Source organism: Phodopus roborovskii, unplaced genomic scaffold, assembly GCF_943737965.1.
Source record: "Phodopus roborovskii unplaced genomic scaffold, PHOROB, whole genome shotgun sequence".
Classification (NCBI taxonomy): domain Eukaryota; kingdom Metazoa; phylum Chordata; class Mammalia; order Rodentia; family Cricetidae; genus Phodopus; species Phodopus roborovskii.
Window position 1 is genome coordinate 1 of NW_026125138.1, and position 138,528 is coordinate 138,528.

General features: G+C 43.0%; 3 protein-coding genes across 9 annotated transcripts; all 3 read left to right on the plus strand.

Moving 5' to 3' along the window:
- The first annotated feature begins 17,879 nt into the window (after window positions 1-17,879).
- Window positions 17,880-33,682, plus strand: LOC127226123 (serglycin-like). 2 transcript variants are annotated; one of them, XM_051189995.1, is made up of 4 exons: window positions 17,880-17,976; window positions 18,328-18,528; window positions 30,387-30,534; window positions 33,005-33,682. In XM_051189995.1, the coding sequence occupies exons 2-4, from the start codon at window positions 18,453-18,455 to the stop codon at window positions 33,255-33,257; spliced, it is 477 nt and encodes a 158-aa protein (XP_051045952.1). In that variant the 5' UTR covers window positions 17,880-17,976; window positions 18,328-18,452; the 3' UTR covers window positions 33,258-33,682. The 2 variants fall into 2 exon arrangements, with proteins under 2 accessions (XP_051045952.1, XP_051045942.1); XM_051189985.1 differs by lacking the exon at window positions 17,880-17,976 and adding an exon at window positions 18,227-18,245.
- Window positions 33,683-36,664: 2,982 nt separating this feature from the next.
- LOC127226091 (vacuolar protein sorting-associated protein 26A) lies at window positions 36,665-95,752 on the plus strand. Of its 6 annotated transcripts, none has more exons than XM_051189966.1 (9): window positions 36,665-36,782; window positions 75,151-75,300; window positions 84,284-84,359; window positions 85,412-85,568; window positions 86,626-86,790; window positions 87,992-88,098; window positions 89,347-89,415; window positions 92,995-93,137; window positions 95,471-95,752. In XM_051189966.1, exons 1-9 carry the CDS (start codon window positions 36,780-36,782, stop codon window positions 95,582-95,584), a joined length of 984 nt encoding a protein of 327 aa, XP_051045923.1. In that variant the 5' UTR covers window positions 36,665-36,779; the 3' UTR covers window positions 95,585-95,752. The 6 variants fall into 6 exon arrangements, with proteins under 6 accessions (XP_051045923.1, XP_051045898.1, XP_051045913.1 ...); XM_051189941.1 differs by lacking the exon at window positions 36,665-36,782 and adding an exon at window positions 36,930-37,056; XM_051189956.1 differs by lacking the exon at window positions 36,665-36,782 and adding an exon at window positions 47,762-47,916.
- Window positions 95,753-104,057: 8,305 nt separating this feature from the next.
- Window positions 104,058-124,669, plus strand: LOC127226132 (ATP-dependent RNA helicase SUPV3L1, mitochondrial). Its single transcript, XM_051190009.1, has 15 exons — window positions 104,058-104,328; window positions 105,853-105,930; window positions 106,478-106,585; window positions 108,884-108,998; window positions 110,449-110,617; window positions 112,407-112,518; window positions 112,978-113,055; window positions 114,649-114,740; window positions 116,511-116,691; window positions 116,811-116,904; window positions 118,665-118,884; window positions 120,626-120,706; window positions 121,337-121,513; window positions 123,325-123,473; window positions 124,168-124,669. Exons 1-15 carry the CDS (start codon window positions 104,058-104,060, stop codon window positions 124,580-124,582), a joined length of 2,340 nt encoding a protein of 779 aa, XP_051045966.1. The 3' UTR covers window positions 124,583-124,669.
- The last annotated feature ends 13,859 nt before the right edge of the window (window positions 124,670-138,528 follow it).

Here is a 138,528-nt window from a genome sequence, read left to right on the forward strand (position 1 = left end):
TTTGCAGGCAGCTAGACTCAGACCCTGGCTCTCCCCTTGCCAATAGCATGGTCTGGGGCAGATGCTCACTTTCTGAGCTCCCTGTGTTCTCACGCCAAGAGGAGGCTGTGTCCATTTGAGTCCTTAGACTATTCACTCCTTCTCCTAGATACGTTGTGACAAGCCCAGGGGGAGGCATGTCACAGTCCATTGGAGTGTCCACGAGGCAGCACTGTTTTAGGTAGGTGAACCACCCCATTTCCATTTCCAGGCACTCTGGGGCTACAGAGTAAGTTCCAGGGCAGCCTGGGTCACAGAGGAGGACCAGGTCAAAAAAGAAAAAAAAATGTGGTGTAGTTCTTGAAATCCCAGCACTTTGAGAGTTTGAAGCAGGAGGATCAGGAGTTCATATCAACCTCAACCTCAGCTACATACTGAATTTGAGACCAGCCTTTGTTATATGAGACCCTATTTCAAGAAAACAAAAACGCAGCTTGTTTGGAATTTGGACAAACATTGGGATTGCCACATAGCCATTGCCACACAGCCATAGCATCTACTCATCAGTAAGGTTCTATATAGGTACTCACTGAGGATGAGAGAGAGAGAGAGAGAGAAATAGAGAGAGAGAGAGAGAGAGAGAGAGAGAGAGAGAGAGGTTTGAAGTAGAATTCTGAATGAAACTATTTAAGAAGTCATTTTTTATACTCAACATTAGAAAAAATACTTGGATCCTTTAAGGTGTAAAAGTGTGTCTACAAGTTTATGTGTGCAGGTATCTTGTGTGTGTGTGTGTGTGTGTGTGTGTGTGTGTGTGTGTGTGTACATGTTTATTTGTGCAGGTGTGTGTGTGTCTGTCTGTGTCTACATGTTTATGTATGCAGGTGTCTTTTTTTGTGTGTGTGTGTGTGTGTGTGTGTGTGTGTGTGTGTGTGTGTGTGTAATCCACATTGGCTTTCTGTTTAGTTTCATTTGTTTGGTTGGCTGCTTTGTTCTGAGCCAGAGTCTAACATTTAGTGCTGGTTTGCCTGAAACTCACCATCCAGACCAAGTTGGTCTTGAATTTGATGGTGGAGATTTCACCTCTCTGCCACCTGAGTACTGGGATAGTGCTGCATGTGCTATCATGTTGGCTTATATATTTTTTCCACCTTGGTTTTGTGAGACAGGATCTGTCACTGAACCTCGATCTTGCTTATTTGCTCTAGGCTGGCTGCTCAGGAGCCACCTTCCCAGCTTGGGACTTGCCAGCACAGGCCACCATGCCCAGCTTTTTGTTTGTTTGTTTGCTTGTTTGTTTTTTCTGAGGGCTCTAGGGGATGAAACTCAGGTCTTTATGTTTATATAGCACAAAATTTATTGACTGAGGTATTTCCAGCCTCTGCTCTTTTGTTTCTTTTAAACAAATCTTGGCTAATATCAGAACCATTGGGGGGAAACTATCTTCCTTGTCATGAAAACCAGCCATTTGGAGGCACAGAGTTTTGTTTTGTTTGTTGTTTTTTTAAAGAAAAGGACTGAGGGGGTAAAACTCAGTGGGAGAGTCCTTCCCACCATAAAAGTTCTAGATTCAGTCCCCAGCACCTAAATAAAACAATAACCCAACTACACACCAGGAGTCTATGAGAGAGAATGCAAAAAGAAGGATGTGTTAAAGAGGTGTCACTTTATCTTGGGCCTTGTTTGTTCTATTCCCCAGAGTTCCTCAGGTGGTTCTGGGGATGACTAATTTTAGGTAGTGGGCCCCAGGGACCCTGTCTATAAAACACCAATTCTAAACCAGATTCAAGTCTGTAATCTCATCACTTGAGAAGCTGAGTCAGGGAGGATAGTCACCCTGTTTGAGGCCAGTCTGGGTTACATAGTGAGTTCAGGCTAGCCTGTTCTAGAGTGAGATCCTATTCCAAGCAACAACAACAAAAACAAACCCCAGGAAACAACAGTGTTTGGGGCTGACTGTAGTTTCTGATGTTCATGGACCTGGCATGATTTCTTCTGTACCCTTATCTAACAAAGATGAGTCAGAATGAAGCTTCAGAGAGTTCCTTATTTACAGATTCCAAGACTCTAAGCAGAGAGTAGAGCTTCTATTTTTCTCAGAACGTCCTAAGGCTCAGTAAATTGTCACAGTGTGATCCTATGTGATAAATGCTTTGGCAAGTCCCCAAAGCTTGAAGAACACTGAAGCCAGCCTGCCTTGGAGAAAAAGAATAGAGTTTGATGTATGGAAACTTCAGGTCAAACCTGACCTCTAAGCATCATTCCCCACTAAGCACCCCCACCATTATGTTAACAGATGGTCCTAGGTCTTGACACAGAGGAAGAGAAAACTCTCTCTCTCTCTCTCTCTCTCTCTCTCTCTCTCTCTCTCTCTCGCTCACACACAGACACAAGTTGTTTGAGTTTCTCTCTAGTAACCTTTTAAAATTTCTATAGCAGGTTTTTGTTTTGCTTTATTTTGTTTGAGACAGAGTCTTTCTACAAAGTCCTGGCTGGCCTGGAACTAGCTCTGTAGTCCAGGCTGGCCTTGAACTCACAGAAATTCACCTTCCTCTGCCTGCTCAGTCTGGGATTAATGGCGTGCACCACTGTGCCTGGGTCCCCCCTCCCTTTTAAAGGTGAGTCTCACTATATAGCTCAGGCCTCCTGCCTCAGCCTCCAGGTTTGCTGGGATTACAGGTGACCCCCCCACAGCTCTTATTTCTATTATCTAAGGAAAGTGGAAGCACTGTTCCACATGGAAATAAGAACTGCCGGTCTCCTCAGAAGGCCTTTCCTACTGTGCAGGACACAACCCTGGTGTGGTGTTGGGGAGGCCTGGATGTCCTGCCTGGTAAGGTTAGAGAATTCACTCTGAAACAGAAGTGGGTGGTCCTCTCAACCACTTAGGGTATCAGATGTTGCTCTTTATGGAGAGGCAGTTTCAGCTCTGCTGGTCATTGTTGGGACTTTCTCAAGCACTTCTGTTTTTTTGAAAATGTAAAATTTCACCCCCGCTTAGTGGCACAGGCCTTTAATCCCAGTACTCAAGAGACAGAGGCAGACAAACCTCTGTGAGTTTGAGGACAGCCAGCACTGTGCAGAGAGACCCTGTTTCAAATAGTCTAAATAAATAAAGTTGTGTTTCTTTGGGTCCCTCAGACTGGAGTCCCTGCAGCAGGGTCCTTGAGTCTTTCAAGGTATGCCCTCACATTAACTGAAATGGCCTGTGGGCATTCCCAGTGTGAAGGTCCACTGGGATGGTGATTTCTATGAGCCACTGTGGTTGGCTGACAGACGTGGATAGAGCAAGTGTTCCATGGGCATCCCTGAATGAGAGAAAGAGAGAGAGGGAGATATTCTGCAGGAGTAGACTGCTTCCGCATAGCATGTTCATCCTCAACGCTGCAAAAATAAAATAATAAATTCAGGGAAGCCATCCATGGAGGATAGTTTGAATTCCCAGCATATGATCCAGAATTACCAGGAGCCTTGGCTTTATGTAAATCAATTCTTTTCTATGAAATGGATTTAGTAAAAATGGTTTTGTTTTGATCCTTGCCCCAATCCCCAGAGAGATTTTCTCTGTGTAACAGCTCTAGTTATCCTAGAACTCTCTTTGTAGGCCAGGCTGGCCTGGAACTCACAGAGATCCACCTGCCTCTGCCTCCCAAGTGCTGGGATTAAAGGTGTGAGCCACCACCACTCCCCAGCTTATTTTGATTTTTTAAGACAGACTTTCATGTAGTCTAAGCTGACCTCAAACCTTGATTTAGCCAATGATAGCCTTGAACTCCTGATCCTCCTGACTCCACCTGGATTGTGTTCCATCCTGTTGTTTTTTGAGACAAGGTCTTGCCATGCAGCCCAGACAGCTGACGCCATCTGAGAGCTGAGAGACCAGCATTTGCCATCAAGCCTGGTGGAGCTTAGTAAATATTTAACCACATTATTTATTTCTTTATACCTCAAACCTTTTGAGGATGTAAGGTTATTTCAAAAAAGGGACAAGAAAACCCTTTTATCAGGCAGCTCCCTGGGATTCACTAGCCAGCTAGTCTAGCCCACTGGGTGAGCTCCAAGCCAATCAGTAACCTCATCTTCGGGCTAGAGGCTGGCTCAGTGGTTGAGAGCACGGGCTGTTCTTCCAGAGGATTGCTGAGCTTTCTTAGTCTATGTGCATAGCTGGATAGCCACTCAACTTGCAAGATTCCTCAGTGAATGGTACATAGCACAGGCTGCCGTTTCTTACACTGTTTCATAAGCAGTGCATGAAGGCCCGTACATGTGGCACCCCCCACAGCCTTGTAAGGCAGGTGACAGCCTCATCAAGTGGGACAGAAGTGGGGCATCAGAAGAGTGGCAAAGCCAATCTAGCAACAGGCAGTTATGCTAATAGGGAGAGGGCCGCGCCCCACTTAGTGCTAATGGGCCAGGGCTCTACAACTGGAACTCTCCCGGAGGCTGGAATGCAGCACAGCTGGTATTGTCCTAGCATGTGCAAGGCCCTGGGTTTGATTGGCACCACTGCATAAACCGGTAGTGGGAGAGCGTGCCTGCTCCTAGCACTTGGGAAGCAGAGGCCAGAGCTTCAGGAGTTCATGGTGGTTATTCTCAGTGACATTGCAACTGAGTTGGAGGCCAGCCTGGGCTACATAAGACCTTATCTCAAAATAACAAACAGCTCAATCCTCCTAACAGCTGTGAGGACGGGGGATTAATTGCCCAAATTAACAGGTGTGGACACTGAGTTCAGGTAAGTTCATTAGATTGCTCAGGGCACTCGTGACAGAGGGGGACAGTTCGCTCTGCCAAGCTCTTTGTCCTCGTACTATCTGTAGTCATGAACCCAGCCATGTCTAAGTCTCAGGCACAGGATGAGAGCCGGCTGTGTGCCAGGCACATACAGTTGTCCTGGGTTCAGACAGTCTTTGCTTTGGTGCAGTGGTTCTCACCCTTCCTAAAGTTCCTTACATTGTGCTGACCCCAACCATAAAACTGTTTTCATTGCTACTTCAAAACTGTAATTTTGCTACTGTTATGAATTGTAATGTAAATAGCTGGTATGCAGGATATCTGATATGTGACCCCTGTGAAAGGGTTCTTTGACCCCCCAGAGGGGTTGTGAATTGAGGATCTGGTGGTGGGTCTCATGTGCTGACATCATGTGGAGACAGGTAGGGGTGGAAGGGTCTGAACATCTATGAGATACTGAGCCAACACACGAAACTGGAAACTCGCCCAGCTTCAGTCTCCCCTGCATGGGAAGGGCGAGCAGGGTGACCCTCGAGTCATCTAGCCCTGAGGTAATGCTTACCCTGTGTGGGGAACTGACAAGCAATCAGGTGTCTCAAGGCCCTAATCTCTGGACTTGGACCTCTTGTGGCTTCTGTCACACACCCTCTGGGGGACTTTCACTATCTCTGTTTCACATTATCAGGCACAGGATTAGAGATACCATTCCAGGACACTAACAGAACAACCTATCCCACACACACTATTGTCAGGTCAGGGTTAAGAGACCTACCTGGAAATTTCTGCACAAGTGTTTGTGTTTGACCAGATGGCTCTGGTTGTGAAGGGTTTATAGGTGGTGGATAAGATATCCACCCCCTCAATGTGTGTGTGTATGGGGGGGGGAGGTCAGAGGGTAATATTGGGTATAGTTCCTCAGGCCTCTACCCACCTATTCTTGGAGACAGCATCTCACTGGTTCAGGGAGGCTGGTCAGCCAGTGAGCCTCAGGGATCTGACTGTCTCTACTTCCCCATTTTTGAGGTTGCAAGAATGGGTCACCAAGCCCAGGTTTTTGTTTGTTTGTTTGTTTGTTTTCTTAATGTGGGTTTTGGGGATCAAACTCATGTCCACATGCTTGCAAGCAGAGCTACCTCTCTGAGCTCTCTGATTAGGCTTTAGCGAGCTAGGCCTTGGCTGCTGAGTGATTGACAGGTCTAAAGTCCTCTCCATTCACTGAGGGCCTGAATTAGAGAGGACCCCTGGGCTTTATCACCATGAGATCAAAGTATACCCTCAGCTTCTGTCTGCCCCAGAGGACTTGAGAGAGACACACACAGAGACAGACAGACACACAGAGAAATGTACCCACCTGTGAAAAGTGCTGAGATGAACAGTCTGCCCTTGTTTTCTGTGGGTGATTTTAATTACACCCAGCCTCCAAAACAGAGCTGGGCACATCCAAGCTCCCTCCCTCTCATCAGCCAGCCAGCCTCAATCCTGCCCACCTTTGTAAGCACATGGAGATGTGTGGTCAGCCCTGGCAGATGAGGACTAATTGGTCCTCGCTTTCTAACAAAAGGCAGTGAGCGGGTTCCAGCACAGCCAGGATTACATGAGAAACCCTGTCTCTAAAAAAATCAAAACAAAAACAGAGAAACCAAGACAAAAGGCCTGGGATCACAAGGAATCTATGAAGTCTCCCCAGAAACCCCAGATCCCACAGGAATCATTTGACTCTAGTGTTACAACTCACAAGTTTAGCCAAGGATTGAAGTCTTGGTTCATAAATCATAGTGCTTTTCTTTGTATCTTCCTCTCTCCTTCTTCCATCTCCAACTCCATCCTCCACCCCCCACCCTTTCTCTGTTTGCATGTTTTTCCAGACAGGGTTTCTCTGTGTAACAGTCCTGGCTGTCCTAGAACTCCATCTGTAGACCAGTCTGGCCTCGAACTCAGAGATCGTCTGCCTCTGCCTTCCAAATGCTGGGATTAAAGGCATGTGCCACCAAAGCCTGGTTCTTTTCTATTTTAAAGACAGGGTTTTGTTTGGCCCATACTACCCTCTAATTCATTATTTAGCCGAGCATGTCCTGTCTTCACAACCCTAGCACAGGGATTTCAGTCAGGAACAGCCATGTCTGACCTCTCCTCTCTTATTGGAAGATCTGTTAGTCCAGAGTTAGAAATTCCAAACTCCTCACCCCCCAACCCCGGTTGCATTCTGTTGCTGGTTAATCTTCTAAATAAGGCATTGTTTTTAAATCTGATTGAATTCTCCCTGTGCTCAAAAATAGACATTTTCTCTTGCTCCATCACCTGTGGAGGAGAAAAACTGCTGATGGGGCGTTCCTTTCAAGGCTTGAAAACAGTCTTGTGGTGGCTGAGTCTGAACTATTCTCTGAAGCCGGGGGAACTGGCTCCTTCCCCTGGGCTGGTTTCAGGTCCCCCGCCCACAGAGAGCAAAGGTACTGCTTATGTACTGGGCAGTGAGGTCATGCCCAGGGACAGCCAGGGACTGAAGCAAGGCACAGTAGGATTTTCTGTCCCTGCTCGGAATTGTTTTTGTTTTGCCTTTTTCTTCCTCCTTTCCTTACTTCCTCCCTTTCTCTTATTTTCCTCTGAGACTGGCATTATAGGTGAATGTTATCATGCCACACACTTTATTGTTTTTGTTGTCCTACTTTGGTAATTAAGTAAAAGTATAAAAGCACTAGGGGTGACTAGGGACAGAGGACTTGCCTAGCTGCTGAGGCCCTAAATCTGATACCCAGCATAACAAAAAGAAAAAAAATCTTGGTTGGGAGTGGATATTGGCAAGGTGGCTCAGTGAGTAAATCTTCCTGCTGCCAAGCTTGATAGTGTTCAATATTGGGAAGAAGAAGACTGACACCTACAAGTTGTCTTCAGACCTCCACAGGTATGCCACAATGAGTAAATAGATAAACAAATAAATATTCATGGGAGTGTTGGCTCAGCAGTTAAGAACATGTACTGCTTTTCACGAGGACCCCAGTTCAGTTTCCAGCACCCAGGTCACGTGACTCACAACTGTAACTCCAGCTCCAGGGGACTGGATACCTCTGGCTGTTGGATTCCTGCAAACACAAGCACATACCCACACACAAACACACATTTACAAACATAATTAAAAATAAAAACAAAAGGTGTTTGGACTCAGTATGTAAGTTAACAGGTGCAGCACTTGCACATATTTGCAATAGGAAAAATGGTCTCTAATCTGTACTACTTGGGTACTGGAATCAAACCCTAAGCCTCAGGCAAATAAGACAAGTCTCACCATGGAGCTATAGCCCCAGGACCTCCCCAACATTTTATACAGATTAGACAGAGTTCATTTGTGAAGCCAAGGGCTTATGTGTCAGGCACTCTGGGGTGTGTGGAAGAGACGCTCTCCTTGACCTTGCTCTGAGGTCCCTGCCATATGAATTTCTGAACATTTAGCACAGGCTGTCAGTGTTTGTGGCACCTGCTGCCTTTGGAAAACACATCAGTGAGCAAGAGATCCATCCTTGGTGTGCTAGGCACCCTTTTGCTGTGTCGAGTGATGGGCTGATACTGGAGGGAAGGCTGAAGAGGAAAACTGGAGGAGGCTGTGGCTCTCTGAACTGAAGGGTGTGGGGAAAGTCAAAGAATTAGTGAAATTTCTGGGCCTGCTTCCATAAGATCTCAACCAAGGTTTGAAGATGGTGAGGGACTGAGCCCTCTCAGGATGATGGAATAAAGCCTTTCAGGCCTGGGAAGCAGCCAGAGTCTACAAGAAATAAAATCCAACACAAACAGCAGGAAGGTGGCCACCCAAAAGATAAGGTTTCTGAGAAAGGGCCAAAGGAGAGGAGGAAGATGCTAATTGTGTTGTGGCTGCCCTGAGGGTGGGTTGATGTACCCTATCCTGGACCAGCTCTGTGAAAGCCCTGGGCTAACGGAAAGCAGAACAATGTGGCTTGTGGAAATGGCTTCTAGCCCAGCTCTTTCACAAGTACTCATGGCCTTGAGTAAGTGACTTGTCTCCTGGGCCTCAGTGGTCTCCACGATAAAAGGAGATGCCCAGAGCCTATAACTCCAGCATTTGGGAGGCTGGAACATGATCTGGGCTAGCCTTGAAAAACACAGTTTTCCTGTCTTGATTGCCTATTCCCCCATCCGGCATCTGCTTCTAAATCACCACATAGAGATTTAATATTATTTGTAAATGCTCACTGAAAGCATGGGCTTGTTACCAGCTAAGACTCACACTTACACTTACCCATAATTCTTATATATGTGTAGCCATGTGGCTTGGTACCTTTTCTCAATATGGCATTCTCATAGCCTGAACTGTATGATAGTCACATAGGCTCTGTGTCTGAGGAAACATTGAGCCGCTCACCGACCTCATGCTTGCTGACCTCAGATGCCCTTAATGATGATAACAGTGCTATTAATAAGACAATATGTGTGGCATCTTTTGAGAGTAATTGCTTTTAATAATGAGACGTGTGTGTGCAAGTGTGTGTATGTCTGTCTGTACATGTGTGTGCAACATGTGTGCTCATGTACATGTGTGTATGTTTATGTATGCATGTTTGTATGTGCGTGTGTATGTTCATGTGTGTATATATGTGTGCATGTGCTTGCATGTGTGTAAATGTATGTGTGTATGCACGCACATGTGTGAATGTGTGTTTATATGTGTTCATGTGTGTACATGTGTGTATGTGTGTGCGTGCATGTTTGTATATGTGCATGCATTTGTGTGTGTGTGTACTGGGGATTAAGCATAGAACTTCACACTTGTTAGCATACACCCTTCCACAGGATATCCCTGAGCCCCTCCTTTGTTCCTTTGAGACACCAGGTCTCCCCAAATTGTCTGACCTGGCTTTGAACTCACTCTGTAGCCCAAGCATGCCTTGAACTTTCAATCCTTCTACCTCAGCCTCCTGAGTTATTAGGATTACAGGACTAATGACCCCATACTAGGTATTGAAACTTTGGGGTTTTGTTTTCTTGAGACAGGGTTTGTCTCACTATATGAGCCCAGGCTAACTTCAAACTCACTATGTAGCTGAGGATGGCCTGGAACTCCTGATCCTTCTACTTGTACCTCCCAAATGCTGGTGTTACAAGTGTGTGAGATTGTAATATTGAGATCTGTGTGTGTGTGTGTGTGTGTGTGTGTGTGTGTGTGTGTGTGTGTGTGTGTATTTTCACAGCACAACTTATGGGAGATGGTTCCCCTCCCTCCCCACCAAGTAGGTCCCAGGGATCAGGTTATTAACTTTGGTGGCAAGTTACCTGCTGAGCCATCTCACTGGCCTGTATTGAGGCTTTTTAACACTAAAAGTAAAGGCATCTGACTTGGCTTGAGGAAAAGACAGGCAAGAGGTAGTCTTTAGTCAGGAAAAATCCGTGAGAGCCAGGCCTGGAGCTCCCTGGAGAGAGCTTACTTGGCATGTGCAAGGCTCTTGGTTGATCCTAGAGCTGAAACTTAATAAATAAAAAGTATGAAAGCCTCCTTCCCACTGCATGACACAGCCTGCATTGCGGGACTGGACCGTTCCTCTACAAGCAACTGTCTATCTGTCCGTTGGGAAGGTTTAGAAGGTATTGTGCAAACGATGGTGGGGGTGAGGGTGTCTTTGAGGGAAAAAAAAACCTTAGCCAATGTCTTAATCTTTAGACAATAGGGGAACTGGTGTGTTCTAATCCCCAAAGGAGCCACTGGTGACATTGTAATGGCACCTGCTTTGGTTAGCTCCTCTCTGGCTTTCCTTGCTCATGACAGACAGGGCATTTGGTTTTGCTTTGTTGTTTTGTCTTAAGACAGGGTCTTGCTGGGTGGTGGTGGTGGTGGTGGTGGTGGTGGTGGTGGTGGTGGTGGTGGTGGTGGTGCAAGCCTTTAATCCCAGCACTTGGGAGGCAGAGGTAGGAGGATTTCTGTGAGTTTGAGGTCAACCTGATCTACAGAGAGCCTTCCAGGATAGCCAGGGCTACACAGAGAAACCCTGTCTTAAAAAAACAAAACAAAACAAAACAAAAAAGGAAGAAAGGAAAGAAGGAAGGGAGAAAGGAAGAAAAAGAAAAGAAAGAAATACGAAGGATTCTACTTAAGCTCTGTGATTCCACGATTGAGTGTTTGTTTTCTTAGGTTTTTTTTGTTTTTGTTTTGTTTTTTTTTGTTGTTGTTGTTGTTGTTATTGTTTGCTTGGTTTATCGTTTTTTTTCTGTCCTGGAACTTGCTCTGTAGACCAGGCTGGAAGATTGAGGTTGCAAAGTAAACTACATTGAACAGGTTCTTCTTACTCAAAATGTCCTGTCCCTTCTTTTGTACAAACCCAGCCCTCTACCTCAACCTGTTTTGGCATTAAAAAAAAAAAAATTAGACAGTTCTCATTGTCTCATTGTGTAGCTCTGGGTGGCCTAGAATTTACTATGTAGCTTAGGCTGGCCTCAAACTCAGATCTGCCTACCTCTGCTTCCAAGGAGGTATAATTAAATATATGTGACACTAGGCCTAGCATGATATATTTTTGTTGTTTTTTGTGAGACAGGGTTTCACTAGGCAGGGTGATCTTGAACGCATGATAATCCTCCTGCCTCAGGTTTCAAGTGCTGGGATTATAGATGTGACCTATCACACTAATCTCTACCTTCAGGATTAAATTTGAAAATGATCACCACCAATCTTGTAATGATTCTTATTCTCTTTTAAGATGCAGATGTTGGCATAGTCCCAGGTGGAGATGATGAATTGTGTGATAATGGCAATAAAAGTTAATAACAAGGCATGGGCACTTGGTAACCTATAGTGTTACATCTACTGACCCATGGTAAACTTACTCCCTTATCACTCCCAGGCCACCGTGGAGTACCCCTCCCTTCCACTTGTGTGTGTAGGTTAAGTGTGAGTCACAGCTCACTCGGGCACAGAGGACACGGGGTCACATACCTTTCTTGCAGAAAGAGCAAATTCGGAGTCTGAAATACAGTTCTTGTGGAGTGCATTCCATATTCACAGCATCATAGGGTTGGAAGATCATGAGTGGAGTTATTGTCATTTGGTGATCGATTGGATTATTCACTTGAAAGTGTAATATGCTGGACTTGACAGCTCATGCCTGTAATCCCAGCACCTGGAGTCTGTGCTAAAGACCAAGACCTTAAAAATAAAGGAAAAGAATTTTTTAAAATGTGTATGAAATAATGTGTTACTTAGCTCAATTGAGTTATTTCATGATGCAAACATATTCTAAAATGTTACGCCTTGGTAAGTGTGATAATTTTTGGCAGCGGGTAAAGAAATTTACCACCAAGTTTGACAACCTGAATTCAATACCTGGGACACATGGTGGAAGGAGAGATCTGACTCCTGAAATTTGTTCTCTGCCCTCCACAAGTGTGCTGTGGCATCTATATTTGCATGTACAAATACCTGCTTTCATGTCTTGTGTGTTCTCTCTCTCTCTCTCTCCCTCTCTCTCTCTCTCTCTCTCACACACACACACACACACACTACCTATTCTGGGACTACATCTTCATTGACTGTCAGCACAGACTAAGGGAGATTCTAATGCATGGGGGGAAGAATGTTTGGGGTTCTGTGTGGAAGCTGAGAAGTGGCATTACTAAAAAGCTAGCAGGGAGAGGGAGCTGCCAGAGGAGGTTCTTCAGGGCCAGAGACTTCAGTAAGCCCTGTGAACTCAAGTTCCTTTTAACTAACAGTGACCTCATTAGCCAAAGGAAAGAGCATGTGCCAGCATTCAGGACACACTCACTACCCATTACTCCAGGTGAGTGGCTCTGTATTCAGAAACTATACTACATGGGCACACTTAGAAATTCCACAACCCCTGTTCTGCCTGCCCATCCCCACCACTCCAAAGGAGAGCATGCTGATCCTCTCTCTTTAGAGAACTTCCCTTTGAGTGGATGCAAGCACATCCCTTCCTTGGTCTTCTCTGAGGTAGGAGTGCCTTGGGGAAGCCTGACTTGATTGAGGACGAGGGCGGGACCTCTCCCTCATTCCTCTGTCTCCCTATCTTTCATTTTAAGATGTAGTCATGCATCTTTCTTGCAATCTCTTATGAGTTTGTTGAAGCAGATCTCCTTTTCCTAGTTCCATGTTCTTGGGGAAAACTTGAAGTGGAAGGGTCTTCCCTTCCCTGTGAACTAACTTGAGTGCAACTGTGGATGCTCCAAAATCGAAGGACACTTCATTTGTGATACAACAGGACTGTTTCAACCCCAATTATTTCTCTTCTGCCTCCCTGGCTACAGTGATTCCCAGCTACACTGCCTTGAGGTAAATAATAGTAATAGTAGTTATTATTATTGCTATGTGGAGGGTCAGTCCCAGTGTGTCAGGTTTATGTGTCCTGCCACTGAACTATGTCCATGGCCCTGACCACAATTTTTTTTATAGTTGGTTTTGAGAGCTGACCTCTGACCTTTATTCTCTAGACCCCCAAGGGGGGTTATCCAAGGCTTTATCTCTATTAAAATATTTTAATTAATTCCTTTATTTTTTGTATATGAGTGTTTGGCCCACATGTATGTATGTGTCCCACATATGAGCCTGGTGCCTCTGGAAGCCGGAGGTGGGCATCAGATCTCTTAGAACTGGAATTAAAAACAGTTGTAGCCACTATATAGGTTCCAGAAATCAGATCCAATACCTGTGGAAGAGTGGCCAGTGCTTTTAAGTGCTGAGCCATCTCTCTACCCCCTAAAAGATTTTTTTTTTTGAGACAGTTTCTCTGTATAGTCTTGGCCTTGAACTCAGAGATCCACAAGCCTCTGTCTTCTGAGTGCTGGGATTAAAGCAGTGTGCCACCACCACTGCCCGACAAGTTATATTTTTGTACTCCATCAAAATGATTTTGAGGGTGAGACCAGTCTCTCTGTAGCTCTAGGTCCAAGGTCCAATAATGCCTGCTTCTGATCTCCTTGGGCATCAGGCACACACAAACACTCATGTAGGCACACACTTATACACATAATAAATAAAAATAAAACTCTCAAAAAAAAACCTTTCTGAGGTCTAAGAAGATGGCTCAGTGGTTAAAGTCCTTGCCCTGGACTCCAGAATTCGGGAGGCAAAGGCAGGCTGATCTCTGTGAGTTCTAGGCCAGCCTGGTCTACAGAGTGAGTTCCAGGACAACCAGGGCTACACAGAGAAACCCTGTATTGAATCCTGCCCCCACCCACCCAAAAAAGAGATTCTGCTTCAATGAATAACAATCAAGGACGGACTCTTGATGTCAGTCTTGAGCCTCCTAACACCTGCACACACATGCATGAATACCTACCTGCATATACATGCATGAATACCTACCTACACACACATGCATGAATACCTACCTGCACATACATGCATGAATATCTGCCTGCATACACATATATGTCCATACATATCCACTTAGAGAAGGAAGGAATAATTTTCTTGAGTGCTTTGTCAAACGACTAATACTATAGATAATTTTGTTCTATAAAATCTGGGATAGTAGGGCTGGGAATCTGGTTCGGTAGAATGGTGCTTGCTTAGAGTGTATGAGATCCTAAGTTCATTCTGAGCATTGGGTTGGGGGTGGGAGGCAACTCTTCTCAAAAAATTTTAATAGTGCACATAGGAAACCTTGTCTAGGAAACTGTTAACTTTTTTTTTTTTTTTAGATCAATAGCTAAATGAGACTATGATTTTCTGTAGCAGTCAAAACCACACCACTGAAATAAAATTGGCATGAAGCTGGGTGCAGTGGTATGTACCCGAAATTCTAGTACTCAGGAAGATTAGGAGCTCAAGGACAGCCTTGGCTACATAGCTAGTATCTCAAAACAACAATTGCTCTGATTCCAAGACTAGAACATTGGAGACCACAATTCCTCAGGCAGAATTTATTCAGTGTCTTGGGGTGGGGAGGGTGGACAGAAGTATGCTAAGGCCATCTGCAAGCTTAGGTGTTTGAGAGGGATGGTGAAAATCAAAGAAGGGTCAACAAAATACACAACACTTAATTACAAATCAGAAGAGAAGTAGCTAGTTTTTTTTTTTTTTTTAATATTCTTTTGTTGTTTAATAATGGGTGTTTATTTTTAATTTACCATGAACCCAGCATGGTGCTTCACACCTCTAACCTAGCATTCAGGAGGCTGAGGCAGGGACAGAGAGGCCAGCTTGGCCTGCTATACAGGGAGTTCAAATCTACCTTGGCTGCCATCAAAGAGGTAGGGAACGGCCTCTGAGACTTTTGGTGTATAAATTGCTGAGGACTGAACCAAGGACCCCTTGCATTGATAGGCAGACACTATCATTACCAGGGCTACATCTCTAGCCCTAATAACCATTTAATTTCTAAATAGCATTTTGATAAGTGAGTCTGTTCCTTTTTCATGTTTGCAATGAAGACAAAGCGGGATGGGGTGGAGGTGGGGGCTGGAGTCTAGCATAAAATAAGAGCAAACCAAACTAGTAATTTCGTTGGTCAATGTGGTCAGCCCCTGGAGATGGAAACGAAAAGGCCGTTGAAGGGGCTGCTTGATGTTCTGTGGTTACACTTTAAGGAGGGAGAACTTCCTTCTTCCTCTGTGACTGGCAACTTTACTATAATGCCAGGAACTGTAAGCTTAATTTTGGGTTCTTTTGGGCAGAGAAGGAAACAGGAGTGAAGTTGGATTGTGAAGTCTGGACAATGTTATGCTATGGATAAAGCCAGGTTAGGAGCTTTGAAGTCAAATAAAGTCTCTTTTGAATGGAGATCCACTTTTGCCAGGTGGTGGCTTCCTAAATGCTGAGAAACCAATATTTTAAATTCTACTAGATTCAAGCTAATAGTCATTTTAATTTTTCCATGAGTTTCTTCCCCAAAAGAGTAATTAATGGATTTAAGAGCTGGGCATGGTGGTGCACACCTGTAATCCCATCGACTGGGAGGTAGAGACAGAAGGGTTGCAGAGAGTTTGAGGTCAGTCTTGGCAAAAAATGAATTCCAGTGAGTTCCAGTTTTGGGCTATATATGGAGACCCCATCTCAAAAACACACATTTCCTAAAATCAGAAAGTCAAGAAGGAGGTTTCCACTAAGGCAGACTCTAGGCAAAAGATACCCTTTAAAGAGGTGATCTTTATTTTTTGTTTTATTTTGATTTTTCGAAACAGGGTTTTTCTGGGTAGCTTCAGAGCCTGTCCTGGAACTCCCTTTGTAAACCAGGCTGGCCTTGAACTCACTGAGATCTTCCTGCCTCCACCTCCCAAGTGCTGGGATTAAAGGTGTGTGCTACCATTGCTCAGCTAAGAGGTGATCTTTAACAAAAGTCTTTTGGAAATTTTCGAAACATGCTGTCATGGAGAATAGTATAGTCAGCCTCAGCAGTGACCAAACTAGTGCTGTCCCAAGGTTATTCACAGCAAGTTTGTCTTTGATCATCCTGAATGGAACCGTTTAGCAGATACCCTTAAGCAATACTAACCAGAAGGAAGACTTCCCTGTCACAGGCCAATCTTATTTCTTCTTCATTGCTCATCTGTCTCTGGAGTATGGTTTCAGGCACTTGTGTTCTAGAACGGTCTGGCCACTGATACCAGCGATGTGAGCAGAAGAGACTAGAGACTAGAGACTTGGGGAGCCTTCCAGATTATGGGAGGCTTGGGAGCTCAAAGTCATCCTTGGCTACACAAATGCAAGGCCAGCTGGGGATACATGAGACCCTGTCTCAATAAATATATAAGTAAGTAAGTAATGCTTCCATGAGTAAGAAACTCAGGGAAAATGTCTCCAAGTGAGAAAATCTCATAGTGATCACTTTCAGGCACAAATTTTCTTCCTTCAGGCTTTATTTCTGTTGCTGGGATAAAACATCCTGACAAAAAGCCACTTAGAGAAGAAAGGGTTAATTTCAGCTCCCACTTCTAGTTGAAGCAGCCAGAGCCAAGAGGGACAGAAAGGCTTGCTGGTTTTCTCTACTCCTGCTTGACTCTCCCAATCCCTAACTAAAGCCAGGGCCTTGGGCTGGGTCTTCCCACATCAAATAGGATAATCAAGACAATCCCGCAAGACCGCCATGGCCAGCCGGCTCTGGCAATCCTCATTCTCCCGCACTGAGGTCCTCTTCCCATGTGATCTTGATCAGAGGTTGTATGAAACTGACTACACTAACCATCGCTACTTGTAATTGTCTCAGAGGCGCTGTGAGAAGCTTACCGAAGCTACTAACAGAATCTTTTGTTTTGTTATCAGGGCATTAATTGAAGGTTGGGATGAAAAGGAACCAAAGATAGTGGACTGATGTTCATTCCATCAGATACTAATAATATTCCACACTGAGAGTGCGTGCCCTGGGGCTGTGTGTGAGGTGGTTACTACACTTGAGGATTCCCTGGAACTGAGAGGGTCCTAAGGAGAGTCAGCTGTATACTATTATCTCTGTCAGGGATCCTGAAGTTTTACTTTCTGAGGCCAGTCCTGACCAGGAAGCCCAGAACAAGGGAAGGGAAACTCCTCCCTCCAGCCTGAAGGGTGGGAGTATGAAATGGAACATCGTTGGCAAGAATCTGAGCAGCCCAGGAAGGGCACTCCAGCAATGGAGAGTGGTTTGACCTTCAGAGCAAAGAAGAGGGAAGCTGCTGGGGTAAAGATACAGCGTAACCCACCCTTCCTGTGAGATTGTGGCAGAGCCCCCGCCTCCCACCCCCCACCCCCAAAACCTGCACTCTTTCCAGGGAGAGGGCAAGGCTAGACCTTCATGTAGAGGACTATGTATGGCTTGTGTTTTGACCTCCCATATCCCTCTGAGAGGGAATCCTGCCTTGTTCCTCATTTCTGACTTACTCAAGGCCAGAAAGATCTAAAAAATTTTTTCAACATAAAAAACAAACAACAAAACCAGCGAAAAGATGAACACATGAAGGAATCCACCCCTGGACAGAAGAATGCTAAGGGTTTTTTTGTTGTTGTTGCTTTTGTTTTACTCTTTCACCTTTTATTTTGATTGATTGATTGTGTCCTGCCCCCCCCCCCCCCCCCCCAACACACACAAGACAGGGTTTCTTTGAGTAACAGTTGTAGGCAGTCTATAGACTAGGCTGGTCTGGAACTCACAAAGATCAGCCTGCCTCTGCCTGGGAGTGCTGGGATTACAGGTGTGTGCCACCACCACCAGACCATCTTTTATTTTTAAACCCACAGTCCTCATCTATCTGTGAGGTAGAGGGAAAACCAGGGATCCTATGAAAATACTGAGTCCAAGAAGAAACTGGGTGTGAACCGAGACCACTCATCCCTGGTGGGTAAGAACCCAGCCTGGAAGATTCCCTGCTCAAGCCCAACTTCTTGAGCTATGCTTCTCTCTGATGTGCCAAGTGGGATGAGCTGTGACATCCCAGCTCCCTTATAGCACCAGCCAGGAACGAAGGGAAAAAACAAAAACAAAACAGTGTTCTGAATGCTTATGTGGCTTTTTTGATAGGGAAAACTTTTTTAAATTAACATGCAAATGACAACTTTTTGGAAAAAACAAAGACCAAAAGCTTGGGGAGAGTCCGGTGTTTCATCATGGGTATGAATAGGTTTTTTTTGTTTGCAACTTTCTTTTCTTCTTCTTTCTGGGTGTTGATGTGGATCTCTTTCTATTTGTTCAGGAAGCTGTGACGTGTGTTCTTGGGCAGGCTCTGAGGTTTTGGAACCTTTTTCTAAAAGGGACAGAGAGAGCACCCTGCAGCATTTGCTAATCGAGAGGCTGACGTGTTGGACTGAGCTGGTCAGGATGAAGCAGGTTCCCATGGGCAGCAGGCTTATCCTGGTTCTCACCTTCATCCTGGTTTGGGGATCTTCAGTTCAAGGTAAGACCCATAGTCCCCCTCCCCCTTCTCTGCTATGAAAACCTCAGCATCTGTATGAGGGGTTGTCTCCATCAGAAGATACAGGGGAGAGGAGGCAAAAGGAGGGTTTGAGGTGGCTGAACTCGCTAGTGTACACTTGAGTGTGGTCCAAATATAAATAAATAAATAAATAAATAAATAAATTCTAAGGCAAGTGGCAGCCTTAAAACCTATCAGAGTGCCTGAAAAGTCTTAATTTTGGTTTATTCATTTAAAGACTTCAAGAAATAACTAGAAAGTTGCCCAAATGACTGATCTATTTAGATGATCTTGAAATGATCTAGAATATTATCCTACCCCTGAGTTATCTGCATGAATTCCATCTTTATTTCATTTTGAGGTATTGCCTCATGCACTGTAAGATGGCCTTCTCTATGCTAAACAGCTGAAAAACACCCAGATAATAGGTGTGTGTATAGCCACACTGGGCTTCAAATTAGAATGCATTCCGACACTGCTATTTTAACAGTAGGCAAGCTTTTTATTTTATTTCATCATCATTATTATTATTTTATTTTATTTTGGTTTTTCAAGACAGGGTTTCTCAGTGGCTTTGGAGCTAGTCCTGGAACTAGCTATTGTAGTCAGGCTGGTCTTGAATTCACCGAGATCTGCCTGCCTCTGCCTCCCAAGTGCTGGGACTAAAGGCATGTGCCACCACTGCCCGGCTTCCCTTTTTCTTCTTTAGCTTCATTCTTACCAAACATTCAATTTGGCTAAGCATTTGCTAACTCTAACCCAAAGAAATATTTTAAGGATTGCTTGAAGAAAGACTAGTATGTTTGTTCTTGCTCAGAAAACCGACCATTTGGTAACCCCTCCTTAAGTTTGGTTATCATTTAGGGCTGTTTTGTCCCACTGAATCACCCTAAAACTTTTCTTGACTAAGAAGTTTGTAAAGAAAAGAAAGAAGTATTTCTCCTTTGATATATAAGGAACCTTTCTAAGAGGGGAAGGTCATGGCTTGATAAATAGGTATCAGAGTATGGCTGAAAAACACAAAGTTCCCTCAAATGGTAAAGGAAATGTTGAGTCACAGTGACACATGTCCTGGGGTTGTTTCTTCTAAGTGACTCTTACTTCCGGTTGCAATGAGACCTCACAGGTAAACTCAGAAACCCCTTATAGTCTTGAGTTTATAAACTCATTTTCATGTGGCTATGCTAACATTGGAAGAATACAGGAAGTGACCTTGCTGAAGCTTGTTTCTATTTCTGTACCTCTGTGATACCAGGACTTGAACTCAAGGCCTCATACATGTCAAGTATTCTACCACAGAGCTAGAGCCCCAGGTCTAGAACAAGTTTGCTCAGATCTTTTGGGTAAAAACCTTTGGACTGATGTAATGAGTCCCCAGTAACCACGTGCTCTGACAAGACAGACCACAGTGAATTCTGAATTTGTGACACATGGTTGACCAATTGGCCATGGGTGTGTCTCTACCAGAGACATGTATGTAATCCTTTAAGTTGCAAAAGTTCCCAGAAATGTCACATTCCATGCTGTCTTTGGTGATAAAACTAAACTGAAACCAAAGCCTTGTATATTTCATCATTAGCAAGAAATGAAGGAGCCAGGTTGGGTGGCTTATACAGCCCTCCAGAGGCAGAGGCCAGCCTAGTCTCCACAGTTCCAGGATAGACAAGGCTTCACAGGGAGACCCTGTCTCAAAAAAGAAAGAAAGCATGGAGAAGGTGTTTGTGTGGGCAAGGCCGCATTTATGTTTCCAAATTGCTGATTTAGCTCTCAGTTAGAAAGGGAAACAAAGAAAGAAGAAAATGAATGAACCAGAAAGTGAGGGTGTTTCCAAGGTGCTCTTGGCTCAGTGTATTATGCTCATATCTGAACAGGAATTGAAATGGGTGCCTGGCCATGCATTAGTACAAGCTGCTGGGGAACAGCAATGATATTACTTGTCATACCTTGTGCGGTGACAGGTATAATTCAGTAGCACAGGGTCTTCAATCACTTATCCCAGGCTGGCCTTGAACTCATTATTCGCTGAGGATGGCCTTGTATTTCTGACTCTCCTTCCTAAGTGCTATAATTACATACATATACTAGCTATTATACCCAGTTTGTGGCGAGCTGAGAACCAGAGCCAGCTCTATGTGCAGCATTCTGTGAATTCACCTGTAGCCCCAGCCTTCTTGTCTTTAAAAAATATGTGGAGATCAGTGTGTCTGTAGCCTTCTGGTTTGAATGATAAAATGCACCAGGCTTTTAGCTTCTTGATCTTAGGTTACTGTGCTGGTTTTCTTAGATTGCCATAGCAAAACACTGTAGACCTAGAGCTTTAACAGCAGAAAGTTATTTTCCTCACAGTAACCGAGTCTTAAATCAAGATCCCAGTGTTGCCAATGTTGGCTTCATCCTGACACCTTTCTCTTTAGCTCATATATATTGGTGCCTGGTCTTCACACAGCCCCTCCTCCACACACCCCATTATCCTCTTTGAAGGACACTAGCCATAAATGAGGGCCACTCTAATGGTCTCATTTTAATTTCATCTACAGTGAACACATTTCCAAATATTGTCACATTGGAGGAAATTTTAGGTTAGAACTTCACATGAAATAAATCCTACATATATAAGTAAGTTCTATAACATACTTATTTCTATAAATTCAACTAAAAGCATGATGTAAAATGGTGTGCCAACTACACGAGAAATGTCAGTGGGCGTGGATGATAACAAATTGCTGTGGGACAATTGTGGCACAGGCCTTTAGTTCCAGTACTAGGGAGGGAGGCAGAGGCAGGCGGATCTCTGTGAGTTGGAGGTCAGCCTGGTCTACAAATCACGTTCCAGGACAGCTAATGCTACACAGAGAAACCCTATCTAGAAAAACAGAAACAAAAAATAAGAAAACAAAAACAGAATAGATGGTTGATCTATTTAATGTAGGCTCCATGGGAGCATTGATGAAGCCTGTGTCTCCTACTTGTATTACCTCTTTTTAAAAATGCCCATAAAGACTCCAGAGGTGGAAGAAAGAGGATCAGGAGTTAAAGATCATCCTTAGCTACATGGACTACATGAGCCCCTGTCTTAAACTAAACACTATACTCACAGAGACAAAATGAAAAGGGCATGAGCCGGTATGGTCAAGGGCCTGGGGCTAGACCTCCAGCACTCACAGTAAAGATGCCAGGTCTGCTTGTGTCCACTTTTGGGCACACCTGCTGGTGGAGTGATTTCCCAGCCTCTGCCCAGTAACCATCATCAACTTTGACTTGAGGAGGAATTGTGGCAGGAGAACTGCGTGGACCTGACAGCCACTTCCTCACACGCTCCTTGCCAAATATGTGTGAGTTTTGCCCAACGTCTGTTATAGTGAGCTCATAAGCCATTCAGTCACAATTAAGTTCCCAGACAGTTTGAGGGTCAGACATGTTCTTTAATTTTATTACTTTATTTTATGTGCAAAAGAGGTTTTTTTCCTGCATATATGCCTGGGCACCAGGTGCATAGCTGGTGCCCAGGAAGGCCAGAAGAGGGTGTCAGGGCCCCAAGAACAGGAGGTACAGACAGTTGTGAGCTGCCATGTAGGTCCTGGGAATTGAACCCAGGTCTTCTGCAAGAGCAGAGCTCTTAACCTCAGAGCCATCTCTTCCACCCCTTCTTTAATTATAACAAAACATTTCCTTTCACTGCAGCCTTTCCCGCTTCCTGTAGAGGTGAGGGCAAACTGAAAGTAAGCTTGCAGCTTTTGAGGGGGAAGCTTGCCCATCTTGTGCAGTGGATAGGACAATAGGAAGTAGCTTAAACGCAGATACTAGCAGTTGCCTAAGCCCTACCCGTCATTTCTGGACATTTTTAACCCCCTTTGGACAGCTTCCGCTTCAGTTTTCTCATGTATCTGTAGCAAGTTTCCATAAAGAATGGGAAATTAGTAAATTGCCGTCTGATGGAAGGTGAAGTAGGCAGAACATGGAGAGATTAGAGGCCTCTTTGAGAGATCTGTTGCCCTGCTTGTTCCCTCAAAAAATTTTTTTTAGTGAGGCAGAGCTAGTGAGTGTGTGTGCGTGCAGAGGGTGTAAAGGCAGGGAGGAAAATTTCTCCCTTAGACTCTACTATGCCATCAACCAGGGTCCACTGTGAATTGGGGACATTGAGAAAGAAATGAAAAGCTCTTTCATTGGAAAAATTATGATTATGACACACATAGAGAGTATCTTTGTAATCCCAGGACTCTGGAGGCTGAGACAAGATTCTAAGTTCTTGGCTAACCTGGGCTATGTAGGGAGACTGTCTCAAAAACCAAAATGGCTGGGCATGGTGATGCACACAGTTCGTCTGAGCATTTGGAGAATGGAGGCAAGTAGATCTTTATGATTTTGAGGCCAGCCTGGCCTACTTAGTGAGTTCCAGGCCAGCCAAGGCTACAAAGAGAGGTAATGTCATCAAAGAGAGAGAGAGAGAGAGAGAGAGAGAGAGAGAGAGAGAGAGAGAGAGAGAGAGAAGAGAGAGGGAGAGATGAAGTTGGATTGGGAAGGAGTTATGGGGAAGCTGAAGGAGAGAAAAGCACATGATCAAAATATGTTGTATAGAGCCAGGAGGCACACACCTTTAATCCCAGCACTTGGGAAGCAGAGGCATGTGGATCTCTGTGAGTTTGAGGCCGGCCTGGCCTACAAAGCTACACAGAGAAACCATGTCTCAAAAAAAAAAAAAATGTATAAAAAAGAAACTTTAATAAAAAAGTTTAAAATGACTGACAAGGTAGCCTAGTGAGTGAAGGCCATGGTCACCAAGTCTGATGACTTAATTTTGATCCCTGGGACATGAACACACACATCTATATAATAAAAACAAGACAAAACAAATACTGATAATCATTAGAGATTTGTAGTCCCACTAGCAAGATAAAGTCCAGATACTCTCAGAGCTTCAGGAACCAGAACCCTGAATCTTCACAGCCTCCCCACATCTGTGAATAGCTACATCAGGAACTCATTATCTATAACTATGTTCTCTAGTTTAATGACCTTTAATTTCATTAGAGTAAGAATTGGGTGGATTTTAGAGTGAGACAACCTCTACTTTTGATTTCTTTCTTATGAGAGAGAGCATATTTGTGTGAGTATGTACATACACAAGGAGACCATGTGACAACTTGAGTATCATCCTTAGGATCTCTGTGTAATTCCTTTGCCCTGAACTTTGGGGTCTGTATGCACAATGTAATTTCCAATCAATCCCCAACATCTTGGCCAGTCCATGACTTACCTGGGCAACAAAAGCTGGACCATTGTCTGATCCTAGTACCTTAGGTGTTCCAAGTCTTGGGAAAATTTTCTTCCAGTATCTTCTTAGCCACCACGGTTGAGGTCTCCTTCTTGGTAGGGTAAGCCTCTACCCATCCTGAAAAAAATATCTATAAAAACTAGCAAATACTTGTTACCATATTTGGCTGGCTTTACCTCCGTGAAATCCAAGGCAATGTATAATGGCCAGTCTTTTAAGTTTTCTAATGGCTGTATCAGCATGGAATGCTCCTCTCCAGTCTCCACAAAAATTCTACTGGTCGACCCTCCACTTTCAAAATTACCCTGGGCTCAGGAGGGGGTCCGAACCCCGTCTCCCCTAATCTTCATCTTTCCCCAGGGCTAGGACTTTTGATTCCTTGTCTTTCTTCTTGGGTCAGTCCCAGTGTCCTTTCTCTTTACAATATGCACACTGGTTCTTGTTGAGTGGGGTACTGTTGCCCAGGTTCCCTAGCTGTCTAGGGCCTGTTCTAAATTTCCTATCTTTTTTTCTCTCTCTCTATTTTTCCCTTTGATCACTGTGGCCATGATTTTAGTCAAATTCTTTTCCTGTCTTTCCTTCTCTTTTCTCTACTCTCTCTCTCCTCTTTTCTCTTTCTCTTTTCTCTGTTCTCTCTCTCTACTGTCTTTCCTCTCCTCTGACCCTTTAATATACTTTCTCTGCCTCTTTCACTAAATCACATAGCTCAGCTTCCTGTAACTCTTCCAGTCTCTGTAGTTTCTTTCTAATATTTGGGGCCAAATTGCCCTATGAAGGCCAGAGTCACTGAAGCTCTCTGGGCTTCTGAGGTAGGGTCAAAAGGACTGCTCTCTTTACCTTAGACAAATTGGTGGGCCATCTCGAGCCACCTCAGAGACCTGCCACCAGAGCCTGGTGATAGATTTTGAAGCTCTCCCTACCTTCAGCAGTGTTGAAGTCCCAACTGAGGTGAGTTGAGGGGGAATCCCAAGTCAATAGTATTCTCTCCTGCTCCTAGGTTGTGAAAAGCATCTGCAGCAGTTGACAATCATCCCAAGTAGGCTAGTGAGAGACCATAACTGACTCCACCAGCCCCGTAAAGCATTGGGGATCCTGAGAAAGGAGGGTGGTTAGTTTTTCCAATTATAAAGATCTGAGAAGGAGAAGAGCCAGTTCTAGAGAGGCTGCAATCTGGCCACCCGATACTAGGGTGCCAACTCTGGCGTGGCACCTCTACTGCCGTGGGAACCTTAGTTTCAGGGAGGTGGGGTGGGCGGAAGGTCCCCCCTGCAGCACCCTGGGCTCTATCTCATCTATCTAGATGAAGGATCAGAACTGTATCAAAAAATGACTTTGAAAGACACCGAGGAAGGATAGCTGTAGCCTCTGGGCGATCACCTCATGGGGGCCATAGTGGGGAAGGAGCCCGGTGTTCACCTGATGCACTGCCCACACCCGCTTGGCTGCACCTTGGCCCTGGCAGCCTTGGTGGCATGCTCCTGGGGGTGGAGGATGCTCGCTCTCGCAGTCTTGCTGGGTCTCCTGGCCCTGAACATGGACACCCACAAGTGTTCTCCAGTGGCAAGTGGGGATGAGAGTCAGATCCTGAAAAAAGAGTTGCCTTAACAGCTTGGATAATCTCAGAATTAAACACCATCCAACACCGAATGTCCACCACTCAGGCACAAAAATTCTGCCAGAATCTCCCTAACCTCAACTGACAAATTATGGGCCCGAAACTTAACCTCAGTCCAATGGTCAAGAATGAAACTAAGGGGAGTCATTAGTCATAATCATCTGTCCTATGATAAAACTACAGACAAAGACACCAAAGACACACAGAACAAAAACGCTTGAAACAGAAACAGATCCAGACCCACACGACCTGTCCGCATCTTCCACAAGCATACAAAAAAATCTGGACGGCTGTCAGGGAGAAAGCTGTCGCTTCAACAACAGAGCTTGGTCCTCTGATCGATAGAAGGAAGCTACTGGGCATCCCCAGGCCTCCTATATCCCCCTGGTGGGGTCCCCCAGGGCAGCAGCCTGTGATCCCCCTATCACGTCTGCTGATCACAATCCACTGGTCCTTACGGCCCAAGAGGGTAGCTGCAACACGAAACTGAGAACGTGTTCCAGAAAACAGATAATCAGAACAGAAAAGCTGGCCGACACACACACATAGACATACATCAGAGGGAATCCCTGTACCTCAAAGTCGGTTCTCCAGTGTGAGGGGTAGTCAGAGTTTCCCGGCCAATGCACCAAATGAAAGACCTGCAGAGTGTGGACCTTCACACTCCCACACAGGAAAGGTGACACCCCAAATCACTCACGAGAAGCAGTCTCAATGCAAATAGCATGAGGAATTTTTATTCCAAGTGCACTGGGGTCCACAGTCATTGGACTGAGGACCCCGAGAACAGAATTGAGACAGTTTTTATAGGGTTTACAACAAAGCCCACACACAGGTCACTGGGGTGAGGGTTTCACAAGCAGTTTACAAAGTCAGGCAAGCAGTTAGATCATTTTCTGTTATCTTACTAGGCCAAGATTATGTACTCAAGGGCCTGTCTGCCGTAAACAGCAAGGAGTGTGACCTTGCCTATTTGCTGGCAGAGGACTGGGTCTGGAATTTGAGGTTTTTAGGGCTTTTTAGATAGTATTTCTAAACTTTTAGCTTGGTGTGGTCATTGAAGAGTTAGGATGTATTTTTTCATCCTTTCACAACCAGGCTTCACATTTGTAGGTTCTTAGGACCAAACTCAAGTCCTTGTGCTTACAAAGCATGCCCTTTAGTAATTGAGCTATCACTCCTGTCACTTATGTATATATCCATTTGTATGTTTTCTTGAGACAGAACCACTTCACACATCCCTGGCTAACTTTGAACCTACTGTGTAGACCAGATAGGCCTTGAACTTGTGGCCATTTTGCACTCTTCCCAAGGGCTAGAATTCCAGATCTACACTACCATATCTATTTGTGCAGTGCTGGGGGAGGACCCAGTGTTGTTCTTTTGTTACAGTTATAGGATAAAGCTGGAGAAGGGGGTGGTCTGGAGTGGGGGGTCCCAAGGTAAGAGACCACGTGGGAGAGCATAGCAGGTTCCATACCAGGTGAGGGTGACTGAGGTGGAGGGGAATAACACGCCAGGCAGACAGAGCTTAAATGAAGAGTTTATTTAGAAAGGGGAGTGAGCAGAAAGAGAAGAGACATGGGGAGAGAGAGAGAGAGAGAGAGAGAGAGAGAGAGAGAGAGAGAGAGAGAGCTGGAAAGAGAGCAAAGCAAAAAGAACATAAGTGGCTGGGGGTCTGTCTTTTAAAGGACCCTTTACACCTGCCTGCAGACTAGTACTCATGGAACCCTGGGCTGACCAGAGTACTGCTTGAGTGCATTCTGACAGGTGACAAGGTCAGGCCAGCATAATCCCTGAATCCTTACACCCATGGCTTAGCAGTGCTAGGCAAGAACTCTATCAACTAGCTGCCTGACATTGCTTTCCTTATCTAATGCAGTCCTGGTAAGATTCAGCTTCTCCACTGCAAAGTTCACTCTTCAGCTTACACGACTGTGGTTATGAGTGTGATCCCAGACTGTGTAACTGTCAGGGCCAGCTTTCAGAAAACTTTCCCGATTCACAAATATCCTGAATTCTGGGAGGGATCTTTCTATTTCAGAGGTTTGTTTTGCTCTCTGCCACAGTTACAGTTTTTGTTTTGTTTTTGATAATGGAAAGGTGTGGTTGTTGAGTGAGATGCCCTCTTATTTATGGACTGCTGATATATCTCAGAGGAAGGGCACCTGGCAGAGGATGCTTGAAGCCCTAGGTTTATCGCAACCCTGTAACAGAAGCAAAATCTAGTTAGCTTTTCAGTAGAACTTTCTTTAGATCATATTTCTCTCAGCATGAATGGCATCATCCACTCGCAGAGGGGACTGCCCTGTCCCATCTAGTAGCCAGCAGCTTCCTGTGCCTACAGAACACTTGAAGTATGCTGAGTCTAGACAAACATGTGAGTTCAAATATACACGCAATGTGTAAGACTTGGTTTAAAACAGTATAAAATACCCTACCTTAACTTTTATCTTGATTCTGTTAAATGGTGAGCATATTTTAATATGATCAACAAATATGTATTTAGTTTTTATGCTTTTTTAACTTAAAAAAAGTATGGCTGCTAAAGAAGAAAAGAAGTCAAAAAGAAAAGCTATGCTTCTGAAACAATCAGCCTCACTGGAGTTAGCACAGTATTTATTAGCCATGCTAGTCTAGGCAGGTGAGTGGGAAGACATAGCCCTCTGCTGGACAGCAGACTGCATTGTTTTCCAGTCCAGATACAAAGTCACAGCTAGCTAGATGCCTCAGAGGAAAATCAAGAAGGAGAAGGAGAAGGGGGAGGAGAGAATGAGTAGAAGAAGTAGAAGGAGGAGGAGGAGGAAGAAGAAGGCATTAAAATGCATTGAACATGGGCCTCTGCAAAGGCTTGTGTTGACTGGCTTTACAATCTTTCATCTCATTTGAATCAGGAACTCAGTACTATAGTGGTACTCACATTTGAAACACAGTTAACTGAGAACCAGAGTGGTACTAAGTGGTGACAGCCTACTCTTCTCGAGTGCAGGCGTACATAGGCAGAACTCTGTATAAAGTCTTTAAAAAAATGTTAAAGACATGGGCTGAAGAGGTGGCTCATCGGTTAAAAGTGCCTGTTGCTCTTATCGAGGACACACACTCACATATTCACACACTCATACAATTAAAAGAAATTAATTGGAGATACTGTGGGGGGCTGGAGAGAATCCCAGGGGTTGGCTCCAGTCCTGGGGGGCTGTCACACACTAAGTAAGCTCTTATTCCATGACTGACCTATACTCCCAGCATACTCCTTCATAATTATATGTTTCCTATGCTGTAAATACTTTCTACCAAAACATTCACTACCCTTTGATGCGTATGCTGTGACAAGTGATTCTCTGAAGTGTTTCCTCCTCTTCCATCTTGGGCTGTCAAGCTTCTCTCCCTCCTTTGCAGGAGGACTTTTAGCATGCTCCTCCTTGCTGGGTGATTAGAGCTTCACTCGTGTGAGTTAGCATGTCCTTGGGTGGGGAGAAGATGAGCTACCCAAAGGTGGTGTGGTACTTCTCACCAGCTTCAGCCTCATTAAAGTGCATCACAACACATGTATCTCATGACTTTCAGAGGTGTCGTGCAGCTGCAGTCCAAATATATGAGGCAAAGTCCGGAGGCAGAGGCTGGAAGATGTCTGTGCTATCCTGGTTTATGTAGAATTTCCAGGCCAGCCATGGCTACAGTGAGAGATGCTGTCTAAAAGTACAAAACAGAACAAAAAATCCAAAAGCAGTGGCAAGAAGCTCTGATCTCCAAATGGGGGCCTTCAAGATGGCTTAGTGGGTAATGACACCAAGCCTGATGACCTGACTTAAATCCCTGAAAGCCATGTGGTAGGAGGAGAGAACTGACTCCTAAGAATTGCTCTTTACCTTCAGTTGTGTGCTTTAGTGTGCAATGCTCCCCTCCCCCAAGTCAGTCAATGCAATGTAGGTATAAAACATTTAAATTAGTCAGGTGGTGGTGGTGCATACCTTTAACTCCCAGCACTCAGGAGATAGAGGCAGGTGGATCTCTGAGTTCAAGACTAGTTCATTCTACATAGTTCTAGAACAGCCAGTCTACATAGTGGTACCATGTCTCAGAAAAGAACAACAACAACAAGAAAATATTAAGAGTTCTAGAACAGCCGGGGATATGGTACAAGCCTGTGTACAAAAGGAGTTAATATCAGTGTCTGGCATTATGTTCAGGTCTTCAGATGAATCTTCTTTAATTTTTGTTACAAACTTAGGATAACACTGAACTTCAGTTTATAACACAAGTTTAGAGATCAAGGTTTTAGAACTAACTTGAGGCAAAGCTGAGCCTGTTGTCCCAGCTGCTCATTCCCATATTTATTCTATTCTATTTAAACACTATTTCTTTTTTTTTCTTTTTTCTTTTTTGTTCGTTTATTTCTGGTGTGTGTGTGTGTGTGTGTGTGTGTGTGTGTGTGTGTGTGTGTGTAGTGTGGTGTGTGTATGTATGAGTGTGTTTAAATCCAAGGGCAACTTGTCACTTCTCTCTGTCATGAAAGTCCTGGGGAATCTAACTCCGATCACCAGGCTCAGCACCAACTACCTTTACCCACTGAATCTCCCTGCTGGCCCTGTTGTACTCTTTAGCCAGCTACTATTGTAAAAAACTGCCATGAAAATGAAAGTGCCTGACACAGGTCATAGGCATTGTTGGACATAAAACCTCTGACCTTCTGCCAAACTTAGAATCCATTTAATTATCCAGGCAGTAGTGGCAAATGCCTTTAATCCCACCACTTGTGAGGTAGAGGCAGGCAGGTCTCTTTGAGTTCCAGGCAAGCCTGGAGAGTTCAAGGACAGCCAAGGATACATAGAGACACACTGTCTCGAAAAAGAATGAAAGAGTTCATTTAACTTGTTAGAGACAGAGTGTAATCATTCTGATGAGGCCATGTGAGAGATACTTACTGCCCACATGGGTTCCTTGTTTGAACAGGTTACCCTGCTCGGAGAGCCAGGTACCAGTGGGTACGATGCAGTCCTGATAGCATCTCTGCAAACTGCTTGGAGCAGAAGGGACCACTGTTTGATCTAAACGCAGATGGATCCAACAACATCGACCCTCCAATGACCAATCCTATTCTGTAAGTGGATTTGTGTCTGATCTCACAGAAGTGCTGGATTGTTTCTTTTCAGCTGCCTGCTGTAGTAGCTCTGTTTTGTAATTCACATTAGGGAAAGGTTGCCACATGAGCTGAATGAAGCATGAGATGTGGCAAAACACATGGGTTCATTAGGTGTTAGTAAGGTTTTATTGTGGTGGCAGGGACAAACATTGAAAACTATTCCCCCCAACATACATTAAAATGATTGAACATAGTTTTATTTATGCAAATATAGAGTTTATATATTAAAATCCAGTTAGGTTTTTTTTCCCCCTGAGACAGAATTTTAATATGTGCCCTGGCTGAGCTAGAATCTTAGAATCTTCTCTGTACATCAGGTTGTACTTGAAATCACAGAGATCAGCCTACTTCTCTCTGCCTCTGAATGCTGGAATTAAAGGAGTGTGCCACCCTATTGGCAGGCACATCAGCACTTCCTAGAAGGGATGCTTATGCTTGCCCCCTACGGCAACACATACACTTGGACTCCCTACTTCTCTCCTCAGCCCAGAGTATTTGGTTATGGAGACAAATCTGTTGATTGTGTCTCTATTTTTAGGTTACTTGATCACCTCACTGCCTTTAAAAATGATTGACTCATCACTTCTTTCAAAGCCCCTTTATGGAGGCTTCCACCATCTACCTTCTCCTGGCTATTGGCTTTCAGTAGCTACCTTCTCTTTTGCTCATTTTAAACATGTGTTGTGTCCTTGCCCTGTCACAAGCCTTTGTGTTCCCTCAAGGTGACCTCTGCCTGCTCCACACCTTTCAGTCCCATCTGTATGCCAGTAGCTGCCACCTCTGCATCCAGCTCTCTCTGATTTATCGGGCTGAGCAGCTTCCTGGGTTCATTTGATGACATTTCACATTTCCTGTCCCTGCACTCCCTACCATTTTCCTGATTGCTGTCCAGATTTGCCAAGGATGGGTGACACCATTTCTCTGCTCTGGCTTTTGTGTGGCCTTTGGGATGAGTTGTGTGTCTGACCAACCTACTGAACTCAGCCCTGGCATCTTCCCCATTTAGCTCAAGAGTTTATATTTATGAGAGAAGATTTAATGTTTATGTTCTGGCAAGGCTAATAACCTCTTCTTGGTGTGGTGGCTTACACCTTTACTTCTAGCACTTGGGGGCAGAGGCAGATGGATCTCTGAGTTCTGGGCCAGCCTGGGATATACAAATGAGACCCTGTTTAAAAAAACAAAAACAAAACATTTAAAAAGAGCTAGGCACGTAGGTACACACTTGTAAATAAGTATAGCCTGTAGAAGGCTGAGGCAAGAGAGTCAAGAGCCTGAGACCTGCTTGGCCTTCAAAATGACATACTACCTATCTCAGAAGAACAAAGAAAGAACACAAATCTTCATTTCAGCACTATGTTAGATCATGAGAAGTTCTGTGGAAACTTCAATTAGGAAACAGTGACATCTGTCTAGAATGATTTCATGGTGTACCCTGTCTTTAAGGAGAAACTATCAAGAGTTTTTATCGTTAAAAAAAAAAAAACACACACACACACAGGATTTTAGTAGTTGGTGATATGAACAATGAAGGATGTTTACCTATGTCTGCTTCTTTGGGTAAATACAGAATCAGTGAGGGCAGTGAATGAATAGATTAAATATAAGCAAACATGGAGACAGAAGGGTTGGTTTATTGTTTTTCTGTTAAAGACATCTATTTTTAATAATTTACTTATTTTTATTTTATGTGTATTGGTGTTTTTGCCTGCATGTGTGTGTGTGTGTGTGTGTGTGTGTGTGTGTGTGTGTGTGTGTGTGTGTATACAGGATGTCAGATCTTGGAGTTACAGATGGTTGTTAGGTGCCATGTGGGTCCTGTCCTCTGGAAGATCAGTCAGTGCTCTTAACCACTGAGCCATCTCTCCAGCCCAAGATTTATCTGTTTTCATTTCATATGTATGAGTGTTTGCCTGCATGTATGTGCAGGCATCACATGCATGCCTGGTGATGGGGGAGGCCAGATGGATGAAGGTGTCAGATTCTGAAACTGGAGTTACAGTGGTTGGGAGCCTCCATGTGGTGCTGGGAACTGAACCCAGGTCCTCTGCAAGAGCAGGAATCACTCTTAACCAGTGTGTTGTCTCTTTATTCTGGCTTTTTGTTTTGAAACATTGAAGTTGGTTTTATCTCTTGACTTTGAACAACCGGGTGCCTAAATTTATTTTCATATTCCCATTCTACTCCCCATTATTCTCCCTACCCTTATCCCATTTTTACTTTATTTTTTTTGAGGAGGGGCTCAGATAGCTCATGCTGGCTGCAATTCACCATGGATCCAAGGATGACTTTAAGCTTCTGATCCTGCAGCCTTACTGCTGAAAGTGGCAGTCTTGTGTTACTTCAGGCATAGCTTATTTCTTTATATTTAAATATTGGAATTACATTATTTATCAGTAGATCTGGACTTTTCTTTTTTATATTACAGGATGAGAGGATTCCCAAATGATTTCTTCCCTATTATTGATGACTATTCTGGGTCGGGCTCAGGTTCTGGTTCTGGTTCCGGTTCCGGCTCCGGCTCCGGCTCCGGGTCTGGCTCAGGAAGTGGCTTCCTAGGTGACATGGAGTGGGAATACCAGCCAGCAGCTGAAAGCGATGATGTCTTTTTCAACTATAAGCCTTTCGACAGGGTGCTCCACGAGAAAAACCAAGAGCAATCAGAAGATTTTATTATATGAAAATGGACGTTTCTGTTTCCCCACCTCCACAAAGAACAATGTATTCGGTATAGTTGTGTACCATGCTTAGATGGTGAGTCTTGGGATAAAGAGTTTTACAGAAAATTTTAAATGCCTGCAAAGACTCTTAAATCCTGTTACCCTTTCCTCATGAATTCTTTAGGAATCACACTTTAATGCTGTTACCGCTCTAGAGAATATCTGCATTTGTATGTGTGTTAATTCAACATTATTGAAATTAACTCACACCCCCGTCATTACTACAAGTTTTAAAAGTCATGTTTTTAAAAATTCAGTTTGAAGAGAAAATTGATGAACAGTATTTCATACCTAAATAGTGTCCAGGAACTCAACTCAGATTGAGAATTACAGAAATACTCCTTTTATGATTAAAAAATGAAATAAAATGAAACCGTGACCTCCTATAGTGGCTATGTGACATGATTTACAGTGATGACGTCTGCTGTGCCATGGCCATCAGATGTGATGGAGAAGCAGTAAATGTTGTTTATCTAAAAATGTTGTGGGTTGTACAGTTTAGAGACTTGACACCTCAAGTTTCACATAGTGTGGTCTCAATGCCTCACAGTGCTTGGCCTTTTCCTATATGTCTGTTGAATTTCAAATGTTACTCCGTTAAAGCAAAGATATAACCAAAGGGGTGGGGGGAACTGCTTTTTTCTAGTCCAGGAAATAGTTATGTTTAAAATAATTTTCTTTTAAAATGTGTGTATATTGAGGTACATAAGCTATTGTGAGTCTGGAGAAATGGCTCAGTGGTTAAGTGCACTGGTTGCTCTTGCAGTGGACCCGGGTAAGTTCCCAGAACTCACATGGCATCTCACAGCAGGGGATCTGATGTCACTTTCTGGCTTCCATGGACACCAGGCATGCACATGGTGCACATGCATGCATATAGGCAAAAAGACTCATGCACTGTTCCCATTGTGAGAGTCCCGCTGAACTTTAAGCATGACACTTTAATCAATGTATATATGCCAAGAGATGAGAGCCAAAAGAGTAATGGAGATGATCATGGGATGGGACAGCTGCAAAGCTGAAAGGATACAGGGCATCAGGTATCTAGGGAGGTTCCTCCTAATAGTTCACCTTTTTAGCCAAGGGCCAAACCATTGGGAATATTTGTGACCATTCCCAATATGGTGATGCAAACACAGATGAGTGTGATACATTTTTATTATACATGTTTTCTCCCAAATCAATAACAATTATAAACGGAATGCTAAGACAGCAGAGACAAGGGGGAATGGTTGTGCAGATGCTGTTTGTTGCTATTGTCTCAGTATATCACTCACTGTCTAAAATATTCATATATTTATTTCTTATGGTGTTCTGTCTTCTATCATGTGTACTGAACCAGGGTTTCTCATTCTTGTCATTAGTGGCATTTTGTGAAAGATATCTTTCTTTCCTTATTTTCTTCCTCTGTCTGTCTGTTTCTCTCTCTCTCTCTCTCTTTATTTCTGTGTGTGGTTGAATTGGTGATTGAACCTAAGGCTCTGTCACTAGCTACACCCCAAACCTCTGGACAGGCTTTCTTTGTTGCAAGGGGGTGCCCTGTTTATTGTGGAATGTTAGGCTATGTCCCCAGCCCCCTCTCCATGAGATACTCAGTAGTTCTATTCTCCTAGATGGCAAGTAAAAATACCCCCAAACATTTCCAAATGATCACCTGGGAAAAGTCATCCCCTCTTTAGAACTGTTTTTGTGGAACAGATGATCAATTAGTGGCTTAAGTCTCATCAGTACAATTGCAACCTTTGAAATCATTACCTATCCCAGGAGTTATCAGTGTTTTACAGAAGCCAGGCATGGTGGCACAGGTCTTTATTCCCAGGACTTCCTAAAGGGAGGCAGGTGAGTTCATGGCTATTCTGGTCTCTCTAGTGAGTTCCAGGCCAGGCAGGGCTACAAAGTGAGACACTGTTAAAAACAAACAAACAAACAAAACACAAAACAGGAAATCTGTAAAAAAAAAAAAAAGAAACAAACAAACAAAAAACAAAACATAAGTATCATAATCCTTCAATTCTTTAATATGAAATTGCTTTTAAAAGTATTTTCTGGAGGCTGGAGAGATGGCTCAGAGGTAAGAGCACTGCCTGCTCTTCCAGAGGTGCTAAATTCAATTCCCAGCAACCACATGGTGGCTCACAACCATCTATTGAGATCTGGTGCCCTCTTCTGGCTTGCAGAGATACATGTATGCATAAAAAAAAAAAAAAAAAAAAAAAATAATCCCAGCACTTGGAGGCAGAGGCAAGTGGATCTGAGTTCAAGACCAGCCTGGTCTACAGAGCTAGTTCCAGGACAGCCAGAGCTGTTATACAGAGAAAGCCTGTCTCAAAAAACCAAAGGGGAAAAATTCTTAGCCCAGCCATATATAATTTTATTTTTATTTCATGTGCATTGCTGTTTTGCCTGCATGTATGTCTGTTTGAGGGTGCCAGATCCCCTGGAACTGGAATTTGCAGATAGTAGTGAGCTGCCATGGTAGTAGTGGGTGCTGGGAATTGAAGCAGGGTCCTGTGGAAGAGCAGTCAGTGCTCTCAACCGCTGAGCCATCTCTCCAGCCCGAGACCGTGTCTGAAAAAAAAAAACACAAAACAATTTGTGGAGAAACAGCTAATTTCCAGTATTTGGACTCTGTCACGATTAGACCATAGTCTCATATCAACTTTTAAGCATTTTAGACTTGCAGACCTGACTGACACTCCTGCTTCCCAAGTTAAGTTTTGTTATGATGGGAGAATGCCTCTCCCCCCCGCCCCGCCCCCGGAATTTGAGTAAAGGTTCAGCTCCGAAGATTTCGTAAAATTATTCATTCATCTTTAGATATTGTAGGCCGCCACGATAGTGCTGTGATCACGTGTTTTACACTCTGTGAACTTGCTCCTGAGCCCAGCCCTCTCCTGCTTGTAGGGATGGGTCATCAGCTCTCCCTGTCCTGCAATAGGTGTGCTCTTAAGATTAGTTTTCCTTCTTATTGGTCTCCTTTGAGGCGGAAACTCCAACAAAAGAGCGGGTGAAGCGGGAAACCGCTTCAGGTGAGATAAGGTGCGAAGGTCGGAAACGCAGCAAGCCAGCAAGGACACGCGTCCCGCACAAACGCTTGCTTCCTTCGGAGCCCCTCCGACTTCCTAGGGAAGAAGAAATGGGTGTGCCGGGGGAGGAGTTCCGCAGCGCGAGGCTCATCTTGTGACCGCTCCTGAGTTGAAGGACTGGAAGATCGCTCTCCGATCCCTCCCACCCGACGTCACCCACAGCGACCACGCCTCCCAACTGAGGGGCGGAGCAAAGAAACCCCGCCTCTAAACGGCCTTCCCGCAGGGCCGGGCCTCCCTGGGGCGGGGCCGGAGTGGAGGAGGGCGGAGAGGAAAGGAGTGGTCACGTGCGGCTGGTGGCCCACGGTCACGTGACGGGCGGCGGGGCGCAGGCGTCCAGGCTGGGAGTTCTCCTGAGGAAAAGCCTAGTGAAGTGGGGGACCCGGCGGCAGCGACGATGGTGAGTGCGCGGCGGTCTGTGCGGCCGTCTCCCGCGGGGTCTCGGTGCGCGTGGCGGGACTCCAACGGCGAGCGCGGCTCCGAGCCTGCGAGGAAGGAGCGCAGAGCGGTGAGGCCTGACGCTGCCCTGTCCCGGCCAGGCCTGAGCACCTGCGGCCGGTCGCACTGTCCTGGTCATGTCGGAGCCTCTGCCCGCCTTCCTCGACCGGCTTTGGGGGCCGTGGCTGGGCCCCCGCAGCCCGCCCAGCCGGAGCCCCGCGGCCTCGCCTTCCAAGGTAGCCGAGGACAGCCGGTGCCCAGACCCTCAGTTCCGGACTCTGGCCATACCTGCTCCCACCTTCCTCGTCCCGAGCTCGATAGAGTCCGCTTCTCTTCATTAAGCTGGATGTGGGTGGGGACTTTCTGTCTGGGATTTCATGACCCCGGTGGAGGCTTTTGGCATTTGTAGACTAGGATTGGGGAAAAGAGAAAGGGTGTGGGATCGGGGACTCTCACTTATCTCCAGACAGCGATTTAAGCACTTGGTTTCACTTCCTTCCCCTTCCTTCCCTAAGCGGTTTCTACAACTTAGCGCTTTGGGATGTTGCAATGCCTTGGGAGCTAGGGAGGGAGGAAGATCAGAGCACTTAACTTAACCACACTTAATGGGGAGCACCACTGCGCACGATAGTGTTTAACTGTGTGCCCGCAGCCTGCTTTGGATCGGAGCTCCTTTGGCTCCTGTTTAGCCGGTACACCCTGAGGGTGCCACCTGCTCTCCCTAAGCTCACCGGTTCCGATAAACTGTTTGAGGCTTTTAGCTTAGACCAAGATAACCGAACCGGGTCTATTTTAAAAACGTCGCTTTGATTAAATAATTCAAAAGTCAGAAATCGTGTTGCTTTCGCTAGAGGTAGGGGGAGGGGCAAGAGGGAGGTTCATCTGGGAGCGTTTTCTTAAACACGTATTTTGAGTGAGCCCAGGGACAGATAAACAGCACTAGGCTATCTGCCTGCTCCCTTGCAGCAACAGACTAAGCAGTTAACCGTTTGTTCGGACAATTAGTTTAAAATGGAAATAACTAAGAAGGCACTATTTGGATGTTAGGGAACCCTTCTTTCATTGCCCTTTAATTTGATTATAACTTTTTGGTTGTATTTGTAAGTAGTCCTTCTAGTTGTGTGCAAGAGCAATTTATTTTTATTTTCAAGGTATTGGCCAAACAAGCGAAATTATAAATATGCTTTAAAACCTTGAAATGGCCACACATGTATGTATGAGAATTTGCTGTTTCATTGTGTGTGGGCTCCCTGAGTCCCTTTTCCCTTTTTTCCCCTTTAGTGAAAATTTTTTTTCATATATATTTTGATTGTTTTTCCTTTCCCTCAAGTTCTCTTTCTTTACATTTCCCATAGTAGGCGAATTTTCCTAAGTGGGAGACAAGAAAGTTTGTTACATTTTTAGGTATCCACGTGTAATTTTGTCAATAGTGAGATTTTAAGTAAGACACAACTCCTTTTCTTTCCATCTTCTGTTTTTTAGTGTTTGTGTTTTCTTTTTTAGCTTAATTTTTGTTTTTAATCAAGGTCTTGCAATGTGGACCTTGTTGGCCTGATATTTCCTGTGTGTGTAGCCCAAATGGGTCTTGAATGTGTGGTAATTCTGTTGACTCAAGCTTTCAAGTTCTGAGATGGTGGGGATTAGCCCATCTGCAGCCCATAAGACCTAAGAGTTTGAATTAGTATATTAATTGCAAGTATTTGTCCTGAAATTAGCACCAGCTTTCAGAAAACTTTCCCGATTCACAAATATCCTGAAATCTGGGAGGGATCTTTCTATTTCAGAGGTTTGTTTTGCTCTCTGCCACAGTTACAGTTTTTGTTTTGTTTTTGATAATGGAAAGGTGTGGTTGTTGAGTGAGATGCCCTCTTATTTATGGACTGCTGATATATCTCAGAGGAAGGGCACCTGGCAGAGGATGCTTGAAGCCCTAGGTTTATCGCAACCCTGTAACAGAAGCAAAATCTAGTTAGCTTTTCAGTAGAACTTTCTTTAGATCATATTTCTCTCAGCATGAATGGCATCATCCACTCGCAGAGGGGACTGCCCTGTCCCATCTAGTAGCCAGCAGCTTCCTGTGCCTACAGAACACTTGAAGTATGCTGAGTCTAGACAAACATGTGAGTTCAAATATACACGCAATGTGTAAGACTTGGTTTAAAACAGTATAAAATACCCTACCTTAACTTTTATCTTGATTCTGTTAAATGGTGAGCATATTTTAATATGATCAACAAATATGTATTTAGTTTTTATGCTTTTTTAACTTAAAAAAAGTATGGCTGCTAAAGAAGAAAAGAAGTCAAAAAGAAAAGCTATGCTTCTGAAACAATCAGCCTCACTGGAGTTAGCACAGTATTTATTAGCCATGCTAGTCTAGGCAGGTGAGTGGGAAGACATAGCCCTCTGCTGGACAGCAGACTGCATTGTTTTCCAGTCCAGATACAAAGTCACAGCTAGCTAGATGCCTCAGAGGAAAATCAAGAAGGAGAAGGAGAAGGGGGAGGAGAGAATGAGTAGAAGAAGTAGAAGGAGGAGGAGGAGGAAGAAGAAGGCATTAAAATGCATTGAACATGGGCCTCTGCAAAGGCTTGTGTTGACTGGCTTTACAATCTTTCATCTCATTTGAATCAGGAACTCAGTACTATAGTGGTACTCACATTTGAAACACAGTTAACTGAGAACCAGAGTGGTACTAAGTGGTGACAGCCTACTCTTCTCGAGTGCAGGCGTACATAGGCAGAACTCTGTATAAAGTCTTTAAAAAAATGTTAAAGACATGGGCTGAAGAGGTGGCTCATCGGTTAAAAGTGCCTGTTGCTCTTATCGAGGACACACACTCACATATTCACACACTCATACAATTAAAAGAAATTAATTGGAGATACTGTGGGGGGCTGGAGAGAATCCCAGGGGTTGGCTCCAGTCCTGGGGGGCTGTCACACACTAAGTAAGCTCTTATTCCATGACTGACCTATACTCCCAGCATACTCCTTCATAATTATATGTTTCCTATGCTGTAAATACTTTCTACCAAAACATTCACTACCCTTTGATGCGTATGCTGTGACAAGTGATTCTCTGAAGTGTTTCCTCCTCTTCCATCTTGGGCTGTCAAGCTTCTCTCCCTCCTTTGCAGGGAGGACTTTTAGCATGCTCCTCCTTGCTGGGTGATTAGAGCTTCACTCGTGTGAGTTAGCATGTCCTTGGGTGGGGAGAAGATGAGCTACCCAAAGGTGGTGTGGTACTTCTCACCAGCTTCAGCCTCATTAAAGTGCATCACAACACATGTATCTCATGACTTTCAGAGGTGTCGTGCAGCTGCAGTCCAAATATATGAGGCAAAGTCCGGAGGCAGAGGCTGGAAGATGTCTGTGCTATCCTGGTTTATGTAGAATTTCCAGGCCAGCCATGGCTACAGTGAGAGATGCTGTCTAAAAGTACAAAACAGAACAAAAAATCCAAAAGCAGTGGCAAGAAGCTCTGATCTCCAAATGGGGGCCTTCAAGATGGCTTAGTGGGTAATGACACCAAGCCTGATGACCTGACTTAAATCCCTGAAAGCCATGTGGTAGGAGGAGAGAACTGACTCCTAAGAATTGCTCTTTACCTTCAGTTGTGTGCTTTAGTGTGCAATGCTCCCCTCCCCCAAGTCAGTCAATGCAATGTAGGTATAAAACATTTAAATTAGTCAGGTGGTGGTGGTGCATACCTTTAACTCCCAGCACTCAGGAGATAGAGGCAGGTGGATCTCTGAGTTCAAGACTAGTTCATTCTACATAGTTCTAGAACAGCCAGTCTACATAGTGGTACCATGTCTCAGAAAAGAACAACAACAACAAGAAAATATTAAGAGTTCTAGAACAGCCGGGGGATATGGTACAAGCCTGTGTACAAAAGGAGTTAATATCAGTGTCTGGCATTATGTTCAGGTCTTCAGATGAATCTTCTTTAATTTTTGTTACAAACTTAGGATAACACTGAACTTCAGTTTATAACACAAGTTTAGAGATCAAGGTTTTAGAACTAACTTGAGGCAAAGCTGAGCCTGTTGTCCCAGCTGCTCATTCCCATATTTATTCTATTCTATTTAAACACTATTTCTTTTTTTTTTTTTTTCTTTTTTGTTCGTTTATTTCTGGTGTGTGTGTGTGTGTGTGTGTGTGTGTGTGTGTGTGTGTGTGTGTGTGTAGTGTGGTGTGTGTATGTATGAGTGTGTTTAAATCCAAGGGCAACTTGTCACTTCTCTCTGTCATGAAAGTCCTGGGGAATCTAACTCCGATCACCAGGCTCAGCACCAACTACCTTTACCCACTGAATCTCCCTGCTGGCCCTGTTGTACTCTTTAGCCAGCTACTATTGTAAAAAACTGCCATGAAAATGAAAGTGCCTGACACAGGTCATAGGCATTGTTGGACATAAAACCTCTGACCTTCTGCCAAACTTAGAATCCATTTAATTATCCAGGCAGTAGTGGCAAATGCCTTTAATCCCACCACTTGTGAGGTAGAGGCAGGCAGGTCTCTTTGAGTTCCAGGCAAGCCTGGAGAGTTCAAGGACAGCCAAGGATACATAGAGACACACTGTCTCGAAAAAGAATGAAAGAGTTCATTTAACTTGTTAGAGACAGAGTGTAATCATTCTGATGAGGCCATGTGAGAGATACTTACTGCCCACATGGGTTCCTTGTTTGAACAGGTTACCCTGCTCGGAGAGCCAGGTACCAGTGGGTACGATGCAGTCCTGATAGCATCTCTGCAAACTGCTTGGAGCAGAAGGGACCACTGTTTGATCTAAACGCAGATGGATCCAACAACATCGACCCTCCAATGACCAATCCTATTCTGTAAGTGGATTTGTGTCTGATCTCACAGAAGTGCTGGATTGTTTCTTTTCAGCTGCCTGCTGTAGTAGCTCTGTTTTGTAATTCACATTAGGGAAAGGTTGCCACATGAGCTGAATGAAGCATGAGATGTGGCAAAACACATGGGTTCATTAGGTGTTAGTAAGGTTTTATTGTGGTGGCAGGGACAAACATTGAAAACTATTCCCCCAACATACATTAAAATGATTGAACATAGTTTTATTTATGCAAATATAGAGTTTATATATTAAAATCCAGTTAGGTTTTTTTCCCCCTGAGACAGAATTTTAATATGTGCCCTGGCTGAGCTAGAATCTTAGAATCTTCTCTGTACATCAGGTTGTACTTGAAATCACAGAGATCAGCCTACTTCTCTCTGCCTCTGAATGCTGGAATTAAAGGAGTGTGCCACCCTATTGGCAGGCACATCAGCACTTCCTAGAAGGGATGCTTATGCTTGCCCCCTACGGCAACACATACACTTGGACTCCCTACTTCTCTCCTCAGCCCAGAGTATTTGGTTATGGAGACAAATCTGTTGATTGTGTCTCTATTTTTAGGTTACTTGATCACCTCACTGCCTTTAAAAATGATTGACTCATCACTTCTTTCAAAGCCCCTTTATGGAGGCTTCCACCATCTACCTTCTCCTGGCTATTGGCTTTCAGTAGCTACCTTCTCTTTTGCTCATTTTAAACATGTGTTGTGTCCTTGCCCTGTCACAAGCCTTTGTGTTCCCTCAAGGTGACCTCTGCCTGCTCCACACCTTTCAGTCCCATCTGTATGCCAGTAGCTGCCACCTCTGCATCCAGCTCTCTCTGATTTATCGGGCTGAGCAGCTTCCTGGGTTCATTTGATGACATTTCACATTTCCTGTCCCTGCACTCCCTACCATTTTCCTGATTGCTGTCCAGATTTGCCAAGGATGGGTGACACCATTTCTCTGCTCTGGCTTTTGTGTGGCCTTTGGGATGAGTTGTGTGTCTGACCAACCTACTGAACTCAGCCCTGGCATCTTCCCCATTTAGCTCAAGAGTTTATATTTATGAGAGAAGATTTAATGTTTATGTTCTGGCAAGGCTAATAACCTCTTCTTGGTGTGGTGGCTTACACCTTTACTTCTAGCACTTGGGGGCAGAGGCAGATGGATCTCTGAGTTCTGGGCCAGCCTGGGATATACAAATGAGACCCTGTTTAAAAAAACAAAAACAAAACATTTAAAAAGAGCTAGGCACGTAGGTACACACTTGTAAATAAGTATAGCCTGTAGAAGGCTGAGGCAAGAGAGTCAAGAGCCTGAGACCTGCTTGGCCTTCAAAATGACATACTACCTATCTCAGAAGAACAAAGAAAGAACACAAATCTTCATTTCAGCACTATGTTAGATCATGAGAAGTTCTGTGGAAACTTCAATTAGGAAACAGTGACATCTGTCTAGAATGATTTCATGGTGTACCCTGTCTTTAAGGAGAAACTATCAAGAGTTTTTATCGTTAAAAAAAAAAAACACACACACACACAGGATTTTAGTAGTTGGTGATATGAACAATGAAGGATGTTTACCTATGTCTGCTTCTTTGGGTAAATACAGAATCAGTGAGGGCAGTGAATGAATAGATTAAATATAAGCAAACATGGAGACAGAAGGGTTGGTTTATTGTTTTTCTGTTAAAGACATCTATTTTTAATAATTTACTTATTTTTATTTTATGTGTATTGGTGTTTTTGCCTGCATGTGTGTGTGTGTGTGTGTGTGTGTGTGTGTGTGTGTGTGTGTGTGTGTATACAGGATGTCAGATCTTGGAGTTACAGATGGTTGTTAGGTGCCATGTGGGTCCTGTCCTCTGGAAGATCAGTCAGTGCTCTTAACCACTGAGCCATCTCTCCAGCCCAAGATTTATCTGTTTTCATTTCATATGTATGAGTGTTTGCCTGCATGTATGTGCAGGCATCACATGCATGCCTGGTGATGGGGGAGGCCAGATGGATGAAGGTGTCAGATTCTGAAACTGGAGTTACAGTGGTTGGGAGCCTCCATGTGGTGCTGGGAACTGAACCCAGGTCCTCTGCAAGAGCAGGAATCACTCTTAACCAGTGTGTTGTCTCTTTATTCTGGCTTTTTGTTTTGAAACATTGAAGTTGGTTTTATCTCTTGACTTTGAACAACCGGGTGCCTAAATTTATTTTCATATTCCCATTCTACTCCCCATTATTCTCCCTACCCTTATCCCATTTTTACTTTTTTTTTTTGAGGAGGGGCTCAGATAGCTCATGCTGGCTGCAATTCACCATGGATCCAAGGATGACTTTAAGCTTCTGATCCTGCAGCCTTACTGCTGAAAGTGGCAGTCTTGTGTTACTTCAGGCATAGCTTATTTCTTTATATTTAAATATTGGAATTACATTATTTATCAGTAGATCTGGACTTTTCTTTTTTATATTACAGGATGAGAGGATTCCCAAATGATTTCTTCCCTATTATTGATGACTATTCTGGGTCGGGCTCAGGTTCTGGTTCTGGTTCCGGTTCCGGCTCCGGCTCCGGCTCCGGGTCTGGCTCAGGAAGTGGCTTCCTAGGTGACATGGAGTGGGAATACCAGCCAGCAGCTGAAAGCGATGATGTCTTTTTCAACTATAAGCCTTTCGACAGGGTGCTCCACGAGAAAAACCAAGAGCAATCAGAAGATTTTATTATATGAAAATGGACGTTTCTGTTTCCCCACCTCCACAAAGAACAATGTATTCGGTATAGTTGTGTACCATGCTTAGATGGTGAGTCTTGGGATAAAGAGTTTTACAGAAAATTTTAAATGCCTGCAAAGACTCTTAAATCCTGTTACCCTTTCCTCATGAATTCTTTAGGAATCACACTTTAATGCTGTTACCGCTCTAGAGAATATCTGCATTTGTATGTGTGTTAATTCAACATTATTGAAATTAACTCACACCCCCGTCATTACTACAAGTTTTAAAAGTCATGTTTTTAAAAATTCAGTTTGAAGAGAAAATTGATGAACAGTATTTCATACCTAAATAGTGTCCAGGAACTCAACTCAGATTGAGAATTACAGAAATACTCCTTTTATGATTAAAAAATGAAATAAAATGAAACCGTGACCTCCTATAGTGGCTATGTGACATGATTTACAGTGATGACGTCTGCTGTGCCATGGCCATCAGATGTGATGGAGAAGCAGTAAATGTTGTTTATCTAAAAATGTTGTGGGTTGTACAGTTTAGAGACTTGACACCTCAAGTTTCACATAGTGTGGTCTCAATGCCTCACAGTGCTTGGCCTTTTCCTATATGTCTGTTGAATTTCAAATGTTACTCCGTTAAAGCAAAGATATAACCAAAGGGGTGGGGGGAACTGCTTTTTCTAGTCCAGGAAATAGTTATGTTTAAAATAATTTTCTTTTAAAATGTGTGTATATTGAGGTACATAAGCTATTGTGAGTCTGGAGAAATGGCTCAGTGGTTAAGTGCACTGGTTGCTCTTGCAGTGGACCCGGGTAAGTTCCCAGAACTCACATGGCATCTCACAGCAGGGGATCTGATGTCACTTTCTGGCTTCCATGGACACCAGGCATGCACATGGTGCACATGCATGCATATAGGCAAAAAGACTCATGCACTGTTCCCATTGTGAGAGTCCCGCTGAACTTTAAGCATGACACTTTAATCAATGTATATATGCCAAGAGATGAGAGCCAAAAGAGTAATGGAGATGATCATGGGATGGGACAGCTGCAAAGCTGAAAGGATACAGGGCATCAGGTATCTAGGGAGGTTCCTCCTAATAGTTCACCTTTTTAGCCAAGGGCCAAACCATTGGGAATATTTGTGACCATTCCCAATATGGTGATGCAAACACAGATGAGTGTGATACATTTTTATTATACATGTTTTCTCCCAAATCAATAACAATTATAAACGGAATGCTAAGACAGCAGAGACAAGGGGGGAATGGTTGTGCAGATGCTGTTTGTTGCTATTGTCTCAGTATATCACTCACTGTCTAAAATATTCATATATTTATTTCTTATGGTGTTCTGTCTTCTATCATGTGTACTGAACCAGGGTTTCTCATTCTTGTCATTAGTGGCATTTTGTGAAAGATATCTTTCTTTCCTTATTTTCTTCCTCTGTCTGTCTGTTTCTCTCTCTCTCTCTCTCTTTATTTCTGTGTGTGGTTGAATTGGTGATTGAACCTAAGGCTCTGTCACTAGCTACACCCCAAACCTCTGGACAGGCTTTCTTTGTTGCAAGGGGGTGCCCTGTTTATTGTGGAATGTTAGGCTATGTCCCCAGCCCCTCTCCATGAGATACTCAGTAGTTCTATTCTCCTAGATGGCAAGTAAAAATACCCCCAAACATTTCCAAATGATCACCTGGGAAAAGTCATCCCCTCTTTAGAACTGTTTTGTGGAACAGATGATCAATTAGTGGCTTAAGTCTCATCAGTACAATTGCAACCTTTGAAATCATTACCTATCCCAGGAGTTATCAGTGTTTTACAGAAGCCAGGCATGGTGGCACAGGTCTTTATTCCCAGGACTTCCTAAAGGGAGGCAGGTGAGTTCATGGCTATTCTGGTCTCTCTAGTGAGTTCCAGGCCAGGCAGGGCTACAAAGTGAGACACTGTTAAAAACAAACAAACAAACAAAACACAAAACAGGAAATCTGTTAAAAAAAAAAAAAAAAGAAACAAACAAACAAAAAACAAAACATAAGTATCATAATCCTTCAATTCTTTAATATGAAATTGCTTTTAAAAGTATTTTCTGGAGGCTGGAGAGATGGCTCAGAGGTAAGAGCACTGCCTGCTCTTCCAGAGGTGCTAAATTCAATTCCCAGCAACCACATGGTGGCTCACAACCATCTATTGAGATCTGGTGCCCTCTTCTGGCTTGCAGAGATACATGTATGCATAAAAAAAAAAAAAAAAAAAAAAAAATAATCCCAGCACTTGGAGGCAGAGGCAAGTGGATCTGAGTTCAAGACCAGCCTGGTCTACAGAGCTAGTTCCAGGACAGCCAGAGCTGTTATACAGAGAAAGCCTGTCTCAAAAAACCAAAGGGGGAAAAATTCTTAGCCCAGCCATATATAATTTTATTTTTATTTCATGTGCATTGCTGTTTTGCCTGCATGTATGTCTGTTTGAGGGTGCCAGATCCCCTGGAACTGGAATTTGCAGATAGTAGTGAGCTGCCATGGTAGTAGTGGGTGCTGGGAATTGAAGCAGGGTCCTGTGGAAGAGCAGTCAGTGCTCTCAACCGCTGAGCCATCTCTCCAGCCCGAGACCGTGTCTGAAAAAAAAAAAACACAAAACAATTTGTGGAGAAACAGCTAATTTCCAGTATTTGGACTCTGTCACGATTAGACCATAGTCTCATATCAACTTTTAAGCATTTTAGACTTGCAGACCTGACTGACACTCCTGCTTCCCAAGTTAAGTTTTGTTATGATGGGAGAATGCCTCTCCCCCCCCCCGCCCCGCCCCCGGAATTTGAGTAAAGGTTCAGCTCCGAAGATTTCGTAAAATTATTCATTCATCTTTAGATATTGTAGGCCGCCACGATAGTGCTGTGATCACGTGTTTTACACTCTGTGAACTTGCTCCTGAGCCCAGCCTCTCCTGCTTGTAGGGATGGGTCATCAGCTCTCCCTGTCCTGCAATAGGTGTGCTCTTAAGATTAGTTTTCCTTCTTATTGGTCTCCTTTGAGGCGGAAACTCCAACAAAAGAGCGGGTGAAGCGGGAAACCGCTTCAGGTGAGATAAGGTGCGAAGGTCGGAAACGCAGCAAGCCAGCAAGGACACGCGTCCCGCACAAACGCTTGCTTCCTTCGGAGCCCCTCCGACTTCCTAGGGAAGAAGAAATGGGTGTGCCGGGGGAGGAGTTCCGCAGCGCGAGGCTCATCTTGTGACCGCTCCTGAGTTGAAGGACTGGAAGATCGCTCTCCGATCCCTCCCCACCCGACGTCACCCACAGCGACCACGCCTCCCAACTGAGGGGCGGAGCAAAGAAACCCCGCCTCTAAACGGCCTTCCCGCAGGGCCGGGCCTCCCTGGGGCGGGGCCGGAGTGGAGGAGGGCGGAGAGGAAAAGGAGTGGTCACGTGCGGCTGGTGGCCCACGGTCACGTGACGGGCGGCGGGGCGCAGGCGTCCAGGCTGGGAGTTCTCCTGAGGAAAAGCCTAGTGAAGTGGGGGACCCGGCGGCAGCGACGATGGTGAGTGCGCGGCGGTCTGTGCGGCCGTCTCCCGCGGGGTCTCGGTGCGCGTGGCGGGACTCCAACGGCGAGCGCGGCTCCGAGCCTGCGAGGAAGGAGCGCAGAGCGGTGAGGCCTGACGCTGCCCTGTCCCGGCCAGGCCTGAGCACCTGCGGCCGGTCGCACTGTCCTGGTCATGTCGGAGCCTCTGCCCGCCTTCCTCGACCGGCTTTGGGGGCCGTGGCTGGGCCCCCGCAGCCCGCCCAGCCCGGAGCCCCGCGGCCTCGCCTTCCAAGGTAGCCGAGGACAGCCGGTGCCCAGACCCTCAGTTCCGGACTCTGGCCATACCTGCTCCCACCTTCCTCGTCCCGAGCTCGATAGAGTCCGCTTCTCTTCATTAAGCTGGATGTGGGTGGGGACTTTCTGTCTGGGATTTCATGACCCCGGTGGAGGCTTTTGGCATTTGTAGACTAGGATTGGGGAAAAGAGAAAGGGTGTGGGATCGGGGACTCTCACTTATCTCCAGACAGCGATTTAAGCACTTGGTTTCACTTCCTTCCCCTTCCTTCCCTAAGCGGTTTCTACAACTTAGCGCTTTGGGATGTTGCAATGCCTTGGGAGCTAGGGAGGGAGGAAGATCAGAGCACTTAACTTAACCACACTTAATGGGGAGCACCACTGCGCACGATAGTGTTTAACTGTGTGCCCGCAGCCTGCTTTGGATCGGAGCTCCTTTGGCTCCTGTTTAGCCGGTACACCCTGAGGGTGCCACCTGCTCTCCCTAAGCTCACCGGTTCCGATAAACTGTTTGAGGCTTTTAGCTTAGACCAAGATAACCGAACCGGGTCTATTTTAAAAACGTCGCTTTGATTAAATAATTCAAAAGTCAGAAATCGTGTTGCTTTCGCTAGAGGTAGGGGGAGGGGCAAGAGGGAGGTTCATCTGGGAGCGTTTTCTTAAACACGTATTTTGAGTGAGCCCAGGGACAGATAAACAGCACTAGGCTATCTGCCTGCTCCCTTGCAGCAACAGACTAAGCAGTTAACCGTTTGTTCGGACAATTAGTTTAAAATGGAAATAACTAAGAAGGCACTATTTGGATGTTAGGGAACCCTTCTTTCATTGCCCTTTAATTTGATTATAACTTTTTGGTTGTATTTGTAAGTAGTCCTTCTAGTTGTGTGCAAGAGCAATTTATTTTTATTTTCAAGGTATTGGCCAAACAAGCGAAATTATAAATATGCTTTAAAACCTTGAAATGGCCACACATGTATGTATGAGAATTTGCTGTTTCATTGTGTGTGGGCTCCCTGAGTCCCTTTTCCCTTTTTTCCCCTTTAGTGAAAATTTTTTTTTCATATATATTTTGATTGTTTTTCCTTTCCCTCAAGTTCTCTTTCTTTACATTTCCCATAGTAGGCGAATTTTCCTAAGTGGGAGACAAGAAAGTTTGTTACATTTTTAGGTATCCACGTGTAATTTTGTCAATAGTGAGATTTTAAGTAAGACACAACTCCTTTTCTTTCCATCTTCTGTTTTTTAGTGTTTGTGTTTTCTTTTTTTAGCTTAATTTTTGTTTTTAATCAAGGTCTTGCAATGTGGACCTTGTTGGCCTGATATTTCCTGTGTGTGTAGCCCAAATGGGTCTTGAATGTGTGGTAATTCTGTTGACTCAAGCTTTCAAGTTCTGAGATGGTGGGGATTAGCCCATCTGCAGCCCATAAGACCTAAGAGTTTGAATTAGTATATTAATTGCAAGTATTTGTCCTGAAATTAGCACCAGCTTTCAGAAAACTTTCCCGATTCACAAATATCCTGAAATCTGGGAGGGATCTTTCTATTTCAGAGGTTTGTTTTGCTCTCTGCCACAGTTACAGTTTTTGTTTTGTTTTTGATAATGGAAAGGTGTGGTTGTTGAGTGAGATGCCCTCTTATTTATGGACTGCTGATATATCTCAGAGGAAGGGCACCTGGCAGAGGATGCTTGAAGCCCTAGGTTTATCGCAACCCTGTAACAGAAGCAAAATCTAGTTAGCTTTTCAGTAGAACTTTCTTTAGATCATATTTCTCTCAGCATGAATGGCATCATCCACTCGCAGAGGGGACTGCCCTGTCCCATCTAGTAGCCAGCAGCTTCCTGTGCCTACAGAACACTTGAAGTATGCTGAGTCTAGACAAACATGTGAGTTCAAATATACACGCAATGTGTAAGACTTGGTTTAAAACAGTATAAAATACCCTACCTTAACTTTTATCTTGATTCTGTTAAATGGTGAGCATATTTTAATATGATCAACAAATATGTATTTAGTTTTTATGCTTTTTTAACTTAAAAAAAGTATGGCTGCTAAAGAAGAAAAGAAGTCAAAAAGAAAAGCTATGCTTCTGAAACAATCAGCCTCACTGGAGTTAGCACAGTATTTATTAGCCATGCTAGTCTAGGCAGGTGAGTGGGAAGACATAGCCCTCTGCTGGACAGCAGACTGCATTGTTTTCCAGTCCAGATACAAAGTCACAGCTAGCTAGATGCCTCAGAGGAAAATCAAGAAGGAGAAGGAGAAGGGGGAGGAGAGAATGAGTAGAAGAAGTAGAAGGAGGAGGAGGAGGAGGAGGAAGAAGAAGAAGGCATTAAAATGCATTGAACATGGGCCTCTGCAAAGGCTTGTGTTGACTGGCTTTACAATCTTTCATCTCATTTGAATCAGGAACTCAGTACTATAGTGGTACTCACATTTGAAACACAGTTAACTGAGAACCAGAGTGGTACTAAGTGGTGACAGCCTACTCTTCTCGAGTGCAGGCGTACATAGGCAGAACTCTGTATAAAGTCTTTAAAAAATGTTAAAGACATGGGCTGAAGAGGTGGCTCATCGGTTAAAAGTGCCTGTTGCTCTTATCGAGGACACACACTCACATATTCACACACTCATACAATTAAAAGAAATTAATTGGAGATACTGTGGGGGGCTGGAGAGAATCCCAGGGGTTGGCTCCAGTCCTGGGGGGCTGTCACACACTAAGTAAGCTCTTATTCCATGACTGACCTATACTCCCAGCATACTCCTTCATAATTATATGTTTCCTATGCTGTAAATACTTTCTACCAAAACATTCACTACCCTTTGATGCGTATGCTGTGACAAGTGATTCTCTGAAGTGTTTCCTCCTCTTCCATCTTGGGCTGTCAAGCTTCTCTCCCTCCTTTGCAGGAGGACTTTTAGCATGCTCCTCCTTGCTGGGTGATTAGAGCTTCACTCGTGTGAGTTAGCATGTCCTTGGGTGGGGAGAAGATGAGCTACCCAAAGGTGGTGTGGTACTTCTCACCAGCTTCAGCCTCATTAAAGTGCATCACAACACATGTATCTCATGACTTTCAGAGGTGTCGTGCAGCTGCAGTCCAAATATATGAGGCAAAGTCCGGAGGCAGAGGCTGGAAGATGTCTGTGCTATCCTGGTTTATGTAGAATTTCCAGGCCAGCCATGGCTACAGTGAGAGATGCTGTCTAAAAGTACAAAACAGAACAAAAAATCCAAAAGCAGTGGCAAGAAGCTCTGATCTCCAAATGGGGGCCTTCAAGATGGCTTAGTGGGTAATGACACCAAGCCTGATGACCTGACTTAAATCCCTGAAAGCCATGTGGTAGGAGGAGAGAACTGACTCCTAAGAATTGCTCTTTACCTTCAGTTGTGTGCTTTAGTGTGCAATGCTCCCCTCCCCCAAGTCAGTCAATGCAATGTAGGTATAAAACATTTAAATTAGTCAGGTGGTGGTGGTGCATACCTTTAACTCACAGCACTTGGGAAGCAGAGGCAGGAGGATCTGTGTTTGAGGCCTACCTGGTGTATAGAGCAAGTTTTAGCAGATCAGTCAGGGCCACATAGAGAATATCTTGGGGGAGGGGAGGGGGAATGGAATGAATCTAACTTTTTAGATACAAAGTGTAATAATTTTTTTGTTATTGTTTCTTCCTGTAATAGCCCTAATTATCCTTGAACTAGCTCTAAGATCAGACTGGCCTCCAACTCACAGTGATCTCCTTGGCTCTACTTCAAAAATGTTGGGAGGAAAGGTGGTTGACACCACTGCCCAACCAGAATGTAATCATTCTGATGAGGCCATGTGAGAGATACTTACTGTTCACATGGGTTCCTTGTTTGAACAGGTTACCCTGCATAGAGAGCCAGGTACCAGTGGGTACAATGCAGTCCTGATAGCATCTCTGTGTGGCATAAGCGCAGATGGATCCAACAACATCGACCCTCCAATGACCAATCCTGTTCTGTAAGTGGATTTGTGTCTGATCTCACAGAAGTGTTGATTGTTTCTTTTCAGCCCCCTGCTGTGGTAGCTCTGTTTGTCGAGCGCTATCGCCTTGCCTGCAAGAACGATGCTCAACAGGATTCTTCTGCAGCTATGTAGCTATGTTTATTGCATGGCTCATCACAGCAAGTTGAGGGAAGACCCCAAAGGAGGAAAAAGGCACTGCTTATATATGCTTTAGGGAGTCGTGTCCTAAACTGATAGGTGCAGCCCGCAAAGCTCGTGACGGTCACCCCATGACGGGGATCACGCATGTGCATTGTCAACCTTCGGGTGGAAAAACAACCGAGGCTTGCTGGCTCATGGACAGGAAACCGGCACCATCTTCAGGAGTGGCACCGGTGGCTCTCTACATCTCCCCCTTTTTTGTTTTATAAACGCAACAGGCAGGGGTAGTGGTCTGATCTCCAGTAACGAGATGGACATTGTAATGACCCTGAATCCTGGTAGTCAGCCAAGTCAGTGCCATACCTGTCCGGCATGTTTTCCCTGGAGGCGGGGCCTTGGCCACCAACCCATATGCAGCCAGACTTGCCCTTCTCGGAGCTGCTCATGGCCAGAGTCAACCCGGAGTGCAGTGCTAAGCCAAACAACCTGAGCGTGAAGAATTTATTACAGTAGGCTAAACTAAAGAAGCACCTGTCTGCGTACAATGGGAAAAAACCCCGCAGAGCGTTAGGGCTGTTTCTGGTAAAAAAAAAAAAAAAAAAAAAAAAAAAAAAATGGACACCCTAACTTGGTGCAATGTCATAGAAGACTCAGGGTGCAAGGGCTGTCCTATTGGACAATTAATGTCCATTTTTTAACATGCTTAGCCACACAGTGGGAGAGGAGCCTATCTCCATAGCAGCTAGGGCTTGAAGGATAACCACTTTGTCATGTGTCTGTTGAGCACGTAGCTTACACACCAACCAGAGCAGGAGCACCACCCCACCACATAACAGCAGGCCAAACCCCATTACACCCGCCCACTCCTTAAAGTGGGAAAAAGCGGTGGAGATCCAGGAGAATGATCCTTCTGATAGAGAGGCGTCCACACAGGTGGAATTCACATGGACGATGGCCATTCGGAGTTAGTCCATCAGGCTATCAAATTCTCCTGTCCATTCACCTAAAAGATACTGAAAAAGTTGTTTAGAAAGGTTTGCATCTCTTGTATAATTTTCATATTGTACATTGGTGACACATAAACTGGAATATTTCCATTGACAGCCCAGTTGGGCTAGCTGCCAGAGTGTGTCAATTTGTTCCTGCACCAAATCAATTCTCTGATTGACTACTATCAATCCTCCTTTTAATTGTGAATCAATGGAGGCCTGTATATCAAGGGACTGAGCCATAACAGACGACAAATTATTCAAACTATAAGCTGTCTGTGCTGATTGGTTCAGGGCCACAGCAGCAGTTGCAGCTCCAGTCGCTGCAAGGGATATGGCAGTCACAAGGGCTGCAGTGATGCCAAAATCCCGTTTTTGGTGGAACAGGGTTAAGGTATTGGGAGCCTCTACTGGAACTGGGATCCTCCTGGGCATGCGAACAATCATTATCAAAGGGAAGAAAAGGCAAATCTAATCTCTCATTAGTTGTAAAAAGGCGTGGGAATACTCGTGCATCATGATGACTGGGCATGGGTTTAGGAAACACCGACAGTATTCCCCATCTGGGTTCCGCTGATATTCGCGGAGGATTCACAAGGAGTATCATCAACCACAGGAGCCACAGGAGCATCTTCTTGAGGGATGGTTGTCACTCTTCGAGATAATTGCTCTGGTACCCAAATTGGATTTTCTCCATCCTGTGGAAAAACACAAATAGCTCCCCTGGATCTTATTAAGATAGGATCCGGGCCTTTCCATGTACCTGAGAGCACATCTTTCCATTTGACTTGTTCTTTTGGAGGTATAGGCCAGAGGCCATGTCTATCAGCCGCTGAATGACCATTAAAATCCAAATTTAAAAAATTTAAGGAGTGAAAAAGATATGGCAGCTTTTGGTGGGAGAGAGGGCATTTCCTCTATTCCCCCTTTTTGTTTTATTAGATAAGATTTGAGCGTCCGATTGACGCGTTCCACAATGCCTTGCCCTTATGGATTATAAGGTAGACCAGTGAGGTGTTTGACACCCATCTGTTGACAAAAATGCTTAAATTTTTCAGAAGTATATGCAGGTCCATTATCTGCCTTCAATATTTGAGGCATGCCCCAAGCACTCCAGGCTTCGAGGAAGTGCTGGATGACATGAGAGGCCTTTCCCTGTTAGTGGGGAGGCATGGATAATACCTGAGCAGGTATCCACAGAAACATGTAAATATTTCATTTTTCCAAAAGATGACACACGAGTGACATCCATTTGCCATATTTGTAGAGGCTGAAGGCCTCGTGGGTTAATGCCCACATGAGGTGCTGGAAGAAATTCAGAACAATTTTTGCATTGCAAGACTATTTCCCATGCTGATGCTCTGGAAATAGAAAAACGCTTGCACAGGGTTTCTGATGTTACATGAAATAATGAATGAAATTTAGTGGCTGCTTCTATAGGATCTAAAATAGCAAAAGCTACTGCTCGAGTGGCCAAATCTGCCAGATTATTCCCTTGTGCCATTGGCCCGGGCAGACCTGAATGGGCACGGATGTGGGTAATGAAAACAGGATATTGTCTTGCTAATAAACATTTTTGGATCTCCTTAAACATCTCAGCCACTGTACTAGAAAGCTTAATTAATCCAGGTAATTCTAAGGTTTTAACAGCATTGACTACATAAACAGAGTCAGAGACCACATTCAAAGGTCCAGGAAACACCTTTAATACCTCCAAAACTATGTTACATTCCACCATTTGTGGGGAGTCTGGTGCATATCTGTGAGTGGTAACAACTCCATGTACATAAGCCCCTATTCCTGTTTTTGATCCATCTGTATACACTATCTCCCCATCAGGGAGAGGCATGGCACTTACCATTTTTGGAAAAATCAAAGGATGTGTTCTAGCAAATGTTAATAAAGGATGTTTGGGATAATGGTTATCAAAAGTTCCTAAGAAGGTAGAAGCAAGAATTGCCCAATCATCACTCATAGCACATAGGGTCTGAATTTGTTCCATATTATAAGGCGTAATAATTTGCGTAGGAAACTCCCCCAAATGGGTAAGAGCCGTTTTTAAGCCCTTCAGGGCAATTTTTGCAACAGCAGTTGGATAATATTCTATAGTTTTTGCTGGGGAAGCTTGAGGGTGTATCCAAATTAATGGACCATTTTGCCATAAGACTGCAGTTGGCAGCAAAGCGGTCTGTAACACACAAAGATCAAAAGGCTCCTGCGCTGAGATTCTAACTAATTGTGCTGCAGCGATTGCCTGCTCCACCTTATGGAGAGCTTCCGCAGCTGCAGGAGATAGGGTTCTTAATGAAGTCAATTGTGGATCCCCTTCAAGCACATCAAACAATGATTTTAACTCTGCTGTGGGTATTTTTAAATAAGGCCGTAGCCAATTAATATCTCCTAGTAATTTTTGAAAATCATTCAAAGTTTTAACATGATCTTTTCTAATCTTTTGAGGTTGTATAATCTCTGGTCACACAACAGCCCCTAAGAACTGCCCTACTTCCGACCTTTGTACTTTCTCTAGCTATGCTCAGACCATATTTCTCCAACCATTTTACCAAATCTGCATAAGCCTTTTCAAGCTTTCTCATTATTCCCACAAAGAAGAATATCATCCATATAATGAATAATTCTTAGAGAAATATATTTTTCCTTAACTGGTGCTAATGCCTGTTGTACATAAAGTTGACACATGGTGGGGCTATTGGCCATGTCTTGGGGCAACACCTTCCATTGAAACCTCTCATCTGGTCCCTCATGATTAATGGCCGGTAAAGTGAAGGCAAATCTAGCTCTATCTTGCTCAAACAATGGAATAGAGAAAAAACAATCCTTAATATCTATTATAATAACTTGCCAATGCTTAGGTAAAGCTGATAAAAGTGGAAGGCCCCGTTGGACTGGGCCAAACAGTTGCATTTGTGCATTAATGGCTCTGAGGTCATGAAGCAATCTCCACTTTCCAGATTTCTTCTTGATAACAAAAATAGGAATATTCCAAGGAGAGTTGAATCCTTCCAAATGTCCCAAATCTAATTGCTCTTTTACTAATTGATAAGCGGCCTCTAATTTCTCCTGTGAAAGTGGCCATTGAGGTACCCATATTGCCGCTTCAGTTATCCATGGTATGGGCATCCGTTCCCCAACATCCCCTAGGAAAAACCCAATCCTGCACAATCATTTTTTGAAATGACTTGAACAGGTTCTTTAATGCCTTGATACTGCTTTCCTATCCCTAGCCCTGGTATATATCCCTTATCATCATATTTTGTGCAGAGATGGAATATTCATTCATTAATTTTAATCCTAAAGCGTTTAAAATATCTCTTCCCCATAGATTTACCGGCAAGGGAAGAACATAGGGGGCAAACAACCCTGACTGACCTTCTGGTGCCTTCCATCTTAGGGATTTAGAGCTGATAGCAGGAGTGGCTTCATACCCTAGTCCCTGCAATGAATGTTCTGATTGGGTTATTGGCCATTTTGAAGGCCACCAGGAGGTGGCAATGATACTTTTATCAGCTCCTGTGTCCAAAATTCCCTGAAAATTCTTTCCTTCTATATTTAATGTTAATGTTGGTCTGGTATCAAGATCAACTGCAAGATAAACAGAATCAAATTTATCTGAGTGGCCAAATCCTTCTGCCCCTCTGTTTCGTTTAATGGCCCCAAAATCCTCATGACAACTAGGAAGAATAAGTAACTGTGCTATGCAATCACCCACGAAGATGGGAAAAATTCCGCATGGCGATGAGCACATGATCTTGAGTTGTCCCTCATAATCTTGATCTATAACTCCAGGATGGACAATTAAACCTTTTAGGGTGGTAGATGACCTTCCTAGTAATAGTCCTACTGTGTTTTTTGGCAGAGGGCTTGAAAAATCAGAAGGAACAGGTTGTACACCCATTGGGGGGGGGGTCAAGACAGTTCTAGTGGTGGCACGGAGGTCCAATCCTGCAGAACCTGCAGTGGCTCTCCGTGGGGCTTCCTCCTTTCTAGGCTCGGGGAGCTCGTCGCCCCATATATTTGAGGGCCCTGAGGGCGGGGGCCCCACAGGGCGTTTTTTGGCTCAGGCAACGGTTTACCATTAATGTCTTTGACTGATTTACATTCATTTGCCCAGTGTTTGCCTTTTTTACATCGGTGGGGGGGGGGGGGACAGATTCCTGGCATCCTCTTAGGTCCTGACATGCACTCCCTACAATTCTTTTGTATATGTCCCATTTTGCCACATTGAAAACAAGTCTTGTTCTTGTCCGCCATATTGCCCTTTCTTTGGTCCTTGTAAAATGGTGGCCGCCAGCCCTGCATTGGTCAAAGAACCTCCTATTTCTCTACAAGCCTTAAGCCAAGCTTGTAAGCCTTTTCCTTTCCAAGGAGTTATGGCTTGTCTACATTCCTTGGTGCATTGTTCATAAACTAGTTGTTCTATTAAGGGCATAGCCTGTTCTTGATCTCCAAAAATCCTTCCTGCGGCCTCCATCATACGCGCTACAAAGTCTGAAAATGGTTCATTTGGTCCCTGAATAACTTTTGTAAGGTTCCCTGATACTTCCTCTATTAGGTAGTGCCTTCCAGGCCTTAACAGCACATGTGTTAATCTGAATATAGACCTCTAAAGGATACACTGTCTGATTATTTGTCCATTGTCCTTGTCCAGTGAGCATTTCAAATGCCCAAGCGGGCTGCCCCGCTGCCGCGTTAGCACGGGCTTGTGATTGACTCAAATCATGCCATATGGCCTTCCATTCTAAGTATTGTCCCATAGTGAGACAAGCCTTCACAACGAACATCCAGTCCGAGGGAGTCATGGCCACTGCGGACAGTCTTTCTATTTGCAACAGAGTGTAGTTTGCGCTGATACCATAAGTGGGAACAGACTCTACCAATTCTTTAACCTGTTTATGCTCAAGAGGGTGATGGGCACGATTCCCATCTTCCTCGAACACAGGAAACATCCGGGTTATCTCATGTCTGGTTTCAGGTGAGCAAAAGGAGTATTTACATTCCTTCTCTGCATAAGGAGGAGGCGCAGTAGGGACTAATGGGCTCTGCTCTTGATTTCGCTCTTACTAGACGCGGACCTGGCCCATATCTGTTCGTATCGTGTAGCCTCCTCCTCCAAATCTTCCTCCTCAGAGGGCGATAGTTCCTCTTCCGAGGGGTGACTGGAAAGCTCTAAAGCCTCCAATTCCTCTAAAGGATAAAGATGTTTTTTCTTTCCTCCGCGAGATGGATCCGTCTCGCGGGGCCCTTTCACTTTCTCTTTATTATGTTTTTTCTTTTTACGTGCACCCATCTTTTCTTCATGTTCTGCTTCTGACATGCTTTCTTGAAAATCTGATAATGGCCTAGTGCCTGCTTTTAGCTGCCCATCATGTGCTTCCTCAAAACAAAACAAACACAGTAAAAACAAGCAGGCAACCAAACGCACAATAATCAACCCTTCAATGGCAGGATCAAGCCCAAACAGTAGCATGACTATCAGAACTCACCTTATTTGTTACCTTTGTGCCACAGTTCTGAATCCTCTCCAGTCTCCTGAAGGGTCCCCCATGTGCTGTTGATGTCAGGTTCCCAGGTTCGGCCCCACTTGTTGAGCGCTATCGCCTTGCCTGCAAGAACGATGCTCAACAACAGGATTCTTCTGCAGCTATGTTTATTGCATGGCTCATCACAGCAAGTTGAGGGAAGACCCCAAAGGAGGAAAAAGGCACTGCTTACATATGCTTTAGGGAGTCGTGTCCTAAACTGATAGGTGCAGCCCGCAAAGCTCGTGACGGTCACCCCATGACGAGGATCACACATGTGCATTGTCAACCTTCGGGTGGAAAAACAACCGAGGCTTGCTGGCTCATGGACAGGAAACCGGCGCCATCTTCGGGAGTGGCACTGGTGGCTCTCTACATCGGTTTTGTAATTCACATTAGGGAAAGGTTGCCACATGAGCTGAATGAAGCATGAGATGTGGCAAAACACATGGGTTCATTATGTGTTAGTAAAGTTTTCTTGTGGGAGAACTATTCTCCCAACATTTATTGAAAGTGATTGAATATAGTCTATTTATGCAAATATAATATTTATATATGAAAGTCTAGTCGCCCTTTTTTTTGTTGTTGTTTTATTGTTTGTTTGTTTTTCCAGACAGGTTTCTCTGTAGCTTTAGTGTGTCCTGGAACTAACTCTGTAGACCAGGCTGACCTCGAACTCACAGAGATCGGCCTGCCTCCTGAGTGCTGGAATTAAAGGCATGCTCTACCAAAGCCTGACTTTTCTCTCTCTCTCTCTCTCTCTCTTTCTTTCTTTCTTTCTTTTGTTGTTTTTTTTTTTTTTTTTTTTTTTGAGCTGCCCTGGCTAGCTCTGAACTTGCTATGTAAATCACCTTGGGCTTGAAGTCAAAGATCAGCCTATGTTTTTCTCCTTCTGAGTGCTGTGATTAAAGGTGTGTTCCCCAGGGCTAACTTTTTGTTTGTTTGTGCTGAATTGAAACATATTTATTAGATACTGAAATTAACTTTTTTTCTTTATCTTTTCTTTAATCAGTGTTTATTCAGTTTTACTTTGTGATTGACTTGTCCCTCAAGATGTTCTAGAGAAACAATAATACATAAATAAATACTGTAAGGACCAAAAGCTGGCTATATTCCTCTAAAATGGTTAAACTTCAGCAGGATGGTTATGAATTCAAGTCTAGATGGGGCTACACAGTAAGACTTTGTCTCAAGTCATCTACAATTTAGGGGTAGCCTGCTTTTTTTTTCGTGTGTGTGTGTGTGTGTGTGTGTGTGTGTGGGTGTGGGCAGGTTCACTTACCTTGTGAACATACCTCTAGGGATATGTGGAGGTTGGAGGACAATTTACAGGAATATCCTGTTGTCTAGGGAAGAGAAGGTAAGTCATCAGGTTTGATGGCAGGTACCTTTATGTAATGAGCCATCTTGCTGGCTAGTGTGGGAAGGTGCCTATTGGTCATCCGTGGTTCTTTTGTTGTCTCCGGTTGACTCCCCTTCTCTACTGCTCCATGTTTAAGCAACTCTCCTTGGGTTAAATATTCAGAGTTTTCCTGTAACCTATACCCACCACCTTGTCTCAGACTTGTATTTTGCAGGTGCCTCTCTGAGTTCAGCATCTCCTTCCATCAGTATGTAGACATAGTCTAGGACTTCTTCACATTAGACAGACCCCCACCAACTCTGTACATTGTACATTTATAGCTACTTCCCCACTCTGCTCTTCATTATATCAGTTTTTTGTTTTTATTTTTTATTTATTTTTTTAACAAAAGGTGTCATCTCAGTATATAAGAATGTCTGGCCTAGAACTCTGTAGACAAGGCTGGCTGTGAACTCATAGCCCTCCTCTGCCTCTGAATGCTGGAATTAAAGGAGTGTGCCACCCTATTGGCAGGCACATCAGCACTTCCTAGAAGGGATGCTTATGCTTGCCCCCTACGGCAACACATACACTTGGACTCCCTGCTTCTCTCCTCAGCCCAGAGTATTTGGTTATGGAGACACATCTGTTGATTGTGTCTCTATTTTTAGGTTACTTGATCACCTCACTGCCTTTAAAAATGATTGACTCATCACTTCTTTCAAAGCCCCTTTATGGAGGCTTCTACCATCTACCTTCTCCTGGCTATTGGCTTTCAGTAGCTACCTTTTCTTTTGCTCATTTTAAACATGTGTTGTGTCCTTGCCCTGTCACAAGCCTTTGTGTTCCCTCAAGGTGACCTCTGCCTGCTCCACACCTTTCAGTCCCATCTGTATGCCAGTAGCTGCCACCTCTGCATCCAGCTCTCTCTGATCTATCGGGCTGAGCAGCTTCCTGGGTTCATTTGATGACATTTCACATTTCCTGTCCCTGCACTCCCTACCATTTTCCTGATTGCTGTCCAGATTTGCCAAGGATGGGTGACACCATTTCTCTGCTCTGGCTTTTGTGTGGCCTTTGGGATGAGTTGTGTGTCTGACCAACCTACTGAACTCAGCCCTGGCATCTTCCCCATTTAGCTCAAGAGTTTATATTTATGAGAGAAGATTTAATGTTTATGTTCTGGCAAGACTAATAACCTCTTCTTGGTGTGGTGGCTTACACCTTTACTTCTAGCACTTGGGGGCAGAGGCAGATGGATCTCTGAGTTCTGGGCCAGCCTGGGATATACAAATGAGACCCTGTTTAAAAAAAAACAAAAACAAAACATTTAAAAAGAGCTAGGCACGTAGGTACACACTTGTAAATAAGTATAGCCTGTAGAAGGCTGAGGCAAGAGAGTCAAGAGCCTGAGACCTGCTTGGCCTTCAAAATGACATACTACCTATCTCAGAAGAACAAAGAAAGAACACAAATCTTCATTTCAGCACTATGTTAGATCATGAGAAGTTCTGTGGAAACTTCAATTAGGAAACAGTGACATCTGTCTAGAATGATTTCATGGTGTACCCTGTCTTTAAGGAGAAACTATCAAGAGTTTTTATCGTTAAAAAAAAAAAAAAAACACACACACACACACACAGGATTTTAGTAGTTGGTGATATGAACAATGAAGGATGTTTACCTATGTCTGCTTCTTTGGGTAAATACAGAATCAGTGAGGGCAGTGAATGAATAGATTAAATATAAGCAAACATGGAGACAGAAGGGTTGGTTTATTGTTTTTCTGTTAAAGACATCTATTTTTAATAATTTACTTATTTTTATTTTATGTGTATTGGTGTTTTTGCCTGCATATGTGTGTGTGTGTGTGTGTGTGTGTGTGTGTGTGTGTGTGTGTGTGTATACAGGATGTCAGATCTTGGAGTTACAGATGGTTGTTAGGTGCCATGTGGGTCCTGTCCTCTGGAAGATCAGTCAGTGCTCTTAACCACTGAGCCATCTCTCCAGCCCAAGATTTATCTGTTTTCATTTCGTATGTATGAGTGCTTGCCTGCATGTATGCCTGGTGATGGGGGAGGCCAGATGGATGAAGGTGTCAGATTCTGAAACTGGAGTTACAGTGGTTGGGAGCCTCCATGTGGTGCTGGGAACTGAACCCAGGTCCTCTGCAAGAGCAGGAATCACTCTTAACCAGTGTGTTGTCTCTTTATTCTGGCTTTTTGTTTTGAAACATTGAAGTTGGTTTTATCTCTTGACTTTGAACAACCGGGTGCCTAAATTTATTTTCATATTCCCATTCTACTCCCCCATTATTCTCCCTACCCTTATCCCATTTTTATTTTATTTTTTTGAGGAAGGGCTCAGATAGCTCATGCTGGCTGCAATTCACCATGGATCCAAGGATGACTTTAAGCTTCAGATCCTGCAGCCTTCACTGCTGAAAGTGGCAGTCTTGTGTTACTTCAGGCATAGCTTATTTCTTTATATTTAAATATTGGAATTACATTATTTATCAGTAGATCTGGACATTATTTTCTTTCTTTCTTTTTTTTTTTTTTTTTTTTTTTTTTTTGTTTTTTAGGGTGAGAAGAGTCCAAATGATTTCGTTTCTGTTTCTGAAGACTATTCTGGAACAGGCTCCAACTCTGGCTCTGCCTCGGGTTTTCTTTCGGGCTCCTGCTCAGGCTCTGGCATGGGCTTAGGTCCTCGTTCTGATTCTCCCTCGGGCTCAGGATCCGGTTCGGGATCAGGCTCTGGCTCTGGTTCCGGATCAGGCTCTGGCTCCGGCTCGGGTTCTGGATCTGGCTCCGGCTCTGGCTCGGGTTCTGGATCTGGCTCCGGCTCTGGCTCGGGTTCTGGATCTGGATCTGGATCTGGCTCCGGTTCGGGTTCTGGATCCGGCTCCGGTTCCGGCTCGGGTTCAGGATCAGGCTCCGGCTCGGGTTCTGGTTCCGGCTCAGGCCCGGGCTCTGGCTAGGGTTCTGGTTCCGGCTCCGGCTCTGGCTCAGGAAGTGGCTTCCTAGGTGACATGGAGTGGGAATACCAGCCAGCAGCTGAAAGCGATGATGTCTTTTTCAACTATAAGCCTTTCGACAGGGTGCTCCACGAGAAAAACCAAGAGCAATCAGAAGATTTTATTATATGAAAATGGACGTTTCTGTTTCCCCACCTCCACAAAGAACAATGTATTCGGTATAGTTGTGTACCATGCTTAGATGGTGAGTCTTGGAATAAAGAGTTTTACAGAAAATTTTAAATGCCTGCAAAGACTCTTAAATCCTGTTACCCTTTCCTCATGAATTCTTTAGGAATCACACTTTAATGCTGTTACCGCTCTAGAGAATATCTGCATTTGTATGCGTGTTAATTCAACATTATTGAAATTAACTCACACCCCTGTCATTACTACAAGTTTTAAAAGTCATGTTTTTAAAAATTCAGTTTGAAGAGAAAATTGATGAACAGTATTTCATACCTAAATAGTGTCCAGGAACTCAAGTCAGATTGAGAATTACAGAAATACTCCTTTTATGATTAAAAAATGAAATAAAATGAAACAGTGACCTCCTATAGTGGCTATGTGACATGATTTACAGTGATGACGTCTGCTGTGCCATGGCCATCAGATGTGATGGAGAAGCAGTAAATGTTGTTTATCTAAAAATGTTGTGGGTTGTACAGTTAGAGACTTGACACCTCAAGTTTCACATAGTGTGGTCTCAATGCCTCACAGTGCTTGGCCTTTTCCTATATGTCTGTTGAATTTCAAATGTTACTCCGTTAAAGCAAAGATATAACCAAAGGGGTGGGGGGAACTGCTTTTTCTAGTCCAGGAAATAGTTATGTTTAAAATAATTTTCTTTTAAAATGTGTGTATATTGAGGTACATAAGCTATTGTGAGTCTGGAGAAATGGCTCAGTGGTTAAGTGCACTGGTTGCTCTTGCAGTGGACCCGGGTAAGTTCCCAGAACTCACACGGCATCTCACAGCAGGGGATCTGATGTCACTTTCTGGCTTCCATGGACACCAGGCGTGCACATGGTGCACATGCATGCATACAGGCAAAAAGACTCATGCACTGTTCCCATTGTGAGAGTCCCGCTGAACTTTAAGCATGACACTTTAATCAATGTATGTATGCCAAGAGATGAGAGCCAAAAGTAGGACTTACACTCAGAGTAATGGAGATGATCATGGGATGGGACAGCTGCAAAGCTGAAAGGATACAGGGCATCAGGTATCTAGGGAGGTTCCTCCTAATAGTTCACCTTTTTAGCCAAGGGCCAAACCATTGGGAGTATTTGTGACCATTCCCAATATGGTGATGCAAACACAGATGAGTGTGATACATTTTTATTATACATGTTTTCTCCCAAATCAATAACAATTATAAACGGAATGCTAAGACAGCAGAGACAAGGGGGGAATGGTTGTGCAGAAGCGGTTTGATGCTATTGTCTCAGTATATCACTCACTGTCTAAAATATTCATATATTTATTTCTTATGGTGTTCTGTCTTCTATCATGTGTACTGAACCAGGGTTTCTCATTCTTGTCATTAGTGGCATTTTGTGAAAGATATCTTTCTTTCCTTATTTTCTTCCTCTGTCTGTCTGTTTCTCTCTCTCTCTCTCTCTTTATTTCTGTGTGTGGTTGAATTGGTGATTGAACCTAAGGCTCTGTCACTAGCTACACCCCAAACCTCTGGACAGGCTTTCTTTGTTGCAAGGGGGTGCCCTGTTTATTGTGGAATGTTAGGCTATGTCCCCAGCCCCTCTCCATGAGATACTCAGTAGTTCTATTCTCCTAGATGGCAAGTAAAAATACCCCCAAACATTTCCAAATGATCACCTGGGAAAAGTCATCCCCTCTTTAGAACTGTTTTGTGGAACAGATGATCAATTAGTGGCTTAAGTCTCATCAGTACAATTGCAACCTTTGAAATCATTACCTATCCCAGGAGTTATCAGTGTTTTACAGAAGCCAGGCATGGTGGCACAGGTCTTTATTCCCAGGACTTCCTAAAGGGAGGCAGGTGAGTTCATGGCTATTCTGGTCTCTCTAGTGAGTTCCAGGCCAGGCAGGGCTACAAAGTGAGACACTGTTAAAAACAAACAAACAAACAAAACACAAAACAGGAAATCTGTAAAAAAAAAAAAAAAGAAACAAACAAACAAAAAACAAAACATAAGTATCATAATCCTTCAATTCTTTAATATGAAATTGCTTTTAAAAGTATTTTCTGGAGGCTGGAGAGATGGCTCAGAGGTAAGAGCACTGCCTGCTCTTCCAGAGGTGCTAAATTCAATTCCCAGCAACCACATGGTGGCTCACAACCATCTATTGAGATCTGGTGCCCTCTTCTGGCTTGCAGAGATACATGTATGCATAAAAAAAAAAAAAAAAAAAAAAAAAAAATAATCCCAGCACTTGGAGGCAGAGGCAAGTGGATCTGAGTTCAAGACCAGCCTGGTCTACAGAGCTAGTTCCAGGACAGCCAGAGCTGTTATACAGAGAAAGCCTGTCTCAAAAAACCAAAGGGGGAAAAATTCTTAGCCCAGCCATATATAATTTTATTTTTATTTCATGTGCATTGCTGTTTTGCCTGCATGTATGTCTGTTTGAGGGTGCCAGATCCCCTGGAACTGGAATTTGCAGATAGTAGTGAGCTGCCATGGTAGTAGTGGGTGCTGGGAATTGAAGCAGGGTCCTGTGGAAGAGCAGTCAGTGCTCTCAACCGCTGAGCCATCTCTCCAGCCCGAGACCGTGTCTGAAAAAAAAAAAAAACACAAAACAATTTGTGGAGAAACAGCTAATTTCCAGTATTTGGACTCTGTCACGATTAGACCATAGTCTCATATCAACTTTTAAGCATTTTAGACTTGCAGACCTGACTGACACTCCTGCTTCCCAAGTTAAGTTTTGTTATGATGGGAGAATGCCTCTCCCCCCCCCCCGCCCCGCCCCCGGAATTTGAGTAAAGGTTCAGCTCCGAAGATTTCGTAAAATTATTCATTCATCTTTAGATATTGTAGGCCGCCACGATAGTGCTGTGATCACGTGTTTTACACTCTGTGAACTTGCTCCTGAGCCCAGCCTCTCCTGCTTGTAGGGATGGGTCATCAGCTCTCCCTGTCCTGCAATAGGTGTGCTCTTAAGATTAGTTTTCCTTCTTATTGGTCTCCTTTGAGGCGGAAACTCCAACAAAAGAGCGGGTGAAGCGGGAAACCGCTTCAGGTGAGATAAGGTGCGAAGGTCGGAAACGCAGCAAGCCAGCAAGGACACGCGTCCCGCACAAACGCTTGCTTCCTTCGGAGCCCCTCCGACTTCCTAGGGAAGAAGAAATGGGTGTGCCGGGGGGAGGAGTTCCGCAGCGCGAGGCTCATCTTGTGACCGCTCCTGAGTTGAAGGACTGGAAGATCGCTCTCCGATCCCTCCCACCCGACGTCACCCACAGCGACCACGCCTCCCAACTGAGGGGCGGAGCAAAGAAACCCCGCCTCTAAACGGCCTTCCCGCAGGGCCGGGCCTCCCTGGGGCGGGGCCGGAGTGGAGGAGGGCGGAGAGGAAAAGGAGTGGTCACGTGCGGCTGGTGGCCCACGGTCACGTGACGGGCGGCGGGGCGCAGGCGTCCAGGCTGGGAGTTCTCCTGAGGAAAAGCCTAGTGAAGTGGGGGACCCGGCGGCAGCGACGATGGTGAGTGCGCGGCGGTCTGTGCGGCCGTCTCCCGCGGGGTCTCGGTGCGCGTGGCGGGACTCCAACGGCGAGCGCGGCTCCGAGCCTGCGAGGAAGGAGCGCAGAGCGGTGAGGCCTGACGCTGCCCTGTCCCGGCCAGGCCTGAGCACCTGCGGCCGGTCGCACTGTCCTGGTCATGTCGGAGCCTCTGCCCGCCTTCCTCGACCGGCTTTGGGGGCCGTGGCTGGGCCCCCGCAGCCCGCCCAGCCGGAGCCCCGCGGCCTCGCCTTCCAAGGTAGCCGAGGACAGCCGGTGCCCAGACCCTCAGTTCCGGACTCTGGCCATACCTGCTCCCACCTTCCTCGTCCCGAGCTCGATAGAGTCCGCTTCTCTTCATTAAGCTGGATGTGGGTGGGGACTTTCTGTCTGGGATTTCATGACCCCGGTGGAGGCTTTTGGCATTTGTAGACTAGGATTGGGGAAAAGAGAAAGGGTGTGGGATCGGGGACTCTCACTTATCTCCAGACAGCGATTTAAGCACTTGGTTTCACTTCCTTCCCCTTCCTTCCCTAAGCGGTTTCTACAACTTAGCGCTTTGGGATGTTGCAATGCCTTGGGAGCTAGGGAGGGAGGAAGATCAGAGCACTTAACTTAACCACACTTAATGGGGAGCACCACTGCGCACGATAGTGTTTAACTGTGTGCCCGCAGCCTGCTTTGGATCGGAGCTCCTTTGGCTCCTGTTTAGCCGGTACACCCTGAGGGTGCCACCTGCTCTCCCTAAGCTCACCGGTTCCGATAAACTGTTTGAGGCTTTTAGCTTAGACCAAGATAACCGAACCGGGTCTATTTTAAAAACGTCGCTTTGATTAAATAATTCAAAAGTCAGAAATCGTGTTGCTTTCGCTAGAGGTAGGGGGAGGGGCAAGAGGGAGGTTCATCTGGGAGCGTTTTCTTAAACACGTATTTTGAGTGAGCCCAGGGACAGATAAACAGCACTAGGCTATCTGCCTGCTCCCTTGCAGCAACAGACTAAGCAGTTAACCGTTTGTTCGGACAATTAGTTTAAAATGGAAATAACTAAGAAGGCACTATTTGGATGTTAGGGAACCCTTCTTTCATTGCCCTTTAATTTGATTATAACTTTTTGGTTGTATTTGTAAGTAGTCCTTCTAGTTGTGTGCAAGAGCAATTTATTTTTATTTTCAAGGTATTGGCCAAACAAGCGAAATTATAAATATGCTTTAAAACCTTGAAATGGCCACACATGTATGTATGAGAATTTGCTGTTTCATTGTGTGTGGGCTCAGTGAATACATTGTTGAAGCCTTGGGTTCCCTGAGTCCCTTTTCCCTTTTTTCCCCTTTAGTGAAAATTTTTTTTTCATATATATTTTGATTGTTTTTCCTTTCCCTCAAGTTCTCTTTCTTTACATTTCCCATAGTAGGCGAATTTTCCTAAGTGGGAGACAAGAAAGTTTGTTACATTTTTAGGTATCCACGTGTAATTTTGTCAATAGTGGGATTTTAAGTAAGACACAACTCCTTTTCTTTCCATCTTCTGTTTTTTAGTGTTTGTGTTTTCTTTTTTAGCTTAATTTTTGTTTTTAATCAAGGTCTTGCAATGTGGACCTTGTTGGCCTGATATTTCCTGTGTGTGTAGCCCAAATGGGTCTTGAATGTGTGGTAATTCTGTTGACTCAAGCTTTCAAGTTCTGAGATGGTGGGGATTAGCCCATCTGCAGCCCATAAGACCTAAGAGTTTGAATTAGTATATTAATTGTCTGTATTTGTCCAGAAATGAGTGTGTCTATATGTGTACCAGTTAGCCAAATGATCCACTATTGTAGTAGGGCAGTGGTGGCACAGGCCTTTAATTCCAGCAGAGGCAGGCTCATCTCCTTTAAGTTGAGGCTAGTCTGGTCTACAAAACTAGTTCTTGGACAGCCAGGGCTGTTATACATAGAAACCTTGTCTCAGAGAATTATAGAGTGAGGAGAGAGAGAGAGATACCCACAACTGATCTCTTTCTCCAGCCCCTATGTTCAAATCCTTTGTGCTTGTTGGGCTTCAAAAAACTAACCAAACAACAACTAAACAAACCATGCCAATAACTAAAATCATCAAAGGAAAATAAAAATCCTCCAAAGGACAGATGTGTATTATTCTGGTGACTGAACCTGGAGACATGCTCACAGGTGAGGATCAGTTATGTTCTCACAGGGTCCAAGCTTGATTACCAATGTCTACATGGCAGTTGACAGTTATATGTAATTCCAGTTTCAGGGGATCTAGCACCGTCTTCTGGCTTCCTAGGGCACTGCATGCTCATGATGCCCATATGTACAAAGCACTCATATATGTAAAACAAAAAAAAATTTTTTTAAACATTTTAAAAGTTGGTGCAAGTTAGCATAAGCCCCATGATCTAAGTTCAGTCCCCAGAACCCACTTGGCAGAAGGAGAAAACCAACTTTGGAAAGTGTCCTCTGACATCCAAATGTATGCTGTGACATACTTGAGCTGCCCTTTCAAACAAATAAGTAAAAATAAGACAAAAATAACTGAGAGTCAGGCATGGAGGTACATGCTTGTGTGGGAAATAGAGGTAAGAGTTGCTCTATAGGTTTCTGGTTAGTTTGGGCTGCACTTGGATAATAGTTATGTGGTCCTCCACATCTCCGGTGTGTATCTTGAAGTAAAGCATCCCAAAGCAAGTCTGGGTGAAAACATGCTCTTTACCCAGATTTTTTTTTTTTTTTTTTTTTTGGCCTGTGTAAATATGTTCAATAGAAGGTATTTATAATTTTTTGGAGGATTTTAAAGTAATAGCAGTTAACTCGTTAATGTGCTATTTATCTTTTCTCTTCTGCATATGCTGTACAAAGCTTTTAAAAGGATGTTCTGAGCCAGGAGGCAGTCATGTACCCATTTGATCTCAGCCTTCAGGAGGCAGAGGCAGGCAGACCTGAATTGGAGACCAGCCTGGTTACAGAGAGAATTCCAGAACAGCTAGGGCTACACAGAGTAACTCTGTTCTGAAAACCAAAAACCAAAACCAAACCAAACCAAAAAACCCAACAAAAAGACTGAATCTTCCCAGTTATAATTGTTTTCTAGTCTATTGAAAAATAAGAGCCAGTGAAAATGCTCAGTTGGGAAAGTTCTTGCCATCAAGCCTGATAACCTGTGTTCCGTATATGTGGAAGAGAAAAGGTACCCCAAGAGTTGTCCTCTAACCACACACACACAACACAGTTTACAAATATATCTAATTTTTTCTGTAGCCTTGGCTGGCCTTGTTACCTTTTGTGTAGATCAGGCTAGCCTCTTAGTGAATTGCTCACCTGAGATTATAGGTTTGTACTCTTTTTTTTTTTTTTTTTTTTTTTTTTTTGGTTTTTGGTTTTTGGTTTTCAAGACACAGTTTCTCTGTGACTTTGGAGCCTGTCCTGGAACTAGTTCTTGTTTGAGACCAGGCTGGTCTCAAACTCACAGAGATTCACTTTTAAGTCCTAGATATAAATAGTGTAATATGGTTTTGTATTTATTTTTATCTCTGGTAATTTCTAAGTTTTAAAAATAATGGCTTAATAAGACCTCTTGTTTATTCTGAAAATTGTTTTTGTTAAACATTAATTTATTATTTTCTGTGTTTTCCTGAATGTATGTCTTGTCACCACATGCTTGTTGGCTGCCTGAGAGGGCTTTAAGAAGACCTCAGGTATGCTGCAATTGTAGTTATAGACAGTTGTGAGCTGCCATGTGGATGGTGGCAATCTGAACCTGGGTCCTGTGGAAAACAACCACTGCTCTTAACCTCTGAGCCATCTCTCCTGCCTTATATTGCAAAGTAGTCTAAAACTGTGTCTACTTGTGTGTTTTGGTGGTTTTAGTGGCAATTTAATTTTGTTAAAATAGTATTTAATTTGTATCTTTAAATGTCAGATTTCAAATCGGAAAGACCATTCTGCATGTTATATAGAATGTAAATGTGGGGGAAAAGTTGCCATATTTCATATGTAAAACAGCTTTCATAGTTTTCTAGTCGTAATTTTCCTTTAAATAGCTTTGGGGAGTATACAATTAGGGGAGGAAATTAATTTTACTTTCTTTGCCTGCCTTTTGTATGTGAGCTAATGTTGGCACTATGGGAAGGGCAGTCCCGCCGTGTTGTTTTCACCACCCAGTTCTGTGTTTAGCCTATCTGACCTGGTTTCTCTGTTTAAAATGGGCAACTCCTTGCATCTTTCCCCACTCTTGTCAGTTTTCTTCCTGCCAGTAGCTGCCAATACCCTTTGCTGCCCTCAGTGAGTTGCACATAGTGGATATTTGCTAAATATCAGGTAACCAGTCAGTTTTGATCTGCACATACATGATGTCATATGTGTCCCTCATCCCTGTAGAGGTCAAGAGAGGGCATCAGTATTTTTGACATGCTTCAAAGACACATACAGCAATTTTCTTTCTGCGATGGTTTTATCTTTTTTAGCAAAATCAGAAACAACAAACTCAAAATTTAAAACAGAAAGTTAATTTTTAAACATTATTTTATTTGTTTGTTTACTGTGCACTGGTCTTTGGAGCATGTCAGAAATACTAGTTTGTAGTTATTTACTTGAAATTGTTCCTTTTGTTGGGGCTGGAGAGATGGCTCAGCGGTTAAGGCACAGGATGCTCTTTTACAGAGGACCTGGATTTGATTCCCAGTGCTCACAGCTCACACCGTGGCTCACAGCTACTTGTGACTCCTGTTCAGAGGATTTGATGCCCTCTCTCGACCTCTACAGGGATGAGGCACACACAGTGGTGAACAGACAAAAATACAGGCCAAACATCCATAGAAAACAAACACAAACAAAAAACAACAACAACAAAAATGAGGATATAAAGAAGGCGGTGGTGCCGAAAGTCTTTAATCCCAGCACTCAGGAGTCAGAAAAAGTTGATCTCTGAGTTGGAGCCCAGTCTGGTCTACAGAATGAATTCCAGATCAGTTAGGACCACACAGAGAAAACCTATCTCGAAAAACGGGGGGGGGGGGGTTGCAGAAGAGGAGAGGGGAGGGGGGGGCTCTCTTGTTAATATGAGAATGATGAAAACAATTTGGTCTTTGTATCATCTGTGACCTACATAATCTTAGGATGCTCCTTAGATTGTTTACTGTCATTATCTGTCCTTAGACAGGGCAGATGCTTAGTGAGTTCCAGACTTAGACTTTGCTACCTCACTAATCCTGACTTTCTAAGGAAGGGCTTGTTTCACCAACAGTTACAGATTTCAGTCCTTTTTCTAGTTCATACTCACTTATTTTCTATTCTTAGAATGGTGTGTGTATTGAAAATTAACACTCCACAGGTATTTGAGGACCTTGTTTAAAATACTATAAACTGCTTTTAGGTTTTATTTTCAGTAGTAAGCAAAGGAGAAATGTCTGGCCTGGCAGAGTAAATGCACAGCTCAGAACAGGAGTCATTTACCTCCTCAGTCAGGAAACCAAAGCTTGTAGAATCCAGTTTGCATTAGGGTATCAGGTAAAGCCCGTACAGAGATGAGTCAGTCACCAAAGGGTGAGTGAGTCAGGTTATTGTACTTTGCCTGGCTCTAAGACAAGGGGGGAGAGGGGTAAATCTGATGAATTTCTTCTGCAGAAATTACTTCCATCATTTGAGGCTCTTGTATCTGGAGAGCCAGTAGGTCTGCCTAAACTACATCAGAGAATATATTGTATGTGTGTTCAAAATAACATATTTCAAGTCACCTTATCTTACATGTTTTACATATTGATTGGGGCTGGAGCAATGGCTCAGCAGTTAAGAGCACTGGCTACACTTCCAGAGAACCCAGGTTCAATTCCCAGCACCCACATGATGGCTCACAACTGTGTATGTAAACTGTATTCCCAGGGGATCTGATGCCTTCTTGTTGGCTTTGTAGGCACCTGGCATGCCTACACATGGTGCACAGACTTCAGTGCCTAAACACTCTCATACACAATAAAATAAATGAAAAAGAAAAGAATTGTACAAACTGATGAATGCCACAAGGTGAACATCAAGAGCTCAAATAAAATATTATTAGCACCTGGGTTGGGCACAATGGCAAATCCCTTTAATACTAGCATTAAAGGGGCAGAGATAGGTGGGTCCCTTGATTTTTGAGGTCATCCTGGGCTACATGGTGAGACTCTGACTCAAAAACAAAACACAACAAAACAACCCAATATATATTACTTATGTGTAATACAGATATTAGCACCTCAGTTTCTCTGAGCTTTGTAGGTTCTTTGTTGTTGTTTGCTTCTGTTTTTAGACAAGTCTTATTCTGTAGCCTAGGCTTTCCTGGAACTCACTACATAGCCTAGGCTGCCTTGAACTTGTGGTAAGCCTCCTGCCTCAGCTTCCTCAGTGCTGAGATTGTAGGCATTCACCACCATGGTCAGCTGCCAAAATACATTTTTGTTTTGTTTTGTTTTGTTTTGTTTTCGAGACAGGGTTTCTCTGTGTAGCTTCCTGGAACTCACTCTGTAGACCAGACTGGCCTTGAACTCACAAGAGATCCGCCTGCCTCTGCCTCCCTAGTGCTGGGATTAAAGGCATGTGTCACCAATGCCTGGCTCCAAAATACATTTTTTAAATGAAAGAAACATATGCCATCATTTATTGTATGTGCATGCTTGTGTATGTACATGCCACAATGCATGTGTGGAATTCAAAAGGTGTTGCTTTTCTCCTGTCATATGGCTTTTAGGGATTAGACTGAGATATAAGACTTGGTTGCAGGCACATACACTCAATGAGCCTTTTCTCTGATCCCAGACTACTCTCTGAAGTAGTTCTGGTTTATAAGCTCTCTAGTTTGTTGTAATATTTAAAAGAAGTGGTATGATCAGATTGGTTTTTATTTTATTAGAATTTTATTATGACATTTTATTTCTGAGGGGTGTGTGTAGTGTGTGTGTGTGTGTATGCACACATAAGTCTAAGGATATGGATACAAGCAGGCACACTCATAGCTTTTTTTTTTTCTCATAAGGGTACTGGGTATCTGAACTCAGGTCTTCCCCCCAGTTCCCATTATGACATTTCCATACTTAGGTATCATTATACTTTGCTTATATTTGTATCCCCCTTGACTCTCCTTTGTCATCATTCCCCTCCTTTCCTTACTAGTCTCCTTCTCTTCTCCAAATATTTCCTCTCAACTTTCGTGACATGCCTGTGTGTACATGTAATTTATAGATTCTGTATATGAGAATTTTGCAGTATTTGTCTTTTTGAGATTATTTTACTTAACATCATGATCAGATGAATGTTTCTAAAAGGCCACTTCAGTGTTTTTTTGTTTTCTTTTCTTTTTGGTTTTGTTTTTTGTGTGCAGAACAGTAGAAAGGGGGGATGAAGGTACTGGTGTGAGGGGTGTGCCAGTGGGCCTACCTGCCATCAAGCAACACAGAAGAACCCCATCAAAGCACATGTGAGAGAGGAAACAGGCTAGTGTGATGTGAGGCTGTCACTCTTACATTTTAAATATTAGAACATTGGTGTCAGTGATCACACAGTCCATGGCTGTATCTAGATGTTAGCATCAATGTCTGCTTGTTATAAGTTGCTGTATTGCTAGCTAGAATGCTTTGTCATTGGGAAGCAGTTATCTGAAGTTACAGTGCTTATATATTTTCTTTGGAAATATTTGTAGCCTCTAATGTTAGTTACTGCCAAGTTTACTCCAAAATCTTACATGTTGTAACATTCTGTCCAGACCTGATAGAGCAGAGATTCATGGTAATTAGTTCACTGTGATGACTCTGGAGCTTGGAGGGTAATTTAGATTATGCAATTTTTTCTCTGATGGAGAGCCTCTGAAAGGTCAACTAAAAGATGCAGCCTTGGATGTAAGAAATTGACTTCCTACATTTTTGATAAGTTAGTATTTGATGATTATGTAGGTAACCTGAGGAAATGACAGAACCTACAGCATGTTCAAGTTCTTTTTTCATTTTGGTGGTAAAAATTATAACAAGAAATCTATTCTCCAAATTGTGCCAACTACAATGTTAACAGTGTGTGTGCACGGTGCTCAGTTCAGGCTGTTGCTTTGATTTGTTGGCAGTGCTGTGGATTGGATGCATGTGTGTATGAGGCAAGCCCTTCATTTTGGTTTTCATGTAGAGTTTAATACTTTTTAACTCATAGATTAAAGTATTTTAATTAAGTTTGAATTTCAAAATGTAGTCACTGGCTAAACATGATAATAATGAGCATTTTAATTTTGTTTCAGAGTTTTCTTGGAGGCTTTTTTGGTCCTATTTGTGAGATCGATGTTGCCCTTAATGATGGGGAAACTAGGAAAATGGCAGAAATGAAAACTGAAGATGGCAAAGTAGAAAAACACTATCTCTTCTATGATGGAGAATCTGTTTCAGGAAAGGTAAGCTTTTGTTTGGCAAATTACCTAATTTTAGGATATTAGAATCAGTTGTTAAAATAGTCTGTGCCATATCTAAATTTGGATAATTTAGAAACAGAGTTCCTTTTCTGAAGGTGAACTAAAATCTTTGATGGATTAAAACAGTAATGGAAGATGCTTTCCATGGGAGGATTTTAGGGGCCGAGTCTTTGAATTTCACAAACATTTTTTTTTTGGTGGTGGGGGGCTGGTGAATGTATCTTGAGTTTTAGAGAACCTCTCCTTCAAATAACCTTGGTTGGAGAGATGGAGTAGTTGTCTGGTGTGGCACACAAAGGCTCTTTCTGACTCTGTAGCCCAGTCTTAGTTATGTCTGGTTTTCACTTGTTTTTTTGTCATGGGGGAGGGGCCTCCTTTCTTTCTGAATGTGTATGGTTAGATACATTTTAGATACATTCTTCTGTAATGCTCACATCTCTCTTGCCTTTTCTTTACTCAATAGATCCTTCATCTCCTTTTTTCTTCTTCTCTCATGTAGCCCAGGCTGGCCTAGACTCCCTGTGTTAGAATTGTGGTCCTTCTCCTGCCTCTACCTCTGAAATGCTGGGATTACAGGCATGGACTACCATACCTGCCTAACCTTTTATGTTTTAGAACAGTTTTAGGTTTTCAGAAAAATTGGGTAAACTACAGTTCTTCATATTTCCTCTTCTTTGCCATACCTTCATATATAACATAACAATATAACATTTGTCTGTTATTATATGTTGACATAGGATCATGTAACCCAGGCTGACCTTTCACTAAAGTGATTTAGTCTTCCTGCCTTAGCCTCCTGAGTTCTGGAGTTGAATGCATGAACCACTATACCCAGTTTAGTGTGATAGATTTTTAAAAATTAATGAACCAAAGCCAGTCATAATGGTATGCTTCTGTCTGTAATCGAAGGGCTTGGGCAGTAGAGGCCTGAGGTAAGGAGGTCAGGTTTATCTTTAGTTACATAAGAGCTCAAGCCAACCTGGGGTACATTAAGGCCCTGTCTTTAGGATAGATAGATAGATAGATAAATAAATAAATAAATAAATAAATAAATAAATAAATAAATAAATAAAAGAATTGATGAGCCAGTTTGCTAGATTGGTTTACAGTTTTAGTTAGGGTTCACCTTTGATGTTACATGTTGTATGAATTTTAATAAACACATATTGTTATGTACCTATCATTTGAGTATCATGCAGAATGGCTTAATTACCCTAAAAATTCCCCTCTGCTTCACTCTTCCTGGCACCTATATCCACACCAGTTTCCATAGCCTACAGCCACTATGATTCTACCTTTTCCAAAATGCCATGTAGTTGGAATCATACAAAAAGAAACCTTTTTAGATTAGTTTCTATGTCTATTTGATGTTCCTCAGTATCTTCTTGTGACTTGTTAGCATTTGTTTTTAACATTAAATAATAATCTTGTGCTGCCCGTGGTTCATGTCTATACTTTTAAGTGTTTGGAATGTATTGCGGTTAAATAAGGATCAGGATAAACAAATAGGCCAAATAGATGTTTATTCAGGGAGAAATAACTTACAACCTAGACAGATGAACACCAGGAAATTCAACCCGATCCTCTCCTGTCCGAGTCACGCCAGCCAGAGAGCTTTTCCCCTGCTCTCCCTCTGACTTCCTTCCACAGGTCACTTCCGCCCATCGCTCCACCCCAATGGGTGTGGTCAGTGCCACAGAAGGACTATCTCACTACAATTCCCCTTTTAGTCTAAAGAAAAGATTTAGGCGTAATACAAAACTATATACAAAACAGTGAATAACAAGTGTGCTCTAAGAAAAGGAAAATCGAGAACAAAATGACCTACATATCTAGTCCTAGTGTGAAGGCATAACGGAGTTTACAATAGAGTTGTCCTAAGCTGGAAAATGTAAATGTAGTACCATATCTAACTAGGAAGAGAGAATAATAGTTGTGATAGTTTAATCTTCAACCTCATCAAGACCTGAGAAGGAAAATAACTAGAGTAGACAGGAAGTGCGGATGGACAACTTCCAAAAGGTGCAGCAAGGACAGAAACAGCAAGCCACCTGGACAGTCACCCTAGGTCTCACAGCGATGTTGGTACACCCAGTTTTGGCTAAGGGCAAGAAAACTTGACAGACCACAACAAAAGCAGGGAGGTAGAATGGCTGTCTTACCCTGACTTGGCAAGGTCCTGCAGTCTTCTATATTTGTCTCCTGCAAGCACATAGGACTGCATGTCCAAATCAGTGGTCAAGGTGGGGACAGTTCTTTGCCCAATAGGCCATTAGCTGAGGCGAGAATGAACTCCAGCAGGAGCAACAACAGTGTCCAACATATTTTCGGGAAAGTGCACGGTGCTGTCAGGAGCAACAGTGTCTCATGTCAATGGAGTACTAATATTAAAACATTTAAATGCCATGTTCTGCATGTCTATGAAGTGATTGAAGATTAAGCATCTGTATCTGACTAATCTCATAGGTACAGGAAACATGAGTGAAGATAATCTGTAATACTCAGGAACTTAGCTAAAAAACTGATTAAAACTTCCCTGAGTAAAGCAGGAACAAATACTTAAACAATATATATATATATACACACACACACACACACACATACATACACACACACACATACATACATATAAATCCCTAAAATATATATATATATACATACATACACACACACACACACATACATACATACATATAAATCCCTAAAATAGAGGTAGAGTAGAAATGTCAAGGCAAGAGGTAGAACTATAAAGGGCAGCATGATAAATATCCCAAATTGTATCAATATACAAAATGTCTTGAATAGAAGAAAAGTATACATACATAGAATATGGTAAAGAAAAATGTGCATAAAACATCGTAAGTGGAAAGATTTCACACACTATAACAGGAATGCTGAAAAGGGTGGTGGGTTGCTTCAAGTTTGAGGCTACCCAAGGCTACGTACATAGTGATTTCCAGATAAGCCTGAGCTACAGAGTGAGGCTGTCTCAAAACACATCTTTTATATGATACCAGCATTCTGATTTTTCCCATTCACCTACTGAAGATTGTCTTGACTTTCCAAGTTATGCTCAGTTTGCTACTTAATTGACTCTTATATTGGCATGTAGGGCTTTATATGTATTTTAAGATTTATTTTTGTTTTGTGTGTGAATGTGAGAGCATGTGAAGGTCAGAGGACAACTTTTCTGGCCTCTGTTTGCCCCTTCCACCTTGTTTCAGAGGCAGGGTCTCTTATTATTTTTCCCAATGCCAGCATATATGAAGGCCTGGCTGGTTTCCCCATTTCCACCTTCCATCCAGCTGTCAGAGTGCTAGGGCTAGGATTACAGATATGAGCCATATCTGGCTTTTCCCTCCCACATCTGGCTTTTTTTACATGGTTTCCTTTCCTTCATGTGTTCTGGAGCTTGTATGACAAGATCTTTTACCTGCTGAGCCATCTCACTGGCTTCTTTTTCTGTTTTTTATGAGAGTCTTTTATGGCTGGGTATGATGGTATACTATAATTCTAGCATTTGAATTTGAGCCAGTCTAGGCTACATGAGAACCTATCTAAAAGAGGAAAGCGGGTGTTTCTTTTCTTTTCCTTTTCTTTTTTTGTTTTTTAGTTTGGTTGTAGAGTTGTTTTTCTTTCTTTGTGTGTGTGTGTGTGTGTGTGTGTGTGTGTGTATGTGTGTTTATGGTGGTTGAGAAAGATGTTTAGCCTTGGCTACCCTGAACTCTGTAGACCAGACCAGGCTGGTCTTGAATTTAGATATCCAAGTGCCTCTGTCTCCTGAGTGCTGGGATTAAAGGCATGCACCACTGCTCAGCTCATTTGTATTTTTAAGACAGGGTCTCACTATGTGGCCTTTACCGGACTGGAACTCAGTATGTCCACCAGGTTGTCCTCCAACTCAGAGATGTGCCTATCTCTGCCTTTGTCTATACCTCCAGGATTAAAGGTGTTTAACACCATGCTCAGGCTCCCCCCCTATTTTCTTGTCTTGACATTCCAAGTTCTCAATTTTATTTCTTCTAATTAGCAGATGTTAATGTTTCCTTTTTGTTCTTTTCAGGTCTAGTAGAGCCATTTTCCAGCAACAGCCAAGACACAGTTATCTTTCACTGGAGTTTTAAAATTACACGACCTGTCCTGGTTCTTAGTTCATTTGGAATTGGTTTTGTTTGTATTGTAAAAGTCAAATATGTCCCCACACTTGGATCTATAATTAACCCAGGGCATATATTGAACAAGTCATCCTTCCTCTCATTGTGCTATAATGCTACCTTTGTCGCAAAGCAAAGGTCATTGTGGCTCCTTTGTTCTGTTCTCTTGGCTTATCTGTGGCATGTACCTGTTCATTCTTCTTAAATATTCTAATTAGCCCTAATCTAGTTCAATTTACTATTTACTGTATTTTCAGAGTTGTGCAGCTTTCACCATCACCAGCAGAGCATTTATCTCTGGACAGGAACAGTAACCAACCACTACCTGCAAATCTCTCCTCTACAAACAACTTTGTTCCTCTGTTGAGTTGCCTATTCTGGATATTGCATATAAATGGAGTTGCACTGTGGCCTTTTCACTGAGCATTATCTTTTCAAGGCTCGGGTAGCAAATGTACTGCCTCATTCTCTTAAACCATATTTTAAGTTTAAAAGTATTTTAGCTCTATTCAAGAAAGATCTCTTGTCCTCTTTTATTAAAGGCACAATGCTTACCAGACATATTATTCCTAGTTATTCTGAAGTCCTCTGTAGTCTTCAGATTAGTAACTTATTTTAAGGTTACTATAATAATAATAATAGTTATTATTATTATTATATGTTTGTTACTTTGATTTATCACAGGAAATCTTTGCCTATTCAATTTTTGTTATTGATGTTGTATTGAAAATATAGATAACAAGGGTCTAAAGGCACTTTTCATGTTAAAATATTTTTCTAACATTTATTTTATAAGGGAGTAGGGGAGGGTACGTGCCACAGCATATGAATAGAGATCATAGGCCAACTTGTGGAAATTGGTTCTTATCATCTTGTTAGGTTCTAGGGCTCAAACTCAGGTCAGCAATATTGGTGGCAAGTGCCTTTATTTAATGAATTGTCTTTCCAACCCTAATTTGTCATTTTAACCATATTGCCTAATGTTATTTACTTGTGTTTTTTCATCTCCCCCCCGCCCCTCTGGTTTTTCAAACTCTGTGTAGTTTTGGAGCCTGTCCCGAAACTTACTCTGTAGACCAGGCTGGCCTCAAACTCACAGAGATCCACCTGCCTCTGCCTCCTGAGTTCGGGGATTAAGGGCAATTGCCACCACCACCCGGTGTATTTTTTAATCTTAATCACACTGTATTTTCAAAGTTTTTACATGACCCCCAAATAGAAACTTCTTATTTTATTAGTTACTACTATTTTCCTGGTGACCTGCTTCCTATTGCTTTACCTGCTGTAGCTATTTTGTATAAATAATTGCATAATATTTCCTTTCCTTAATAACCTATATTCACTCTGGGGAAGGAAATGACTGCATTATTGAGCAGTTTTCAAGATCCCCTTATGTAACAATATGTATTAGAAATCCATTTTATGCCTGGCATTGATGGCAGGCGAATCTCTGTGAGTTTGAGGCCATTCTAAGCTACAGACCTAGTTCCAGGACAAGCTCCAAAGCCACAAAGAAACCCTGTCTCAAAAACAAAAGATAACAAAAAGCTGCCAGGCATGGTCGTGCACACCTACAAACCAATAGTTCAAGGTCAACCTTGACTATATGAGACCTGTCTCAAAAAAGGATGAGGCCAGCCTGGCCTACAAGAGACTGTCTCAAAAGTAAAAGAAAAGGAAAAGGAACACAAGTGTTGTCAAGAATAAAGAGAAATGAGAGTTCTCCCTCAGTGCTGGAGAAAACAGTGGGCAGCTGCTCTGCAAATGCTGTCAGCCCCTTCCTTCCCGGAGAAGCAGCGCTGGCCCACACTAGCAACTCTGTTCCCAAGTATTACAGCACAAACCAAAATCTTCACACAACACATGGAAGCATCTTTTATTTTGAGGAGAGGATAAAACAAGACTTCACTCTTAACTCACTGTTACAGATTTGGAACTTGCTTTGTACCTCAGGCTGGCCTTGAACTCACAGACAACCTGCCTCTTGTCTCCCAAGTGCTGGAGTTAAAGGCATGCGCCACCACTGCCCCACTGCCTTCCAGTTCTTGATGGTGTCTCTGTAGCACAAAAATTTTAAATTTTGATGTAGTCCAGTTTACCTATTTTTTAATTTTATTTTATTGTGCTTTTGAGAAACCACAGCCTAAGTGAAGGTCCTAACATTACAGTTGTGTCTTTTACTAAGAATTTTTGGTGTGGTACTCACTTAGGTCTTTATCCATTTTGAGTAAATCTGTTTGGTGTGAGGTGGTCTTTTAGTATTCCTTTGAATGTTAATACCCATTTGCTCCAGTACCATTAATAAAAAGAGAATTGCTTCTCTGTTGCATTGTCTAGGTGATCTTGTGAAAATACCTTTAAAAATTTAAACTCTCTTGTCAAAAGTGAGTGTTTTAGGATTTATGGTAAAATTCTTATTTGTCTATAGCATAATTTCTTTAATGTTCTGTTCTATATCTTGTATTATAAATTGATAAAAGATGGTCAGGAAGTAAAAACTCACTTTGAACTAAGAAGTTCATTATCCTTTCTTTATGAAAGGATAGCAGCCTTAAAAGGACATTCTTTTTACCTGGAAAAACTATTGCTATTATTATTATTAATTTTTAACAGAGTCTCTATGTTGCCCTGCCTGCTCTAGAACTTGCTATGTAGACCAGGCTGGCCTTGAACTCATAGATCTGCTTGCTTTTCTTCACAAATAATGTTGGTATTAAGGGTGTGCATTACTATCCCCAGCTTAAAAACAATTCCTGTCAAAGTCATCAGTGCTGCTGTCCAAACCATTGGTTCTATAAATATTAGTTCTGTCATAGAAGAAATTTGAGACCCTGTTAGATTTCAAGATAAAACAGTTATAATTAATATCATTAATGTCAAAGTGACATTATTATAAAAGCCAATTTTTATTACTTCTAGCTGTTTTTATAGGGCATGTTTACTATTTGTCTTTAGACAAAGACTTGATGCTTGATTAAGGGAAATTACTGATCTCTATTCTCAAAAACTTTAGTTGTAAGTTACTTGAAACCCTCTCCAGCCCCCTAAGCATACTTTAAAAGAATTCTTTTTTTTTTTTTTTTTTTTTTAACTTTTGAGACAGTGTCTGTATTTGTAGCCTAGAATGGCTTAGAGCTTTTTTTTATGTAATTCAGGATAGACTTGAATTCTTGATTCTTTTATCTCACCCTCTTAAATTCTGGGATTGAAGATAGGTGTTAATATTTGGCATGAACCTAAAATGTGAAGCTTATTTAAATACTGTCTTTCATATATATATATATTTCCCCCCCCCCCTTTTTTCTGAGACAGGGAACTAGATCTTGTAGACCGGGCTGGTCTCGAACTCACAGAGAACCTCCTGCCTCTGCCTCCTGAGTGCTGGGATTAAAGGCGTGTGCCACCAACGTCTAGCTGAAGTAAACATCTAGTTCAAATGGCTACCAGAAGTTCAGTGTGGGAAGGAAGAAACAACTTGGCATCTAATCTAATCTATTCTCCCTCCCTCCCTCTCTCTCTTTCTTTCTCTCTCTCAGAAACAAGGTTTCTTTGTGTAGCCCTGGCTTTCTTAGAACTTGCTCTGTACACCAGGCTGGCCTCAAACTCACAGAGATCTGCCTGCCTCTGCCTCCCTAGTGCTGGGATTAAAGGCATGTGCCTCCACTGCATGGCTGACATATTTTCTTGATGCAGAAAAAGTTGAAAGTTCTACAGTTGATAGGTTGTATACACATTCTTTTCTTCAGAGTAAATTTCCAAGTTTAAGGGCTGAGAATACATGTAGCTCAGTTGGTAGAGTGCTCACATACACAAAGCCTTGGGTGCTTCAGTCTATAGTACCACATAAGTGGGTCATGATGGCACATCTTGGAATTCCAGTACTTGGTAAATAAATAGAGGCAGGAGAATCATAAATTCACAGTCATCCTCTAACCCAGGCTGGTCTCAAGCTTTCTATATAGCCTGGGTTAGAGACTCTGTCTAAAAAATAAACAAAAACTTATAAGTTGAGTATTTTCACTTGGCAAGTACATCAGTCTAAGAATTCTGAGATAGTGCAATTCAAAAGTAAGACAGGGCTGGAGAATTAGTTCAGTGGAAGACTACTTGGTTAACATTAACAAGGCCCTAGGTTCAATTTTTAGTACTGAAATATGAACAAAGGGGTTCATGCAAGATTAATCATACCTAAAATTAATTTGTATCTTAAGCCACTCTACATTTTAGCATGAGTTATAGACTTAGGAGAATAAGTTGTTTTTTGAGGCTGGGTTTTATACTGACCTCAGACTCAGTATGTAGTTCTGGCTAGCTTTGAACTCATGGTTATCCTGTCTCAGCCTTCTGACTGCTGAATTACAGACAGGAGCACTGTGTCTGGGTTAATGAATGTTGTTTTTAAGGCTAGAAATTATAACAAGTATATTGTTCATAGTTATAAATAACTGAACATTATTTTTAGGTTAGTTCTTGAAATAGTGATTATTTCACATTAAAATGATATTAGTCCTAGGATTGTTTGATTATCTGACCAGACATATGGGTATGAGGAGACTTCATTTATCTCTGAGCCTTTTTATATTTCTATCTATGAGGGATTCCTTCTTAATAAAGTGGATGCTTTCTTTGTGGAAGTAATGGCTTCCTTGGTGATTGCCTGTGATTTGCCCTCCCTGGTGCTGAAAGGTCCCTGCCTTTCACACCTCTTTAATGGATGCCTCAAGTACTTAAATATTACATTCATCTGGAAGGAATCTGGTGGGCGAACTCAAAGGACTGTTAACATGACTGACAATTTCATGTTTTGGCAGGTAAACCTAGCCTTTAAGCAGCCTGGAAAGAGGCTAGAGCATCAAGGAATTAGAATTGAATTTGTAGGTCAAATTGGTGAGTTTTAATATAGTATTCTTTTTTTTCCTTTGATGACTGAAGAGGGTTGGATGTAGCAGTTAAATAATTGAATTGGAGCTTGGCTTTATGAAAAGAAGAAACTGATTATATGTAATAAAAGAGGACCCAGGATAGTAAATCATGCTTCTCAATTGTATTTAATGATGGGACTCATTCTGCCTTTGTCCTTAGACTCTACTATTTAATTAAAATTAAAGAAGTTATGTAAACTACCAGCCTTGAAAAATAATCATATTGTCTCCCATCTGCCTTCGTTTTTCATCAGTCTTACTCACAATCACCACCTTCGTCTCTATTTTTTGTTTTCTAATTACCCATGTCATTTGTCTCCTGAGCTAGTGTCTACCTGTAGCCAGATTACCCCCTGAACAAAAAATTCCATGTAAAGAGGAAAGAAGTAATTTCCTCTTCACTTAAATGGGATGTGTACATTTCCATGTGGGTGCTTTGGAGACACTTTGAGTTAGCAGAAAGCAAAACTATATATACTTCTTTTGGTGTTGAAGAGTCAGGAAAGAATGTCTTTCTAAGACTCCATAGCTAGGTTTAAAATCCAGCTAGTTTTTATTGTAATTTTTTAAAGTACCAAAGCTGGAGTGGTAGATATTTGTGTATCTATTATAGATAAGATTAAGATTGTATTCAGGAGCAAATTGTAGAAATTAATTGGTAGTTGGTTTTCTTTTGTGCACTGTAGTTTTATCAAAGTAATATCCAATAAAACAAAACAGAGTTGTTTTTAAGTAAGGCTGGGATGTGTCAGCTTTTGTATAGGAAGTACAGCTCTGTGAAAGGAATGAGGGCTTTTCTCTCAGAAATTGTCATTGTGCCAGACTGGAGTTTATTTGTGCTCAAGTGGATATAATGAAGGTATAAAATTGAGATCAGAGCTCTAGATTATTAAAGTAAAAATATATTTAGCTGATTTCTTTTGTTAAAAAAAATAATTGTTTAAGCAATAGAAGCTTGGGTTTTATTGAATTGGATATTAAATATAATTGGTCTTTTTGCTGTTTTAAATTTCTTAGAACTGTTCAATGACAAGAGTAATACTCATGAATTTGTAAACCTAGTGAAAGAACTAGCCTTACCTGGAGAACTGACTCAGAGCAGAAGTTATGATTTTGAATTTATGCAAGTTGAAAAGCCATATGAGTCATACATCGGTGCCAATGTCCGCCTGAGGTATGGATGTGTATTAGAAATTATAGCAGAATCAAAACTAGAAAACCATGCTACTTTATATAAATTTGTAGTTACAATTCTATATTCTATTACCTACTTTGTGTTTCACCTGACAATGATTTGAAGAATTATATCTGTTAACATTACAGATTCAGAGAGATGTTTCAGTTTTATAATTCCCTTGTATGAATTATCAGTATTAGTTCAGCTCTTTAGTTTCCTAGTGTATATGTAAGAAGAGATAATCCAAAGGCTAAGTGGTCAGGGTTACACAAGCTAAAGGCAAACCCAAAGGATGATTCCAGTTTTCTTCAGCCTTTGTTTTGTCTTTTTATTCTGTGTGTGGGCACCTGCATGCCACTGTGTGTGCACATGCAGAAGTCGAGGACAACTTCAGTTGGCTCTCCCTTCCTATCATATAGGTCAGGCTTGCCAACAAACGCTTGTACCTGCTGAACCATCTCACTGACCCAACATACCATTTTCTAAATTCTCAATCTAGTGTTCTCTCCTTTAAGCCTCCATGCAGGAGGCCCAGGCTACCTCCAAGACCGGAGTGATTAAATACTTGAGTCTTAATGAAGCAAGTCCAAGGACCTTCTTTTTCTGTTTAATATGGTATTATTAATTTGGGATTGTGTTTGACAGCACAAAAGATAATACTGGTGCCTTGACTAGAGGCTTTGAAAAAACAAAATAGAACCAAAACAGTGACATGGAGAGACTTTTTAAACAGGCTGATGATGGTCCTCTAAGGTCATTTCAAAAGTATTTATTTATTAAATTGAATTTTGTATTTTTCATGTTGGGAGCATTGAAAAAAAAATGGAGAGCTAGAAGTGTAGCATAGATAGATTTACATGCTTAGCCTGCAAGGGCCTTGAATTCACTTCCTAGCATCAAAGCACCCTAAATTAGAGTTCCTTTCTGACTAAACAAATGGAGTAAGTTGACACTTAGTCCCATCAAGGAGAAAGCTGAATTGGTTGACAGTTGCTTACCCAAGCACCTACATGTAACCTGGGTGGTTGACTTCATCTTTTCATTAACTTCGTAGATATTTTCTTAAGGTGACAATTGTGAGAAGGCTGACAGACTTGGTGAAAGAGTGTGATCTTATTGTTCACCAGCTTGCTACCTATCCTGATGTCAACAACTCTATTAAAATGGAAGTGGGCATTGAAGATTGTCTGCACATAGAGTTTGAGTATAATAAGTCAAAGTAAGTACCTGAGTGGTCACTTTTGCATCCCTGTGACCAGACTACCTGACAGAGACAGTGTAGAGCAGTAAAGATTGTTGAAAAATTCCAAGTATGTAAAAATGAAAGCAGGAAAACCACTTGTCATCTTTCCCACTAACCTACAATTAATGTCTTTCCAGAGGTAAAAAGGGTGGTATGCATGCTTTTATATATTGTACTTTTAGAAAATGGTCTCCTTTTATTTATTGTATATTGGTGGTGGTGGTAGTTTGAGAAAGGGTCCTAATTATGTATGTAGTCTTGGCTGGCCTGGAACTCACTACACTATGTAGACCAGGCTGGTCTCAAACTCAGAAATCCACCTGACACTGACACTGTCATACATGTCAGTGGTACTGTCCATAAAGTTATTAGGCAGCTTAGAACCTAAAAAGCTATTACTGAAGCCGTCCTTCTGGTTTCTGTGTTAATCAGTGCGCAGGTTCTTAGGTTGCTATCTAGTTCTTGGAGGAGCAAAAACACTCTGGAGTATTGTAGGGTTTCTCAATTTTATTACTTCATGATTTCATGGCATGTTTATTAAATACAATGCAGCAAACTTAACCCCTGAGTGTAGACCGTGGATCTCTTTGGCTAGATGATGGATTAGCTGCTTCTTCAGTCCTTATCACACTAATACTACTGAGTCTGGGTAAGGACTTTAGTGTTACAAATATTAATATATTGTTAAGTAAACATCAGGCATTAGATCTTAACTTTCTGTTGAGTTAAGTGCTTGAGTGCTCTGAAAACTAAGTTTTTGGGGGCAGGGATTTTGAGACAGAGTTTCTCTGTGTAGCAGCTCTGGCTGTCCTGGAACTCACTCTGTAGACCAGGCTGGCCTCGAACTCCCAGAGATCTTCTTGCTTCTGCTCCCAAGTGCTGGGATTAAAGGTGTGTGCCACCACTGCGTGGCTATGAAAACCAACTTTTAAAGAAAGACATTTAATTGGGCTAATAAGACCTTCAGATATATTTGACCATCAAGTAAACGTTTGATTTCATATATGCACAATAAACTGATTAATACTGTTTGAGAAAGGACATTAAAGAATATGAATAGTCTCAATGGTATTTTGATATAGTTATTTTCCTTGAGGCAATCTATTATCTTTTTAAACTTGTATTTTATTTTTTTTTTTTGAAACTAAAGTATGTAACACATATTCTTTCCAAATAGGTATCATTTAAAGGATGTGATTGTTGGAAAAATTTACTTCTTATTAGTAAGAATAAAAATACAACACATGGAATTACAACTGATCAAGAAAGAGATCACAGGAATTGGTAAGTTGAAGAAAATTTTTTAATTAAAATTGAAATTCCTGCCAGGCGTTGGAGGTGCACACCTTTGATCCCAGCACTCGGGAGGTAGAGACAGGCAGGTTTGAGACCAGCCTGGTCTACAGAGATAGTTCCAGGACAGGCTCCAAAACAATACAGAAAAACCCTATCTCAAAAAAAAAAAAAAAATTGAAATTCTGTATTGAAAATTTAGAACTCTTTGAATGTTAACACAAATTTGGAATTCACATTGGATATTAATTTTTCTGTTTAGTATTTTGCTGTAATTCGGTGTTTTTAAAAAAAACAGTTCTTGAGCCGAATATAGTGACAAGCCCCTGTAGACTTGAGGCCAGACCTCACTTGAACCCCAGGTATTGAGACCAGCTGGATTATTAAAGTAATTTTGTAATGGGTACTTATAAACATGTTTTTTTGATTTTTGTTTTTTTCTTTCAAAGACAAGATGTTGCTGGCCTATAACTTTTCTTGACTCAGTTTCCAAGTGTAAGAGTACAGGGAAGCTGAAAAAGAAAGTAGGCTGAGTTATGTAGCCAGACTGTGTCTTAGAAAACAAACAAAAACCATGCACAGCAAATGCTCTACTGCTGAACTCTTAAGTTAGTCTTTTTTTTTTTTTTTTTTTTTTTTTTAACACTTAACAATTGCCTTCCTGCCTGGTGTAAGTGGCAAACGCCTTTAATCCCAGCACCTGGGAGGCAGAGGCAGGTGGATCTTTGTGACTTTGAGTCCAGCCTGGTCTACAGACCTAGTTCCAGGACAGTCTCCAAAACAATACAGAGAAAACCTGTCTCGAAAAACCAAAAAACATTGACTTCATTTTTTTAGATATATGAGTTAATCCCAAAGTTTGTATGCATGCCATTTAAGTGTTCACTTGATGTTTTCTCTGTAAAATTAACTCTTTGGAAAGATAGTTTGAAAATTTCAGAGAGAACCTGGATATAATGGTAAGTTATGTGTGTTACTACCTTGTCTTTTAGCATATAGTAGAAAGGATGGCAGGCACAATGTGAGGCAGACTGAGCTGAACTGCATGTATGTACCCTTGGGGAGACTGAAGCATGCAGTTTAAGAGTAGAAAAAACTTAAAAAAAAAAAAAAAAAAAACTTGGAAAAGAATGACCAGCAGAGCATAAGGTAACACTGCAGCAATTAGCTGCAGGACACAGGACAGAGATTCTGCTTTTGGGAATATTCAAATCAATGTCATTTCTTCTGTTGTATTAGGACCCAGCACCACAACAGAAACAGAAACAATTGCTAAATATGAAATAATGGATGGTGCACCAGTAAAAGGTAAATCAGTTTCATTCTTCTATTCTTTTCTATTTGGTAGAAGCCTTACTGTACATCCTTGGCTGATCCAACTTTCTCTGTAGGCCAGGATGGCCTTAACAGACTGTTGATGATCCTTTTGCCTTTGTGTTCCAAGTGCTGGGGTTATAGGTGTGTACCATTGCACCTGGAATCATTTACTTCAAAATAATTTTTAAAATAATTTTATTTTTTATGAGTATGTATGTTTTTCCTGCATGTATGAATGCACACCTGGTATTTGTGGAGGCCAGAAGAGGGCATCAGAACCCCTGGAGCTGGAGTTACAGACAGTTGTGAGCTGCTGTGTGGGTGCTGGGAATCAAACCTGGTCCTTTGGAAGAGCAGTCAGTGCTCTTAAACTGCTGATCCATCTCTCCAGCCCCTAAAAATCTTTCCCTACATTATTTATTTGTGTGTGTGGGAAGATTGTGTGTTTGCAGTTGTATGCATGTTGATGTCATAGGACAACTTGTAGGACTTGGTTCTCTGCTTCCACTATGTCTTCAGGCTTGGTAGCAAGTGCCTTTACTCAGACTTCTTGAAACCTTTCAGTTATTTCTTTTGTATGTGTAGATGGCAGTGTTCATGAGAGTTGAACTTTACTCTTTATTCAGTGTGAAAGTATGAACTCTTAAAATGTATAATGGCTGAGCATAGTAGCATACACCTTTATTCACAGAACTCAGGAGACAGCAGCAGATGGATCCTTGTGAGTTTGAGGCCAGTCTGGTCTATCTAGAGTTCCAAGATAGTCAGGACTACATAGGAATTCTGTCTCAAAGGGAAGGGGGGAAAAAAGGCATGAAAAAGTTAAAAAACAAAAAACTTAGAATGATTTTTTTCTTTCAGTGTTAGAAGTTAAACCCAAGACCCTCATGCATGCTAAACAAGCTCTGTACTACTGGGCTATATATCTGTATCTATATCTATATCATTTCTATATCCTATATCTATCTATATCTACATCTATAACTATCTACCTCTATATATCCAGCCATCTTTTAACTTAAAATTTTTTATTTTATTATTATTATATGTGTTTCAGTGCAGACAATTGTGCCCTGGCTACATGTGGAGGTCAGAGGACAACTTTCAGGATTTGGTTGATTTTTCTCCTTTCACCGTGGGTTCCAGAATGGAGTTCACATTGTCAGGCTACACAGCGAGTGCTTTTCCCTGTGAAGCCATCTCCCTGACTGGCCATTTTGTTAATAAGTTGCCCAGGATGTAATTGAATTTTACTGTCATTTGTTTTTGTATTAGACAAGGTCAAGCTGGTCAAAATTACTCTGAAGCCAAGGATGATTTTGAAGTTATGATCACTCTGCTTCCACCTCCAGAGTGCCAGGGTTATAGGCATGCACCACCATGGCCTGTTTACATTACCTGATAATCTTTAGTATGTAGGTCAATGAAACCAGGATTCTGGTTGGTTTTTTGTTGGCTTGATACAAACCCACATATATCTGGGAAGAGAGCATCTTAATTACAAAAATTGATTTTAAGATTGGCCTGCCAGAAAGACAGAAAGTCTTTCCCTTCCTTCCTTCTTTTTGTTTTTGTTTTTTGGTGGTTTTTCAAGATAGGGTTTCTCTGTAGGAATTACTCAAAAAGGAGCTAATGTTTGTTGAGGGCCAATTGTGAATAAGACACTGTAGTTTTAGGTGTCATTAAGTTCCTTACTATTCTTTGAACTCTTTATATCTTATTTTTCAGATGAAAATAAAGTGTAAAGAATGTAAAACATTTACTACAGCTGTAGTAGTAGGTATTTGACCCAGGTCTTTCAGACTCCCAGGCCCATTTTGCTCAATGCAAAATAGTTTGTAAAATTCCAGAACCTCAAATTTTTAAGTAGAATATAGATTTTGTGTAAATGAAATCCTAGCCCTCGGGTTGCTAGAGCAGGATGCAACCTGTGAATTCAAAGCCAGCTTAGGCAACAGTGTGAGACTGCCTGCAAAAACCCTACAACACAAAAGTTAAATAATGGGGGCCAGACAAGGTGGCTCATTGGGCAAAGATGCTATTGGGGAGGGGCTCATGAGGCCATGCTCTTTAATCAGGACCTGTAGGCAGGTAATGGCTGCTGGAGGAGGGGGAGAAATTTTCTTCACTGGTGTAGTCACTAGTAAGATGTCTACCCTTGTGTAAATAATGCTGTAAGTAACCCTAATTGAATTTCATTGATGTATTCTTTCTCTCTTACACGCGTGCGCGCGCGCGCGCACACACACACACACACACACACACACACACACGATGAAAATAGAGTGGTGACTGTCTGGGAAGAGGAAGTATATCAGGTCAGGGGTTGGGGCGCTACAAGAGAGGTACTGAAGAGTAAACATGATAATGATAAAAACACATTATATACATGAAAGTGTCAAAATGGAACCCATAATTCATAATATGTATGCTAATTAAAATACTTAAATAATACTAGGTATGTATGGCTGGGCATGGTGTTTCCATGAATGTTAACCCACACATTTGGAAGGCAGGTGCGGGAAGACTGAGAGTTCAAGGCTAGTCTTCGCTATTTAGTCTCTATCTCAAAAAGGGGCCAAGAGAGAGAAAAAGAAGGACAAAGGGAGAACAGAGAAAATAGAAAATATGAAAATCTTAATAACATTTTTCTTCCTGGTATTGCATATTGAACCTAAGGTTATGAAATGCTAGGCAAATGTTCTACCACTGAGCTCTCTCCAGTCTATAATATTTTTCAATGAAGGCATGTCATTCTTTTTGTGTATGCTCATTATGTGTACGTACATGTGTATGAGTGTGTATGTGGAAGCCAGAGTCAGCCATGGATGTCATCCCTAAAGAGTACTGCCCATCTTTGTTTTTGAGACAGGTTCTCTCAGGGATCTGGGGCTTGCTGCAAGTTACAGGGCTCTGGGATCTACCTGCCTCTGATTTCCCAATGTTGGGATTAAAAGTACATTTCAGCAGGCCTGGCTTTTTACATGGGTGCTGGCAATTGAGCTCAACCCTTAGGCTCGCTCGGTAAGCACCTTAACCAATTGAGCTTTAGATGAATTAGTATGTATTTATAGACATTATATACATTGATGAAATTACCGTAAAATTCAAAGCAGAAATGCAGATACTTCTATATTACACTTAATGGCTGTTCTAATCTCTTCATGTATCTTAACTTCCCTTACAGTTTGCCTACAAAATCATTATTCCTGCCCATTTCACAGATGAGAAACTTGAAACAATAGATAAATCCCACAATCCAAGGATTGCTGGCCTGACCCAGGTTGTTTGGGGGCAGTGGTTCTCAATTAGAGTGGGCTCATTGAGACACACTTGACATTGTCTTGAGAAATTCTGTGCTGTCTGCTGCTGGCATCTGGTGGTGACTGCCGCACAAGGAGTCTCATTTGTTCCCAGATGCCAGAGTGGTGACAGACTAGACATGGCTTTTTCAGGTGCTATATCTTGGGTAGAACCAAAGCACTGGAGTCCATTTGACTTCTCAGTCTTAAGTTTTATGTGATTATATTTAATTATTTAAGAATTAAATGGAAATTGCTTTTCTTTCAGGAGAGTCTATTCCGATAAGACTGTTCTTAGCAGGGTATGATCCAACCCCCACAATGAGAGATGTGAACAAGAAGTTTTCAGTAAGGTACTTTTTGAACCTCGTGCTTGTTGATGAGGAAGACAGAAGGTATTTCAAGCAGCAGGTAGGGCTTCTGTTCTGGAGCAGATCTGACAACACCTGGAAAGCATTTCCTTCTCTGAAGCTTACAGTGCTGAGCAAGTGGGGTTCTGAGTATCAGGGGCAATACTGAGTGTTTAATATAAAAGTAGGTGTAAAAAGAGATCCTTCCAGCAGAGCAGTTCAAGGACACCTAGGGCTACACAGAGAAATCCTGTCTCGAAAAACCAAAGAGAGCTCTTTCCAGCCATCTCACATGGCTAGAGATGAGCTGTCTATTATTCTAATATCTGTAGTTGATAGATTTTGTATTGTGGCTTAATAAGGATCAGGATAAACAAATAGGCCAAATAGATGTTTATTCAGGGAGAAATAACTTACAACCTAGACAGATAAACACCAGCAAGTTCCACCGGATGCTCTCCTCTCCCTGTCCCACCAGCAAGAAAGCATTCCCCAGCTCCTCCTCAGACCTAGTTCCACAGGTCACTTCCGCCCCTGGCTCCACCCCCCAATGGGCGTGGACAGTGCCACAGAAGGAGACAAAGTGAATATTCCACTACAATTTTGAGGTTCCCTTCCCTTCTCTTCCCTTCTCTTCCCTTCCCTTCTCTTCCCTTCCCTTCCCTTCCCTTCCCTTCCCTTCCCTTCCCTTCCCTTCCCTTCCCTTCCCTTTCCTTTCCTTGTTGTTTTTCAAGACAGGGTTTCTATGGCTTTGGAGGCTGTCCAGGAACTAGCTCTTGTAGATCAGGCTGGTCTCCAACTCATAGAGATCCACCTGTCTCTGCCTCCTGAGTGCTGGAATTACAGGTGTGTGCCACCAGCACCTAGCCATCATTTTATTTTTAATAATTAGTTGTTATGTCTTTTAGAATACCCAGTTCTGATACTTTTTAAGTGTAACATAAAACTTAATCATTGGAGAGTTAAATAGCTTTTGAGGCATCTTGAATAAGGCTGTAATTAGAATGGTCTTCTACAATGTGAAGTGAGATAATAAGAGTTCCATAGGAAAGTTAGAAATTATTCTGTGCTAGCTGGGCATGGTGGCCCATGCCTGCAATCCTAGAACTTGGAGGCTGAGGCAAGAGGATCACAGAATTTGTGACTAGCTTGGGCTAAATGGCAAGAATTTGTCTCATAAGAACTAAATAAAAGGCCGGAGAAATGACTCCATTTGCTCAGTTAAGAGTACCTGTTGCTCTTTTAAAGAACCCAGATTTGGTTCCTAGCACCCAGATTGTGGCTCATACGGCTTTCCTAGGCACCAAGTATGCACATGGTACAATGCACATACAGGGCAAACACTCACACACAAAAAATTAAATCTAAACAAACACACTAAAAGCCCAGCTCATTATGACTTGAAACAGGAATTTAGAAGAGGAGAGATTTCAGGATTGACTGGTTAGGATGCCATTTATATAGACAGCACCATGGGGATTGGAAGGCGGTGCTGGGAAGAGGTATGGTAAGTTTATTTAGCATGCATCACAGCAGAGAATAACTCAGTTTGGGAGAGGCATTTAGGGAGGGAAGGAGGTAGTAAATTAGCATAAGGTATGGAGATACTAGGAACTATCAAAGAGCATACAAGCAATGTTTATAAAATAGATAATGTGCACTGACTACTCTTCCAGAGGATCCTGCTTCAACTCCCAGCACCCACATGGCAGCTCACAACTGTTATTTCAGTTCCAGGGGATCTGACACCCTCACACAGGCAAAGTTGCAGGCAAAACACCAATTCACACAATATTCTAAAAAAAAAATAGACAATGTGGGGTTCAGTGAATAGTTCACAGAGTAAAGATGCTTGCTGCCAAGCCAGAAGACCTGAGGTCATCTCCCAGAACCCATAAGATGAGAGGAGATAATGGATTCCGGAAAATCCTTTAGCCTGTCCATGTATGCAGTAGCACATAAGAGCACACACACACTCATGAAATGTACAAATAAAGATAATGCATACACACTCGTGAAACGTACAAATAAAGATAATGTGGCAGTGATATGAAGAGTGAATTAGAGCAAAGCTGTTTCCCAGAAAGAAGGTTCAGGGTTCTCAGGCCGTGACAAGAGTTTGATCTTGGGTGGAAACAATGGAGCCACAGCATATTTGGAGTTCTCTAAAGCAGTAATAACCAGGACTTTGTGCTAGGGTAGACTTGCGGTGGTGCTGAACATCAGTGCAGGTTGGGGGAACGGGAAGAGAGGGAAAGGGGTCAGTCAGGATGGCTGCAGGCTTTGGTAGGGAGGAATTGAGATTGTTTGACAGTGTTGCAGCCAGAATTTTCATGGTGAAAATCTAAGACATAACAGAGAAGTCCACTACAGCTGTCTTGTATTTGCCCCTAGGAGATCATCCTGTGGAGAAAAGCACCTGAAAAACTGAGAAAACAGAGGACGAACTTTCACCAGCGATTTGAATCTCCGGAATCACAGGCATCTGCAGAACAGCCCGAGATGTAAGCCGAACAGGACAAAGCAGCAAGATCAAGAACTGTAGCCAAGAGGTGAAGCTCAGCGAGCTTAAGACTTGTCAGAGCCTGGGGAGAGTCCAGCTCTGTCTGCTAGTCTTCCTTATCCTCAAGTGCTGCGTTTATCCTACAGTATGATTAAAGGTTCTTTGTGTACATACATTTTAAAAAGTGCTTTCTTGGAAACACTGGAGAATTCTTAAGCTGCCTTTTTTGTTTTCTTTTTTACTGCACACTGATAAGCACTCAGATGCATCAGCATAAACATTAAGGGTTTCCATGTGAGCAGGCTGGTATTTGTAATTATTTCCTTATGCATAATGTTGAAGATCCTTTTCTCTCTTTTTCATGCTAATGATTACCTCTTATTCTCTATGTGCAAAAAAATTAAATATTTTTTTGTTCAAGTAAAATGAGAAAACCTGAGTAACCCTTATGTCCTACAAAGTTTTAAGGCACGGCTCCTCGGTGTTTTGAGAATTGTTTTTACATGTGTATCAGAAACCAACCTGGTGTTGCATGGTAGGTGCTTCTGGATCTACCATTTCATGGCCTCCTGAATTTTAATCTTTGGGGTCTTCTGAGGTACATTAAAATATCTAACCAAGGGATTACATGGCACAGTCACTATGGCCCTCTTCCCCCATGTTAACCTTTTTGCTATTACTGTCTGTATCACCGTGCAGGTTCTGCAGTGTGAGTTGACACCTTGGCATTTTAGAATGCCTTATAAAATCTGTATCATTTTTCTATAAATTCTTTGGAACATGCATATATATTTTAAGGACTCTTTGCCATGTGTATGCAGATATTCATTTGGAGATGAGAGGGCTCAAGAGGACCAGGGATCCAAATCTGGACAATTTCTTGGAAACTAGAACATTGGCTAGTTCAAACTCATTTAAATGTTACTTAGTCTATTTAAAAACAAAAACAAAACACTAAATTCAAGTCATTTGTTCAGTGTCTCTGAAGAAGGCGGCCGTAGTCATCGAGTGCACATACACTAATGTGGAACATGGGGGCAAGGCAGAGCCTGCTGTGTGTGGGAACTATGTTCACTCATGGTTCTTTTTTTTTTTTTTGTACCAGTACTCCTTGACACACTTCAGAGCAAGTTTTGTCAGTAACTCTACTTTCTGAGGGAGCTGAACAGCCTGAGTCCATTTCTTTAAACCTATGTCACTATGATGGCATTTTAATAAAATGGCCAGCAACCAAACCTGGCTAAAGGTTCCACATACCACATCCTGGAGCAGCTGTTGTAAATGTGGATTTCTAAGGATGGCCATGTTTCCCTTCATGTAAGTGCCTGTTAGAATTTCAAATTTTCAAAATGCCAAATATTTTCATGGTCACTTGCATGTAGTAATCTACGAAATATTCAGATTTTGAAAACCAATTGTATTTAACCAGCCTCAAGTTGTGCAACTATGATATATAATAAATAATTTGAGACAGAAACTAAGCTTGTAGTCTGAATAAAAACCTCATTTTCAAAAACAGGATTTGTCTGATAGTTTAGGAAGACACAAGTCATGACAGTGAGTTTTTATAAACAGTACATAGCTTCAGGTTTTTTTGTTCTTTGAAAGTGTGTATTGCTATTTTGCCTGCATGTATGTCTGTCCAGACATGTGGGAAGTGCCCAAGGAGAGCAGATGAGGGCGTCAGACCCCCAGGAGCTGTAATTACAGATTGTTGTGAGCAGTCATGTGCATACTGGGAATTGAACTCAGGTCCATTGAAGAGTAGCCAGTGCTATTAACCACTGAACCATTTCTCCAGCTCTACCAGAGTCAATTTTAACTAGTTATATGTTTGAATTAGTTTGCTTAAAAGTCATATAAAATGCTTATTCACTCCACCTGAGACTTTCTGGTGCATAACCAATTTAAAAATTTTTCTGAACTCAATATTTGGGATTTCAGTCAAACGTTGGTAAATTAAAAAAAAAAAAAAAAAAGAAAACTACAAGCTAAGTTTGTCCACTAATACACATAATGTCACAGTGGTTCTCAATCTTAGTCCAATGTCAGGATCACTTCAAGAGCTTTAAAAAAATGGTTCTGTCTAGGTTTCACCTAGACAGTAAAATCAGAATCTCACTGGGAGTACTGGTACATTACTTGTAATCCCAGTACTTAAGATGCAGAGGCAGGAGTATTACCACAAGTTCGAAGGCAGCTGGTCTAGCTCCAGGCTAGTTAGAATGAAGCTCTATCTTAAAAAAAAAAAAAAAAAAAAAAAAAAAAAAAATCATGTTTTGGGACATAACATAAAAACAAAACTACTCAGCATTGAAGAAACACTAAACATGTCTTGTTTTGTTTAAGATGGTCTCATATAGCCAGGGCTGGTCTCCAATTCACTATATAGCTGAGGATGACCTTAAAATACCTTTAAAAAAAAAAAAAAAAATTAGATCCCAGCACTCAGGAGGTAGAGGCAGGCAAGTTCCAGGCCAGCCTGGTCTACAAAGAAAAGTTCCAGGATGGCCAGGGCTGTTACACAGAGAGACCCTGTCTGGAAAAATAAACAAAAAATTAAAATAGGGTCTTGTAGAGCCCAGGCTTGCTTTGAACTTATGTAACCAAGGTGGTCTTTAACTTCTGGTCCTTCTGTCTCCCCCTCCCCATGTTGGTGTAGGCATGCACATGCCTGGTTTATGTGGAAAGTGCTTGGACTTAGCACACAGGGCTTTGTGTGCTAAGCAAGCACTATCTAAACTGATTACAATCGTTGAGTCCCTCTACCCCCCTGCTTTATAAAATGCTAGAAACTGAACTAAAGGCTTCATGCTTGAACTATATTCTCAGCCCCATTTAAAAATTTGCTTTTCTCATTAATGTTTTCTTATTTTGATATAGTTGGAGAAGAAAGACTTTTCCTCTATTTGAGACCAGGGCTGTTTACAGCTACAGACATAACCCTATCTCAGTCTTTTGAATGTTGGGTTTACAAACATAAATCTCCACCCCTGATTCTCTGTATACTGAGTGATGATAGCAAGGCCATGTAACCATGCACCTATGAAGATTCCTCAAAAACACAACTCAAAAGGAATGTGTAGAATTTGATGCTTATGTACCTTCTTAAAAAGAGTGGTATCTTAGGCGAGAAGCATAGGCTTTTTGTAGGGTTTAGGCATGGTGCCCACTTAACTGCTTGCAGATAAAAGTCAGTCTTCCCTGGTTGGTTTCAGGGAGGGTCAGCTCTTAAGTGGGGGGATCAGTGGCATATCTGAACCTCTTCAGTATGGATATGGTAATTCTGACACTTAAAGTTACAGTGTAATGAGTGAAGTAAATTGTTGTACCATTTGTATTGTTTAAATCTGCTGATCATGTATGAAGCCATCCTCTAGTGGCTTATACCTCTCCTGGAACTTTACAGACTTTAAATTTTCAGCCGTATGCTGAAAATACAAACCCTTAAATACAAGGTTGGTTTTGTTTTTGGTTTTTTGTTTTTGTTTTTTTTTAAGACTTGGATGTTCTAAGATTGTTACATGTGGACTACTGACTAGCATGGTTAGATTCTACATTGCAGAACACATCTTCAGCTCTAGTTATGTCTAATTCTACACATACTGCAGCTTTCCACCCTTGCTCCACTTGTCTTACATTCTAGTGAGACTGTCCCAGGGAACCTTGTTTTTAGACAGAGTCCCAGTAGTCTTGGCCAGTCTGAAACTTTGTGTGGACCAGGTTGGTCTCAAACTTGGAGATACTCTTGCCTCTGACTCCTGTGTGCTGGGATTAATTTTGTGTGTCACTATGCCTGGCTAAGTCTATGAATTTTCAAGTTCAGTGTTGGGGAAGGAGGACAAGGAGAGGAGGAGGGAGGTGGAGTTAGTTAGGAAGGAGTACAAGAGCCTGGGAGTGGGGTGAGAATTCTGAGGCAGCGGAGGGAGTCTTCATTTTCAAACATAGGTGAAATGGTTAGGGTGAACTAACAGGAGTTTCCAAAGTGGGTAAACTGGACTAGGAGAGTAGGATGGTTTTGGAGGGTATAGATTTTGAGCCAGGCACAGGAATTTTGCCCAATAGTTAACCAATGATCATAAAAGAGAACTGATTGAAGTTCTGGGGTACCTGTGACCTTGAGCCAGATGGCTTAGGCAGTGGTGGGTCCAGGGAGCTGCTGGCCAGCCCACTTTATATAAGGGCCAACTGACCTCACAAAAACCATGCAGCTTTAGCCCCTAGTAAGGGTAACACAATAATTGCCCCCCAAACTGTGGGGAAAATTCTTTAACATGCATTGTATGGGAGGTTTGGAATGGTTGGTCCCCATTGTGGAGAAAGGTTTATGTGACTCCAGGAAACAAAAGGTTAAAGGGACCAGACAGGAGAAGGTGACCAGGAGGAGGTGATCTCAGGTGAGTTCTTTGAGTTGAGGACAGGAAAGGAGGAGTAGGTCCAGAATGTATTTATTCATATACCTAGAGAACTCTTGCCCTAAGAATGAAAGGAGGGAGGGTAGGTTTGCAGACTGGGGTCTCCCTTTTCCTTGTGGTCCACTGGCCACCACCAGTCCACAAGGACAAAGGTGTGCAGGGCTTTGAATGGCCTGTGAGTATGACAGAAATAGCCTTTCAGGAGTCTGCTTCAGTGTTACAGCTCAACTTTATTTCAGAGTAGGGGTAATATACAGGATGGGGTAATATATAGGATGGGATCTGGCTGGACATCAACTTATTTGCATTCCACCTATCATACAGCTGGAGTCCAATACCTAATTACCATATGGGCAGCAGGGGGAGAGCATTTGTAGGGAACTTTGTCAAAAGTCACACAGCGAATGGAGAGAGAAGTAGGAGAAAATGAGGGGGAGGAAAGGAAAACATGTGCGACCAGGAAGATTGAGCCTGGTTAGGAATAGAAGATAGGAAAGAGAGAGAGACAGAGAGAGAGAGAACATAAAAGAGGGAGCCAATATTGGTTTGAAGATAAAATTGAACACAAAGAAAGGTCTAGAGAACTACAAGACTGCTCCCAACTAACAATCTCAGCTTCTGTGGAAAGGCTATCATAAATGCCCTTCCCGGAGAGTGAGATCAACAACTAACTTCTCCATGGAGCCCTCAACTAATGCCTGTTGAAAATAGGAGCAAACACCCATACATAAACACTGAGTCGAACTAGAACCCAGATGCAGATGGAGAGGACAAGACCATGAGGCAGAAACACATAGAGACAGCTTACCTGAACAAGGAGGAGCTAACGGCCACTAGACTGATAGCTGGGAAGCCAGCATGGGACTGACTCAGACCCCCCTGAATATGGGTCTCAGCCAGAAGGACTGAGCAGTCTAAGAGACCTCAGACAGTGGAGCCAGGATGTATCCCTGGTGCACAAAAGGACTTTGCGAACATATCCCCCATGGAGGGATAACTGCCTTAATCTAGAGACAGGAGAGAAGCCCTAGTCCCTACTTCACAGGACCTGTCAGATCTACATGACCCCAACTAGATGGCATTCCCCTACATATGGAATTGGGGTGGGGGGATGGGAGGGTGTTTAGAGTGCATATGAGAGGGCAGAGAGGGTAAAAGGGAGGGAAGGAGGGAGGGAGGGCTGAGGGGAGGGAGGGAGAGGGAACTGGGATCGACATGTAAAATAATAAATTAAATGAAAAAAAAAAATGCTTTGACTCCAAAATTTAAGTTGAAGGACAAGTTACTGGGGGAAAAGGATTTCTATTTTTGTTTCCACAGAAAATGAAAAGATGTGGATTCCTTCCAGACTAATGTGGCTTGATCACGCCAGACCGCCTGAAACAGAGTACAAGCTGATCCTACATTCAAAACAGCTGGACAAAACAGCCCTACAGACTACAGCCAGGATATCTGAATCTTCTTCGAATCCCCCATGACAGCGCCCCTTACCAGCAGGAAGTAGTTTGGAAAGAACGATGCCCAAATTCCCAAATATTGTGTATAAATGTTTGTTTTCATTTAATTGGACTTTGTTATATAAAATTAAATAAAAAAAAAGTCACACTTAAAGACAAGTCAGGCATCCAGGCTCAAACCTTCCAAATAAGGTCAGGCAGAGAGCAAGAAGCTCCCAGTGGGAGAAGGGAGTCGTCCACTTCGTACCAAGCTCAGGAGAGCTGTCCAGACATGGTGGACTGCAACCTCTAAGCAGCAGACAAGACAAGTAGGGCAGAACTTACTGGAACTATCAACATTATCCCAGTGAAGGGATCAAGAATGTTCATTTTACTGGGGTAAAGAAGGTAGTGGGTTACTCCCTAAAAAGTAAAACACATAGCCCAGGTTGGCTTCTGGTTGTCATTGAGTTAAAGAGCCAAGAGAACAGCCAACTTTTCTATCCTTGAGACAGACAAAAGGGACAAGACATAACAGATACACAGAGAACAAAGATCAAGATGACACACCCCACCCCCACCAAGGACCAAGTACCATCCAGAGCAGAACTTGCTTTGCTCACTAGTTCTCCATTTTGGGAAACTGACAATAGGTGGATTCTGAACTGTCACCACTGACCCATTTAGATTCCATAGCCTCTGCCAGATTCCCAGCTCTATGGAGCCTGTGGTCCACTGAATCATTCACATATTACTTGGGATGGCCACTTGCTCAGATTAAACCAGGAAATTAGGTCTTTTGTAATTGGCATTCCAATATAAAGCAAAAGTACTTCATCAGGAATGCCCCCTGCCTACAGAGACAGGGTTTCTCTGTAGCTTTGGAGTCTGCCCTGGAACTGGCTCTGTAGACCAGGCTGGCCTCAAACTCAGAGATCCACCTGTTTCTACCTCTCAAGTGCTGGGATTAAAGGAATGCCCTTCTTGAACCAGAACTGAATATAGAATAGAGAGTTATCTCCCTGGAGAACCAGATGGATTGGTGCCTGGGAAGATGGCAATCATACTGGACCTTTTCAGACTCAATAAGAGGAGTGGGGCCTTGGAAAGCCTTCCTCTTCAATCTCTTGTCTGGAGTGAGGCCAAGTCTCAAGTGGTATGGGATAGTTCACTGGGGCCTCCAAATGAAATGCCTATGTGAGTGATTTATGGATAACCACAAATATAAGGCCAAATAAGAGAGTCCTTTATTAAAGCTGGCAACTGAGAGTATGCTTCCGCCACAAAGAACTCTCAGACTATTGTTGTGGATAACAACATTCCTCAGAAACTAGGTGGTTATGAATAATAATAATTTCTAGAAAGCGGTCATCGTGACCAAGCTATTTTATGTGTTTTCTTTTCCTGAGCTTTGCATGCAGCTAGGGTTATTTTTAAATACATGCTGGTGGATATTTTTAAATTTCTAACTTTTAGTGGTCATTAGAGAGTTAGGCTGTGTTGGAAACTAGCAGTCCCCTAACCCCACCCCACCGCACCCCTCCCCCCTCTGACTCGGGCAGCTCATGCTCATGGCCAGTCATCGCCTACATCAGGCTTTACCTGGCTGCGCTGGGGACTCAAGTTACACAGGAGTAAGTCCCCCTTTTAAAGCAAGCGCCGCACCCCCACCTCCTCTCCTGCTTTCGGTTGGCCACCAGCTACCCCCCCCTCCCCCCCTCTCCCCTTTATCAATAAACTCCCAAGTGGGTGCCGAGTCTAGTGTTTGTGTTTCAAAGGCAATAGCTGCAGCAAAAGAACAACAGGCTGTATTTTCATCATTTCACTATTTGACACACAATGTTGTATAACATGTCACTTAAAGATCGTAATGTAGAAGTGTGTGTGTGTGAATTTATTATGTTTCAGTCTCTGGAGGAAACTGTTTAACAAACACAAGCGAGATGATTAATCTTTAAGCAAGTACACAGCGCTTACTTCTGCCTTGTTCTGACTTTCAAGTTGTGAGAAGCACAAGCTGCTCACATTAATGTGTAAGTCCTGTAACTCGGTGGTGGAGCAAATGTCTAGCATGCTCAAGGTTCCGTCATCAAGTCCTAGCACCGAGGAGGGACGTACAAGTCATACAAGGACTTTACTTACTGTAAACCGCCTTGATCTGTAACAGGTCAAGCTCTGTCCTCCAACGTTATCCTAACAGTAAACTAAGGATAATAATGCACCAATTTTCTTGGAAATGTACTTTAGCGTTTAAAACCACGTGCTAATGAACGCTGGCTCACTGTAGTGGCCAGTTTGGTCACATGACGAGTCTTGCAAGGTTCCCCTCGGCTCATGTATAGCGTCCCTAAAGATGCCTGAGTAATTGTCCTTTGAAGAAAGCTGCTGCCAATTGCCGCATAAAGAGTGAGAGAATGGGATCTAGATTTCTCCAGTGTACCTTACAGACGGCATTCTTTGCTGAAGAGAGCGAACTTCCTGCCCTTACATCTTCTTTACGGTCAGGCGCACATTGGGACATCCCTGCGCCCGCTCTGGGTCCTTTCGCTCTGCAGGCGCTGGCGCGCGTCACTGTTCGGCGCCCAGTCGCCGGGCTTCTCCCGGCTCGGGTTGGAGCCTTGGCCTTCATGTCCTTTCCTCGGTGTGCCTTGCTGTGGGCTCGGCTCCCAGCGGGGCGCGGGGCTGGGTCCCGGGCGGCCACCTGCTCTGCCCTTCGCGCCTCCGTGGGGTCTTTCCCCGGGGCTCCAGGACGCGTTCCCTGCTTGGCCGCCTCCTCCTCTGCCTCTGGTGGCTCCAAAGCCCCGAACACGTCCTTGTTCGTGCCACTGACAGTGAAGCCTCAGGGTCCCAGCGCCGACGGCGACGTGGGCGCGGAGCTCACTCGGCCTCTAGACAAGAGTGAGTGTTGGAGCCCGCCCCGCGAAGCGGCATGGTCTGAGGCTCGGGCCTGCAGAATGCAGTGTGGGCTCCTTTTTGGCGCCCTCAGCATTCGGAACCAATTCACTCTTACCTCTCTTTATAGGGGCATTGACCCTTCCCGTTCCCCCTCTGAGTTGTTAAACTCTATCTCTTGGGTTGAGAGAGTTAAGAAACCTTAAGGGGTGCGCCGCTTGTGCTTCTCTGATTCTCAGAGGGCGTGAAGGGATGACAGTGAGGACTTTTAGAATTCTTTGCCATTGATTGGATGCGGGTGTCTAACAATATTAAGATGCCGTCTTGTTGCCAAGACGACGAGTCTCATCCCGATTTCTCAATAGCTACACTCTTCCACGAGGTAGACCGGCATGTAAATACAAGATAGAAGTTGATAAAAGTGTCCTTGCTAAAAGTAGTAGACATCCCTACCGTCTCAAGTTCCAGAGATGAAGTGGAAAGAAAACTTAGTATCTATCACAGGGTGGCAGTGGGTTTTGTCCTACCAACTAGGTTTGGGAATGTTTAACATACGAGTAAATGTTTTCAGTGGGATGGGGTTTCAGATTATATGGATGGGTTTTGCCAGTGTATGATTAGGAGGTGAAAGGGTGCCTCCAACCGAATGACATACTTGGAGATTAAAGGAACACCATAGGTCTTCCAGGACAAACTGTCCAGGAACGACCTTTAGACAGCTGACTTTAAAAAGCAAAGTTGATGCTTCCTATTATGACTTTAAAATAGAGACTTTATCTTGGGAGTCTGAGGCAGAGGGATGGCAAGCTCAGTGCCATCCTGAGCTGCAGAATGAGTTCCAAACCAGTTAGGGCAACTTAAGGTTTTTGAGGCCTGGCAGTGGCGGTGCATGTCTTTTATCCCAGCACTTGGGAGGCAGAGGCAGGTGAGTCTGTGAGTTTGAGGCCAGCCTAGTCTATAGAGCAAGTGGTACATAGAGAAACCCTGTCTTGAAACAAAAAACAACAACAAAAACCCCAAGATTAAGATTTTGTTTGTTTTTAAATGAGCTTGAGGCTATAGCCCTGCTTTACAGGACTTGCCAAGCATGTACAAAGCCCTAGGTTCATTTCTTAGTAATGTAATCAACTAATAATAAAATAGTACTCCTTTCCCCTTCCTCCCCTTCTACCTTTTCCCTCTTCAAAAAAAGCCCATGCTGTCCTCAGACAGGGGTGCCTGGCACTACTGGTGGCAGTGAAGCCCACCTCTTCTTGGGAGCTTTGGCCCGAGTGGTGATTAGAAGCCCCCTCTGTGGAGTTGATTCTCTCCTTGTGTGTCTGCGGCATAGCAGGGGTGCTATGTTGTTTTACTCTGTCATTTTCCCTACGCTCCGTTGTTTAGCTCACCCAGAGGGACCAGCTCAGAGCTTCATGTTCTTGCATCCTTTCTGAGGCTACTGTCTTTAGTGTTGTGACTTTACATTCCTTTTGCTTTTAGTAGATGTGTCTGAATTGGGAAACAAATGTTAAACTTTTCTCTCTCTTTTAGATGAAGTAAAGAAAATCTTAGACAAGTTTTATAAGAGGCAAGAAATTCAAAAACTGAGTGCCGACTATGGACTTGATGGTAAGGCCAACAACTTTTTAACATTTTTAATTTTTTAAAATAATTTTTTATGTGTATTTTGCCTGTACATATGACTGTGTACCACTTTCATGCCGTGTCTATGGAGAGTATTGGATACCCTAGAATTAGAGTTAGAAATGGTTGTGAGGCACCGTATGGGCCTCATTTTCCTGGAAAACAGCCAGTGTTCTTAACCACTGAGCTATCTCTCTGGCTCTGCCAATAACATCTTTATAAAGTTGTTACATTTTACTTTGCACTTTGATAAATGCAGTTATAGTTCATAGTTGTAGTCTGAAGAAAGTCTCTCTCCTTGCCTTCTTGGACCCACAAGCCCACCTTGCAAGCCAGACTACACAGTACAAGAGCTGCATGCTCAGCCTGCCTCAGTGTCCTGTTTAGTTTTAATTTTAGCCCAGCTTGTAACAAACCAGCTATGCTACCCAAATGTTAATAGGCACTTGGAGCTTGTATGCTTTTGTATGCTTTGATATTAAAAGTGGAAATAAAGACTGTCTTGTATGCTTTGATTTTGTGTTTTCCACAGCCCGTCTCTTCCACCAAGCTTTCATAAGCTTTAGAAATTACATTATGCAGTCTCATTCTCTGGATGTGGACATTCACATTGTCTTGAATGACATCTGCTTCAGTGCAGGCAAGTGCTTAGAGAATTCTTTACAAAAAATGGTTTTGTGTATGTGAGAGAGGAAAGAGGGAGATTAAGCTTCGGGGAGGAGAGGAGAGAAGTGTGTGTGTATGCCATGGCACTTATTTGGTTGGAGATAAGACAACAACTTTTGGGAGTCTGCTGTCTTCTTCCAGCTGTAGGTTCCTGGGATTGTATGGCAGTACCTTTCCTTGCTGAGCTATCTCCTTAGCCTGCTTAGAGGACTTTTAAAATTATTTCTATTTTACGTGTATGGGTGTTATGCTTGCACATATCTGTGCACTGTGTGCATGTAGTGCCAACAGAGGCCAGAGGAAGGTGTCAGATCCCCAGAAATGGAGGTGTGGAAGGTTATGAGTTGCCATGTAGGTGCTGAGAATTGAACTCTCAGCCTCTGGAAGAGCAACCAGTACTCTTAACCATGGAGCCATCACTCCAGCCCACTGAAAGGAAATTTTAAATGAATGGTTGTGTATGTGTGTGCTTCTTTGGGTACTCATGCAGAAACTAGAGGAAGGCAATAGGGTCCAGCCTATCACTGGCTCTCACTAAACCTAGAGCTGGACTGGTGGCTGGCAAGCCCCATCAATCCTCCTGTCTCTCTGCCCTTTACCCTTCCAAAGCTGGGTTTAAAGATGTGTTGGAAGCCTTGCCCAGATTTTTAGGTCTGTGCTGGGATCTGTACTCAGGTCCTCATACTTGTGCCGTGAACCCTTGTATTTACTGAGCCCTGAGAATTTTTTGTTTTGTTTTGTTTTTCAAGACAAGCTTTCTCTGTATTGCTTCAGAGGCTGTCCTAGAAGTTCTGTAGACCAGGCTGGCCTCAAACTCACAGAGATCCACCTGCCTCTGCCTCCCCAGTGCTGGGATTAAAGGCGTGGGCCACCAACACCCAACCAGCCCTGAGAATTTTAAGAATATCGAAGAATGTGTTTTCTGTTACTTCCTATACTGTGTTTATTTCTCTATTGGGGCTTCCTTGTTTTAGAATAGGTCCTGGCAATGTACTCTATGAAATAAGTCACTGCTGTCAATAGGGGTCCTCATAGGTCACTGTGCCTTTACGTCAAATCCCTCAGTAAGTCATGCACAGACTGTCGCTGTCCCATCATCCCATCCCATCCCATGAGTGGGAATGGTACACCAGTAGAATCAGTGCATGGCCCTGTCCATCTGTTTCTGCCACTGCTTCTTTCTACTCCATAAAGTTCTTGTTCTAAAAGAAAAACAAGTCACTAGGTGTGATGGCTCTCTAGTCATATCCCTCTGGAGGCTGGGGCAGGATTTCTTTGAGTTCCAAGCCAGCCTGGGCCTTGTCTTAAAACAAAAACAAACATTATTGTTTGATTTCCACATGTGTCTTGGTGTCTTAATTTAGTGTTAAATGCATCTGATACTTAGCTTTTAGCTTATATTGAGGGAGTACCTGATGATACATAGCCAAATGAGACACATTCTACTTTGCTCTCAAGGCCACTAAGGTGTGGAGAAGCTTACTTGCTTTTCTTTGGTCTTTGAAATTAAACAAACAGACAAACAAAAAGTCATTGAGCTGGGATGGAAGCATAGCTCAGGATTTGATCGTGGGCTTAGCATATACAAAGCCCTGGGTAGAAGCCCCAACAGCTATTCTACCCAAAACATTTCAAAAAAAGAAAAGTTCAAATCTCTCTAATGTACTTCCAAGCTCTTTTTGTGTATTTGTTTGTTTTATTTTGTTTTCCAAGACAGGGTTTCTCTGTGTAACCCTGACTGTCCTGGAACTCACTCTGTAGACCAGGCTGGCCTCGAACTCACAGAGATCCGCCTGCCTCTGCCTCCCATTTGCTGAGATTAAAGGTGTGTTAACCTTTGCTTACTTATACTGGAGAGTTAGAACACGTTAGTGGGCAGCTAGTTTTTTGTTTTGTCAGAAATGTGAGTCAAGTTTGGGGAAGGAAGGAAAGTAGAAAGTGGGGTCCCAAAGAAAGATGGGGCCTCTTGCTCCAGGACTCACTCAAAAGAATTGGGTTTCCCCCTGGCATAATGGTGCACACCTTTAGCGCCAGCATGTGGGAGGTAGAGGCAGGCGGTCTATGTGAGTTTGAGGCCAGCCTGATCTACAGCCAGGACAGTGAGTGCCAAAGCTACAGAGAGAAACCCTGTCTCAAAAGAGAAAAAAAAAAAGGAAGGAAGGAAGAGCTTCCTTAGCAGTGGGGGGTCTGAACTGGGAGGAGTGCAAGTTTGAGGTTGGGTTTTGAGCTTCATGCAAGAGTGATCCTGCTAATGCACTGTGCTGTTTTACAGCTCACGTGGACGATTTATTTCCATTTTTCTTGAGACATGCCAAACAGATATTTCCCGTATTGGAATGCAAGGAAGATCTCCGTAAAATCAGTGACTTGAGGATACCACCCAACTGGTTAGTTCTTGTGCTTGCTGATATAGCATTTCCTAATTTGGGGAAATTGATGTTGATGCTTTTATTATGATAAATTAGAGAGTCTACATTTTGTTTTCCCTGAAAGCAAAACAAAATAAAATAACAAAGGAATTAATTCTGTTAGACATTTTTTTTGGTGTCTCCCTTTCATCATGATAAAACTTGAGTTAAGGTTTTCTTTCTTAGGACTGATTTCAGATAAAGTTTCTTTTGGAAAATTGTTCTAAGTTATAGTCCTGATGTCTTAATGGACTGCCTGGATGTTAATAATTCTTTCCCCTTGGCCAGAGCTGCAGCATCTCTTAGCACTGTGGGCTGCTCTCTAGACTCTGCTAGTCCTCACCTTACATAGTTCTAATACAGATTGGAGAGTTTGCTCAGTTGGTAGGTCATTTGTCTAGCAGGGACAAAGCTCAGACTTGATTCCCAGCACTGCATAAAACCAGGTGTGGTGCTATATGTTTGTAATCTCAGCATTTGGGAGCTACGGGCAGGGAGTTAAGAATTCAAAGTTGCTGGTTATAGTGATTTACACCTTTAGATCGACACTCAGAATCATCTCTTGAGTTTGAGGTCAGCCTAGCCTACATAGAGGGTTCCAGGATAGCCAGGGCTATATAGATAGACTTTGTTCCCAAAAAAAAAAAAAAAAAAAAGTAAGGAGAAAAAAAGAAAGAAAGAAAAAAAATATCAGTCATTCTTGGCTATGTGAAGCCCTGTCTTTTTTGTTTTGTTTTTTGAGACAGGATTTCACTGTGTAACTTTGGAGGCTGTCCTAGAATTCACTTTATAGACCAGGCTGGTCTCAAACTCACAGAGATCCACCTGCCTCTGCCTCCCAAGTGCTGGCACAAAAGGTGTGCACTACCACTGCCAGGTAGAAACCCTATCTTTAAAAAAAAAAAAATTCCAGCTACTTGAGGAGCTCCAAATCTGATTTCCTGCTTGTTCAGAACAACTGTTGTCCTTTGCTTGAGTTCTATCTGTGTCCTGCTGGGATGTAATGAGATCATCTCCAGTGCTGCCTCCCATCGGGTGTAGTCACTGCCTGCTGTCTCTGTCTCAGAAAAGTTGCTGCAATATTTTGTGTTTGCATGTCTCCTCACCAGTCAGTCCATGTGGCTCAGTTACTATAGTTATAAATACTGAAATTACAAGGACTGGGCTATTTGCTTTAGGATCTTATGTTCAGAGTTGTGGGAACAATGCAAGCATATCTATGTGACCATTTTAAACTCACTTTTAAATCCTTGAGATAGCTAACCCTTCCCTTGCATTTGGGGGTTTCTGCCCCCCAGTAAGGGCCACTCTTGAATGTCTTGTTATTTTAATGTAGTTGTGTATCCCTTCTTTGAGTTTTTCAATTACTGTCTGCTAGGATGGGATACGAGGTTAATAGAATTAAGCTCTTTACTTCCTCATGTTTTAGGTACCCTGAAGCCAGAGCCATACAACGGAAGATAATATTCCACTCCGGCCCCACCAACAGTGGGAAGACTTACCATGCAATCCAGAGATACTTGTCAGCAAAGTCTGGAGTGTACTGTGGCCCTTTGAAACTGCTGGCACACGAGATCTTTGAGAAGAGTAATGCAGCTGTCAGTGAACTACCAACTATTTACTCATTTCCTTGATGATTTTCCTTTGTGGGGATGAAGGTAGAGGTGGGGGGGGGGAAAGTACATTGTAATTCACTGATGACATAAAAGGTGATGGTGTCCCACACAGCTGCAGGAGGAAGAGATGCTAGACTCTGGACATGCCACCCTTGTGCTGTATTCTTAATTCAGAGAAAATGTGAGACAAAGAGGCCCTGTGATCCCAGCACTTGGAATGTGGCTACATAGGGAACTCCTGTTTCAGAAAACCAAGAGACCATTAAGAACACTTAGTACAGGGAAGGAGAGTAAATATTGCTGGGTATCTCATGTAGAAAGATTGCAGTAAATGATGAGGACCCCACTGTCAAACTCTTCAGGTGCTTCATTTCCTTTTTTTGTAAAAAAAAAAAAAAAAAAAAAAAAAAAATTGAGACTCCCCCTGAAGTGCTCCGTGTCTTCTCATAGTGCTCCCCAGGATGTTTACTTCCCGGTGTTTTGGATTAGACTTTGATGCTGTGAGCTGGACCTACTGATCAGGACTAGAGCCATGGTTTCAAAATATACTAAAGTTCTTTGGTCTGAGTATTGTTCACTAAATGGACCACTTTTCATTGTCTTAGTATGACATGATGTTATCCAGTTTGGTTTAGATAATTCATATTCCGCATTTTAAAAAAAGATTGCTTTTTTGGTATGCATAATACTTTATCAATACATTTTGGATGTTTTCAGAACAAAGATTTGGTGGGTATTTTTTTTTTTTTCAATTAATGTAACTAGAATATTTTTCTGAAAGGGTGTTTTTGTTGGGCTGAAGAAATAGCTTCACTGGTTAAGAGTACTTGCTACTCTTGCAGGGATACATGTAGGGTAGCTCACAAGGTGCCTGAAACTCAAGTTCCAAGGGGTCCAACACTTTCCCACCTCTACAGGTACCATGTACATATGCATAAGAAAAAATAAAATATTTTTATTTAAATATTTTTCCATGCCAGTTCTCAAGTAATAATCTCCCTGGTCCTTCCTAGGATCCCATCTAAATCCTCACATGATAGGGCTATTTTTCTAGTTTACATTAATTTCAGAAATCCTCATTCTGTCTTTTTCTCCTGGAGCCTTTTTATTTTTTAAATACTTGTTGACTAGATTTTCTCAGATTGAGCACAGAACATTTTTTACTCTGGAGAACTCTGCAGACCTGTCTAGAATGGTTGGAACCCAGTGTAGCATACCACTGATGTTTCTTCTCAAGAGGCTCCACTCTTAGTGCTGTTCTTGAGTGTAGAAACACTGCATGCTATTGAGCTAACTCCATTAATGCTGAAATGTAGAGTGAAGGTGAAAGGAGAAGCCAGCGGTGCAACACCTGCTTGGCTTGAGCAAAGCCCTGGCCTTACTGTCTACTGCTACAGAAGGGGACAAACAAAGCCAGAGCCAGAGTTACTAGCTGGGAGCCTTGGTGCATGCCGGTAATCCCAGGACTTGAAAGTTGGAGATAGGAGGATCAGGAGTTTAAATCATAGTTGATTACATAGTGAGTTTGAGACCAGCTTGGGCTACATGAGATGCTCGCGCACGTGTGTGTGTGTGTGTGTGTGTGTGTGTGTGTGTGTGTGTAAGTAAGTAAAAGCATTAGGAATATTATATTCAGCTATTTGAATAAGTTGATAGTAATGGAATGAATCCTTTTAAATATCTGGGGCTACTTTTTGTTACCATTTTCAAGTCAGAGGTAAGTCTGTTTTTTTTTGTTTGTTTGTTTGTTTTTGTTTTTTTCTTATTCCAGGGTGTACCCTGTGACTTGGTGACAGGTGAAGAGCGACAGACAGCTGAGCTTGAGGGGAAACAAGCCACCCATGTCTCTTGTACTGTGGAGATGTGCAGTGTTACAACTCCTTGTATGTATATGCTGTTCGGAAAACTAGGACTTAGAGGTTTTCAATATAGGCCTTTATGATGAAAAAGTTAAAAATCTAGAAGAAAATAGTACACTAAATACTTGGTGTTTTAAACTATACTTTGTCATGTTTGCTTCTGAATGCTTGTTGTCCTTTGTCTTGGATGGAATCTAATCCCAGTGCTTTGATCCCAGCATTCCAGGACAGCCTGGTCTCATAATGAGTTCCAGGATACCCAGGGCTACATAGTGAAACCTTGTCTTTAAAAAAAAAGTCAAACATAGTCTGGTTGTATATTAGCCCTACACTTCCTTTCCTGTCAAAAGGGGGTAACCTCATAGTTCTCTTAAGAGGAACAAACCACTTAGAACAAGCCTACTAGAAAAGGAGCACCAAGTGATGATGCTGGTGTTGCAGTTTACGTGGCTTTATTGCTTATGGTGACTCTTTTGTTTTAAGATGAAGTGGCTGTGATCGATGAAATTCAGATGATTAGAGACTTGGGCAGAGGATGGGCCTGGACCAGAGCACTTCTAGGTGAGTGTTCTTACTGCTTCAGTCAGCTGCTGCTTCTCTTTTTGAGAAAAGTTATATTTTAATATTATTTAAGAATGAAAGAATATCCTGATTTTGTGATTTATAAAATTAACACAACCAAATAACTAAAGTAGAAATGGTAGAGCACTCTCCTAGTGTGGTAGGACCCTGAGTATAATCCTTAGCACCAAGAACAGTTGAAGTTTGAGTTTGGGGACTTGGTTCATTTGTAGAGTGCCTGCCATCAAGCCATGCATGAAACCCTGGGTCTGATTTCCAGAACTACATTAACTGGGTGTGATAGAACATTCCTGTTATCCAGCAGTTGGGGGGAGGACCATCAGGACTTGAGAGAATCGTGGACTACACAGCAAGTTCGGGGCCAGCCTGGGCTACCTTAAGGGAAAAAGAAAGTATGTCTTGCCATATTTAGTCACTGTTAATATCTTGATACGGTCCATATCAGTTTTAGGACTTAGAACTTTGTGTTTGCTTTTTCTGGTTCTGTTGTTTCATATTGTGCAGATGAATATGTTTGGGTATTGTCCACTGAAAAGCAATACTGAAATTTGTTTCATGGTACTGAACATTTTTCTCATCACCAGCAGTTCTGTAGTAGGATTATTGATAAGTGTAGTTTTTTACTTTTGATTTGTTTTTGTTTTATATGATGGGGGGTCCTAGACGTAGAATTGTTCAGGTTCACAGGCACGAAAGAATGTGTATTGTCTGATTTTTATTTATTTATTTATTTGTTATTTTGGTTTTTCAAGACAGGGTTTCTCTGTGTAGTTTTGTAGATCAAGCTGGCCTCGAACTCATAGAGAACTGCTTCCTGAGTGCTGGGATTAAAGGCATGGGCTACCACCTCCTGACTTGCCTGATTTTTGTTGTTGTTGTTCTGTTTTGCTTTTTGAAAGAGTTTCCCTGAGTAACCTTGGCTATCCTGGAACTCACTTTGTAGATCCGATTAGCCTCAAATTCATAGAGATCCACTTGCCTCTGCCTCTCAAGTGCTGGGACTAAAGGTATACACCACCATGCCTAATATATTGCCTGACTTTTTAAATGAATTTTCTTCTTTTTTCATCAAACAGGGTCAACTTCAGGTCTTCCTGCCTCATCCTGTGAAGTGTTAGGGTTATTGGCTAGTCCCACCACACTTGGTTTGAAATACGTTTTGACCTAGCATATTGTAGGACAGGCATTTTCAGGTTGAAAACAAGTTGCTTGTTAGATGGTAGGTGAAAGTAGGTCTGCTTAGGGCTAAGGAACCTGGAGCTATTTCTGCTCGCTAGTTCCCATACTCCTTGAAGTACCTCAGCTTCCATGGAGTTCTGACTTGAAGAACACATGCCTAGGACTAACACCCATCATTAAATATCAGAGTGCCAGCCTCCCATCCTGCTTGGCCTTTACCCTATGGTGCTGTCAGCCTTGTTTGGAGCAATCTGAAGCCTGTAAATTTATAAAACTGGCCTCTATCTTTGCTCTTTCAAAGAAGGCTTGGGTCAAAGAGTCTGAAAACATTGGACAGAGTTACAATGCCATTAGGAGTAAAACAATAATGTAAATCCTTATGTGCATTTACAGGACTCTGTGCTGAAGAGGTCCATTTGTGTGGAGAATCTGCTGCTATTGACCTGGTCGCTGAGCTTCTGTACACAACTGGTGAGGAGGTAGAGGTAAGAGGCTGTGGGCTGCTTTTTCAAGGGCTGTGCCACAAATCTAGGGCACCTGTCTACTGGCTCCTTAGAAACTCTAGGCTCACAGAATCAGAGGTTACCTATGCATCTAGCACACAGTGAGCAAGTGCCACAATGTATATGAAGTTGGCATGAGGAGACCCCTTATTCTTATGCAGCCTGAATATTTTTTAAAGGAAAATTGAAATCAGAGCTTATCAAAAAGGAAACCTTTATTTTCTATAGCTGATTGGCTCATACATTCTCTTAAACTTCATGTGAAGTTCTGGTGGAGAAGCTGTGTCTTCCAAGAGTATGGGGGATGAGGTTATTTTGTTGTGTTTTTTGCTTGAGATACAGTCTCACTGTGTACCTCAGGCTGGCCTTAAATTCATTGCAATCTCCTGCCTTTAATTTCCTGAGTGGTGGGTTTATAGGCATTTACTATCACATTTAGCTTTCAGTATCAACAATCTTTGGAGAATTAAGCCAGATAAGTTTGTTTACTTGTGGTGCTGGGAATGGGACCAAGGGCTTTATGCTATGGAGCTTCATCCACAGCTAATGGATTTAAGTCTGTAGAGCTTAGTAAGTCAGACTATTGAATTTGAGACTCAGCCTAAGTCTGTATTGTTCTCAGTCCTCTGTATCACACATTGGGGCCCTTGTTATTTATGTAATTGCCAGATTTGGTTTGTATCCATTTTGCAGATGTGGACTAGGAAGAAATTTGTTTCCTTTACAAATTACCCAGAATTCAGAATTCTTAAATAAGATACTAAATTGTATCTGTTGCTTTCCTCATTGCTGTGACAGACGAAGTAGTTGAACAAAGGAAGGGCTATAACTTCGGGTTCTAATAGGTCTTAATAATAAAAGTCTGGAGTCATATATAAGGGTAAAAGCTGAAAGATCAGAGAGATGAAGGAGCAAGCCACAGCCACACCTTACTTCCTAGCTGAAAAGAGATAGAGTTCCTGTTTCCTCAGCCTATAATCCTGTCTCTGTCCAGCCATCTCACTTCCTGTCTGTCTGTTAGCTAGTGGCAAGCTCCACCTTCTGATCTTCAGACATGCTTTATTTGTACAAACAAGATATCACCACAAAGGGCTTCTTTTGGCTCTTAGTTTCCGAGTCCACTGACACGGTGCTCAGCCAGCTTTGCTTTTTATTCTCTCTGAACCCCAGCCATGGGATGGTATTACTCACATTTAAGGTGGGTCTTTCCTGCTGTTACAACCTTTAGTAAACATTCTCATAAGGTACACCCAGAGATATGTTTCTATAATGATTCTAAATCTAGTCCACCTGACAGTGCAGATTAGCTTTTACAAAAATGTGGAAGTGCTTTAAGTTGACCTGTAACAATCTCATGCTGTCCTTTGAGGGAGGTAGAGTAGATCGAAGTGGGAGAAATCTTGGACTTTGCTGCATTGGGCCCTGTCTGCAACAAACCACAGAAGTCTGAAAAGATCTGACCTCATACATTTTATTCGACTGGTTTACTCTGCCATAAAATGGAAATATCAGTCCATAATCTTTCTGAAGCTGCCATACTGTCCTGGAGAAGTTCTTTAAGGCAGTTGACACATATCATTAATTTAGCAGTGCCAAAAATTGAGAGTATCACAGCATCCAAATGAATGATTCAATATGTTCCTAAAAGTTGATGCTTAACCAGCCTTTAATTCAGTTGCCTGTCTTGCAAGCTTTTCATTAATCTAGTACTGACCTGAGTGTGTTACTTTTGCATGTATGTCTTTATTGCAGGTTCACAAATATGAAAGGCTTACCCCCATTTCCATGCTGGATCATGCACTTGAGTCTTTAGATAATCTTCAGCCTGGGGACTGCATCGTCTGTTTTAGCAAGAATGATATTTATTCTGTGAGCCGACAGATTGAGATTCGGGGACTGGAATCCGCTGTTATATATGGCAGCCTCCCACCTGGTAATAATTGGCTTCTACTGTGACTGGTGTGAAATTGCTTACATTTGCCATTTAGGTTGAGATATGTTTAGAAAGCATAGTAAGAAAAAAATGGAATTAACATGAACTATTCCTTCTAGGGACCAAACTTGCTCAAGCAAGAAAGTTTAATGACCCCGATGATCCGTGCAAAATCCTGGTAGCTACAGATGCAATTGGCATGGGACTTAATTTGTAAGTAATTTGTTTTTAATAAATGGTGGGTTAGATGGCAGTTTTTTGTTTGTTTGTTTCAGTTTTCTAATTGGTTAGGGTGAAATTAATAATGTAGATTTGAGCTTTATATTTTTATATTTGTTTGGGAAATAAAGGAGAATATCGCAGGACTCTGGGTTTGGAGTGTTCCCCTGCTAGGGCAAATCAGCTGTTCCCTTGCTTTATTTATTCTAGGTTTTTTAGTCATGCAGAATCCAAGTGCCTCCAGTGTGGGTCACTCATTCATTATCTCTAGGTAGTGAAAGTGGCCAGACTGTTGAGACTCAAAAAACTAAGAGTTTTTGGCAGCTCCCGTGTGTGTTTGGAACAGTCTTGCCAGGTTGTCCAGGCTTGCCCTGCCTTGAGTTTAGTATGTAGGCCTCGCTGACCTTGAGCTCTTTGCCACCACTCAGTCTGTCTTTTGTTGTTTGTTTTGATTTTTTTTTAAACATTTTTTATCTTAGCTACATGTGTTTTATCTGCATGTCATGCACATGTGTCACATGTGTGCAGTACTGAATGGGCCAAAACCTCTGGAGCTGGAGTTATAGATCACCAAGTCCTTTGCAAGAGCAGTCAGTGCTCCCTTCAGTTGGTATCACTACATGCCTGGACTGGCCTCCAACTCCTGCATTCCAGACAGTCTCTGCTGGAGCTCCTCAAGTCCCTGGGACTTGAGGGGTGTGCCACTGTTCTTAGCACAGCTAACCTGTGACATAGTGTGAGAGCACTTTATTTGGTGTCATTTTCTTAGCTTAATAAACTCTAATATCATACAAATTTCCCTCTCAAAGGGTGATTTTAAGTAAATATACACAGTTATTCAGATATCTTGCTTGAGAGCTGGCCATGGTAGCACATATCACATGTCTGTAATCCTCTCACCTGATAGGCTTAGGCAGGAAAGTCACAAATTCAAGAGGGCTACATACTGAGTTGCAAGCCAACCAGAGCTGCAAATTAGACCCTGTCTTTTTTTTTTTTTTTTTTTTTTTTTGGCTTTTCAAGACAGGAATTTTGTGTAACAGTTCTGGCTGTCCTGGAATTTGATTTGTAGTCCAGGCTGGCCTCAAACTTGCAGAGATCCTGCCTCTGCCGAGCAGGGGGGGGGGGGGGAGGAGAGGAGAAGCTTGTTTCAAATTCTTTTTTTCTTCATCTTTTGGGTTTTTTTTATTTTATTAGCCAGGCTGTCCTAGAAGTCATTGTGTAGCCTACTCTGTCCTCAAAACACAACAGTCTTTCTGTCTGAGCTTCCTGAGTGCAAGGGTTATAGGTGTGTGTACCACAATGCCTCAGCTTTTCTCCTTAAGAAAAAAAATTGCCAGGTGTGGTGGCACATGCCTTTAATTCCAACACTTAGTGGGCACAAGCAAATGGATCTCTGTGAGTTTGTGGCCAGCACGCTCTACATAGTTTCTAGAAGCCAAGGACTGTGTAGGGAGACAAAATATTTTTTTTAAATTTTATGTGTATGGTTTTTTGCCTGATGTTTTTGTACACAACACTTGTGTGCATGGTACAGTTGGAGGTGTCTTATCCCGCAGATGATTGTGAGCTACCATGTGAGTGCTGTGACTAGAGCTCTAGGGTCCTCTGGAGGGGCAGCCACTACTCTTAACTACTGAGCCATCTATTCAGCCCCATTGTGACTTAAATGAGAGTTGGACTGAGAACACCTGTGATGACCCAAGCAACAGGGCTGTGAATAGTCTGTGGGGTCACTTTTATTTCTATTTCAGGAGCATAAGGAGAATTATTTTTTACTCCCTTATAAAGCCCAGCATCAATGAAAAGGGAGAGAAGGAACTAGAGCCAATCACCACCTCCCAAGCTCTGCAGATTGCTGGCAGAGCTGGCAGGTTCAGCTCACACTTTAAAGAGGGACAGGTCACAACGATGCACCGAGAGGACTTGGCCTTATTGAAGGAGATTTTGAATAGACCTGTGGATCCCATACAGGTAAGGCTTAATATGTCACTGCTCCTGCTGCATGCAGGACAGTCGCTCCTTCCCTAGTCTCTTGCCTCAAAGTCGTGGAAACAGAAGGGCAGCTTGAGCTGGGGAAACCATGTCAAGACAGCTCTCCTTGGGGCTGGAGACGTCTCAGTAGTCAAAAGAGAGTGCACACTGCTTTTGCAGAACACCTGAGACTGGTTCTCAGCACCCATGATAGGCAGCACACACACCACCTCCCATCAACGTAATTTAAAAATAAATAAATACACTTTCCTCTGGTGTTTTATTAGAGAGCCATCAATACCTCTTAGACAGAGAGTTATGTATAAGTGAAAGATATGTATTCAGCAGGTTTAGGCGGCCTGATTTTCCTTGCTTGGGTGCACATAGATTCATGTCATTAAGTGGAGAACTATTTGACTAGAGAAGAAACTTAGCCCTGAGTTATACTATTGCAAGTGAGGACTGAGTCAGTATATGGCTATTGGATCATATTTTAAAGCAAGCTAACTTAAGTTTCTAGAAATTCACATTACTTTTTTTTTTTTTTTTTTTTTTTTTTGTCAGTAAGATGGTATGAAAGGAACTATATGTGAGATGATGGGGATGGAGGCTGGTGACATGACTCAGTCTTCCTGTTCCCTCATACCTTCCTCTCCCCTCCTTTTCTCCCCTTCCTCCTCCCTTCCACCCCCATGTTCCCAATTTGTTCAGGGAAATCTTGTCCCTTTCTTCTTCTCCGGGGGACATGTATGTCTCTCTTAGGTCCTCCTTGTTTCCTAGCTTCTCTGGTGGTATGGATTGTAGGCTGATAATCCTTTGCTCTATGTCTAAAATCTATGTATGAGTGAGTACATACCATGTTTTTCTTTTTGTGACTGGATTACCTCACTAAGGATGTTTTCTTCTAGTTCTATCCATTTGCCTGGGAATTTCAAGATTCTCTTGTTTTTTCCCATTGAATAGTATTCCATTGTGTAAATGTACCACCTTTTCTTTATCCAACTTCAGTTGAGAGTCATCTAGGTTGCTTCCAGGTTCTGGCTATTACAAATAATTCTGCTATGAACATAGTTAAACAGATGTCCTTGTAAGAATGAGCATCTTTTGGGTATATGCCTAAGGGTGGAATTGCTGAATCTTGTAGTAGACTGATTATCATTTTCCTGAGGAATTGCCATATTGATTTCTTAAGTGTCTGTACGAGTTTGCACTCCCACCAGCAGTGGAGGAGTGTTTCCCTTTTCTCTACATCCTCTCTAGCATAAGCTGTCATTGGTGTTTCTAATTTTAGCCATTCTGACAGGAGTAAGGTGGTATCTCAGAGTTGTTTTGATTTGCGTTTCTCTGATGGCTAAGGATGTTGAGCACTTTCTTAAGTGTCTTTCGGCCATTTTGGATTTCTTGTCCATTTTTATTCAATAGAGAAAACTACAGTTTGGAAAATGTTTCATCCTTGAAAGCCTTTTTTTTTTCTGTTGGATATATATTCTAGTACTCTGACTGAAATATAGCAGAAGGCTGCATAATCTGTCATTTCCATTAAATAATCCTGTCAGCTTTTCTAATTGCAGTAAATAGTGTACATGGTCATGTCCTTTTCTCTGTATTACTGAAATTCTTGGCATGGGATTCATTTGGTAAGAACCTAGCCTAATGTAGGGCATTGTTTCAGAAGAAGAAAATGCCATTCAAAAATGAAGGGGAAAATTCAGCTTATTGTCATCTTGTCTTATTTCTATAGGCAGCCGGTCTTCACCCAACTGCTGAGCAGATTGAAATGTTTGCTTACCATCTTCCTGAGACAACGCTGTCCAATCTCATCGTAGGTGGAAGCTCTTTTAATTTTTTTCTTCTAAAATTGTTGAAATGCCATGTCAGTACTGGCTCACTGCATGGACAGTAATGGATGGTTCACCTTTGTGCAGATGCTGCCCATGAAATTTATATTTCTGGTGAAAACTTCCGAAGTCTGGGAGTGCTGGATGTGTCAGTGTACACTTGTAAGCCCAGTGTCAGGACATTAAAGCTGGAGTCCCTGGAGTTGGAGGCTAGCCTGAAGGGGGGAGGGATGGCATAGTGAGCTTCAAAAAGAAATACAGATTAGATCTGGGCAATGGTGGCACATACCTTTAATCCCAGCACTCGGGAGGCAGAGGCAGGTGGATCTCTGAGTTTAAGGCTAGCCTGGTCTACCAAACAAGTTCTAGGACAGCCAGAGCTGTTACACAGGGAAACTCTGTCTCGAAAAACCAAAAGAAAAGAAAAGAAAAGCGAGTTAGGAAGGCCATAGGAGAAATGTCTTAGCTTTAGAGAGGATCGAGGCATGCCTCTCCTCAGGTCTGCTAGGGATTAAAGAGGTTGTGTTTTGTGGGCTTGAATTCTTTATTCATACACAGTGGGATGGATATTCACATCCAGGCAGACCAGTAAATTCATATGTATTTTCTCCCAGGATATTTTTGTAGACTTTGCACAAGTTGATGGGCAGTATTTTGTCTGCAATATGGATGATTTTAAGTTCTCTGCAGAGTTAATCCAGCATATTCCACTAAGTCTACGGGTGAGGTATGTGTTCTGCACAGCCCCGATCAACAAGAAACAGCCTTTTGTCTGCTCTTCACTGTTACAGGTATGTCTTTAGCTCTATGCTATTTAGAGTTGTTCCAGGTTGATCCACTAATACTTTGTCCACTAAAAGAAAGCACTTGGGAGAGTACACTAAATATAGGAAACTGCAGAAACTTAAACATAAAGTGACTTGGTAATTTTTAAAAGCTAACCATGCTTTGTATGTGGGCCTGGATGGTAGCCACTGTGAAAAAGCTGAAATACAGTTAAATAAGTGCTTGGAGGGACTAGAGTTTGGTGGTGGCGGTGGTATTCATTTCCTTAACTGTGCTTGTTTCCTTTTTTGGAGGGGTGGGGGGCAGGGGAGGGTTTGAAGAAAGGGTTTTTTTGTAGCTTTGGAGCCTGTCCTGAAACTTGCTCTGTTGACCAGGTTGGCTTCAAATTTACAAATATCCTCCTGCCTCTGCCTTCTGAGTGCTGGGATCAAAGGCATGCGTCACCACTGCCTGGCACCTCTTCTTGTCCATTTGCTCTGGGCTGTGGTTTGACTTGTGAGGAGCACAGGATTCTGAGAGAAAGGACAGTAGCACTGAACTGTATTGGGTCCTTAAGTGCCTGCTGCATCACCCTGAGTGCTCACCTCATGTCACTAAACTCAGGGTTCTTCTCTGGACTTCTTGCCATCTTCACCATAGGCCTTAGCATTCTGTTTACCAGCTCTCTTTCAAATCAATGTATTTTGAATTTACCTTTTACATTATTGTACAATTATATAAATAATAAACAAATATTTTTCATGCCAAATTAGCTTATTATGGAAAGGTTAAAACTGTCTGCCATCCCCAGTCTCAGGCCTCTGGAACACCTGCTGTTACAGTTATTTCTCACGGTATCTACCTGCGTGCATGTACGTGTAGGAATTCCAGTTCTGTTTTGTGGGTGTTTTCCTATAAATGTTATAATGAATTATTCTGTAACTTTCTTTTTTCCTTTTCCCTTAACAGTGTGCCTTTGAGGTCTGTGTTCAAGCATTTTACTGGAAGAATGTCTTTGGTGGGAAAGCCAGGATAAGGGGGAGATTATGGGGTAGTCCTCAACTACTGCATGCTCACATGACTGGAGCCACTTCCTGTGGCCTTGATCCTGTGTACACCATTCATCAGACAATAATTCCAATAGAGCAAGAATCTCTGCCAGGGAGGGAGGACCCTAGAAGAGTACAAGCCAGCATTGTTTAGGCCTTCTGTTGGAACCTGTGAAATCTGGAGGTTTTTCCTATTCTGCTACCTCATCTGTACTGAACTATAAGCTCAGTCTGCTGATGGCCTAGGATGCCACTTAGGATGGTGGTTTTGAGAAACCAGTTCTCTTACCATGTGGATTCTGGGGACTGAGCTCAGGCCACTAGGTTTATCAGTGAGTGCTTTTACCCAAGGAGTCAGTCTTGCTGGCCCATTTTAATTTTATATTTTTGGTTGTGATCCTAGCTTTTAATAGCTGAGCCATCTCTCCAGCCCCCCATTTTAATTTTAAACAAACATTTTAAGCTGAACATGGTGGCACACACTCATAACCCCAGTGCCCAGATGGAGGCAAGAGAATCAAGAATTCAAGATCTCTCTTGATTAGTAATATGAGGCCAGCTTGCCCTGAAAAGGTCCTTGTTTGAACTAAATAAACCGTTATAAAGTATTAAATGTTTTTTGTTTTTGTTTTTTTGTTTTTTTTTTTAATGTAGGAAAGTGTTAAGCAGGAAGGAAACCAGCTTGTCTTTTGAAACAGCCACAGTTAACAGGTTGCACCTCCTTTTTCTTCCTAACTAGGTCTAAGAGGATTCCGGTTATGTTACCAAACTCTGTTCTTTCCTCTCAGTTTGCCAGGCAGTACAGCAGGAATGAGCCGCTGACCTTTGCATGGTTACGTCGGTACATCAAGTGGCCTTTGCTTCCGCCTAAGAATATTAAAGACCTCATGGATCTTGAAGCTGTCCATGATGTCTTTGATCTCTACCTGTGGCTGAGGTATCAACCCTTTCCCTCTCTATGCTCTCAGTTTTCTAACTCACTTGTGAGTGAATTTTTGCTCTTTAAACACCACTCGCTGGGTGCTCTCTATTATATGTTCTTTAGAGCTTTATTTATTATGTATACAGTGTTCTTCCTGCACGTATGCCTGCAGGCCAGAAGAGGGCACCAGATCTCATTACAGGTGATTGTGAACCACCATGTGGTTGCTGGGAATTGAACTCAGGACCTCTGGAAGAGCAACCAGTGCTCTTAACTGCTAGCCATATCTCCAGCCCCTTTTATCATGCTTTATATGAAGGTGCTTGGGTTTGGTTTATACTCTTTCCCTGAAAAGACTTTTGCTAATGAAAGAGTAGTGTCCATTGGGAACTATTTAGAAGGGAAGAACCTCAACTCCGTCTAGACTTACAGTCTCATTAAAAAAAAAAAAAAACTATTGCTATGTGTGTGCATGTACGTGTTTATATGATGGGCTAGATGGGAAATGCACATGCTAGGGTGCATTGTGTTTCAGGGGCCAACTTTGTGGAGCTGATTCTCTACTTCCTTGTTTTTATGTGGCCCTGTGACTCTAACCATCTCAGCAGCCCAGATCATGCATTTTAACAAGGCTTCTGGCCTGTTAACTTAATCTTTGTTTTAAAATGTAGGTAGGTTGTTACAGTTGGCTCTTTGTTCTTTTTTTCAGCTACCGATTTATGGATATGTTCCCAGACTCCAACCTTGTTCGAGGTCTTCAGAAAGAACTGGATGCCATTATCCAAGATGGTGTTCACAACATCACCAAACTGATTAAAATTTCTGAGTCACGCAAGCTTTTGAATCTGGAGATTTTACCACTAGGGAACCAGTCACATTTGTCAGGAACCTTAAAGAGCCCAGCAAAAAGGACACGTGGCACCAAAAGTACAGGGGGTAAAGCCACAGAGCCACTCAGCCCCAGTGCCAAGGACCTGCCCCTTGCTTCCAGGCTGGTGCAGCAAGGACTCCTCACTGCAGACATGCTGAAGCAGCTCCAGAAAGAGTGGCTGACACAACGACCAGAACTTGGCAAAGAAAAAGCAGGGACAAGAAGAAAGAAAAAGGACCCCAACTCTGACTAGTTTTTTTTTTTTTTTTAATTTTGCAAATAAAAATCGATTTTAAATCCTTATGCACATGGCATTCACTGCCTGTGATAGGATTGTGGCCATCTTGCACTCCCCCTCTTCCCCCCCCCCACAGAAAAGTAAATTCCTAAACTACTTATTTCAACCTTTAAAATAGTATCTTCAGCTGGGCATTGGTGGCACACATCTTTAATCCCAGCACTTGGGAGGCAGAGACAAGTGGATCTCTGTGAGTTGGGGCCAGCCTGGTCTACAGAGCTAGTTACAGGACAGCCTCCAAAGCCACAGAGAAACTGTCTTGGGAAAAAACAGAAAAAAAAAAAAAATAGTGTCTTCAAGGTTTTACCTAACTGTTCATAATGGCCTTTTATAGAGTAGCCACAAGACACTGCTGTTTCAGAGACCCTTCGAGACATCACCTCAGTTTGAGGGATTATTAGGATTGCCTGTTGTTGAGGATGTTGTGTCATGGATGGAATTCTTCGACACATGCTCTCTATTTCGCTCACTACCAGAGAATGTTCTAGAAGCCAGAAATACCTACTAACAAGATGGAGTACAGCTCAGCAGGGCAAGGACACTTGTGTCTCTAGTGTACTGCTGTAGCCACAGTGTGTGCGCTAGCGTGGAAGCAGTCTGACTGTAGAAATGAATGCACACACATACAGAGATAAGCGATGGGAAAAGTTAGCTCCAGGAAGGAAGGTGCTGTCAAATCACCCATGTTTAAAGACCAGTCTATTGCATAGTGGTCTCCATCTGCCCTGGTTAAGCTAGGAATTTAAAGGCATCCACTCAGGCCTTGGACAGACATGGTTCTGCCTTTTTCAGCATGACGCCTGTGAAGGAGTGGGCACTGTACTCAGAGCTGCTTAAGTGCCAGTAGGCTGTTTAGTCTCAACCTGCCCACCACAAGTATTTCCTAAAGGAGCCTGAAGGTTTGGGCCATTCTGCCTGAAAATGGAACTCTCAGGTCATTCTGAGAATTAAACCAGTTCCCTGAGCAGGTGTTGATCCAAGCTGCTGAGTCCAGGCAGAGGCTCAGAGAACAAGAGCAGCCAGATGTGCTGTGGTAATCATGTGTCTCCGCTTTTCTTCGGTTCTGAGTCAGGATGGCATTTACCTTCATGGCAGGCTTCCTCTCAGAGCTCTGTCTTCATGGGATCAAAGGCTGAGAAGTGCTCCTCTTTCCCTGTGGGTGAAGGAGTGAAGTGCCTAGGAGAATGCATGGGTATCCTGTGCTCGACAGCTCCACTTTCTAGAATTACTTTCCTCTGTGACTTAGAATAATTCTTGTCTGTGTGGTCTCAAAAAAATTCCCATGAACTGAAGCATACAGGGGTGCTTTACAATGAGCAAGTTAAATGTCCCAAAGCCTCTGGTTCTGGTGGGCCATGAAGGGCGGGGCTCTTAAGAAGGAAGGACTGCTTGGTGCTTAGCTGAAGAAGGCTCTTTCCCTTCCCTTTTCCTTCTCAAGGGCAGGAGGAGGCTGTGTGTGCGGTTTAGCAGAAGAGACTGTAGATGCCACTGAGAACACACAGGGAAACTGATTGGAGTGATGCTGGGCTGATCTCAGAGAGCTTTACTTGTCACAAGGAGAGCAGCTTGGTCGTGTTACTGTTTGGCTGTCACCATTTTTTTGTGGGCTTATGTTAATTCCCATGTGTTCATTTCATTTTAACCATGATTGTATCCTTTCTAAAGCATAGTTTTCATTCTCCCTGGCAGTTCTCTGATGTGCTTTGAGGTACCTGGCTGAGAGCCCTTTGTGAGGTACAGATAGTGACCTCAGTCCTGTCACTACAGATCTGGGGACGTAAAGAAAGGTGGTTAGTACGTGTGAGGCTGCAATTAAATAGCCAGTGTCTTAGTTTGCATATTATATCTGTGGGCGAGTCCACATGTACAGCATGACACTAGGTCTTTTGATGATAACTTCCTGTGAACTGAAGATACACAGCTCTGTCAGCACAAATGGTCAGTCTCATGCCCAAACCATCATAATGCAGTCATGGTCTGTCTAGATCAAATACATTTAGAGGCAGAGGCAGGTGGCTCTCTTGAGTTGAGGCCAGCCTGGTCCATGTACCAATTCCAAAATGAGACTGTATCTCAAAAACAGAAGCAAACATGTTTGATGCATACATGTATGGAGAGGCAAAGCTTGCTGAGAGACAAGCATATGTATCATGCTAAGAGTTTCCTCCCGGAAAGCTTTAGACTGTAGAACCCTTTTCTTTTTTTGTTTTTGTTTGTTTGTTTTGAGACAGGGTTTCTCTGTGAAGCTTTGGAACCTGTCCTGGAACTCCCAGAGATCTTCCTGCTGCTTCCCAAGCACTGGGATTAAAGGCATGCACCATTACTGACTAGAAACCTGAGTTTTTATAAACACAGACTTACCATTACTCTCTAAATATCTGTCCATGTAGAATTGAGCCTTGAAGACATTTATCTTTTTAATTCTTTGATAACGACCAAATATTTTAAAACATTTTAACTTACATTTATTACGTGTATTTGTGTGAATGTATGCTACTTGTGTGCATGCCTGTAGAAGCCAGAAGGGGGCATCAGATCCCTAGGTGCTGGAGTTGCAGGTATGTGTGTGTGAGCCACCATGTGGGTGCCAGGGTCTGAACTCAGGCCATCTGGAAGAACAGTAAGTACTCTTAACCACTGAGCCATCTCCAGCCTGAAGACCAAATTTAAGAAATTGTTTCTAGCATATTTATTGTTTGTCCTTTAAAACTACTGTCTTACTTTGGGAAGTGGTGGCACATGCCTTTAATCCCAGCACTGGGAAGCAGAGGCAGGTGGATTTCTGTGAGTTCGAGGCTAGCCTGGTCTACAGAGCAAGTTCTAGGACAGCCAGAACTACACAGGGAGAAACCCTGTCTCAAAAACAAACAAAAAAGACTACTGTCTTAGAATCTGCCCAAAGATTGAATATCACCTCTTTGCTTTTCGGGGTGTGATCTTGCTGGAGTGACCGGTACTTAACAGGGCTTAGGGTTTATAATCCAGTGACTTTCTTTATTATCATTTGAATTTTTCATACATTGTATACCATGTATCTTGTCCATACCCATCCCCTCCCTACCCTCCTCAACTTCACCCCCTCCCCTGTCACATCTCCCTCCCCACTTATGTCCTCTTATTGTTTTTTAATCCCTTGAATCTAGTTAGTGCTCATGTGCATTGGATATAGAACCATCCACTAGGGCATGGAAAAGAAAAGTGACTTCCCTTGCCCATCAGCCATCAACTGCCAATAGCTCCTTAGCTAGAGCTAGGGGCCTCAGGAGCTTCTCACGCTCCATGCTGGAATTTTTAACTGGCTTGATCTTGTACAGGTCTTGTGCAAGTTGATCTGAGTTGATGTGCAGTAGACATGTCATGTCCCAGAGGACAGCATTACACAGCACACCTCGCCATCCTCAACTCTTACATTTTTTTTTGTCCTTGCTCCACAGGGTTAGCTGAGCCTTTCCGGGAAGGAGGGAGGAGCCGTCAGTGAAGTCATACACCTTTAAGTGCATACAGTGACACTGATGAGTCTTTGCAGGAAAATCCACAGTGAGGCAGGGGATTGGTTCTTTTGGTATCAAACCCTAGGACTTTGGCCATGCAAAGAAAATGCTCTGCTATAGAGCTGTAACCCTAACACCCTTTAATTTTTAGAATTCTGTAAGTAGCCAGGTAGTGGTGGTGAATGCCTTTAATCCTAGCACTGAGGAGGCAGAGGCAGGAGGATCTCTGTGAGTTCGAGGCCATCCTGGTCTACAGAATGAGTTCCAGGACAGCTAAGGCTGTTACACAGAGAAACCCTTTCTGGAAAAACCAAAAACCAACCAAACAAAAAATGGAAGAGGGTCACTTCATTTCAAGCAAAGGAACAACAGCCTTTTGCCAGATTTCAATTCTGTATGTGGCCAGTGGGCCCCTTCCCTGTGGCTTTTAGCTCCTAGTTTTCTTCTGCTTTTCCTGTTCATTTTTCACTTGCTTGTTTGTTGTTTTCAACCTTATTTTGTTTTTGTCTTTAAATGCTTACTTATTTTATGTGTATGGTATTCTGCTTGCATGTATGCCTATGTGTCATGTGCATGCCTGCTGCTCCCAGAGTCCAGAAAGGGCATCAGATCCCCCTACCACCACCCACCCCACACACACTAGAGTGACAGTTTTGAGATGCCATGTGGGTGCTGAGAGTTGAACACAGGGCTCTTCAACCCTGAGGTATCTCTCCATCCCTGTGCACTTGGGTTTATGCCATGTCCTAATCCGAAAGTCTCATTTGCTTTTACAGGCTGGTTATCTTCTGCCCTTGGTGCATTTCCTGGAATGGTTTGTCTGTCATGTTTTATAGATATTCGATTGTGATTTGAGCATTAACTTCTTCCCAAGCATTCCTTCTAGGTTGGTAACTGGTCTGGTGGCATTCTTTAGGAAGCTGCTGAACATTGGCTTTTTTGTGGTTACTCCCATGAAGACATAGTAGTCACTGTCTTGGAGGTGGGGTTGGGAAGTTTCCACATTGGTTTCCTGTGTGCAGACATTTGCTCTCACACATTCTTGTGCAACTAGCTGAAACTTAATTGCTCAGAATAATTTGTGCTATGAACAGTTTAATTTTGAACTTACATAAAGAAGCACAGTGTAGACTTCACAGTGTATTAAAAAAAAAAACAGGAACAATTTATTTAATTATGTATGCAGTGTTCTATATGCCTGCAGCCCAGAAGAGGGCTACCATGTGGTTACGGGGATTTGAACTGAGCCATCTCTCCAGCCCTATTATTTTTTGAGACAGGGTCTCTATGTAACCTAGCTAGCCTGGGACTGACTGTACTATACCAGTCTGTTCTCAACTCATAGATGTTCACCTGCCTCTGCCTATTGGGTGCTAGGACTAAAGTCATGTTTTACCATACTCAGCCAGTAGCAAAATTTTGACAACATTCCTGACTGTCTATAATTCTGTAAATTAAACTGGTACCTTCTCATGGTTTATGGTTTATGTTACTGAGTGGATGGAAAGGGCAGCACACATTTTCTTTTCCTCAGGGGCCATAGGATAGAATGAAATAGGAATTTTAGGAGGGGTCCTCAGCCTTGAGAAGACTACTGTCAGATGATGATTTTGGTGTGCCCAGTGTAAGCTCATTCCTTTTCTGTGATTTGCCTCCATTGTCAGAGTAACCACCAGGGTGGTTGTGAAGATACAGCCTTGGCCTTCCACCCTGAGAAAGAGAGAGCCAGAGGGGAGAATCCAGGGCCTGTGCACTTGCCACTGCTCTTTGGAGCCAGGACTGTAATTCCAGACAAGTCCTCAGATGTCCTGTGCTCTGGTGCTAGACTGCCTGTGTTTGAAACTCTGTTCCACCAAATAGTGGGGCTCTGTGGCTCTACTCCTCCATCTGTAAAATGGAGAATGTGGTCATCATAGCAGTTAGTACTGTAGAGCAGCTTGTACACTCCATGTGTCCTAAAGATGACAGATTCATTCCCTGTGCAGACCTCCTGTCAGGCTCAGTACCTAAAGGACAGCCAGCAGGTGTTTCTTTGAACAAGGCCATGGATTAAAGCAGACCTCTACGAAATGGATGTGTGTATAGAGAACTTTATTTCCTGTGTTGAGGTGCTGGGTCAAATGGATGATACGTATAACCTATTATAACAGTGACAACACTCAGATATGTCCATAAGCAAAGTCCACAACTTGAACCAGACATTTTAGACTAGCTACATAGAGCTTTAATACTGGTTAAACATACCAAGGGAGAGTCAGTGAGAAAACAGCAAGCCAACCCCGGGATTATTTCATCTTGGTACTGTAAATGAAGGGTCTGTAGATCACTCTGGATGCAGATTATTTTTGTTTGTTTGTTTGTTTTTGTTTATTTTTTTTCAGACAGGGTTTTCTCTGTGGCTTTGGAAGCTGTCCTGGAACTAGCTCTTGCTAGACCAGGCTGGCCTCGAACTCACAGAGATCCACCTGCCTCTGCCTCCCGAGTGCTGAGATTAAGGCGTGCACCACCACTGCCCATCAACAGATGATCTTTAATTATCATTAAACCTTTTGGTTACTCAGCTAGCTCACACCTGGAAGGTAGATACCGATGTAATTAAGTGCTGTGCCTTGTAACAGGGACAGTCTAATGCCCATTTGCCTTCGTAAGTTTTCACAGGCTACCTGCCTGTCTACCTCTGAACAACTGGAGACTGCAGAGGCCTCTGAGGGAGTTGGTTTCCTTCTGCCCGCTGCCCATCCTAGCCTGGTATCCCAGCCTGGATGACCTCAGTTAGTGCCACAGGCACTGCGAAAGGAATTAAGGTAACAGTATCCTTCCTGAACAGGCAGCCTGCCCAGGATGTTATCCAGACCATTTCTTGAATTCCAGCAGTTGTACATTTTGGGGACTGAGTGGAAACTGAAGGTTAACCTTGTGTTTGCTTATGTGATAAGCAAAGGAGCTAAAGTCATGGTTTGGGGGTAAACAGACAGAAGGGTCGAGGTTTCTCCATCAGAGGAGTTATGTCAGTCTGTGGAAAGTATATAATCATTTAATCAAGACTGGCCTAAGCCAGACTTCTGATAGTTTCTAAGAGGCAGCAGTAAGGTCTCTGCCTAAGCAGTCCTTGGTGTTTTTGATTGGTAAAATTGGCCAGTTGAAAAGCAGACTAAGCCAAGACTATAACTGGCCAGGGTGAAACAGCTTATTCAGAGGTCACTAGGACATGGAGACCAGAAACCTGGGGTGCCTGCAGCCATCTAGTCAACTGTTAACTTTATGGCGCATTTCTTTTTGGTTTTCAAAACAGGGTTTCTCTTTGTAGCTTTGGAGCCTATTCTGGAGCTAGCTTTGTATACCAGGCTGGCCTAGAACTCCCAGGAATCTGCCACCTCTGTCTCCCAAGTGCTGGGGTTAAGGCGTGGGCCACCACCTCCTTTTTCTTAGTGTTTGGGAGAGTACTGGAAGGGTCTGTGCTGCCTTGTGTTTAGGTTTCGGGCTGGCAAAACTCAATCAACAGAGTCTTTGCAGATGAGTATTGGGCAGAGGGAAGGAGCTTGTACCCAGTCAGGAGCTAGGCTCTGGGATTGGTTCTGGGACTTCCAGCTTCCCTGCTGAAGCACTTACAAGTGGGATTCCAGTGAGTCACTTGGTTCAGGGCCACTTTTCTCATCTGTGAGATGGGACTAATGCCGCTCCCTGTGCCTGGCAGCTGGTCGTACTGAATTCACTAGCCAGCCAGTGACTGGGAGGGTGCAAAGGGTTTGTTCCTTCATGTCAGGTCCTTCTGGTATCGCGTGTATGGGAGGTGGGCAATGGACCCAGGTGTGTCACTGGCAGCACACCCTTCCCACCCTTAGCTTCAGGGCCTGCAGCAGAACCTCGAGTGAGGCCTGCTGGCTCTCATTATCTCCAACATCTCTACCCAACTGATTACTCCCTATGAATAAAGGCTGTCTGATTTACCACTGTTGAGTAGTGACTGTTTTTCATTAACCAAGCTAAGGCTTATCTGCCACAGCAGAGGAATTGTCTCAGTATTTTGGAATCTGCAGGACCAGGATATTACTCAGTCCCAGTTAAGAAGAGGTGCTTCAAGAGGACTGGGACTCTGCAGTTCTGTTGGCTTGCTGAGGAAAAAAGAGGCACCCTGGGACTGGGATTTACCTACAGAATAGCCCCACTGCATTTGTTTTGCCCCCCAACTCCTCACAAGATTACCTTTGACTGAGTGGGCTTTAAGCAGTGATGTGAATGCATTACAGCCAGCACCTAGATTTTGTGGTGCCCAGTTTCTCAAATAGTCAACCCATCAAATCCTAGCCTTCCCCTCGGCTGGCCTGCAGCTCCCAGAGCCTCCTGTTAGACAACAGTGTGTGGCAAGGAGGGACCAGAGATGGGTGAAGTTTAATCATTGAACCAAGCGGAGTGGAAGTATTTAGTTCTAGCACCCAGCTCCCGCCTGAAGGAGAGGTGTGCAGCACTCCAGGAGAGAGAGAGCAGCGACTGTACAGAAATCTCTGCCTGTCTCAGAGACAACCAAACTCGGGAAACATGTTTGCAGTACACTTGATGGCTTTTACTTCACCAAGCTAAAAGGACCAGATCAAGAAGGTAAAGGCTAGGGTGTCTGGCCGTCTACACTGACAGAATCAACTGATTCCTCTCAACATCAAGGGATTAAGGCGAGGTGGGGTGGGGGGGCAGGTAGGTTAGCTCCAGTGGTTGGGTGCTTGCTTAACTTGTGTGAAGTTCTGGGTTCAAGCCCCACCATGGAAAGAAAAAAGTATTTAAGAGAAGATACTGAGAGCCAATGGCATTGAAAGCCCTCAAAGGGGAAGAGGTAGCGAGTCTCCTGTATATCTTACTGTCCCAAGTCTTGGTGTTCAGTCAAAACTCTTGGCAAATATGGGATATGGAATTCTTTAGAAAGCTCAAAGAACTTTATGGCCAATTAGGGTGAGGGCACAATGGAGGTGAATCGTTTGTAAGAATCAGAAATTTTGTTGTTGTTTTGTTCTTAAATATGGTTTAATACTCTTCCTCATTTCACTGTGCATCACAACACGAAGATTCTGTTCTTAGGGTCTCTCTGCAGAGGCTAGGGGTGCAGGCTGCGGTTTCACCCTCTCACTTATGTGTGTTTGTATGCATAAGTGTAACATATCAGCTTGCAATGCAATATATATATCACGAAGGAGAACACATTGAAGAATCAGAACTTTGAAAAGTGCATTTGATTATTCATTTGTTTGAAATCATGTAGAATAAGGGCACCAAGAGGAATGTGGTTTTTATTTGATTATTTTAAGACAGGGTCTCGTTATATAGCCCATACTAGTCTCAGACTACTGCCTCAACCTTCCAAGTACATGGAATTACAAGGCCATGCCATTGAGCATGGCTAGGATGTAAATTTTAATACAGTTGTAATTTTCCTTTAGCATGTGCTGTTTGTTGGTAACATCCTATTAATGGTGGATGTTTGGCTAGTTTGTCCCAGTACTAGTCTACAAAATCGAAATGGGCTATAGTTAACTGATGAAATCAGGACTCTTTCCAGATGGCTAAAAGACCTGATTCACTGGTCCCATTCACTGGCTGCTGACAACTGCAGGAGGAGGCATCTCAATGGTAAAAACAGCAGATCTCTAGGCAGCTGGACTCCGCCAAAAAGGATCAAGCTGAGATTGGCAGACCCCTCTTGTAGCTCTTCAAAATAACTTTCAAAATGTAAGAGGGAGTGTGGTCCCTTGTAGCCCTCAGGGAAAGTCAGCTGCAAGCTGAAGAGTAGAAACTCTCTGCTTTAACAGTTGTTTTACTCTGTCATTTGATGACTAGATTCGCAGAGCCCCTATTTTGTCCCAGTATAAAGTCCTCTGCAGCTCTGCTTCAGAATGCTTTCTGTTTCTTCCTGCTTGGCACAGATGCCACCCCTAAGTGGAATCTTTAAATTTATGGAACCTTCAGTGGCTCCTTATAGCCGCTGGCCTCTTGTTTTGGCCTGGAGACTAGTTTGGACGCATTAGTCCACCCAACACAAGCTCAGGTTCCATTGATGTATACCAGAGATCCTTCTGGAAGAAGCGCTAGCCTTTGTCAATTCCTGGGTTGAGTTCCTTTCCTCCCCTGGAAAGCAGAAAGTCAGGAATCCCTGGAGAAACCACCCTAAGCAAACCCACAGTCCCTTGCAGTAAACTGGTTTGTAGTGGATTGGAGTCACAGCTTGGAGGACATTCACTCCCACAGATTCAAAACCAGCTTGTCACAAGGCAAAGTGCATTATCTGAAGGGTAATTCTCTCAGTGCTTCCTGCCTGACAGTTTGCACACTTCCTGCTTTGAGTTGTCAAGGTCCTGGGACATGCTTGCCTGCAAAGATGACTCATCAGACCCTTGAACCATGTTTGGAAATCTCCAGAGTGACATTAAGACACAAAAGAAGGCCACTGTCTGACATTCATTTTCCAGTTCAATATATTGACATATTTGACCTATTGATAATGCTGGGTTGGACCTGGTCATTGACCCCACACATGGTTCATTCATAAAAACAGCCAGATTGGGCTTTAAGAGTGTGTGTGTGTGTGTGTTTACAGTTTAGTAAGTCAACGTTGCAAAAATGTGGAGATGTTCACTTGAATCTCACCTTAATTTTCCCTCATGTCCCCAGTCTCCCATGCTCTGTGGCAGCCTTGTGTTCTGCTCATGGTTTGGTTTACAGTTAAGTTGGCATGCATTGTGCATGAGCTCTGATCGCCTCCTACACACACTTTCCATCATCTTCAAGATCACCTTCCGGCATCTTCCTCATAGTTCTGATAGATGTACCCTATTCATTCACTTCTCCCTCTTTTTGGTTATTTGGAAGCTTTCAAAACACATTCAGCAATTAAAATATTAGTATATTAAAACAAAGAATATTAGGGTTCTCCTTGAAATTGCTTCCTGATTTAACCCAACACAAACCAAGTTTCTGCAATGGAAAAAAAATGACTACAATGAAGAGTGGCATATATTTTATTATTAATTGGGGTAAATTTCTGAGAATAAAATTCAGAAAAGAAGCCAATAGGTCATAGTGTGGAACCTGCTTATGATTCAATTTGTAGTATGAGACCTTTGGACTGAGTGATCTTTCAGGCCCCTTCTGTAACATGAGTAGGCTTGGCTTTGAGGCTTGTTATCACTGCTCTCTCTAAGCTGGTCAGCTCTCCTTTTGGTAGGAAGTCTGGGGGGGAAGTGGCCTGGGCTCCTGCCACCCATGTTCTTGGGCCTGGTATGTGTCCTATTTTACACAAACCCCAGATCACATGTCTGGATTGAAGATGGTACTTTTTCTTTTGTGTCCCAACATGTGTCTCCCTACCTTCTTGATACTGTTTTAGGAAGATACGAAGAATAAACAGGAACCTGTTAAGCTGACATTCTTTCTTCTGAGCAGTGACTTTTGGTGCTTTAAAATGTGCGTTACATAGTAGCTTACCCATGTGCCCCCATGTCTTATATGAGATGGCAGTCTGTGGAGTATCTGGAGAAGTTCTTTATGCTCAGCTTGAGCAGTAGGTTCAGGGCTCGCTCTGGAGGTTTTAGCAGGATCAAGTTGAGTTACCACATAGAGCATTCCATCCTTCCTCTGTCCCAATTACTTGGGTCATGTCCTTTCTACCCAGTTTTCTCCATTTGTGCAAGTTAGTGCCAACTAATTAGTCATCAACAGCGGAGCAGAAAGCCCTAATGAAGCATGACCTGGTTGTCCTATCTTCTCAAATATGCTGAAAGCTCCATTGTCCTTTTTGGGGGGACCTCTGATTTCTGGCCTCTCTCTACCTCCTCCCAGGCCCCAGAGTCATGGGGCCATTTCACTATCCTGGGCCTCTTGACTGTGTCCTTCTGTTCTCTGAGGCCTAGCTGAAGAGGACTAATGCTTGTGCCCAGAACAGAGGTGATGTAAAGGCCTGCTCTTCTTGGTGCAGTTCACCGGTGGGGCTGGTGGGAATACCTATGGAGGGTGTAGTCCAGTTCTGCATTATGCTACCAGAGATCTGATCCTTGCCTTCCTTTTCTCTTGGCTAAGGACTGAAATTTGGCCTTATCTAGACATCTTAAAGAGGTCTTGGAGGTTTGATGGGGTGACATGACAACACTGAAGAATGCAACTCTGACTTGGATAGTGTTCTCCTTCTAGGAATTCCTGGAGCCAGAGCCTCCTTGGAACCTGGATGGGAGGAGGTGGTACCCAGTAAACATAACCGGCTATCTATAATCCATTCTCACTTGAGAGCCTGAGAATCCATCCATACTAATCATTAGCAATTAGCTAGAAGACAAATCACTTTATTTCTAATGTGACATGTTGCCATCAAGGTGACGGAACACACTGTGGTGATTTTATAACTTCCACGCATTGGACCAGTGGCCCTCTGCTTCAATCCTGTCTACTTAAATGACATCTCGTTTCCAATAACAAGCTGACATAACTTGTTTTTTGTGTTTTGAGGCATGTGTAACCCAAGATGTCATTGAAGCCACGGTAGGCAAGGATGGCCTTGGGCTCCCTTATGATCCTACCTCTACACCTCCTATGTTCTAGAATCACAGGCATGGCCCACTTACCACGACAGGCTTTGATGTGGCTTTAAAAAATTAGACTTCTAATTGGTGAGCCTCTGTCTCAAAAAACAAAACAAAAATCCAATGATATTACCTCACTTTAAAGAATGTGGTTGTCAATCAAACCCTAGTGCTACACTTCCTGTCAGCCAATAAGCAAAGACATGTGGATATATCGGTTGGATGAAAGACAGCTTCCATGGTAAACCAAGCATGGTGACACACACCTATAATCCCACCTCAGGAGGCAGAGTCAAGAGGATCACTAGTTTGAAGCCAGCCTGGGAAACTTAGCAAGTTCTGGTTTACCCCTCAACAGGGCTGCATAGTAAAAATTGTCTCCAGAATAAATAAACAAACCAACAAAAAAGAAGTGTGGAAACCTGAGCAGCCAGGTATAGCCAATCTTTCCATCAGAGAGACAGAGATTGCATGGTGAGAACCTGAATTGGGTTAGATGCTCAAGCACATCCCCACCCCAACTGCATAGAAGAAGAACCACTTCTTCCTCCCATTGGTTTGCCCTTCAGAGGAGTCAGTCTGCTCTGTCTCAGTGTCCCCTTCCATTCTCCCTGGCCTTGTCCCCAGCTGATGAGGCCGGGTAGGGAGCTGGGAATTGCACACAGCAAAGCTTACCCGGCATCAAGGAGTTCTGGTAGAACTGGAGTTCACAGCCACAGCTGGAAGGCAAGCATCCCCGGAGTCAACCTGGCTAACCCATCATCTGTTTCAGGTGGACAGGTTCCTGTATCACATGCGGCTCTCAGATGAGACCCTCGTGGACATCATGGCCCCCGGTTCCAGGCCGAGATGGAGAAAGGCCTGGGGAAGGACACCAACCCCACTGCGTCAGTAAAGATGCTGCCCACATTCGTTAGGGCCATCCCAAATGGCTCAGGTGAGTGGGACTCAGGGTTGCATAGGACTCCTTCCTCCGTTCCCATACTAGCTCCTCAGCTGATGGATAACCTATTGCTTGCCACTGTCTCTTTCCAACCTCGCCTCAGTTCTGCTAACTGAATACTTTGGGGTCCTCAGGCAGAGCTCTTGGATACCCCTCTGCCCTGTGACCTCGCTCATTCTATCTGCCCCCCTGCTGCACAGTCCCTCATTCTTGCTCCCATGAGTCATAATTTTCAGGTGCAGCCTGAGATCCCAATCATCGCTTCTCTCTAGGAAGTGCCGCCACACTGTGATAGGGACTTATCCAGGCCCTTGTCACAGTTGTGGGTGACAGTCCCAGAAGCCAGAGCTTCCTTACCACATTGTTCTGAGCACTCACCAAACACCTGCCCCTGGTACACATGTGGAATGAGTGGTACACGGCCTTCTGTCCTCTCCTCTAGATTCCAGGCTAGAAATAGTAAGTAGTGAAAGGAAGTGTGTGTGGAATAATATGAAGTGGCCATCCAAGAACCTGGGCCCCAGACTGGCCATATGACATCTTAGTGACTTCAATCAGTGCCTAGCCTTGTTCCTTCTTCTGTCAGATGAGAGAGTTGGCCTATTCACATGCTGGGCTGGATATCAAACCAAGGCCTTGGCCATGCTGGACCAGCCTTTATCATTGAGCTGAGTTCTCGCTTTTATGTCTTTGGTCCCTGTGGCTATTTTGTTCTTGGGAATGAACCCAGGAACTCTGATGTGGTCTACACAGACCCAGATGATGGTCCCAGTACTCTCCATTAGGACCTGGTTCCCATGTTTGCCTGAGCATGTGATCTGCCCACCTGTAGAAGCTCCTAAATGTGGTCCCCCAGAGATTCTGGTAATGTTCCTAGAGATATTGGGTTAACACAATATATATCCAGCCATT

Coding starts and splice junctions, on each gene's coding strand:
- LOC127226132 (XM_051190009.1), top strand. CDS start 104,058: ATGTCCTTTCCTCGGTGTGCCTTGCTGTGGGCTCGGCTCCCAGCGGGG. Junction 105,931..106,477: donor TGCCGACTATGGACTTGATG/GTAAGGCCAACA, acceptor TGTTTTCCACAG/CCCGTCTCTTCCACCAAGCT. Junction 108,999..110,448: donor TTGAGGATACCACCCAACTG/GTTAGTTCTTGT, acceptor CTCATGTTTTAG/GTACCCTGAAGCCAGAGCCA.
- LOC127226091 (XM_051189941.1), top strand. CDS start 36,958: ATGTCGGAGCCTCTGCCCGCCTTCCTCGACCGGCTTTGGGGGCCGTGG. Junction 89,416..92,994: donor GGATGGTGCACCAGTAAAAG/GTAAATCAGTTT, acceptor CTTTTCTTTCAG/GAGAGTCTATTCCGATAAGA. Junction 93,138..95,470: donor GAAGGTATTTCAAGCAGCAG/GTAGGGCTTCTG, acceptor ATTTGCCCCTAG/GAGATCATCCTGTGGAGAAA.
- LOC127226123 (XM_051189985.1), top strand. Junction 18,529..30,386: donor TTGGGGATCTTCAGTTCAAG/GTAAGACCCATA, acceptor TTGTTTGAACAG/GTTACCCTGCTCGGAGAGCC. Junction 30,535..33,004: donor CCAATGACCAATCCTATTCT/GTAAGTGGATTT, acceptor TTTATATTACAG/GATGAGAGGATTCCCAAATG.